This window comes from Equus quagga, chromosome 18, assembly GCF_021613505.1.
Source record: "Equus quagga isolate Etosha38 chromosome 18, UCLA_HA_Equagga_1.0, whole genome shotgun sequence".
Classification (NCBI taxonomy): Eukaryota; Metazoa; Chordata; class Mammalia; order Perissodactyla; family Equidae; genus Equus; species Equus quagga.
This window is the reverse complement of record NC_060284.1, coordinates 4,489,753-4,633,931: the sequence shown is the minus strand read 5'-3', so window position 1 is coordinate 4,633,931 and position 144,179 is coordinate 4,489,753. Positions and strand designations below refer to the sequence as shown.

The 144,179-nt window shown below is 39.0% G+C and overlaps 1 protein-coding gene across 3 annotated transcripts; it reads right to left on the bottom strand.

Annotated features, from left to right (window-relative positions):
* Positions 1 to 38,511: 38,511 nt before the first annotated feature.
* LEPR (leptin receptor) lies at positions 38,512 to 105,735 on the bottom strand. Of its 3 annotated transcripts, XM_046645770.1 has the most exons (20): positions 105,096 to 105,735; positions 89,747 to 89,806; positions 85,521 to 85,847; positions 83,439 to 83,562; positions 73,785 to 73,993; positions 69,534 to 69,679; positions 67,591 to 67,735; positions 62,121 to 62,411; positions 61,845 to 61,962; positions 59,398 to 59,597; positions 57,075 to 57,223; positions 55,891 to 56,050; positions 55,691 to 55,773; positions 52,193 to 52,409; positions 50,301 to 50,483; positions 48,785 to 48,880; positions 47,783 to 47,899; positions 47,287 to 47,392; positions 46,304 to 46,379; positions 38,512 to 40,791 (listed from the first exon to the last, which is right to left on the bottom strand). In XM_046645770.1, exons 2-20 carry the CDS (start codon positions 89,784 to 89,786, stop codon positions 40,774 to 40,776), a joined length of 2,805 nt encoding a protein of 934 aa, XP_046501726.1. In that variant the 5' UTR covers positions 89,787 to 89,806; positions 105,096 to 105,735; the 3' UTR covers positions 38,512 to 40,773. The 3 variants fall into 3 exon arrangements, with proteins under 3 accessions (XP_046501726.1, XP_046501727.1, XP_046501728.1); XM_046645771.1 differs by lacking the exons at positions 89,747 to 89,806; positions 105,096 to 105,735 and adding an exon at positions 84,182 to 84,242 and having other exon boundaries at positions 85,521 to 85,647; XM_046645772.1 differs by lacking the exons at positions 83,439 to 83,562; positions 85,521 to 85,847; positions 89,747 to 89,806; positions 105,096 to 105,735 and having other exon boundaries at positions 69,534 to 69,674; positions 73,785 to 73,886.
* Positions 105,736 to 144,179: the final 38,444 nt, after the last annotated feature.

The following is a 144,179-nucleotide window of genomic DNA, read 5'->3' as shown; positions in this document are numbered from 1 at the left end:
TATCACGTTGATTGACTTGCGGATGTTGAACCATCCCTGTGTCCCTGGTATAAATCCCACTTGATCATGGTGTATAATCTTTTTGATGTATTGCTGTATTCGGTTTGCCAAAATTTTGTTGAGGATTTTTGCATCTATGTTCATCAGTGATATCAGCCTGTAGTTCTCCTTCTTTGTGTTGTCCTTGTCAGGTTTGGGGATCAGAGTGATGTTGGCTTCATAGAATGTGTTAGGGAGTACTCCATCTTCCTCAATTTTCTGGAACAGTTTGAGAAGAATAGGTATTAAGTCTTCTTTGAATGTTTGGTAGAATTCTCCAGAGAAGCTGTCTGGTCCTGGACTCTTATTTTTGGGGAGGTTTTTGATTACCGTTTCTATTTCCTTACTCATGATTGGCCTATTCAGATTCTCCATTTCTTCCTGATTCAGTTTGGGGAGATTGTAGGAGTCTAGGAATTTGTCCATTTCTTCCAGGTTGTTCAATTTGTTGGCATATAGTTTTTCATAGTATTCTCTTATGATCTCTTGTATTTCATTGGTATCTGTTGTGATTTCTCCTCTCTCATTCCTAATTTTATTTATTTGCGATTTCTCTCTTCTTTTCTTGGTGAGTCTGGCTAAAGGTTTGTCGATTTTGTTAATTTTTTCGAAGAACCAACTCTTTGTTTCATGGATCCTTTCTATTGTCTTTTTTGTTTCAATATCGTTTATTTCTGCTCTTATTTTTATTATTTCCCTCCTTCTACTGACTCTGGGCTTTGTTTTTTCTTCTTTTTCTAGTTCTGTTAGGTGTCGTTTGAGGTTGCTTATGTGAGCTTTTTCTTGTTTAATGAGGTGAGCCTGTATTGCGATGAATTTCCTTCTTAGGACTGCTTTTGCTGCATCCCAAATGATTTGGTATGTCGTGTTCTCATTTTCATTGGTCTCCAGATAATATCTGATTTCTTCAATGATCCATTGTTTGTTCAGATGCGTGTTGTTTAGTCTCCACATTTTTGCACCTTTCTCTGCTTTTTTCTTGTAGTTGATTTCTAGTTTAATAGCATTATGATCAGAAAAGATGCTTGATATTATTTCAACTCTCTTGTATTTATTGATGTTTGCTTTGTTTCCCAAAATATGGTCAATCCTTGAGAATGTTCCATGTGCACTTGAGAAGAATGTGTAACCTGTTGTTTTTGGATGAAGTGTTCTATATATATCTATTAAGTCCATCTGGTCTAATTTTTCATTTAATTCTATTATTTCCTTGTTGATTTTCTGTCTGGATGTTCTGTCCATTGGTGTTAATGGTGTGTTGAGGTCCCCTACTATGATTGTATTGTTGTTGATGTCTTCTTTTAGTTCTATTAAGAGTTGCTTTACAAATTTTGGTGCTCCTGTGTTGGGTGCGTATATATTTATAAGTGTTATGTCTTCTTGGTGGAGAGTCCCTTTTATCATTATATACTGTCCCTCTTTGTCTTTCTTTATCTGTTTTGCTTTGAAATCTACCTTGTCTGATATTAGTATAGCGACACCTGCTTTCTTTTGTTCATTATTAGCTTGGAGTATTGTTCTCCATCCCTTCACTCTGAGTCTGTGTTTGTCTTTGGGGCTGAGGTGTGTTTCCTGGAGGCAGCATATTGTTGGATCTTGTTCTTTGATCCATCCTGCCACTCTGTGTCTTTTGATTGGGGAGTTCAATCCATTTACATTTAGAGTGATTATTGAGATGTGGGGGCCTACCACTACCATTTTATGTCTTGTTTTCCGGTTTTCTTCAATTTCCTTTGTTTCTCATCCCCTGGTTTAATCTGTTCTGATGAAGAGCTGCTACTCTCTGTTGTTGTCCTTCTACTTATCTCCACTGCTCTTGGTTTTGTAGCCCCTTTCCTTTTTTGGATTTTTCAGGAATGAGGGTTTTCCTGAGGATTTCCTGAAGAGGAGGTTTTGTGGCAATGAACTCCCTTAATTTTTGTTTATCTGGGAAAGTTTTTATTTCTCCATCGTATTTGAAGGATATTTTCGCTGGGTAGAGAATTCTCGGCTGTAGGTTTTTGTCCTTCAGATTTTTTAATATATCATTCCACTCTCTTCTAGCCTGTAAAGTTTCTGCTGAGAAATCTGCTGATAGCCTGATGGGGGTTCCTTTGTAGGTTAGTTTCTTTTGCCTGGCTGTCCTTAGTATTTTCTCCTTGTCGTTGACTTTTGCTAGCTTCACTACTATATGCCGTGGGGTTGGTCTTCTTGCATTGATAAAGTTTGGAGATCTATTGGCTTCTGTCACCTGAAGATCCATCTCTCTCACCAGATTTGGGAAGTTCTCAGCCATTATTTCTTTGAATAGGCTTTCTGCCCCCTTCTCCCTCTCTTCTCCCTCTGGTATACCTATAATCCTTACGTTGCATCTCCTAATTGTGTCTGATAATTCTCGGAGAGTTTCTTCATTTCTTTTTAGTCTTACGTCTCTCTCCTACTCTGCCTGCAGCATTTCTATATTGCCATCTTCCAAATTGCTAATTCTTTCCTCCATATTATCGGCCCTACTGTAAAGTGCATCTAGATTTTTCTTAATCTCCTCTATTGTGTTCTTCATTTCCAATATTTCTGTTTGGTTCTTCTTTATCGTATCAAACTCTTTTGTGACATAGCTCCTGAACTCGTTGAGTTGTTGGTCAGAATTCTCTCTTAACTCATTGAGTATTTTAATGATGGCTGTTTTGAAGTCATCATCATTTAGGTTATATATCTCATTTTCTTTGGGATTGTTTTCTGTGTATTTGTTATTTTCCTTCTGTTCTGGAGATTTAATGTATTTTTTCATATTGCTTGATGTTGTTGATTTCTGCCTCCGCATAGAGATAGAGTTTAGTTGCTCCTTCCACTTGTTTCTGCTGGTGTGGTGGGGGAGCAGCTGTTTATACTGCACCAACCAGGAACCCTATCCGCAGTTGCTAACTGGGCCTGGGCCCCTCCTCGTAGTCACAGTGGTCCTTTGGATTCCCTCCTCTGCCGTGGGGGCCGTCAAGGGCGGCTTCAGGCTGCTGGTGCCTACTGTTGCAGCCCACCTAGACGTGCTCCCTCCTTGGGGTCTGCAACGGTGTTATGGGTTTTTCCAGCGGCCAGGGATAGGATCACTTATATTTGTCGCTCCGTCACTGTCGGCACCCACAAAATCTCACTTGTCCACTATGGGTTGCAGCAGAGCTATTGGCATCTTCTACAGTCTGTGGTTAGCTCACCTAGCTATGCTACTTTTGTCCCAGGATCTTCCAGCCTTGTGGCTGCCGGATGGGTGCTCTCTACTAGTGCTGTGCAGAGGCTTTCGCTGAGGCTGCTGTGAGCCTCTAGGGTTTCCCCCTAGGCTACGGAGCTGGGTCACTGGAACTCCACCCAGCCCCAGTCCTGTTCCCCAGGAATTTGGGGAGCCCTTTGCCCTGTCTGGGGGATAGCCGGAGATCCTGATTTCAGTGGTAGCTGGTCAGCTGCTGCCCTGCCTGATATTCTCCTCTCCGGGACCCTCCCGGTGTTGTGGATGATGGGCGTGGCCCCTCCGCTAATAGCAGACAGAGAGTTTTGTCTGCTGCCCGGGCAGAACTCTGGAGCTTCCCCTCCGGGCCGCAGGGCCGGCCTCTGGAGCTCCCCTTAGCCCCAGTCCTCTCCAAGATCTCTGGCAATCCCTTACCCCATGGGGCGGGCAATGGCAGCTGGAGGTCACCTCGCCCTCTGGGATTCTCTCTGGGACTTTCCTGGAGTTGTGAATGCTGGGAGTGGCCCCTCCACTAATGGCAGACAGAGAGTTTTGTCTGCTGCCCAGGCAGAAATCTGGAGCTTCCCCTCTGGGGCGCGGAGCCGGCCTCTGCACCTTCACCCAGCCCCAGTCCGCTCCGAGATCTCCGGCAATCCCTAGCCCCACTGTGCAGGCAGTGGCAGCCGGGGGACCTCCGTACCCTCTGTGATTCTCTCTGGGACCCTCCGGGTGCCGTGAACACCAGGCGGGATCTCCCCGCCAATGGCGGGGCGAGACTCTCCCTGTGGGCTCAGGTGTGTAACTCTAGAGTTTCCCTCTGCATTTAGGAGTAATTGCGGGGGGTTTAGGTAGGGTTCTGGTCACCTGTTTCCACCGTCGCTCCTCTGTTGTGTGCTCGCTCCTGCCCTAGGTGTGCGTTGATCTTCTGGGGGCGTCCGTTGGAAGAAAGCCGCTTGCAGGTACTAGGCTGTTCGGTCGGGGTCAGAGAGTTTTCACCTATTTCCACATCCTCCCGGAGGAAAGTCCGTCCACCTTCCGATGTATAGTCATGTGGGTCTCTCAGACGTCCTGAGATGCTGTCTGGATATCCTTTGTTAAGCGATGAGTGTCCAAATAATTGTAGACTCGAAGGGGGAGAGACAAAGAGGACTACTCACGGCGCCATCTTGGATCCTTCTTCTTGATTGTTTCTTAAAGGTGCCTTTTACTTATGTTAAGGGATGCAATTACCAACAGTCCTGAACCATCCAAACCCCCCAGAGGAACAGAGCAAGCACTGAGCAGACTGCGAGAAGTGTCCCACAGTTAGCTTTGCTTTATTTTATTGTTAAGATCTCTGCCCCAGGAGGAGCTTAAGCCTTATTAGCACAACATGCAATGTAGGTGGAAGCATGTTTTCAAACCATGTCTGCGTGAGCTTATGCCCACCTCTACATGTAATGATGAAACTTCCCTTTTGAATATTCATTCTCCATCCAAAATAAAAGGTATCTCTTTTTCCTTGCTCCGGGGCCTGGCTTGGGAAGCAATAACCCCCGTGGTCTCTTTATTTACCGCAAATAAATTTTATTTTGTGTAACAAATGCTTCTGGGGAAGACTTTGAGTTCAATTCACCAAGAAGCGAATCCTGGGATGGGAACCTAAAGGAAAAAGATTATGTTTCCAGAACTGAGGAGCCCGGTGGAGATGTTCTGAGGGCCTAGAATTCAGACTTCTTGGAGGAAGCTCTGGAAAACTGATACTCAGACCACCGAGGAAGGACAGAATTCAGCAGAGGTTTGGACTGACTATCAAAGGATTTTAAGGCCCATCCGGTGAAGGACGCTGGCATGGCTGGCTCGCTGATTGCCAACGGGGCTGCCACCCGGCTGCAACTGGCAACGAAGGAGCACGGAAAGCCTGGAGCCACTTGGCCGTGTCTCTAGAGCAACACGGGCAGAGACAGGACACAAGGAAGCAAGTCAGCTTTCTCCTTCTCTCGCTCTCCAACCTCTTTCTAGTGCCTTCCATGGGCGAAACCTAACAGGAAAGCACCTGGCAAGGGAGTCTGGGAAAGGAAACTTGCCAAGTCCTGGGCCAGCATCACAGATCATGCATAAAAGGGTGGGCTTGCTGCTGAGAGAGAATAGATTATTTTTTTAAGGATTGGCACCTGGGCTAAGAACTGTTGCCAATCTCTTTTTTTATTCCTGCTTCATCTCCCCAACCGCCCCCCCCTCCCCACCCCCCGACCCCGGTCCACAGTTGTATATCTTAGCTGCAGGTCCTTCTAGTTGTGGGGAGAATAGATTTTTAAAAACAGCCACAGGGCACGTAAGAGCCTGTACAATCTCCGTCCACGAGACAATGCAGCTTGAGCGGCGAAATCCAGCTTCACCACTTACCAGCTGCGCAGACACAAGCAAGTTACATGCATCTAAGGTGCCCTTTCCACTTCCAGAAAATGAGGATTTGATAGCATGACATGAGACATGAGCCATGTCCCCTATTGCACTACACGGACGATCCCGAAAAATCTCGTGTTCTCCCAAATCACACACTAAAAATAAAAGGACTGAAGAGCAAAATAAAACTGGGCAGATCTCTCAAAAGCTGCGAAGCTTTGCAACCAGAGCACGAACAAAAAACATATTCGGCTCTCAGGAGACAACTCAGACGACCCAGGCAGGCCAGCCAGCATAGCTGAAGGCTGCTGCAGGGGGTACTTTAAAAGCGTCGAATTACAGAGTGGAGATTTGCAGATAGCAGTGCAGCTCTGAGCCTCTGAGCCGGGCTGCGTGAATGCAGACAGAGAGGGACGCATGCCTGCCACGAGCCAGGAGCCTGGGCAAGGCTGGGCTCTCCAGAGGGGAGCCCCGGGCAGGCTCTCATGTTCAATTTTTTTTAAAACAAAGCAGTGAGGCCCCGGACTGAGCCATGGTTGAGCTGAGGGCTCTCTCATTTCTTGCCGAAAGTCCTCATTTCACTCCTGCTCTTCCAATCCCCCTTGCCAAGGAAAAGATGGTTTGAAGCAACCCAACCTCATTATATTGAAATCATTCCCTATTTTCAGTTACGTGTGAGTTAACCAGTTTGTAGAAACACACAATGTAGCAGAACCGACTATACCAACATCACTGTGTTTTGTGGAAAGAAAGTAGGAAGGCCACAAAAAGGGTTGCGCAGAATGCAGGGCCCCTAGGAAGATACGAATGTCAGTCCTGCTGTTCTTACGCCCCGGCATCGTCTCCGACTGTTTTCTCTCACGCGGCCTAAGCTCCAGGCATCCTAAGTTACTTGTAGTAGCACCTGCCATGCATTCTTTCAATTCCAGCATCTGCCTGGCTGTTGCCTCTTGCTAAACTGTCCACCAATCCCCCAGCCCTACGCCCACCCGTGTCAGCTGGCCGATCCCCATTCCTGTCTGCCCTTAGCCTAAGGGAGCCTGCCCTGGTACTCTCGGGCCGGCACTCCCAGAGAGCTTTGGGCACCCCACCCTCCAGCACTTTCTACACGGTCGGCTGTCTCTCCACCACCACTCGGAGCGATTGGAGGGCAGGCCCTGTGTCTCACTTGTCTCTATGGGCCCAGGGTCCGTTAGGGCGCCTGGAACATGACAGGCAAGTTTGGCTACTGACTGGTTACAAGGAGGGGAGTAGCAGACGATAAGCCTGGGAGTGGATTGTGGAAGGGCTTACGTGCCCACCTTTGGGATTCAGATCTTATTTGGTCAATACTGGGCTACTTGTGAATGTTTTTGGCAGGACAGTCAAAGCTGGCCCTCGAGCGACAGCAGCATCTGTAAGTCAAATGGACTGGACGAGGGCAGGCTGGGAGCACGAAACCTCTGAGGAGGCGAGGGCACGGAGCAGGGGAACGCAGGGCAAGGAGAGAAGATGGAGACGTCCTGGAAACAGAACCGTCAGGACTGGACATTTGTTCAGACGGAGAGAAGAGTCAAATGTAACTCCTAGATTTTACGCTTGGGTTTCTGGAAGGACGTGGCCCTGTTTTCAGAAAGAGGAGGAGGAGAGGAAAGTTTATCGGGAGTAGGGAGAAGTTAGGTTTGATTTCACTCACGTGGTGTTTCATTTGCTAATGGGACAGCCTAGATTTTAGCTCCTCTCTTGCTCCAGTTAAACTGCATGGGTTAATGTCTTAAACTTTGGTATTCGCAAACCTCTGCAGGGCCAAAAAACCTCTTTGTGGTCCCTCCCTCTCTCCCTCGATGTAATACCAAATGAACAACGACTGTTTCTAGCCACTTGTTTTGTGATCACTTCAGGGTCTAATGGAAAGAGAAGTTGGAATAAGGACGGGACAACTACCATGAGCGAGGAGTTCTAGCGACAGAGGGAGTGGCAGAACACCACGGGTGAAGCAAGAGTGAAAACAGGCGGGGATGCGAGGCCAGGGCGGGGTCCTTGGACTCCAGCGACAGCTGCTTACCATCCAGCCAAGCCAGTGCCAGCATCAGAGGAGCCGAATAACCCTGTCCGCTGTCTTCAAACTGCTGGTGAGAGCGAGCTGCAGAAACGAAACACAGCTGCCCTTTTCTCTGCTGCCTTCCCGTGTCGGCCTGGGAGACCCGTGTCTATCCTGCCCGCAGCAAAAAACAGTCCCGGGACACAGGTTAATCGGTTAAGAAACAGTCTTTTTTTCCTAAGTTAAAAAATATGACACCAGTAATAACTATTTGCTGTAGAAAGAAAACGAGAAAATTCAGTTAAAGGAAAACAACGATCTCATCTCCCTCAGATAAGCACTGTTGATAATTGGCCTTTTATCAGAAATTTTCTATTCTTGGTATATGTATGAATATATGGATACATAGGTTATTTCTTACTGTTTTTTCCAGATTTCAGGTGGGAAAATAATGGGCAGTCTGGAGTCAGAGGCCCCTGCTGAGCTCAGCAACCCGCCTAGGGAAACCCTGGCAGAACCAGGGCAGCTGCCTGCAGGCTCTCCAGGGGGCGTCACCCAAATCAGGCCCTCCCTGCATGAGACCATGGGCAGCTGTTTTAATCAGGGGAGTCCTAAAGGCCAGCGAGAAGGCCCCACATCCTGGGGACTGTTTTGCTCTCAGCGTGCCCGGAATAGGAGGGCTGCAGGGGCCGAGCGCTCCCCGAGGGGCCTCTGGTGCAGGGAAGGAAGAAGGAAGAGCCCTCATTTGGAACACCCCCACCATGCACCAGCGGCGCTGCTGGGCCTGCGTGTGAACCACCAGCTCCTTTATACCAAAGGCTCCCAGGACCCAGGGCAGAGGCCTCTGCGCATCCTGTTTGAAGGCTGGTGCTTCAGACTCCGGGGCAGAGGTTCTTCACTCAGAACTTTTCAGAGACACCTGAAGAAACAGAGGCACGCCACGGTCTCAAATAAGCTCCTTGAGAACGACTGCAGGCGAAGCTGTGGTCACTCTGCAGGGCGCGGCTGGCAAAACCCGGCAGAGCAGGGACGTCGCGCGGTTTCCTTCTGCCTTCCCACGGACGACCAGCAGGTGGCAGCAGAGCACAGCGCAAATCAGAAGGACGTGGGCGGATCCGGGAAAGAGGTTGGAACCATCTGGCCTTTTGGTTTTTGTTTTTGATGGATTGATAGATTTTTTTCACTTCATGGGTAACTTAATGAGTCTTTCCCCAATTGACGAGCCCATGATTGTTTCCTAACCCCTTGGAGATCTGGACTCTAGGGGTCCCCTGCCCTCACCCACTGCCATTCCAGTTTTCCATCGTCAGTTCTTGATGAGAAGCTCGCTCTTCCACAAGCTGGCTTTGATGTTTACATGCCTTTCACGTCTGTCCTTGCTCTGCCACTTACTAGTTCTGAGTTGTTGGAAAAGTTACTCAGCCCCCACTTTCTCACCGGGGATCTTAACCATGATGAGGATTCAAAGAAGAACAGACAGAATAAATCACCAGCAGGACACTAGCCCATGGGAAACCTCGGTACATGCCAGTCATCTTGTCCCTTTCCAGGACCACATAAAGGTAAGCGGACTAAAGAGATCATCTATCACAGGGAGGGGTGTCATTTCAAATAGTTAAAAAGTAGTAGAGAAAATTATTCTCAAACCAGAATTTCCACGTTAATTTATTTTTAACTATCCTGAGGAATGCAAGCAATGTTGACACTTCTTTGTCCTAAACACTTCACTCAAATTGATTTTGTTCAATGATAGTCAATAAAAATTTGCCAAAGGGGCCCGCCTAGTGGTGCAGTGACTAAGTTGGCACATTCTGCTTTGCCAGCCTGGGGTTCACAGGTTCGGATCCCAGGTGCGGACCTACACATCACTTGGCAAGCCATGCTGTGGCAGGCATCCCACATATAAAGTAGAGGAAGATGTGCGCTCAGGGCCAGTCTTCTTCAGGAAAAAGAGGAGGATGTGTGGCAGATGTTAGCTCAGGGCTAAGATTCCTCAAAAAAAAAAAAAAAATTTACCGAAGACCTGCTACGCACCATGTGCTATCACAGACAGGGAAAAAACATGGAAGACCTGCTTGGTGCCAGCTCTGTGGAAACGGCCAGTAGAGCAGGAAATCAACAGAAGCAATAAAACAAATACGACCTGCCAAGAAAGCTTCACTCTTGAGACCCAGGCATAGAGCAACTAAGACTGAGCCAAATCGGGACAACAGAGAGTATACTCTGCTCGCACCGTGAGCCTAGAACCCAGTAACAAGCAACAACAGTCCACCACTGGGAGAGAGGCAAGAGAACAGAGAGACCCAGGCCTGCAGGGTGCCTGAAAGGCGAGGATGGAGCAGAAACACAGCAATCCCTCCGGCCCTTCAGCCCCCGCCCGGAGCACTAGGCAACAGCACCACAGGGTCCACCTCCTCCCTTTCAATCTTTGTGACTTCATTCTGCTGCTTTGAGAAACCTGGCTCTTACCATTTAGAATATACTTATTTATTGTTCAACCCTAGTATCCAAATGAATTAGTTTCAGAATTCCTAATCTATACTCGTATAAGAAACAAATTTACCGACGAGAATACATTTGTACACGGTTCTTTTTGTCTTTAGCCTCACAGTATCCAGTTAAAACATCACTTCCCAGAGCCTCTGAGATCAGCTCCTTCCTTCCCCAATGCCCTCAGTGTTGGTGACACGATTCACGTATAATACATTCAGACCCCTTTGTCCCAGCTTTCTGTCTTGCCCGTATCTGCTGGTTGAGATTTTTGACTCACGTGCAGTAAAATTCACTCCCTGTGGTGCACAGTCTTGTGGGTTTTGACAAATGCATGGAGTCAGATGTCCACCACCACAGTTCTATGCAGAGCATTCCGTCACCCTCCAAATTCCCACATGCTTCCTCTCTATACAAAATCCCTCCCCGACACCCTCAACCTCTGGCAGCCACCGTGCTTTCCTCCCTGTAGGTTTGCCTATGGAACCAAACGATATGGAATGTTTTGGTATGGTTTCTTCTGTACTAGCAAATGTAGTAGCAAAATACATTTGCGATTCATCCGTACTGTCAGGTGAACCAGGCGTTCATTCGGGTACACTGCGGAGTCGTGTTCGACAGTATAGATGTACCACGTTTACTTATCCATTCACCAGTGGAAAGACATCTGGGTTGTTTCCAGTTTTGGACGATTATAATTTCCGATTATAAAGCAGCTATAAGGATTCCTGTACAGGTTTTCAGGTGGCCATAAGTTTTCATTTCTCTTGAGCAGATACCTAGGAGCGAAATTGCTGGGTCATTCGCCGATCTGTGTTCAACTTCATAAGGAACTGCTGAGCTGTTTTCTAAAGTAGCCAAATCCTCTTCCATTCTAGCCAGCAATGTCAGTATTCCAGCGGTGTCACGTCTTCTCCAGCGTTTGGGAATCACAGACTGCTTTTTTAACTTTAGACATTCTTGTAGATGTGTAAGAGTATCCCATTTTATTTTTCCTAATTTTTCATGATTCTGAGCCTTTTTTCACATGATATTTTTCAGCTAAGTATCTTCTTTGATGAAGTGTCTGTTCAGACCTTTTGCTCATTTTAAAAAATTGTTTTTTTCTTATTGTTGAGTTTTGAGTATTCTTTATATGTACTGGATACAGCCTTAGTCAGAAATGTGATTTTCAAATATTTTCTCCCAGTCTGCAGCTTGTTTTTCCAGAGTGTCTTACTTAAGGCAAAATTTCAAATTTTAGTGTTTTTAAATTTAGTATAAAGTTTTGTTTATCGATTTTTCTTTTACTGGTGCATTATCTAAAAATTCTTTGCCCAATCCAACTTCCTACAGGTTTTCTCTTAAGGTATCTTCTAGAAGTTTTATGATTTTAGATTTTGCACGTACTGTATGATCCATTTGGGGCTAGTATTTTGTATTGTATAAGATGTAGGTTGAGGCTCGTTTTTGTTTGTCTGTGTACGTATGTCCAATTGTCCCAGCACCGTTTATTGAAGAATATCCTTTCTCGGTTGCAATGCCTTCCCACCTTTGCCAAAAATTAGTTGACTCTGTTTGGTTGAATTTATTTCTGGGCTATTTTATTCCATCGATAAATGAATCTATCCTTTCACCATTACTACATTGTTTTGATTACTGTGACTTTATGGTAAGCCTAGGAATTGAGCAGAGTGATTTCACAACTGTGTTGGCTATTTTAGTTCCTGTGACATTCCGTATAAATTTTAGAATTAGTTTGTCATTATTTATGAAAAAGCCTTGGATTTTGATTGGGGTTGTGTTTCATGTACAGATCAATTTTGGGATCAGTAATGACATCTTAACAACACTGAGTCTTCTAAGCTGTTAATACAGTATGTCTTTTAAAAATTTCTAACTCCATCATTCACTACCAGTATATAAAAATTATTTTACAATTTATTTACAAATTACTATACAATTCATTCTTGTTTGTTAACTTTGTATCCTATAACTTACTAAACATATTTATTAGTTCTAGGAGATTTTTGTAGATTCTTTGGGATTTTCTGCATATACAATGGCATGCATGTCACCTAATAAATATATCACCTATATCATCATATAGATGATAAATATATCATCTAATAAATATATCATCTAATTTTATATTAAATAAAAATATATCATCTAATAATATATATCATCTCTCTCTATAAAATATATTTTTTATATATGTATATTTAAATCCCAGTGGCTTGGGCTTCCAGGATGAGTAAGTAGAAATGGTGAGAGACGACATGCTTGGCTTGTTCCCATCTTAGGGGAGACTCATTCAGTCTCCTACCACTGAGTAAGGTGTTAACTGTAGGAACTTTTTTTTCAGATGCCCTTTGTCAGGTTAAGTTCCTTTCTGTTTGTGGTCTATCAAGAGTTTTTATCATGAATGTATATTGAATTTTTTTTCTTGAAGATTGTCACCTCAGCTAACAACTGTTGTTGATCTTTTTTTTTTTCTGCTCCTTCTCCCCAAATCCCCAGTACATAGTTGTATATTTTAGTTGTGAGTCCTTCTAGTTGTGGCATGTGGGACACCGCCACAGCATGGCCTTATGAGCGGTGCCATGTCCGTGCTCAGGATTCGAACAGGCGAAACCCTGGGCCGCCGAAGCGGAGCACACGAACTTAACCACTCGGCCGTGGGGCCGGCCCCCATGCATGTTGAATTTTGTCAAATCCTTTTTCTGTGTCTATTGAGATGTTTGTAAGGTTTTTCTGGCTTTTCTTTTTAATCTTTTAACGTGGTTGATTGCACCGATCGATTTATGCTGTTGAACCAGCCTCATGTTCCTGGGATAAACCCCCCTTGGTTGTGATGTATTATCGTTTTTACGTTTTGCTGGGTTTGATTTGTTAATGTTTTCTTGAAGGTTTGGAGGTCTATGTTTATGTCTGTAATTTTTTCTCTTGTAATGTCTTTGTCTGGTTTTGGTACTGGGGTTTTTCTGGCCTCATAAAATGAGTTAGGAAGAATTTTCTCTTATGTCTTATTCTGGAAGAGATTGTGCAGAATTGGTATTATTTTTCCTTTAAAGCTTAGTTGAATTTACCAAAAATCCGGGCCTAGAGTTTTCTTTGTTGGAACGTTTTTAACAAATTCAGTTTCTTTAATAGATATAGGAGTAGTCAGGTTATCCATTTCTTCTTGACTAAGCTGTGGTTGTTTGTGTCTTTCAAGTTATCAGTCAAATTTATGAAAGTTGCTGTATCCTCCACATTTGGATGGCGTTGCACCCCTCTGAGCTACTGAACAGAGAGCAAGTTGAGCAGAAGAGAGTACCTGGAAAAAGACTGACTTTTAACCCCCATGGCTTGAGAGGTGGTGAGAAGCCCAAGGATGCTGCAATTATGGTTAGGCTTTGGCAATTTCTTATGTATTTCTCTGGGGCGAAAAATGACAAGTTTACTCTGTTTCTGGCACTGTTCTAGGCATTCGGGATATAGAATTGAAAAAAAAAAACCCCACAATTCCATACCTTCTTGAAGCTTCTAAGCTTACACTCCAGTGAAATATGCAGACAGTAAAAAAGTAAGCAAAATAAGTATTAATATAACTTTAGTTGGAGAATGGTTTATAAAAAAAGAAAAAGAATGACTTGAAAAGGCACAATTTTAGATAGTTTAGTCTTGGGTGGTTTCTCTGAGGCGAGGAAGTCAATCTGAATAGAGACCTGCCTGAAGTGAGGGAGGGACTGGGCAGAAACGTGGGAGATCAGCGTTTGAGTTGAAGGTGCTAAGACAGAAGCAGATTGCCAGGTTCTGAGAGTCTCAGTCTGGTATGTTCTTATCCAAGTTAATTTGTTTTACGTCTTGACAAGGATTTTGGTCAGTCCTCCTTCTTTGTGGGTTTCCTCAACTTCCTTCTCTTCTTTCTTAAGTAGAGCGAGAAAATACTGGTGCAGCCCATTTTAACATGTAGTACGCATTGCTGCCGGGTTGGAAGAAATGCAACTTTTCCATTTCTACAAAGCCACTAAACTTACCTATGAATCTCCACTTCTTCCCTGCTGAGAGGAGACAAAAAGTCTCTGTGCTTTTCCTTGTCCATTCCCGCCTCTTTTCCACACTTCTGTTTGCCTCAGGTGGCTCACCTGTGTGGACTGCACCAATGGGGCTCCCGTGCCCTCTTTCTCTGATTGGGTTTGACTAATGGGAGCTCTGGGAGGAAACTGAGGGAGGTGAGGAGGGCGAGGTTGAGGTAATTATTCCCTTGGTTCTCTCGCTGTGTAGAGCTGGAAGGCCTCCAGTTTCCTGCGTCCCTCGACGGCAGCTCACAGCTCCTCTCAAGGTGTTGTGTCTCTCTCTCATTCTGTTCTCTGGTGGGAGTTTCGTCCCCTCATCTTTTGGGGCCTAGCGTTGGTAACAGTTTGGCTGTTACTTTCCTGACATGCTTTTGAAAAAGGAGTCCAAAGTCTTAGAGAAATAAGTGAGTTGAAATGGATCTATTTTGTGCAACGTGCTCAGCCATCTCATGTCATACCCTCCTCAGAGGACCAAAGGCTACTCCCTGCACCAATTAAGAAATGCCTTCGTGAAGGGGCACCTGCATCGCTGAACAACTCTGTGGTGACTGCCCTCTGAGGCTGGAATTGACCACGCAGTACGATGCAATGGAACTGGGTTCTCAACTTCAGGGGGACAAATAGGACATTGATGTGGCAGAAGCCAGGTGATGGCACTTAAGAATCAGCAATAAGGTGGCACAAATCCCATGGTGATTGACAGGAAGTTAATCAGAATGTTTAAAAGTAGTCCTAAACTAGCCAAAGAAGAAAGAAGATATCTATGGAAATATAGGACAAAAGGATGAAGATTAAAGCAGGACAATCTGTGTCCTGTTCATTGAGGAAAGCTGTCTGTGTTTCATGCAGTCATCTACTTGGTTTGAGTGTCTTGGGTGGGAGTTGCCACCTTCCGGGAGATCATCAGTTTCCAGCAGATCCCTGAGAATCCTCCACTTGAGGTCTGTTAGCAGCACTGCAGTGGCAGCTTTCTGGCCTTTAATGGCTGCTCTCAGCTCTGCAGTGGTCCCCACGGGCGGAGCAGCCCCAAGGCCTTCCACTCGGCCTTTCCCACCATGATGGCTCTCACTCCTTGGGGCGGAGAACAGACATGGTGATTCTGACAGTTATGAAGAAAGTCTCTTCCCGCTGTATAATCTGGGACTAGGAAAGAAACACAAGACAAATCTGAGGCTCCGGCCAAGACCCCATCTATCACTGATGTCCTAAACTCTTACCTGTGGGCCTCAATGATGTTTCTGGTCTGTGGGAATCAGCATAAATTCACAGCCAGTATCTAATAACCCCCGGAGGATCTGGGTATTTCCTTGTCCCCAGTTCACAGTTAATTTGGTCAATGGCTGCAGTTGCTCTCGGTGAGGGTCTTTGATTCTGTAAACTGAGCTAGTTCTAGGAACTTGGTAAAAAGCTGTGAATCTCTACAATGGGTCCTCAGTCTTCTCAGCAAAGCCCCAATTTTTCTTCCTACATATGTCAAGCAACACCTTACTAGTCTGCCTGTCTATTTCATTTCTAGAGACTGTGATTAATTACCCATCACCACAGATCCCCGTGGTTAAAACAATCTGGCAATTCTCTGTTAGCAAGTGTGATATCACAGAAGAGGAAAGAACGTTCCTTGGTTAAAGGTCCAAGGGTGAGCCCGGTCGTGGGCTGGAGCATAAGAAATATCTGAGGATTATTAGAGAGACCCACCATTTAAGTCTGTCGATTTCGAGGGAGAGGCTGTGATTTCATGGTAAAGTTTAAGGTTTAAATTGTAATGCCTATATCAATCAAACATTTGCAAGGTTATCCTTTAATATATAGAGAAATTTTTCCTTGTGAGCTGTTCAACATTTTTATTATTATTTAATACGATCGGTTTACCTCCATGCTTACTATTTTATTTGCTGAAGAATACATCTTGTATTTCACTCTGTCCTTCAGGGTTCCGTTTCTCTTATCATTTGGTGGTTCTTTCACGAAGGTCTGTCAGTGGTAAACTCTAGCTGCACTGTAATTTTTCCTTATGACCTTACAGATATTCTATTCTGGTGTCCACTCTTGCTTTTGAGAAGTCTATTTCGAGTTTAATTGTTCTTCCTTTGTAGATTGTCATTTTTTTCTCTGGTTTCCTTTAATATCTTTTCTTTGGGTTCATAGTTTGGAAGTTTCATCACAGGTCTGGGTATGGATTGAGTTTTACTCGCAGTTTGGGCTTGTGATTCCTGGGTCTTAATATTGATGTTTTTCATTAATTCCAAGCTATTTTCTGTCTAAAACCTCTTTGAAGGGTACCTTTGCCCCATCCTCCTCATTATCTCTCTCTAGAATTCCTGTTAGACACATGTCACAGCTTTTTTCTCCACCTCCATATCTTTTATCCTCTCTTTCATGTAGTCTTTTTTTTTATCTTTATGGGCAGCATTCTGAGTAAATTCATGAACTATATCTTCTAGCTTACTAAATCTCTCTCTCTCTCTTTTTGTTGAGGAAGATTAGCCCAGAGCTAATATCTGTGCCAACCTTCCTCTATTTTATATGTGGGATGCCTGCCACAGCATGGCTTGATAAGCAATGTGTAGCTCCACACCTGGGATCCGAATCTGTGAACCTTGGGCAGCCGAAGCAGAGTGTGCAAACTTAACCACTACGCCACCAGGCCGGCCCTACTGAATCTCTCTTTGACAGTGTTTATTCTGCTGTTGAATTTTCCAACAATTTTTAAATTGTTCATGAGCTTTATCATCTTGTTCAGTAAATCTCTCTTTGATGGTGTTTACTTTGCTATTGAATTTTCCATTACTTTTAAAATTGTAATGACTATTGTTTTAATTTCCAAAAGTTATATTTGGTTCTTTTTAGAATCTACATGTTTGATTAGTAATAATGGTTTTCTATGTCAGTTTCAATTCTTTATGTTTATATCTTTAGTTATTATCAGCATGCTACTTTTAAAGTTCTTATGTATTGAATCCATTTTTAATTGGGTCTGATGACCTATTCTCATAGCGTATGGTTATTTTTTTGATTGTGAACTCTCCTTTAGTTAAAGTTATCTGTGGGAATCAAGGGAGCTCAGCTGAAGGCATGACCCTGCGGAGAGAGTTCAGTGCTCCTGCTGTGCACTCAGATTCATCAATGACAGTCACCACTTTTTAATTTCAATGACTATATATTTTAGTTCTAGAAGTTGTATTTGTGTCTTTTACAGACCTGTCTGCTCTTTGTTAATATCTCTTTCCTTTCTCATATATTTCATTCCTTTGTTTCTTCAATTAAGTTACTCTTACTCATTTTAGAGTCTATAGCTGATAATTCCAATTTCTTAAATTCTTGAGGGGTCTAATCATGATGGTTTTATTCTCCCTCATATTCAGGGAAGGTTGCATCCTCATGTGTTTCATAATTTTGGACTGTGAGTTCATGTCTGGCTGATTTTAATCTATGTGAATCCTGTGGAGTCTGGATTGAAGATATGTCCCTCTAGAGTAGTTTTGACTTGACTTTTGTCAAAAGCCATAAGGATATTATATCATAGGACCACATTTATGTTATCATCTTGATTTGTTGGTTCTAGACCTTGCAAATGGTGTAAATTCATTTCCCAAACTTGTGCCAAGACAGGACTCTGCTTATGAATTCTCAGGCAGATTTTTTTTCCCACTCAGATCCCAGGACAAAATAGATAGGATTACTGTTATTCCTCCTTGCTAGTAGCAAGATTTCATCTAATATGTTAACTTAGGATGGAGCCCTTCAACTAACCTGATCTTAGTTCTAAATCCTTGTCTCTCAAAGGCCCAAGATCCCATTTGCCCCTAAGATGCTGCAAAAACACGAGCTCCTATATTGCTTAGACCAGCAAACACAGCAGAGAATCACCAGCAGAAGTTCAGGTGCTTATGGCTCCGGTTTTCAGTTCCTACTTGTTTAAAGCCCATGAAGATATGCCTTCATTTTTGTGGGATCATCTAAGCATTTAAAAGCATTTAAAAATTATTTACCATAATTAATTAGCATTTCTAGTTTTTTTAATAAGAAAAATTTTCAACTTACTTAATTCACCATAATGCTGGGAAAGGAGATCTCCTTCTCTGTTATTTAGAATATAACTCTAATATTAACCCTCTAAACTTTGGTTCTTTGAATGCAACACTTTATCACCACCGATAATGTATGGCTCTTTCAAATGAAGTTCTGGCTTTCCAGACTATTGCTTTGGCCACAGTCTTAAAACAGATTTTATTTGGAAAGTCAAAGCTGAATAGTGACCTCTTTATCTGAGCCGTATTCATCTTCCCCATACCCTGGACTAATAAACTTTAGCCCATGACTTAATTTTACCAGGAACATGGCTATGGAATATGGAAGTCATGAAGTGACTGAGAAAAGAAAGTACATCAGGTAATATTTCACAATATACTGGCTAATAAGGCTTCATCTTTTCCAATATCTTCTTTTTAAAATGTGTTTCTCTTTCTTTCAACATTTTATTATGAAAATTTCAAACACACAGAAAGTGAAAAGAATGATACGATGAACACCTACAAATCTACCATTTGGGTTCAATAATTGTTTACATTTTTCTACATTTTTAAATGATATATATATGTACAGCTTGAACTATTTGAAAGTAAGTTCTAAGCATTTGATACTTCATCTCTAAAACTTCAATATACATCACCTAACAATGAAAACATTTACCAATATAACCTAAGAATGTTGAACAATAATTCCCAAAGAATTATCACACCTAAGAATTTCCAAAATATCTTCTAATTTCCAGTCCATTTGCAAATGTCCAAAGTGTGTATTATAGCTTTCCCCCCACACTTAACAGAGTTTTGAGTAAAGAGAACACCCTGTTGCTACTGGATGTCTTCGGCAGGGCAAAGCTTTGGAAGAATGGTGGCTCTTTCATTATTTGACAGCAAAAAGCCCTTGAAAAAGAAGGACATGATTTAAATAGGTATTCTGTGGTGCATTTCCCAATATTCCAGGAATTTTGGAGTTGTGAGAGTCACTTTATTAACCTTAATTTTCAGATCTAATGTAAATCTCCCAAATTCAAGAAATTTTTATATGCTATACTCTTTCCTGCTTACAATTTTAGTTGGTTCCAACTGCATGCAAATTCTTTCTTTGCAGAATAGATGTCAGTACACAAGATGAATAGTTATACTTTCCATTTAGTCTTTCAAAATCTACCTCTGATAGTCCCCTTAGGACTGAGGGCCTGGGCACCGTCTGCCCCTCCTCATTTCCCAGCCATAATTCATGAGCACTCATCTGTCTAGCCAAGCCCTAAGAAGCCACACTGAGGTACAAGCGAGTTGGTCTAGAAAGCTCGTGCATACCTTAGCTATAATAAAGCAAACACCATGTTGGCCTGAGTCAAATCAAGCCAGTCAAAGCTAAATTTTAGCTTCAGCTAACGTTTGCCTCTACTACAAAGGCCAATGGTTACATTTTTCAATTTGTGCATTCCCTGAGAAATGCCTCCCAATGGTTGAGATGCTGCTCCTTAACTGAAAAAGATTTCAAAAGTAATGATCGTACTTTGTTAGCCACTTTAAATAGGACTAACATTACATGTCTATAAGGGATTTTTCTTTTAGAAAACTTATTTCCTCCTATGGAATGAATCAGCATCATACATTTTTCTGGCTGTAGGTGTGTATATTTCCGGTGAAGTTAAAGTTGATATGGCTGACCTCCATCTCTTATAGCTCCAGGTAATGCTCAGCATGAATCTCTTCCTTCTGGGCGTGATTTCTCTCTCCAAAACTTTTCTCTCTTTTCTGCTATGCCATACTCCCCACAGCCATAACACCTCTGTTAATCCCCTTGTTCTCCAGCACTCTTGGCCTACGCATCTGGCAGAGCAACTGAATCGAGCAGCAAATCTCAGCTGAGAGTGTTTCTCTGCCCAGCCTTCGTGGCCAGAGGATGCAGAGCAATAGCCTTGTACCAGACGATGCTGGGCACATATTGCTGAACTTGCTGAAAGGGGAATTTACCGAATTTGAGGCAGTCAATTTGCTACAAAGACTCTGACGTGTCAGTTGCCCTGGAGAAAATAATTAACATTTCTCACTTGTAGGGCCCTCTACTGCAGATCAAACACCTGCCAGCTCGGAAAGAACAGCTACCTCCTGTGCACCTCACATCCACTTCACCAAGATTTCATTTCCTTTCAGCATTTTCCTATTTAAAGGTCTTCATTTGTTAGATATGAACCATCCCTTCCTCTGGCATTTTGATCACATTATAAAGTGTCAAGGGTGTGATGACACTATATGTAGGTGGTATGGGAGCTTGAGAGCACAGAGCACGCAAGATGACCTTCTGCCTTAAGTTCCCTCCCACCCCCACCCCAGGGAAGAGGCAACAGCTAATTCTTTCCATAGTGGTAGACAGTGATTATCAGTGATGGGCACGTGACCAAGGGCGACACCATCCAAGAGTAAAGGACTACATAGTAAGTGTGCTGGAAACTGTTGAAGTGAATTCAGCTGTCTTCCTCTGATGACTAGGCTGTGGAACACAGAGAAGAGCTTGAATCTACACATGTAGGAATAGAGATGCCAGGAGAGGCAGCCTGCATCGGGCTTGGGACAGGGATCATAAAGTCAGCTTCCCTGGAGCTGCCTCGTCCCTGGCAGATTCCGGCTCCAGTTCCAGCTCCATCTAGGTTAGGAGTAGTTGGCCAGATGGGTGGGTGCTCGAGGATGATCACTGGGAAATGAAGAGGGGCGGACTAGGGGCCCAGGCCCTCAGTCCTAGTGTAACTAAGGATGTAATTTTTGAAAGTAAATCTAAAGTTTCCTCATCCGTTTTGTGAAATAACATCAGTTCTGCAAAGACTGAAGATTTTACACTCAGTTGGAACCAACTAGAGTAGTAAGTAGGAAACATCATAGCATATAAAAATTTCTTGAATTTGGGAGATTTACATTAGGTCTGAAAGAGTACGCTTGATAAAGTGACTCTTTTCCAGCTCCCTTACTCCGAGAATATTGGGAAACCTACCAATATTAAAATAAACACTTATTTTCTTAAATTGACATAAATATTCTTTGAAATCAAAAAAGCTTATCCTACTCAGAGATATGCAACACCTTAAAGTAATAGGATGAGGTCTAAGACTGAATAAAGTGTTAACTGAAAGTATCTATATACATAAAGCAGAAGGTGGGGATTCTGCTTTAAACAGGAGGGTAGACTAGATATTCTCAAACAAACAGACATGGCATTGCAAGACACCTAATGCTGGACAGAAAGTGAATGAAAGCCGCAAGGTCAAAAAACTTGTCCAGGGTGTTGAAATTGGAAAGATAAGAAAATCAAAATTCAGATACTAAATTTAGCAAATAAAAATATAGAACACCCAGTTAAATTTGAATTTTAGGTGAAAAAATATATATTGCATTGGGCATACTCATACTAGAAAATTACCCATTGTTTACCTGAAAGTTGACTATAACCAGGTGACCTATATTTTATCTGACAACCGTGTCCCAGGGCCAAATGCTTAATGCCCATATGGTACCAGGAGAGGAAGCTTTGTGTTTGCAAACAGTGAGAGCTAAACCTGAGTGTGTCACACAAAGCTAGGACCCTCTTTCTGTCCAAGGGAACCAGTATGGAAATTTTTCTGTCTCGCCTACATCTCTGCATAGAGAAAAAAATATGTAGCCCTAATAAGTCTCCCCAGGAGAACATGGGACTGAAATTTGAATTTGTATTTACAGTGTGGTGGTGAAACTCTAAGCTGAGAAACTGAAGTTCCAACAGCTTGGTAGAGGCCCTGATGGCAGGCAGAAGAATATGCAAATCCAATGGCAGGGAAAGCTTCCTTATCTCAGAGCTCTTAGAGTCAAAAATGAAGCTCAGTCAAAATTTAAAATATATATACAAGGTATATATTTTAATATATATATTTATATTTTATATATATATACAAAATATATATACAATTGAAAAATATATATACAAGAATCCACAAGCCATTATGAGTTAGCAGATGACCTCGGACTTCAAATATTGGCATTATCAGCTGCAGAATATAATCAGCTACGTTAAAAATAGATGTGGAGATTTTTTAAACATAAGCGTGAAACAAGATATAATAAAAATGACTAGAAGATTTGAGAGAGAATTCCTCAGATTAAAAAATCATGTCATTGAAATTTAAGAGTCAATGAATGTTTGATACTATAAGGCTAGGCTGCTCCAACAAAAAGACCCAACAATAATTCAATGCCTTAAAGGAAACTGAAGTTTATTTTCCTCTCACATAATAAAATGAGGGAGTGTGCGAGGTGAACACTGAACTCTACTTCGTTTGGCCTTTCAGGGATTCAGTGTGCTGCTCCAATATCTGCTAGATCCTTATTTCCATCCACATTTTGCGAAGTGGGTTGTCGTGGGTTCCAGCTGGCCAGAACGGAGAAGAGAGTGGAGGAGGTATGGCTGGGCCTCACGTTTCCATTCTCGTTTTGTTGACAAGACCTTAGACCTAAGTGTGTCGCTCAGCAATCCCTCATTTCTCCCCTCCCCAAGACACTGACCCCAGGCAAACCCTGACCCACTTTCTGTAACCATGGGTTACTTTGAATCTAGAATTGTAGATAAATAAAATAATATAATATACATTCTTTTTCACTTTTGGTCTGGCTTTTTTCACTCTAAAATTATGTTGCAACTCATCCATGATACTGTGCATATTACAGACAAAGAACACAGGTGTACGAATCTTTTTATGAACACGTGCTTTCATTTCTCTGAGTGAAAAAGCTGGATCATACGTGAGGTGTATGTACGCATTTTAAGAATGTTAAAGCGACCTTGCATATTTGGAATAAACCCCACCTGGATAGGATGTATAATTCTTTTACATATTATTGGAATAATTTGCTAAAATTTTACTAGGAATCTTGGAATTTACATTCAGGAGGGATGCTATTCTATAGTTTTCTTTACTTGTAATGTCTTCCTCCTGGTCTTGGCATCAGAGGAGTCTGGTCTCACCGAATAAGTTGTAAATAGTCCCTCCACTTCAGTTTTTCTCGAAGAATTTCTGTAGAACTGGTATTATTTCTTCCTTAAATGTTTAGGGAATTCTCTGGTAGAAGCTAAGTGGGCCTGGAATTTTCTTTGTGTGAATATTTTCAACTACAAATTTAATTTCTTTAACAGCTACTGCAATATGTAGGTTATCTATTTCTACTTGAGCAATTTTGGGTAGTTTTGGTCTTTGAAGGAATTTGTCCGTATCATCTAAGTATTGAATTTACTAGCATAAAATTGTTTATAATATTCCCTTAATTTCCTTTTAATATCTGTTGAAACTGTAGGATATCATCTCTCTCACTCCTGATTTTGGTAACTGTGTCTTCACTCTTTTTTCCCTGCTCAATCTAGCTAGATTTTATCAATTTTATTTGTCTTCTTAAAGAATCAGTTTTTGGTTTCATTGATTTTCTCTCTTCTCCTTAGGTTTTCTAAGACATTATTTTCTGCTTCGATCTTTATGACTTCTTGTCTTTTGCATACATCAAACTTCACGTGCTCTTCTTCTTCTAGTTTCTGAAGATTGAAGATGAGGTCATTTACTTAACAGCTCTCTTTTTTTCTAATTTAGGAATTTAATGCCATAAATTTCCTACTAAGTACTCTAACTGCATTTCGCAAACTTTGATGTGCTGTGTTCTCATTTTAATTGTTAGAACTATTTTATATTTTCTCTATAGATTTCTTTTTTGTCCATAGGTTATTTATAATTGTCCTATGTAGTTTCTATGTATTTGAGAAATTTCCAAGTTTTTTTGGTAATTAGATTTTAGGTTAATTCCATTGTAGAAAGAGAACATATTTTGAAGGATTTGAATGCTTTTCAATGTACTGAGACTTGTTTGATGGCTGAGAATGTGGTCCCTATTGGTGAATATTTTACGTACACTTTAGAGGAATGGATATCTGCTGTCTGAAGGATAAGTGTGAAGCAGGACAAGTGGCTTGATAGTATGGTTCAAGTCTTTTACACACTTACTCCTTTCCCTTTTATTTGCTCTATCGATCATTGAGAGGTGGGTATTAGAACTCCAGATTTAATTGTGGATTTGTCTATTTCTCCATGTAATTCTATGCATTTTTCTTACGTATGTTGAAGCTCTGCTTTGAGGCACATGCACATTTAGGATTGCTATATCCTCTTAATGGATTCATGCCTTTATTTCTATGACACTTCCATCTTTATCCCTGGTAATATTCTTTGCCCTAAAATCTGCTTTGTATGATGTTATTATAGATACTTCACCCTTCTTTTAATTAGTGTTAGTTTCATAACTTTTTCCATCCTTTTATAACTAATTTGTGTCTTAATGTTTAAAATAGGTGGCTATCCTCAGATATGGTTCTTATATGGTTCATCCCAATAAAAGAAACTATAAAAATAAACAATGCAGAAAGTACTATACTTAATGGTGAGGTGTTGAAAGTTTTCCCCTGGGATTGGTAATGAGATAAAGATGCCTACTCTCACCACTTCTATTCAATATTATAATAGAGGAGTTAGTCAGTACAATAAAGCAAGAAAAAGAAATAAATGGATTAAGAAGTAAATGAGAACAAATAAAACTGTCATTTTTCACAAATGGCATCACTGTAGATGTAGAGATCCAAAAGGATCTACAGACTTTTTATTAATTAGAATTAAGCGGTACATTTTGAAACAATATAAGTCATATATACAAAACCAATTGTATTTCCATATACCAACAATACTAATAGAAAATAAATGTTTTTAAATCATACCAGTTATAATGACATTAAAAAATCAAATACCTAGCAATAAATCTAAGAAAATTATATATGAATCTCTACACTGAAAAAAATTATTGAGCAAGATTAAAGGAAATGTAAATAAATGAAGAGCTATACCATGTTCATGGATTGGAATATCTGATATTTTTAAAATATAAATTCTTCCTAAATTGATCTATAAAGTCAAGGAAATTCCCCCTCAAAATCCTGACAGATTGATTTGGAAATTAACCAACTGATTCCAGGATTTGTGTGGAAATGTAAAGAGCCAAGTATAGTCAATGCAACACTGAGGAAGAACAAAGCTGAGGGACTTACGCTATCAGGTGTCAAGATTTATGGTAAAGCTACAGTCATTAAACAAGATGGGTACTGGCACAAAAATAGACAAAAAAAACCAATAGAATAGAATAGTATCCAGATACAGATCCAAATATATAAGGTTATGAAAGAGTGACACTATAATTCAGTGGGGGAAATGATAGTCTCTTTGATAAATGGACTTGGGTCAATTGTATACATGGAAAATAGAGAATACTAAGATAGTCTGCCATGATTTCTGCCCCCTGGTATCCATGCTTTTGTAAATTCCACTCCTCTTGAGTGTTGGCAGGACCTTTGACTTGCCTATGAATGACAGAATATGGCAAAGGTGGAGGAATTTTTAAGATATAATTAAGGTCTCTAATCAGTTGACTATAAACTAATTAAAAAGGCAGATTATCCTGGGTAGACTGCACCTAATCAAGCGAGCCCTTTACCATAGGACCTAGGGGTGAGCTTCCCAAAATAGCAGAATATTCCTCTCTCCCTTGCTGGCTTTGAAGAAACAAGCTGCCATGAATTCTACAGCAGCAAGGAAATAAACTCTGCTAACAGTCATATGAGCTTGAAAGAGGACCCCAGCTAATACTTGATTGCAGCTTTTGTGAGACCCTGCGTGGAGGGCCCAGCTAAGCCGTTCCAAGACTGCTGACCTGTGAAAACTATGAGACGATAAAATATGTATTGTCTTGAGCTACTAAATTTATGGTGGTTTGTTACACAGCAATAAAAAACAAATCCAGTGAGCCTTAACTTACACCATACCAAAAAACAAACTAATTCTAGGTGGATTGTAGACACAAATAAAAGAATATATTTGTAATCCTAAAGTAGGTTAAAATTTCTTAAACGAGACCCAAAAAAATGCTAACCATAGAGAAAAATAATAAATTATACTATATTACAATTATGCATTTCTGGTCATCAAAAGATTTCATTAAGGGCAGAAGAGCAAGCCACAGAGTGGTAAAATATGTTTGCAATTCATAAATCTGACAAAGGATTCATGTCTAGAATGTATGAAGAATTTTTACAAATCAATTGAAGACAAAAAGCAAAAAACCAAGTAAAAAAAAAATAGGCAAAAGACTTAAGTGCTTTTAAAAAGAGGATGTTTGAATGACCAGAACAATATGAAAAGATGCTTAATCTCATTTCTCATCAGAGAAATGCAAAATGATGCTCTGCTACCGTTACACATTCACCCAAATGTCTGAAATAGACAGACAATTGCCATCACCTAGTGAGACGTCATGGAAGCCTGAACTAGAATGGTGATAGATGGAGTTGCAAACTGCGGACAGGTTTAGGAGACCCTCTGGAGATAGAAGTAGTAGGATGTGGTGATATTTTGGGTGTGATAAGTAGAGAGATGGTGGAGTCAAATTCCCTGGCCAAGCGCCATACCTTTGATGCAAAGGGTTTAAAGACCCTGCAGCACAAAGCTGGATATCTGGCCACCTTGGGGATTTAAGAGAAGTCTGGTGCCGTTTCACTAAAAAGTATTTACCTGTTACAGATTCAAAAATTTTTCTTGACAGGCTTCCCATGAAATTACAGTGTCTTGAAACACCAGGCTTTGAGGCTGTAGACAAACTACTTACTAAAGAGATTTTCATAAAGATAGACCATCAGCATTCATCTGATGTACTTTTATGTCTTGTTTTATATATATATGTCTTGCTTTAAAATATATATTATATTTATAATCTATATCTATATTTAGAGAGATACATTCCTCTCCATCACATATCCCAACATGTTGTCAATATCATCTATGTGAAGTTGCAAGCAATTTCACCTGCCAATAGTGCTGCCTCCACCTACATCAAGCTGTTGACAGTTCCCATCAGTTTTATCCATGTGAGACTCCTTTCCCAGAGGTTTAACTCTCGATTGTGGCTGCAGCACATTTGTTGCATGGGGGCCCTGCTTCAACGCCTGTTAAGTGCAGCTGCAGGAGAGCTCTTGAAATTAACATCAGCACAGCAGAACCCAGAGTGTTGGGTCAAAAAGAAAAAATACAGCTGGGAGAGAAAAATGCCCCCTAGGGCAGCATCTATTTTGTTTTTACTGTTAAGATTGGTAATCTCAGTAAAGCGGAATATTGATAAAGAAACAGGGTCTTAGAAATTTGGAGTTGGAAGACTGCAAAAAGTAAAATTGAAAGACTTCAAAAATTAAATAAAGTAGGCTTCTTATTTGACAGTTAAGAAAATTGAGGCCCAGGGGGGAAGGATCCACTAAGGTCACAAAATGAGGCAAGGGGCAAAAAAGGATTGCAAATCTAGAGTCTGTATAGGAAACTTCAAAACACACCACCTTGCCGCTATGCTAAAGAGAAGACCTGCAGGGAAGTTTTGCTGGGCCCTTCAGCTACACAACCTCGAATGTCATTCAATGCAATTCTGCTTTTTATTGAGTCCTATTTTGTGAGAAAGAATCTGAATATCCTTCCTGTATCAAATGTCCTAAAATTTTCAGGGAAAATTTCAGGGAGTTCAACCAGGTTGGCTGGAACCTCTTGTGTGGGTTAAATTTTCTCTATCTGTATCTTGTCTCAGGGTCAACAGCTGCTCAATTGTCTTCATATTACTGCTTGAGGCATGGTGTGCTACATCAGGATTCCTAACTATGCGAATGGCATCAATTATTTCTAAAAGAAGAAAAATTATGTACTAAATATTCTTCAGTTTTATTGGGTTAAGGATTTCTCTTTTTTTAATGCTGTTTAATGAGGAAGATCAGCCCTGAGCTAACATGTGTTGTCAATCTTCCTCTTTTTCTTCCCCCCCTAAAGCCCCAGCTCATGATTGTATATTCTAGTTGTAGGTCGTTCTAGTTCTTCTATGTGGGATGCCGCCACAGCATGATTTGATGAGCGGTGCATGGGTCCACGCCCAGGATCCCAACCAGCAAACCCCAGGCTGCCAAAGCAGAGTGAGCAAACTTAACCACTCCGCCCCTGGCCGGCACCCCTAGGTTAAGGATTTGTGTTCATTTTTAAGATGGTGAGTTTCCCAAGAAATTCTCAGTTCCTGAGAATTGGTCTTTCTTTTTCAATTTAGTAAGGCTAGTTCTCTAATACCAGATACAGAATAACCATCCATCTTCCTGGGAATCAATCACATAGTGTTGCTGTTTTTGTGATCACAGTCACCTCGCTCTTAGCTATAAGTAGAATACCCAATTAAAATGGTTTAAACCATAGGAAAAAAGTATGTCTTCTCTCAGGAGTTCAGAAGTAGGCAGCGGCAGGATTGGGTCAGCAGTTCGATACAGTCTTCAAAGGCCAAACCTTTTCCATTTTTCTCATCGGCCTTTCTCAGCATTTCAGTTTGGTTTTCCAATCTTTGGGCTCCTATACTGGCATCTCCTGCTTCAGCTGACACTGCTGGGACCCTTGTCCTGTGTATCTGTCCATGTCCTTGTGTATTTTGTCAATGACCATGTTTCTCGGAAATTTAAAGTCTTCTGGGTCTAGGTTGAAGATGGATTTGCCCCCAAATTGACTCCAGTGTTAGCATACTCCTCTGGAATTCCCTGACTTCCCCTTCAATGTAGCCACACGTTAAAATGATTTTTTAACCTAGCATTTTCTTAGGTATGCGATATTAGGAGAGATTGCTCTGAACATCTAGTTTGCCTATTGCTAAATAAAATTTTTATGCTATTTTTGAGAAGCAGGTATGAATATACAAATAATACCTATTTGCTACTAGACTGTTGTTTTCAGGTAGTAAAACAGGAGAATTAAATCAATATCTTGAAGTTCTTTAAAGTGCACCATGATTTCCAGATGTTCCATACCTGAACAAATTGGATAACCACTGGTACATTAAAGTGAAAAAAGCAACAGTAACAATTATCGAATGCCAATAATCCTACAAAGTCAAAATATAAATGACAAACTGCAACAAATGTTTAAATATATGAGAGAAAAGGAACAGATTTTTAATATATGAAGAATTCTTGCATACTTCAGTAGAGGTCATGTCAGAGAAGTTGTATCAGATTTACTGTCCCATAAACAACTACAAAACTTGACAAATACATAACACAAGTGCTTCCTGGCATTAGACAGAAGACAACACAGGGGCATAAGAGAAGGAAGCACAGGAAGTAAGTGCTATATTTACCATGACTTTCTCCCTGGAGTTGTCCTCTAAGCACAAGGAAGTATGCTCCAGAAGAGAGGAGCGGTGTCTCTGGGAATGTCAGAGTTTGAGTGTTAAGGCAGTTGGTATTTAGAGGGCAAGATACTCAATAGGAGCAAGCTGTTGAAAGGAATCTCCAAAAATCCACGTGAGATTTCCCATGGATCCTTGGACAAATCTTGAGCTATGTATTCACTGAATGAAACTCTAATATCCTTAGTAGAAAAGAGCTGCTTGGAAATGAAGAGCTGACTAGTGGGAAGAGCACAGTATTGTGAAAAGCTTAGAGTTTCATCCTGCCCAGAATGGAAAGATAATGGAGAACACCCAGGAGATTCAGTTGTAACCCCAGAAAGGTCATGCCTAGGAGCAACAGTAGAGGTTATACCCTAGGATTATACGGTAAAGAAATATACCCTCCATCAAGTAGCCTAAAATAAAGCCTGAATAAGATCAAAGTGATCCATCAATAATTTAACTGCCTAAGAGGCTGCAATTCCACATTTTGTGGGAGAAGGTAACATAATCCAGGGCCTCTACAATGCATTATTCATAATGTCTAGCACACAAAAAAATTCCCAATCCAGGGCCTCTACAATGCATTATTCATAATATCTAGCATACAAAAAAATTCCCAGTATGTGAACAAAGAGGAAATCAAGAGATAAAACAGTTCACAGAAGAAGACAGAAACATTTACATATTGAATTAGGGAGCAAACATATTTAAATAATTATCATTATAAAGGAAATAGAGGAAAATATGGAGACAAAACACAGAGACAAAAACAGATTGGGAAAAATGGACTTGTGGTCTTGGCCAAAATAACTAATGTGATTTCAAGAGTCGCAGAAAGGAAGGATAAAGAAAATGGGACAAAATTCTTATGTGAAGAAATAAGGGCTAACAATTTTCCAAATCTAATGAAACCTACGGACCCATAGATGGAAGCTCAATGAATACTAAAAGTAAAAAGAAAACCACACCTAGACACATAATAGTCAAACTGCTAAAAACCAAAGATAAAGAGAAAACTCTTTCGAGCAAACGAAAAAAGACATTACTTTAAGGGAAAGAACAATTAAAATGATGGTTAACATATCAACAGTAACCATGGAAGCCAGAAGACAAAAAAAATGACAACTTACAATGAAGAAAAATAACTGGCAACTTAGAATTCTATAGTCAGCAAAACGTCTATCAAAAATGAAAGTAAATGAAGATGTTCCCAAACAAAGCCTGAGAGAATTTGGCACAGTCGACCCAGAGTACAAGAAAGTTCTTTAGGAAATTCTCCCAGATGGGAGCACAGACATGAAAGAAGGAATAAACAGTACTACAATGGGAAAATGTGAGAGACTATTTACTTCTTAAAGCAATAATATAACAATGCTTTAGATGTTTATGACATATACAGAAATAAGATGACAAAAATAGCAAAAATGGCAGGAGAGGGATTAATTAAATGTCACTCAAAATCATTATGTATTAAAGTGCACACTAAAACCATGAGAAACCAATACATGACCATCAATCAATGTGGCTAAAATTCAAAAAGCTGACAATATCAATGTGGATTAGGATGTGGTATATGAAGTAACGGAACTCTGCTACATTACTGATGGCAGTGTAAATTAGCTTGACATTTGGCAGTATCTGTCAAAGCTAAGCCAGAACTTATCCTAGAATTCAGCAATTTTACTCCTAGTCATGTACTCAGGGGAAAATGTGTAAAAATTCTTAAGCTATACACGGAAAGCTGTGTACTTTACAGTACATAAGTTATAACTCAAGAAAAACTAACATCACATATGTTAAAAAGAATTATAAGAAATCAATAAAAATCATAATAACCCAATAGAAAATTAGGCAAGGAGCATAAAAGTAAAGAAAAACAAGTAGCTTATAAACATGAAAATATGCTCAACTTCATTCATCAAGTTAAAATTAAAATGTCAAAAAGATACTTAAGACAATTTGAATTGGTGTCTTACACTTGCAACCAAGAGTCCTGACAAGTAGATTTGCAAAACTATGCCAAGATATAATATGTCCAAGAATGCTCACTTCAGTATTGCCCATAATAGTAAAAGACTGGAAACAACCTAAATGCTCACCAATTGTGAACTACTTACATAAGTCATTGTACTTTGATGCAATGGAATACTATACAACAACTAAAAATAGTGACGTAGGTAAATTTGAGTTTATGTGGAAATGTTACCAAGATATATTAAGGGAAAAGGATGATTTTATAATAGCAAGCAGAATATGATCCCAACTATGTAAAACTTTAAAAATATATGTGGTATAATAACAACAGAGGTTATTTTGGGCAATAGGAACTGGGGGTTGGGAATAGAGGGAGACAAACACTTTTTACATTTCTTCATATTGTCTGAAATTTCTAAAAATTTTTTTATTGAGCTATAATTGACACATGTCATTATATTAGTTTCAGGTGTACAACATAATGATTTGATTTATGTATAGACTGTGAAATGATCATCACAGTAAGTCTAGTTACCATCCATCACCTCACGCAGTTACAAATTAGTTTTTCCTTGTGATGAGAACTTTTAAGATCTACTCTCTGAGCAACTTTCAAGTGTACAGTACTGTAGTATTAACTATAGTCGCCAGGCTGTACATACATCCCCAGGACTTATTTATTTTATAACTAGAAGCTTGTACCTTTTGACCACCTTTACTCATTTCGCCCACTCCCCAACCTCCACCTCTGGCAACCACCAATCCGTTCTCTGTATCTCGAGCTCCTTTTTCTTTTTTAGATTCCATATATAAGTGAGATCATACAGTATTTGTCTTTCTCTGTCTGACTTATTTCACTTAGCATAATGCCCTCCAGGCCCATCTATGTTGTCACAAGTGGCAGGATTTCCTTCTTTTTTTTATGGCTGAATAATATACCATTGTGTATATTATGTGATATATGTCTCTATCACATCTTTATCCATTCATCCATCAACAGACGCTTAGGTGGTTTCCATGTCTTGGCTGTTGGAAATAATGCTGCAATGAACATGGAGGTGCAGATATCTTTTTGGTTAGTGTTTTGTTTCCTTCAGATGTATTTATTTTGTTTACATTTTAAAATTAAAAGGCAAGAAAGAGAACATATATGAATACCAGCTCAAATACCAGTTAAAATCTCAAATCACTAGAAACCTAAGTGACCAACAGATGTTCGTGAACCACTTTCTTAAGGAAGTAAAGAAGCAAACTGAAGAGGTCTTGATGTTTCAAATGAGTGATTTTTTCATCACCAGTGGCTATAATGCCAGCAAGGATTTGGTGTGGGGTCATCTACTGAGTAGGGGCCAGAGAGAGGAACAGAGAAGGGAGCCACTTGGATCTAACATGCTTTGAAACTCCTTCCAAAGGCAAGGCATTATGTTGGCAGGAATTTTGAAACACAAAGGCTAACAATGGATGACAATTTTACATTAACTACTTACGTAAAGTACAAGACTTGCTTCTTTCTATTTTCAAATTTTCGCCGAAAGTAGTAATCGTACAATGGATAAAGTGATCCTAAAATAACTTAAATTCATAATAATTCTGTTTGGACTTTCCACTTCTCAAAATTCTGACATTGCTTGTGATTCATAATGATAAAGAATGAAAATATTCACAGTCATAATTTACACTTCTTTGTGATGTTAGAGACATAAAGGAGAATAAGGGTAATTAAATTTTATAGAACAATTAGTGATGCATATCTCGGCACATATGTTTATAACATTTATTAACAGACCAATTGTGATTAAAGAGACAGTGTTAACTGCATGCCAAATACTTAAGGACAAGTTTTAAAAGTACAATATCTACATTATAGCTATTTCACTACAAAAAATTAAATATCTTCCAAATTCTTTCTCAGTTCCAGGTTTTCTGAATCAACATGTTATATAAAGTATCCTGTCAAAGATCCCCATAAAATTGAACTTAAATGTCGTACATCTTAAGTATAATTAATTTTGAAAAATAGACATCTTCAGCAGCTTTCCAAAATAAATATTGATGGATAAACTTTGTATAAAAATAATTCATTCAATATAAAAACCCATGAAACCATTTCTTGATGCTCATACAAACGCATGTACCAGTATCTCAGCCCTAACAGAGACCGTTGTAGTCTAAGGCACTCCCTTCCCGTCATTGCACACAGTTAGCGGCAGGAGTGCATCACGCTCTACGGCCTTAAATGAATTATTCAAGAAAGAGTAAAACTACTGACTTATCGAGTTTCCTTTTATAAATAGTTCTTCACATTTTTTTGGTAACCATATTTAAATTTTTTTTCCTCAAATGCAGCTTCTTTTACGCGTGGTAAAGTGGACAACCATAATTTTGCGTTTTAAAATTTTAGAATGTGTTTTCTCAATAATGAATACTTCAGAAGAGTTTGTAATGACCAAGATGACCCTTGAAAGATGAAAAGGAGAATAAATTTCTGTTGAAAAGTACAGGGAATAATTTGGAGAGAGGTCTTTTTTCATACATGTAGGTGACATATGCTTGCAGTGTGACTTGATCCATTTAGCACATTATCCAACCCCACATGAGCCCCACAGGCACCCCTCTTACTGCTTGACCCGTGTACTGTGCCAACCAAAGCAGCTTTGGACTCTGGTATGGGTGTGTGGAGGGAGTTTATCTTCCCTCAGCTTTGAGTAGTTAAGACAGACAGTCCTAAGGGAATAGAACCATATGTGTGATATTTGGAAAGAGGGCATTGGTTTCATTGGAAAAGGATGAGAAGAGGGAGAAAAATGTCATGCTTCAGGTCATAAAACCTTATGCAAGGCCCAGGATCACCCACTGCTTTGGGAATTTCATCCAAGGCCTTTCACTACTTGAGACTAGGTTTAAAAATAAAGACTATCTGTTGCTATCAGTATCTCAGGTTAATGTGCGGAAACTAAAGTCCTTTAACCAGACCTGCAGCACTGCGGTGGTCCTGGACGTCTGGATTCACTGTGGCGAACTCCTCAGACTGTGAAACCATGGGCCAATTGGAACATCTGTCCATTTGTCTTCCCTGTTGTTCTGGGTCCCAGAACACAGGAAAAGGTGTCTCACTGGACATGCTCAGTGTTCAAACTCTAATTATATACAGAGTGGGGCAAAATGTAATTTTCTCTCTGTTCTATACTGCCTAATGTCTACGTTCTATGAGCAGTATTAAAAATAATGGTCAATTTTACCAAAACTTCCATACATGTAATAATTTCTTTCTGTTTCTGAATCTGTAAACCACTTAAAAATCAGTGGAAAAAGGTGTTTTTTTCTCAATTTATCTTTGTATAAAACTAAGTCTTTCATTAGTGGTCTAGTGGTTAAGATTCGGTGCTCTCATTGCTGCGGCTCAGGTTTGTTTCCCAGTCACGGAACCACACCGCCCATCTGTGGTTGTCATCCTGGGGTGGCTGTATGTGGCTGGGATGCTGAAAGCTCTGCCAGCAGGACTGCAAATACCAGCAGGGTCCCCCGTGGTGGACAGGTTTCAGCAGAGCTTCCAGACTAGACAGACTAGGAAGAAGGACCTCTTCTGAAAGAATTGGCCACAAAAACCCTATGACTAGCAGTGGGGCATTGTCTGATAGAGCGCTGGAAGGTGAGAGGATGGCGCAAAAAGACCGGGCAGGGTGCCGTTCCCCGGCCCACAGGGTCACTATGAGTCGGAATCCACTCGCGGGCACTAACAACAGCAAAAGACTTTCATACCACACTAATTATTCAGCGAGAGGATCGTCAGTTGAGTATGTGAGATCCTAGGACATCTCAACAAGACTTATGACGTGAAACAGCTTTATCGATTTCTAAGGGGCAAATGATCATGAAGTGTGAAAAATATCTATCAGTTGAGGTCTGAGATCTTCGTCCTTGTTTAGGACTACTCATTTCACATGGCCACGACTGGGGTAGAGATGGTCTGGAGGACATTATTTAACGTAACAGCAGCATCGGCAGGATCCTCTCTGGATCTAAGCATGAAACTGGCGATGTTTAGCACCCAACAGGCATATTTCTGAGGACGAAAGTATTTCTTCTAATGATACTGATAATCTTCAAATTCTGACTTCTTGCCATTCAACATCTGTCTGTGCAGGTTTCCTAGTTTGTTGCCCAACATGCTTTCAGTTTTTTTTTGCCATACCAAAAGCTGAAATAAACAATAAACTTTAAAGTCTTTAAAGACAAAGATAACATCTGTGTAATTCTCACTTAATTTTCATCCAGCATTATATTTCTGCTTAATAAATGTTTTTTGATTTCATGTCGTTGTTTTTGTTTTATGAATGGCAATGTAAGGTATAGGTTAAAAACATAATCACTACCATTAAAAAGATCTGGGTTTAAATCTGAATTCTGGTTCTATCTTCCACTAACTCTGTGACTTAGTAGTACACGTCTCATACAATTATTTTAATAATTAATTGAGTTAAAGTATGGAAAGCATTAGCACAGTGGCTGGTTTATATATAGAGAGAATGCTCAGTATGTGAGGGAAAAAAATAGTGCACGTGCCAGTGGGAATGCAGGAAGACAGTGATTCCAGAGTGATGTATGGTGACATCTGGCAACCATTCGAAAGTGAGCATTTCAGCATCTTTTACAGAGAAGAGTTAAGACAGACATACAGACATTACGTTTTCAAAAGTGCTGTTTTGTCATCAAAACACTGGTTGTGGGTATTGCCATTCTAATCAGTGGTTTCATTCTAAGCTACATTTCTTAGATTTGCCGTGTAAAGATTGGCTTACTTTTCAGTCTTCTCAAGCGTATCCCACTCTACACCAGGGCTCAATCCTCTATTTATCTGGAACATTGAGTGGAGTGCCTACCACAGAGTAAATGCCCAAGGCAAGTTTGCTGTATTGAAAAATCTTCAAGTCACAATAGCAGCATAAAATACAAACACACCACATACTTTAAAAATGCACAAAGATGCCTATTAGATATAAATGTGTGTGTGTGTAAAACTAAGACAACTCAAGGTAAAACAACCACACCCTTGAAACAACAGCTACATCTCACAAGTGTTAGTGTGAAGTCTTCTTTCAGATGTAGGTGTAATTCAGAAGATTAACTCTCTCTACACAGGTCTAATATTCACAGAAGATATCTGGTGGACTTATTTCTGGCTAGAAACAAGCCATTGGAGACCTTCCCACTGTAGCTTGTTAAGAGAATCATTAAGAGAGTCAGTCTACCTTGCCAGGCTCATGAGGGCTTTGACACATTTTTGTCTATATTACAGAGTGAGGACAAACAGATACCATGAATTTTGAAACAATCATTTTCAAATTTAACTCTGAGAGTTTTCTTTCCTCTCCCTAATCCACAACGTGGTGGACTATATTACACTTCGTATGATTCACTATACAGAAATCTGAGATGTTTCTTGAGTGAAATTAGACAGTTAGGTCACACATCTGGTTTTCCATTATCTTCTGAGTCTGAGTGGAACAAGTCTGAAATTGAGGCATGTAAGATACAAAAGTCTTTTGACCAGAAGTTCCTAAGTTGAAGTTATTTTCTACAAGGTGTGAGCAACTGTCCTGGAGGATTCTGATGTCAGTGAATAAACAGGGGGCTGGGAATGGGCACGACACTCTTGACTCATCAGTCAAAAACACGACACTCTCTCTTTTTTTGATTGAGGTGACCCCTAAATAATAGACAGATCTTTCATCATTACTTTCTTCAGGGAAATTTCCCTCAAGTTTCAAAAGTTCATCCAATCCTTCTGAGAAAGGAAGAGGTGGTGAAATTATATTGGGATGCTGATCTGATAACATAAAAAATGCCTGGGTTTCTATCTCCCATGAACTATTAGAGAAAGAATCCTTTGATAGAGAATTCTTGCTAGAGAAGCATTTGTTGACTGAGCTATTTACAAGCCCTTGCTCTGCATCACCTTCACTTGATTTAGAGTTGCCGACCAGGGTAGCGTATTTAACAGAGGGCTGTCTCCTGGTCTCATCCTCACAGCTTATCTCCGTGCTTTCAGCCTCAGAGAAGTTAGCGCTAGTGCGTCGGTCACTACAACAAACAGAACCCTTTTCAAGATCTGGAGTTGTCAAAAGTAGAGAGACCATAGTTGGTGGAACCATCTTGTCTTTATTTTTCCATGACGTATCAATACTGATATCTTCTGAAATGGTTTCAGGTTCCAAAAGAAGAGGACCAAAAGTCACTGATTCTGTATGCTTGATAAAAAGATGCTCAAACGTTTCTGGCTAAAAGAAAAGACACATTTTAATGCTCAATTGTATTATTATTATTATTTTTTGCTTCACTATGACATGCTTCCAGAAATGGAAGTGTGAAAGGTTACTACTAAAGGGCATAAGTCAACCGCAAATTAACTAGTTTTAGACTGCGACAGATATATCAAAACCCATAAGGGAGAGGCAGTATGAGAGAAGGCTGAAAAGTGGGACGAGATGGATCTAGGTTTGAGGGGTTCTACTTCTAGGACCATGGACGAGTACATTAACCTCTCTGTCTTCCATTTCTTCATCTGTAAAAATACGTTCAGTACTTACTTCATGGCACTGTGGCAAGGAATAAATGGTCTGAAAGTGCTTAGCTCTCTCCATGAAGATTGGTTATTGTATTTGGAAAGTGCTATCTTCTGAAAATTCCTAATATTGTATAGCAAATTAGATTTATATAAACCAAAAATTTAAACACTAAACTTAAAAAGTAAATTGAAATAAAATAAAATGAGCAAAACAGCTTGCCCAAAGATAGTTAAATAACTACTCCATGATATTAGATACGATAGGAAGGTAAAATATTTGTGACTGACTGTTAAGAACTTATCTGCCTTACACCATACAGAAAATCTGTTTGAGACCATCTGAAAATAAGAACTCAGAATACCTATTTGTTGAAAACCATGAAGGTGAAAGAGATGATCACAGACTTTTAAATTCCTATTCCTTACAAATAACGTTATACAAAAATATACACTATGGGACATGTGGAATGAAGACAAAGACACAAAACAAATGCACATCATATTTTTTATAAGAATGGTGGTTACATCACAACAAAAAATCCTGCCAAGCAGCCACACATCAAGAATCCGTGTGCAAAAGGCTCAACTCTTACAATGTAAACATATTGAAAAATAAATGCAAAATAAAGAATACTATGGATACATCACATTCAAAAATTAACATAACTAAATGAAGTGCTGCAGACAACATGTGCAATTTTGTACATCATACATATAATGGAACTTTTGAGCTTTATAAATTTTAAACTAAAAGAATGAATTCAGGCTTATTGCCTGAAATAACGATATACCCAACAATTCTTCATAATGGCAAATATATTCCATATAAAAACATACTTCATTTAGCATAGCTTTGAGCTCTTAAGTGAAATATACTGGTGATTATAACCGTAAAAGAATAAATATACCAAACACTAAATACAGTAATAATGGAATGGACTTATACAGACATTAAAATACTGCACAGTGACAAATATCGTCTTCACATAACCATTTCTGCTACTCTATGAACATCATACATGAGGAGAAAACTGTTTCTGTGCCTATTTTCTTTCTGATAGATATGGATAATTAGGTTTATGATGTGGTTCCTCATTTTGTTTTTTCTTAGAGTCACTACTATATATATACTGAATTTCTTAAAATTTAAATGAACTTATAAATGAAGATCACCAAATAAAGGAATTATGTGCTATCAATCCGAAAACAAAACATTCACACACAGCTCATAGCATGCAATTAGGCTCACACATGTTCTTCTAATGATGTGTTTGACGTATTTCACAATCTCTAAAACTTCATAATTGGAACTAATTATTGTTACCAAATATTTTGCATGTCTTCAAATGCATTCAGATGGAAGATTTCACTAATAATTAATAGGAAATCACATTCCCATATGTCACTGAAATATAGTTGATCAGTGGGTCACAAACCTTTATTAAAATTATATTCATTAAAAAATCTTTTCAATCACCAAATGCATCTAATTTTTCAACATTTTAGAACAGCCTGAGCACATATTAAATATGTATTCAGCTGGTAGGAATTAAAGAATATCCTTTCATAATTTCACACTTAGATTTTACATGCCAATGACATCTGTTAATAGTCAATGGAGGCAGAAAAGGACATACTCTTCCTAATTCTTAGTGTCATTTTTTTTACATTCAAACAAAACAATGAATGACATCTAAATATGAGTGATCCCTATACAGCCTAAATTTGAATATTATTTGGGTTCATCAAACAGATGCTTTGGTTTAGTTTGAAGGTGAGCAACCTAGCACACTCAGTATGCAAAAGGCATAGAGATAGCAGGTGGTATTTTTTCAGGAAAAACAGTCCCGTCTCCACCGTGAGCAATGTGTGAAAGCTCCAGAGAGTCCCCCTTTTTGCCTCACTGCCCACTTCCCTGCCCGCCAGAAGCCTTGGGTGGTTCAGTGCAAATCAGTTTAGGCAAGAGTTTTACAAGGGGCTGAACTGGAGGCTGATGTGCTTTTCTGAGCTGGGCAATCTGACCTGGGTATGTCAGGTCATCCTGATAGGAACTGTAACTGCCACTGGCCCGAGACCAGCACAAATTGTAACTTCTGCCTTTCTTTGAACTGAAATGGAAGTTAGCACTTAAGCCATTTTCATGGCTTTCAAAAACTGAAATGTCCAGATTGACCGAAGTTAGATATACATAAAAGCTACAAGACATTAAAAAGAATGCCAAAATGGGCCGGTTTATAGACTGAAGTGTCTACAAAAGAAAGGAAAATGGAAAAATTTGGATACAAAAATATAAACTGAATACTTTCACTTCACTCTGTAACTAGAATCATTGTATTTGCAAAGCTATGTGGGCGAAGTGGCAGTTTCACCTAGCTTTAGCATTACTGTATATTTGATGATACCTAACAGATACGTGGTAACAGCAACAGTCATAATTTTTCAATGTTTTATGACCTGACGAATGATAACTCAAAAGCCAGATCTCACGGATATAACTTTTTAAACTTTAGGTGGCCTGAAGAGTAATCATACATCCGCACTGAATTAGACTCAGACCGATACCTTGACCCCAAGTTCACCCATCTATTTTAAGTTCCAAATCAACACAAGCCACCATATTTTAGTTCTCAGTAGTTCAACCAAAATTTGTTTATATTTTCTCCCCTTCTTCAAAATGTAAAAATCTTCCAATACTCTCTAGAATGTTGGTAAGTTGGTAGATTGGGTTCATCTGTAGTGATCATGATTAGACTTCAAAGAATGTCCACTCTCTGTTTAGATAAAATAAAACAAAATAAGAAAGCAAAATAAAAAATCACTCAGAAGGCAAAAGATAAAAGATTTCCAAAACATTTCCTGTCAGGCATGGCTTCTGGACTATAAATTCTTGTGTTATATTAAAGTAGTACATCTTTTTAGGAAAGCGTAAAATTTGGAATTAAGGTGGCCTCTTCCACTTGCTTAATGCATGACTTTAATACCACACTCTAAAGAAGAGCGAAGAGCTGGAAAAAGAAAACGCGGTGCAGCGACAACAGCAATATTCCAGAGTTTGGAACAAGAGAGAGTAAAACAATAGAACAGTGAAAACAAAAATCGAGAGACAGAAGAGCTGGAAGAGTGAAGAAGAATAGAATTACAGAAATATTATCATGATTTTTTTAGTCTGGAAAAAAGATCTAAGAAATCATATGGTCCGTGTCTCTCCCTTTTTTTTTGAGACAAAGCAATTGAGGCTTAAAGTTACACAGCTACTTAGAGCAGAGTGAGGGCCCTGACTTATGTCCATTTCCCAATCTTTCTACAACACAATGGAGGATGGAAAGACATCCCGACATGAATAGGCAGGAGAGCATGTTCTTGGTTTTGCTTTTTCTACTTGCTGTGATAGATTTGAGCGGATTAATTCACACTCTCTTCTCATTCCTTATAACCCAAGCCTATATATATAAATATTAAGAAGCAGAAGAAAATAAACAAAACTGCAGCCATATTTTGCAGTTTCTCAGTTAGAACTTCTAGACAGAACTTCTAACTTGAAACTGCCCCAGCCCTTCCACACTTCTGCAAGGCCGTTCTAGAACTTTAGACATGTTCTGCCTCAGATCTGCGGGGTGGTGTTCTGGGGGTCCACGGGTGGCTGAGCGGCCTCTTTGGAGGTCTGGAGCAGGCTGAGGATTCTAGGCTAGTCTTTGAATGACAAGGAAAAGTCCATTCGACTTTTTAGGGTCAAATGGAATTCTGTGTTTAACTGTTGAAGACCTGCCAGACTATTTTCGAAAAGGCTGCACCGTTTTATACTCCCACTGGCAGTGTCTGAGAGTTCCCATTTCGGCACATTCTCGCCAACACTTACTATCCGTCTTTTTGATTATAGCCATCCTAGCTAGTGTAAAGTGGTATGTTGTGGGGTTTTTTTTTCATTTCTCTAATGGCTAATGATATTGAGCATATTTTTATTTGCTTATTGGCCATTTGTGTATCTTCTTGGAGAAATGTCTATTCAGATCCTTTGCCCATTTTTTAATTTTGTTAAAATATACATAACATAAAATCGGCCATTTCAATTATACTGAAGTGTACAATTTAGTGACATTAACTATATTAAGCAGTACACCGTTAATATGGAATTGATGGCAAAGGTATCAGTTTGAGTCAGATGGACCTGGGCTTGAATCGAGGTTTTTACATGTACAGGTTAGATGATTGAAACAAACTACTGAACGACTCTGAGCCTCAGTTTCATCATCAGAAAGTATAAGCTGGGCCAGCCCTGGTGGCCTGGTGGTTAAGTTTAGCACTCTCCACTTTGGTAGCCCAGGTTCAGTTCCTGGGCATGAACCTACACCACTCATCTGTTAGCCACCATGCTATGGCGGCAGCTCTCATAAAAAAGAAAAAAAGAGGAAGACTGGCAATGAATATTGGCTCAGGGCAAATGAAAGAAAAAAAGAGAGAAAGAAAGAGAGAGAGAAAGAGAGAAAGAGAGAAAATATAAGGCTATTAGGCCTATGAGAAAATTAAATAAAATAGTATGAATGTGAAAGCAGAGAGCAGATAGTAAATTTGCTTGGCACTCTTTAGTAATATAATGTGAATTATACTGTATTACTTTTCCCTAAAAAAGTAAATTTTAGTTACTTAGGAGATTAAAGCGGAATGTGAGATGAAAGAAAGTTACTGAACTTTAGAAGATCTTTACCATTAGTAAAATTGTTGAAATTATATTTTTCTGCACACTTCAAATATTCCCGTTATATTTCAAAAACTGATTTATTCCTAATTGTGTTGTCTGTGTACTTGGCAAGCCCTCGTAATAAACTAAGCATCTTGCAGCCTAGTTATGCTTAAAGAATATCTTATGAGATTATAAAGTCAAATATTTGCAAAGCAAAATAGTTGTCTTACAAATAAGGTCATTCACTCCCACTAGAGGTATCTTAAAAATTCTATACACTTCTTTAATTTACCAGAACCCGGGGGCATTCGGTGATTTTGAGTCTACTGGTCTATAACGTCTGGCGGATGACCTGCTGTGGCATAATGGTCATCTTCAGAGTGTGTATGTGAGACAGTGGGGTGGCACCAGTCTACACACATTCACTGAGTCAACCGACATCTGCCGTGTCGGGCATTTTCTAGAAAAGGGAAAAATCATTTGGGGTAGGTTCAAGTGCATTTTGCCGAGGTGGGCCTGATCGTTGCCCTTCCCTGGTAAACACTTAGAAACCATTTTCCCGGTAGTTCATGGGGGAGATTTCAGAACTTAATACCTTGAAGAGAGAGTGTTTTAGCTTCTCTTGAAGAGGCAATAAAATGGTTATTCCCTGCATTAATATATACTTAAATAGTGAAGCCTTTAAAATTTTATTTAGATAAGTATTTAGATTTTTTTGACAAAAACTCTCATACTAAAGGCAAACCCCTCATATTTATGAAAAAAATCTCTTCCTTACTCTCTCTTCTAATCTCCCGATTTTCACTTTGTGAATGTGCTAAGATCCTTCCTACCACAAGGCTTTGTACTTGCAGGGACCCCCGCCCAGCTCTACCTTCCACCGCAGAACCTCAGTAAAGAGTATTCATCTTCTAGATCTTAGCTCAGATGACGCCTTCCTGTCTTCACCTGCTCACCCCCACCCCACACACTAAGCTCTTAGAACACTGGGTGCCTTGCTTTTACAACATGTAGCTTACAATTATTACATATTATATAATATATAACAGTATTATTATATATTATATTTTATTATTATTTATTTCCATTTTAAGTTGATTAATGCTTAGCTTCCCCACTAGGCTGCACACTTCAGGAGTTTCTGTTCTTCTGATCATTATAACCCCAGGGCCTGGCATAGTGGCGGCACAGGATGGGGATTCCATAGATAGTCCTTGAAAGAATGGATGAAATGAATGAATGAATGAATTTTAAAATGAATAAACTACTTTGGAGAGTGAAAAGAAGACAAGTTCTTTCTAGTCTGCTTCTCACTCAGCCACTCCTCTAAGACTTCACTGTCTCATTTCCTAGATAGTAGGGAGAATTTCCTAAAAATTTGTTTTCAAAGAGCCTAGCAACATCCTAGACTGGCTTGCTGGACTTACTCATACTCACTGTGTGCTTGTTGAACAAATGAATGAGTGACGAAAAATATAGTTGAAATATCACTATAACTACAACAATGTTACTGTCTGAATTCATAATGGAAGAGAAAAGAGAGGAATGAATATTTTACTAATTGAAAAAGATCAGCAGCTCTGTTTTAATGAAAGGAGACTCCCTGGCTTCTAGTGAGCAATGCAGAGCTGAGGAGTGCACAGGCGGGCCGGTTCAGACTCAGGCAAAGTGAAGTTTCTATAAGGAGAATGATCCTACGTAAAAGGTAAAACGACACTGCTGCCTGCTCCGAAGATACAACAGTGTCTCTTCTGCTGAGGGATTACAATTTAAGCTTTTGCATTGTTGTGTCTATAGTAGTACATGCTTGCCCATTCACTCATTGATAAGCTATAGAACAGTGCTTTTCCTAACTCAAATCATAGACCATTAGTATGAGAAATCAATTTAGTGGGTTGCAATCAGTATTTTTTTTTTATGAAATAAAATTTTTAAACAGAGAGCACTGCAAATAGTAAAACTGTTCCGAGCATCTTTTGTTTCAGTTTTACATGTCTATGTCCGTGCATGTACCAGGTTGCAAGGTAACATGTATTTCTCGCTGTGGGTCATGGTCAGAAAAAAAAAAAGAAAGCCACTGCTGTAGAGAACAAACAGGCTCCAAAGTCAGAGAAACGGGTAAGCTAATCCTGGGTCTAAAACAAGCTACCTAACCACTATGAGCTTCAGTTTTTTCTTCTGTAAAATGAGATAATAATACATATCCCACAGGGAACTGAAAGAACAATAATGTAAACTATGTGAATACGTAAAATGATGATAACTGATATTTATTGAGGCCTTCCTAAACCACAGGCACCATCTTCTCTAATCCCTAAAACAACCCCATGAGGTAAGTTCTATAAAGCCTCATTTTATAGGAGAGGAAACTGAGATACTGAGAATCGAAGTAAAAATCTTAATGAAGGTAGGAGTACATATCTCAGTGATCCGCACACAGAGAAGTGGACACTGCTATCATGAGTGACCAGCAATTCTTCAATGAATCCCCACTTTAATTCTTTGCATACTGCAGGAGCAGTTCAACAAATATGCGTGATGGGTAAAACCCAGCCCTTGAACTCAGAGCACCTTCACAATAAATTACATACTAAAATGCTCTGGGAACGTTGGGAGAGGGGCAAATTGGGAAATACATCTGTTAAAGGAAGGCTTGAGCAGAGCAGACCCTCCAGCAAGGTCTCCATTGACATGGGGGTGTCTGGAGAGGTGGGAAGGAACAGTAAAGGCAAGGTCAAGGCCAGGAGACAGAAAAAACTGGATATGAAAGTCGATAAGAGATTGCAGAGAGAAGTCGCTGAGTCTAGCTTACAGGGACCGTACTTCATCTTGTAGCTACAAGGAAACCACTGAAGACTTTTAACAGTGACTAATGATAAAGATGCAACATGAGACTGCATAATAATTTCCATACGATTATTGTTTAAAACATCATGTTGATACTTTAACATGAAAACTGAACTTTATCTTTCCGGTTTTATGAGTGGAAAGCCAACTTTGCTCCAAGGGAAATTATGAGAATTAATAAAACATTCATTAAGCTCTACAGTTTTCTGAGAAATTCTATTATAGACATAGGTACAAATTATTTTATTATAGTTGATTAGTTGTTTCATAAACTACTTTAGCTTGCAAGGAACTATTTAAGTTTTATTATGATAATTTCATTTTTCAAATTGCAGTGTTTGAGGATAGGGTTATTTAACCAGTTTTTGAATTGATGTAAATAATTATGGAGATGATAGATATTAAAAATATTGATTCCAGCCTTTTGCCTAAGGATAATCAATTTATACTAAAAAAGTGTATCCAAATATCCATTCTCCATCAGACTTGACCATTAATATCTTAATACTTATTTTATTATATACTGTGACCCAGAAGAAAGATATGTGTACACTACCTACTGAATTTTGTCTGCCCAGTTTCAAATCCTTGCGTCCTGCTATTCTTGAAAATATATAGTAGATTAAACAGACTCATATTACAATGAATTGAATAAAATAAGAACTTTTAAACCTTGAAAATGTTTAAAGCTCTAGAAGGCATATGACATCTAAAACGTAACCTTATATATTTGGGGTTAAGAAAATAGAAAATGGGACCTTCTGAAAATTAAGTCCTTGTGCCCAGGAACAATTCTTGGGGTTTGGAACATCTTCCCAAAACAGCTTTTTCATTCTACAAAGGATACAAGGCGTTAGAATGAGAAGAAAACATTCATATTGAAAACGTTAACAGTTAATGAATGTATAAACTAGAAATTAATCCCCCAGACCAGCTATGCCTCAGTAGGGTCAGACTCAATTCACATGCTATCACATGAAGATTTCCACCAACGTTCTGTCTACACAAAGTTAATAATCACTACAATGATAAAAATAGCCAACACTTATTGAAAGTTGTGTGCAAGGTGCTGTGCTAAACGCTTTGCATAGGTTTTTCTCAGAGAAAATAAAATATTAAAAATGGTCATCAGGTGAGTTTCAGAAACAATTTCACTTGATATGGGCCCCATCAGCTGCCTGGACTGAAAGATCAGTTCAGACTCTCAAATCTCCTCTCTGCCTTTTTTGCTGGAAGAGGCAAGTTTCTGTAGAGACTCAGCATGTGTGAGACACCGTCATTGGTCCAGACCTCCCAACACGGCGTGATGTGGCACCCACAGAGCATCCAGGAGGTTCAAGGCCAGCACCAAATCAGACAGGCGGGAGCCACACGGTGCTGCTGTTTAAAAAGCAGAGTGCTTACTGCCCATAATGAACTGACTGCTCCAGGCAGATCTTCAACCACACTGCACAACTCTGAAAGCCCTTTCTGCCACCTCCAAGAACGTCCTGCCTCGGATTTCCTGTGATATGATTGTTATTCTCTGAATTTAGATACATAAAAAAACTAATTCTTCCAAGAGGTTTATGTCATGCTAGCAAAATGGAATGTGGTGTCCTGAAAACAGGCGTTTTCTTTTTATGACATCTTAATCGTAAACTGGTTACAAATAAAATATGTAGAATACATGAATGTTTCTGATTTGGGTTTTAAATCAAGCTTTAACCATGCTCAAGATTCTTCACACCAAGTACACTACCTTTGATGTGATATTAACAATGTTCCAAGCAATAAGATGGAAGAGGAAATAATTATTGGCACAATTACATATAGACCTGCATCATTCTGGTGTTTTTCAATATCATCTGAAAAAGAAATACAATTCACACAATTCAGAACTTGAGGAAATAACACCTTTCTATATCAAAAATTATAGTAGACTTTTTTTCTGATTTCATCATCAGTCTGATTTCATCATAAATCTGTATTACCTCAAAATAAAAAAGAGGAAGATAACTATAGTTATGATCACATTAATAAAAGTATTACTATTTTGTTCAGAATTATGCTTATTGTAATTTAGCAAAACATTTGTTCAAAATTACTTATTTGTCAGTTCTCTCCATCTGATCACTTTTGGGTTATATGAGTCAAAGTGCCAATTGTGATGATGACCCCGGTTCAGCATCCACTTCTGGAGAAGCCAGCCTACAACACCTGCCAAAATCTATCCTGTTCACACCAGACACATTGACCTCCTTGCTGTTCTCTGAACCACCAAGCCTGCTCACTCCCCAGGGCCTTTGCACTTGCTATCCCTTTGCTGAAATGTTCTTCTCCTTTGTCCTTGGAGGGCTGTACTCGAACATCACCTGCACGAAGAAAAAGACCAACTTTGGCCATCCTAACTAAAGCCCACATTTTATTTTAACTCTATCCCTTCATTTACTTTCATTTTGCTTCATGGCGCTTATTTCTACCTGACATTATCATACACGATTTGTTTATTGTCTGTCACTCCCGTCCGAGTCCTGGAGATCCAGCTCCATGAGGGCAGAGACTATGGTCACAGTTCCATGCCCAGAGCTTGGAACAGTGCTCAGTAGATATTTGCTGAATAATACATGAATGAATCTTTACAGTTATTTTCATTCTAAAACCAGGTAAAATGTTTCTCTTTTGAAACTTCATTATTGAGGTGCTTGGTTTTGAAGACAATTTGAAAAGTAATAGCAAATTGTTGATACTCCAAGTATGGTAAAATCAATCAGAAATACAAGCAGCCCGGGGAACTTATGTCTATAACTCTCTCTTCAGTTTTACTTTTAGAGGAAAAAATATTTCCTTTAGAAGATTGATCAAAATTTAAAGAGGTATAAGTATATTCCCCAAACATATTTTTTGGGGTAGGTGCATTTCTATGAATTATACAGAAAATTAATATTTTTCCAATTAATCTCTATGATGATGTATTTTATTGCATAGCTGTGTATTTCTCTTTAGTTTGTTCCCATCAACTTTTTACCCAAAATTTTACTTACCAATACAAGAATTCAATACCATGCCTAATTATTTCCCCTCTTACTACCCCCACGGGATCACATACCCTTACTGCGGTCACCCCATGACACATCCACATAAGACTCTGGACTCTTCCATGATTCCGTCAGAAACAGAATAATCAGACGGCAACATTACTGCTGACTAAACAGAAAACCACAAATCTGTATAAAAAGAAACTAAAAGAAAACTTTTACCTTGGGTAAAACTGTTGATTATCTTCGGTTTGCCCACTCCTTCCATAAATATTGGGTAAAGACCAATCTGATACTTCTCAATGGGGATAAAATGATCTGAGGAGAAAAACATATTAAAGGGTCTTTCTTACTGAATTAATATAAATGAAATCTATGAAAAAAAATTTTAAGTGACTCTCTTATATTTCCAAACATAGTAATTAATTATTATTTATGAATTGAAACTGATGATTGAAAGTTTCAAAAACAACCCAAGCATTCTAAATTCTCCTAGTAATGACAATAATTTACAAATTTACAAATAATTTTTTTATAAATAATTTTTTTAAACCTTACCCAGAGATAGAAGAATGAAATTTTTCAAATGCAAGTTCCAGTGATAGCCAATTTGTTCAAGCCCAGGGTGTAGGAGTCGTTTTATTTCCCTGTCCAGGGCAATCTACTTCACCTCCTCTCCCGTGTCCCTGAAGCCACCGATATTCCCCTTTCACGGGAACTCAGCTTACTTAGTTTCCCCATTCAAGGCAGCTGGGAGACTAAAGTCTTGTGAAATCCTATGCAGAGAAGATGGGGGTGGGACCAGGAGTCCCCTAGCAATATCCAGGGTCTGGACCCACGGAGCACGACCATGTCCATAGCAAAGCTCAAAATGAATCTATCAGTGATCTATCATCTCACCAATGCGAATAATATATAAATATTATTCCACAAGAGATAAATCTCTTTGAAGCCTAAATTCTATATGCACATGGTTTAAAGAAAAACACAGAGGGTTATGAACTGAACTTAGTTCTCTATCAATTATTTGTTTCTATTTACCCTGATGCTAAATTCTAGGTCTTTGAAATGAAGGAAAAGTCTGAGTCTTGGGGGATGATATTTCCTAGTAAGATCATGGCAGTCCTTAGCCTCCCTCCTTAAACCTTCCCAGACATGGAGATGCTGTATTGTGCACTTTGACTTTGTACTTTAATCACCTCCTGGGGAGAGTGGGCTATTTCCAGGAGTTCATGCTGGTCCTCGATCCTCAGACCGTCAGCCTGGCACTCCCCCTCATTGCTACTGGCATTATAAGTTGGTACACAGTTTGGGAAAACAACTTGGCAGCAGATATCAAAAGCCATTTAAAAAAATGGTTTAAAAAAAAGGTCAAGTTGGAAGCAACACAAATGTTCTCAAAAAAATAGTTTAAGTAGATTTTGGAATAAAATGTTGTATCATTAAAAATGATGGTTAAAGGATTGGAGAAAAATAGAAACATAATGTTGATACATCAAAGAAATAAATCAGAAGAAAAGTGGGAGATGATAGGATTACAACTGTGTAAAATATTTATATGGAAAAGGATCAAATGAACTAGAAGTAAGCGTTTGTGGTCAGGTGATAAAATTATGTATAGATGGTAGTACCATCTATATTTTTGAAGTTTTCATGAATTGGCTGTGTTATTTGAATTAATAATCTGTAGCATCATACGAATCCATAAGAGAGATTTATTAAAGGACGGTAAACTTACCATGGATATAATACTTCTTGACAGATGAAGGGACTCTAAGCCATTTGATGTCGCCATCTTCAGTGAGAATTTTCCACTCAATAATGAAAGACACCAGGTTGTAATCACCGGCTGCTAGCGTCCAGGAAAGAATCACACAGCTGCTGTTTAACGGATAAGCGCGGAGTGACTCCACGGCATTGACTGAGGGGAAAAGAGGAAATTTATTTGTAAATTCAAAATTAATGAAAATCTCCTAATACCCTGGAGGGACACAGAACTACTGGCAAAAGGGAGAAGGAAGAGAAGGCGGACATTTACATAAATAAATATAATGCACGGCGATTATTTTTGTATTACAAGAGTCACATAAGCAGAGAGATGTGGGAATATACGCTGTTGAAGAGAAAGAAGATTCTACTTAAATCTGCAAAAGGGATTTGGGGATATAGTCAGAAAGGTGTTCTCCACTGGAATACTGCACAGCCTGGAAATCATCCCGTCTAATTCCCTGCAGACTTCTCTCCCGCGGACGGAGTCATGCTTTCAAAGCACCAAGCTGATCATTTTAACACCTTCTGCACAGAGTCCCGCTGAACAGCCTCCAGTGGATTTCCACACGTGAGGATGAAACTCCTGTCATGTCTACAAGGCCCCGTGGGCCAAGCGTCAGCCTACCTCTGCCTTTCAGGATTTTGCACACCGGAGCCACCCCAGTCTTCCTTCACACCCTCTCCTGTGCCATAAGGACTTTTGGTCAGATTGTCCCTCTCTCAGGAGCCAATGCTCTTCCCGCCACCTTCTGGGGAAGTTTAATTCCTATACCGCTTCCTCAAGAAAGCTTCTCTGACCCTCAATACCAGGAAAGCTTCTTATTTTCTTTTCCTTTTGAAAATTACATTTGTTTCCTGAGAACTTATCTCGATTTGTAAATGGGCGTTCACTTTACTATTATCCGATTAATGTCTGCCTCACCTACTGGACTCCATGAACGCTGAGACCATTCGAGTTTTTCTTATGTTGAAATTCCCAGGACCTAGCACAGTGCAGCAGTCAATAAATATTTCTAGAACAGAAACACTGAAAATATTTTCAATGTAAACATTGTGCTAGGTGCTGTGGAACTCACATGAAGGTTACACTGTACGTACAAAAGTAATAATATAAGGCAGGATATAAAATATCTTAAGAAAGGTGGAAAACACTGAGACTTAGAGAAAGAATAGGACATATCCAATAAAGGCAAGAAGCAAAGACCTCAGGGAGGAGGCCACATTTGGAAAGGCCTTTATAGATTGGCAGAGGTGTAGGAAATTCTAATTTTCCATTAAAAAATTATACTTTGAATATTTAATCCAGATTAGAAACTTCTATTGAAGGTAGTTTTCAGTTTGCTAATTAATCAAATATATCAAAATTAACAAGAGTTCATCACTCATATTATATGAAGTACAGGGCCATATTCAAGTCTGAGCAATTATTTGCATCCATATAATACCTCATACTATTACATATATATGTAGTATACCTAACACACACACACATACACATTTATTTTTACATATTTGAGAGATATATATATATATACACACACACGTGTGTGTGTGTATACAGAAAGAGAGAGAGACATTTATCTACAACCCCCATTGGTCCAAAAGTCTTAGATTCACTAGAATATTCTCACTTATTATACCATTTCAACAATGTTCTACCACATGGAAACCCAAGGACCATATCACATCATCAGGGCACAATCTGTTTTGTTACTTTTCCGACAAAGAAGAGATCACAGGTGAGAGACTTTCAGATTAAAAGTATCATAGGCTTCTTGGAAGACCATTTAGAATGGGAGGAGTTCGCAAAGATTAAATATGAAAGGGGGCACAGGTGTACTACCCTGTGCCTCTTCTTACCTTTGCTCATAGGCCATGAGAATGTTAAATTAAAATTTGTAAGAGAAGCACCAATTGAATTGACGGCCAGAACTGTAACCGAGTGCGCTTGCTCTGTCCATGGGAAAGTGAATTTAGTGTGATTTCCCACATCTTCTGACCACATTCCATTCCGGGAAGTATGATGTCTTACCACATATCTTCTCACACTGCACAAGGAGTCATTTTTCATCAGGGGCTGTAGTAAACATAAAAATTGATGAGTTTCAGGGCTATAGTGCTTTTTATACCCACTGAGCTCATGGAACTCTTCCTGTACGTTTCCCATTGAGGGCAGGGGCAGCCGCAGGCAAGCACTGCCTATTTGAAGGCTGAGTATGGGGAGGTGGGGGGATGGAGGCTGCTTCTGACCATGACCCCATGAAGGTCTGGGTGAGTAGGGAGCAGAGTAAACTTATTTTCCCCTTTTGGGTTTTTTCTTAAGAAGCAGAGAATGAATCTTTTGAAGATAATAATGAGTCATTTGAAGTATAGGTACAAATAGGACACATTTCTACCAAGAAGTTTCACTCTAATTCTGGAGAAAAGAAAGACTGGCAGGATCAGAGAGTCTCCTCGTCTAAAAAGCAAATAAGCAATAACCCTTTGGCTCAGTAAAGCAGCAAGAAGAAGGAGCCAAAAAGATGTTAATCAGCACTTACAGTAATCCCAGCAACATTTGTCACTGGTTTGCCTTTCCCCTAATATGCTGCCACTTCAAGTAACAGATTATCAGGACAGTGTAGATGGCAGCCCAGAATTTCTGTCCTATAGTTTTAAAAAAAATCATACCAGGTCATTGACAATTCCAATGTAAAATACACATCTAGTCCAATTCTATTCTTTGATTCTACAGAGCATCACAACATACCTCTCTTCCCCCATGACCTTCACCTGTTGCAGGTAAGATAAAATGCTGCCCATCCCTTGTAAACCCAAAGAAAGCTTGACTGTATACAACAGACCAGAACAGTGCTTCTCAATTTCTTTTTTTTTTTTTGCCATTGAGATGCCTCAAAGTCAGAAATACCAGAGGAAAAAACACAAACACATAAACATGTAGCCCTGCAGGGTGTGGACAATCTGGGTAGGTGGGGAGTAAGATTTTAGCAGCCACTGCAAGAAAGAAAGGTCTGAAAAGTCATGCAAATTTTGCATGTTGTTCTTAAAAATCTGTCAGTTTTCATATACAAATATTTACTTTTGTAGCCATCAACTAAAAAGGATGATAAACTTCCTTATTATCTGGTACAACAAGTTGCTCCAGGCTCATCTTGTGTATTTCCTGCCCCAGCCCTATAACCAGCCATTTGTTCAAGGAACCCTAGCTCCTTTTATTGGAAAACGGTATTAGAAACAAATTTGGGGGCTGGCCCCGTGGCCGAGTGGTTAAGTTCGCGCGCTCCGCTGCAGGCGGCCCAGTGTTTCGTCGGTTCGAATCCTGGGCGCGGACATGGCACTGCTCGTCAGACCACGCTGGGGCAGCATCCCGCATGCCACAACTAGAGGAACCCACAACGAAGAATACACAACTATGTACCGGGGGGCTTTGGGGAGAAAAAGGAAAAAATAAAAAAAAAATAAAAAAAAAAAAAGAAACAAATTTGGGCATGCTCCTTGCTACTGGAGTGCTGTTACTTCAAGGCCCTCTCAGCTTACAAATCAAGGAAATGTATGTGTGTATGCTAACCCCATACATATACATATCTAGAAATATTTCCAAATGAATCTGTCTGTATCCATATTAAGCTAAGCATGAGTTCATACTGATGTCTTCAACTCTAATCCATTACCACATGGATCATTCCAGTCTTCTCCTCCTTGCCTGTTGTAACCAGTTCAACAGTGAGAAACCTGCATCCCACCATCCACCATCCATTTATTTAATGGTTCTATTCCAGTTTGCATTTATAGCGGTACAAGAATTGTTAACCCATACCCTGTGAGAAATAACTTTATCAGCTAGAACACAGTGCTTATGTACAGTTTCTTTTGCCTTCAGTTTTAAGAATCCATTCAGTTACAAAGTTACTTGGTCCTGCACCTTTTTCTCCCAGCTTCTTCAGTGAGGTTGTTTCACACACTTGTAATACGGTTAGATTCTCTTGTCGCAGTCTGGATTCCATTCTGGGATTCTCCAACCTCCTAAATGATTTATTTTTAATTTTGAGTACGTTAAGGTTTGCTCTTTGAGCTATAAAGTTCCATGGGTTTTGGCAAATGCATACTGCTACGTACTCATCAGGATAATATTACACAGAATAGTTTCACTGCCATAAAAAATCCCCTGTGCTCCAGCTATTCAAACTTTTCCCCATCAGCAAAACCCCTGAAGACCACTGATCTTTTTTATCATTTCTATAGTTATGCCTTTTCTAGAATGTCATATAAGTGGAATTATAATGTAGCCTTTTCAGATGGGCTTCCAGCACTTAGCAACATGCATTTAAGATTCATCCATGTCTTTTCGTAGCTTTATAACAACTTCTGTTTATCAATGAGTAATATTCCATTGTATAGAAGTACTACAGTTTGTTTATCCACTCATCTATAGAAGGGTACGTTGGTTGCTTCCAGCTTTTGGTAATTATGAATAAAGCTGCTAGGGTCATTCATGTGCAAGTTTTTATGTGAACACAAATTTTCAAATCAGTTGGGTAAATACCTAACAGTGCAACGCTGGATCATATGGTAAGACTATGTTTAACTTCGTAGGAAACTAAGAAACTGCCTTCCAAAGTGGCTGTGCTGTTTTGCATTCCCACCAGCAAAGAATAAAAGCTCTCTCTTTTTTTTGTCTGTTTTTTAAATTTTATTTCTTGTCAGTTTTTTGGATTTTAACCATTCTATATGTGTCTCATTGTCGTTTTAATGTGCAATTCCCTAATGACAAATGATGTTTCTATGGACTGAATGTTTGTGTCACCCCAAAATTCTGACCAAAAAATTTATTTGCTTGGAATAGAAATAAAGTTCATTTGGGCGAGACAATGCTGTGAAAATTGCTAGACTGAATATCCATTGTTTGGGAAATATCCATTGTTTATATGCCATCATAAGAACAGAATAATCTCTTGTTTAAATGCCCTTGAGATAGGTGGGGAAGGCCAGGTTTGCTTTGTTTAGGCTTAAATATAAACAGAATTTAGAGACTTTAAGGAACACTAGATATCATCTAGTCCAATCCTACATTTGTACAGATGAGAAAATTGAGGCTGAGAATCTAAGTGACTTTGCTAAAATAGTACTGATGTACCTACAATATGTTAAACTGAGAAGAGAATTACAGTCACCAAACTCCATGCCAGTGCCCCCTCCACTACACATCCTAGCTCTGCAATCACATCTCAGAATTAACATGAAAATATGGGATCGCAGAGCCTGCTGGAGATTATATTAATGTCAGAATTACGAACAGTGAAGTAAAACTTTTAAGAGCATAAAAGTATAATTTAAGAATAACATAAAAAGTAGGAATACCTTCCAAAGTAAGGTGACATTTTTCTCTTTTTTAGTGGTATCTTCATTAATTATTCTCCAAAATTCAGGTCCTCTGATAGGAGCTGCATAATGACAAGGAGCCCAAGTTGTACATGTGATCTTGGAAGGAATATTTTTCAGTTATATTTGAAACACACACTTATGCGTTTTTAAGACACATTTAGAAAAACTCGGCAGACCTTTTATATCCACGACAACCGTGTAGGCTGGAGCGCTCCAGTTACTCCAATAGCCCAGTCCATCCTGCCTCTTGCAGCGCACCTGCACAGCGTAGACCGCACACAGGTCTGGCACCAGGAGACTGGCGGATTTTGATCTTGCATCATATACCTCATACGTCTGTAAAATAAGTCAAAGCATGAACACCTATGTAGCTAAAGGGCCCTGAAATTCATTGGACTTTAAACCTTAGCACTATTCCAAAATTCAGAGAGAGCTGACTTTGTGTTTTCTGGTTTTAGAAATACTCATATGAGGCTTGGATCATGAGCTCCTTGCGGGTAAAAATTGTCTTAGTCATCTTCTTATTTCCTTCTCATGACCAGATTCGGACTCGTTCATTTGCAACCTCGCTTCCCAAACACTCTCTTAACCCTATTACTAATCTCGGTCCAGCATCCTCCATCCACAAAGACTTCTAAGCACTTTAACCCAGTGGTTAGATGGGGCCAGCTGTAGAGAATCGCTGACGTTCAGTCTCCTCAGCAGGCAGGTAAGGGTCACACTCATTCCAGTTGAAATCATTGTGATCTAATGACATGATTAGGGTGCCTGGTAATTCTGGGTCTTTGCAGCCTGCCATCAGAGAACGGACACGGCGAGTCATCTTATGCACACTTGCCACAATGGGTGTGATTCTGGTTGTTTGACAAAAGCGGCTTCTCCCAAAATGCATCCCAATGAATGTACAAGTATAAAGAATATTGCTAGATGTTAGAGACAAAAGGCTTCCTTGGTAAAATGAGTTTGAGAAACATAGGATGAACAAAAGTCACAAATGTCTCTTTAATGAAGGCCTCTCCAAACCTTTAATACATAATATACTATGACTATACTAGGGGCACACAGTGAGGCGAGGTTTCCTAAAGTGATTTAGGAACATTTCAAGGAAGAGTTTTTCAAAGAACATATTTTATGGTACAAATGTTCTGTAACACTCACTTTGGGCAATGATGGATTGCAGGAAATTTCATTCCTTAAAAAGGTTAGACTTAGATCAATCTATTTAACATAAATAACTACAAAATACAAGAGGATATACTGTTATGCCAATAAAATAAATCTTATGCAATACAATTCTTAAATAGTTATAAGAAATAACTTTTAGTGAGGCGAGCTGAAGAAATTTCCAGGTAAAAGGTACCTTCCATTGGACTTCTTTTCCACTTAAACCATAGCGAATCTGGAACTGAAGATTATTCTCTGGAAAGACTGGCTTTTCCCAAGAAATTTTCAATAACCCAATTTTTACAGTAATTTCTGCTTTCACACTAGATGGAGGCAGTGGTTTCACTAGAAATTTAAAAAACAGTATTATGTAACAGTAATTTAAATGATGTTTAAAAAACATTAGTGTGATATAATTTTTCATATCTTATATTTATAAAGCAGTATCTTTTTCTCAAAACTTTCTCATTCGTTATCTCATTTAATCCCCTATAATTTTATGTGATACACATGAAAGGGATCATCTCTATTTTGCAAATAGAGAGGATGAGTGAAAAAAAAGTCAAAACAGTGTTCTTGTCCTCTGCAAGTTAATAGTTAACTTGATTAGAAATTGATCCATTGGTTCTGCATGCAAAAGCAACCATACTGAACACGTGGGACATGTCAGTAGCAAACTCTGCTCTACACAGAGCTTCAATCAAAGGCAAAAAGCATGCACTGCGGCCACTCCCACATGTGTAAATTTCCAGCTCTTCTGCTGCTGTCTATTGTTAAGTATTCCCACGTGAAGGTCAGAGACAGGCTTGCAGAGTAAAGCCTTGGTTCCTACAATCTGAGAAAAACAGACTTTTAAAGGGCAGAAATGGAGGTAAAGATGACAAGAATGTCAAGAGCTCTAAAAAAAAAAAATAGTAAAGGACAATATGTAAACTCATCATGTTGTAAAAGTCCCAAAGCCCAAGCATAAGCTCAGGACTTCATCAACAATAATACTTGAGACTGTTCATGACCAAAACTCCTCAACTGTTCCATTGCTACACAGGTTCTCACGCTTGCTCAATTCTTCCGGTGCCAAGAAGACATTCTTCACCAACCAGTAAGATGACGTATATTTCATCTCACGAAAAGATAATTCCCCCTCAGGAAAGGAAGGATGAATGTTTGAAAGACCCTAAGGCATTAGATCTCAGATTGTACTTGACTGAATCATATGGATATCACATGGATACAGCCTGTAGTTTGCAGAAAGGGTGCTTTGAAGTACAATGGTTTACATGACCCCCACAACACCCACACTGGGGAGGCACGAGGAGCTTCCTGCACTCTATGGGTGATAAAACAGTCACGGAGTGCTTATGTGATTAGCCCAAGTTTACAAGGCGGAGCTGGCATTTGGATCCCAGAGTTGAATTCCACATTTTCTAGTACTCAGTAGGCAATATAAGCCCAACTTAGATTCCTTATTTTAGTACTGAAAAGAATAACATTAAATGTTATTCAGACAGCATAAAAAACTGGATCCATACTGCATCTGCCATAGAGGACATGTGAGGGTGTATCTGTGCATGCTTATGGGGACGGGGGTAGAGGGTTTCTTTGCTATCCTGGGTGGGATATTTAGTATCAGAGAAGTGCCACCTACAGTAAAATCACCTAAAATGGAAGCAACCTAAATAGTGGGGGCGAGGGGAGAGTAATCAATTAATTGAGACTTTACATTAATAAAGAAACCTAAAAATTATAACTTTATCCTGTATTTAACAAAATGTAGATTTTAATTCAGATGTATACTAATTATTTGAAATTATAATGAATCAAATATTGATTTGGGGGATAATTTTCCAATAAAATAGTATATAGCACCAAAAGATATTCTTTTACCTCTGCTGCACAATCTTTAATGGGTCATTTCTCAAAGATTTCACAACAATACTAGAGAGATAGATCATATTATCCAAGGGCTTTCTTAATCCTTTGAAATCAAAATATCTTTCAAAAAGTGTTTAAAATATCACGATGTATGTCATCATCCTTGTCTCTTTTCTCTTCTTCACTTCACTTTAGTTATTTTGAATTCTTCTGCTCCCTACACAACCTCACAAATTAAAGCCTTGTGTTATGACTACTCAACTTACAAAAACTGTCAGAATACTCCAGTTAAACTTTTAGATTAAAAACAGCAAATGTTTTCATAAGTACATTAGGAGAAAAACACAACGTAGTACACTATTTAGAATAATATTACTACTAACTTTCATTCCCAATGACCAATATAATTCATCGAATCGTATGCTGAAAATATTCCTATTGCTAAAAAATTGAGCTATAAATAATTTAAAATAAAATCAAAACTGTAAAACTTTCTAAGGCTGATTGTCTTCTCAATTCCATTGTAAACAGGAAAAAAAATTTTCAATCTAGTGTGATCAGAAAATGGATAAATACAGGTTACCCTGAATCAACTTCAGTCCAAATCTGCTCATCAAAATGAAGACACACAGCACAGCGCGACATACCCACAGAATCAGGGACGACACACACTGGGGCAGAGTCCAGTGAACCCAAAGCGTGATTGATTCGGATCCACATCGTGTAGCCGGATAACAGAAAGATTGGCTGAAACACGCATTCATGAAAACCATTCCTCTGCAAATGGCAATCTTTAGGTTCAGATATGGGATGAACAGATGGAACATCAGAACAGTAAAGGCTGCTCCTGAAAAGATACAAAAACTCCATTAATATACGACATTGATGAAAGCAACAAGATATTTGAGAATTCTGCTTTGCTGTTTAAAAGAGACTGTTTTTGCTCCACTTGAAAACAGATGCTCTTATTGGAAAGGCATTTTGGAATTCCTAGCTATATCACAATCTTATGTCTTCCCATCAAAATAGACAATAACCCTTATTAAATATTTCATTAGACACTAAATGGGGATGCAAGTGAAATAAGTGGCATTGCTCTAACAATGAGAGAATGACTCAATTAGAGATAGAACCTACAACACTTTGAAAGCTAAGCTGATATTATACCAAAGCAACACAATTTTAAAAGTATAGCTCACAAGTAGCAATAGGGCATTCCCAAGATTGGAAGGAAGGTAAATTCCTTACACGATAAGCAGAGATCAATTCCATGACAAATAGAAGATATAATTGATAGTAAATATAGCCTAATAGATTGTGTTCTAGTATTTTCTAGTTCAAAGCAATTAAAATAATACTAATTCTTGATTTGCATATGAATCATACAGTCAAGAATATCACCCATTTTCTCAGAGAAGAAAATTAAGAAATCTTTTTCATAACTGCATCACAGTAATCACTCCACCTCGGAACATACAGAGCCTTTCTCCTCTTCTTTGAAATAGCCCTTCTGCCACTATTTGCTCTGAATATGGCATTTAAGTGGCTAAAGTAGCATTTACTGTTTCCATAGGAATGAGAGTAAGGAGGTTACAAGAAAATGAAAAATCGATATTCTTCTGTCTCTCATTTTCCATTTTTTGTGGCACCTTGTTCTTCCTGTTTCCTCAAAATTACAATCATGGGTGTGTGCATATGAGTGTGTGCATGTGTGAATGAGTGGTGGTGGGTGGAGGAAAATGAGAATGAAGACGTCATTCTGCTAGTAAAAAAGGAGAGGCATGACCTTGTATAGAAGCTCAGCAATAGTCCACTTGGGATCCAAAGGTTAGCATCATCATCGTCATGACAGCAATAACCATTTATTGAATGTTTATCAGGAGAAATTATATCATTTAATTATTATTGCATGAAACATGTCATTCGTTCTCACAGAAACCTTAAAGTCCTATTATTCTCTCCATTTTACAGACAAGGAAATTGAGGCTTAGAGAGGTTAAAAAACTCGCCCAAGTATGTGCAGTTGGTTTCATAGTTCTGTAAAGGCCAGTGAGATAAATGAGGCCCAGGGCTCGTGGAACAGTCACCCAAAAACACCTTTGTTAATGTGAAATGCCATGGAAAGAAAGGAAAGACAATGGCAGAACAGGAGCATTCCATTGATTTAAAAATACTCCTGTCAGGTGAGATGAAGGCAGCTATTATTCTCACGTGAGAAACAGTCCCATTTTTTCTAATACTACAAAGGAGAGACTGGAAGCATTAGGAATAGAATTGAGTCCACAGTATTTGAGAAAGGGACCTGTTTTTAAGCAGAAAATTTACATTTTAAGAATAAATGAGCACAAGTTATACAAACTGCAAGTCCCCAGTACAAATACAAATTCAAATCAAGACAGGGCGCTTAAGAGCAGCACATATACTTGAAAACCACTATGACATATCATAAAAGTAAAAATGTATCTACCCTCTTCTAATCAAATGTGCTGTTATTTTAGATAAAACTCTTTGTGGAGAGAAGGAGAATACTATAGGAAAACAATGCCTTGAACTCTTTGTAAAACAGGGAAGGGTGAAAATAAGCAAACACAAATTACTCTATTAGGACACTTCAATCCTTACTAAGTATTTCTCTCTTAAATAATCTTACTACTTCTAAAAGCCATTCGTATGTTCTCTTAGAATCTTTGTGCCACTACCTCTGACTTTTTTCCAAAGCACTGATCTTTAGCAAATGATCTTAGGCTTCTGTAACCCTCGATATTCTCCTCTCATCAACTCTCTAAACCAAACTAAAATGTACAGAAACTAATTTTTCTTGGATTTCCTTCAAGAGTTAAAATGCAACTATGGAGAATTAATTGGTTATCAGAAAAAGTAATTTGAAGTAAAAAACAAATTGCAATTTTTTCACCTCGTGTGAATTTTTTCAAGAATCACCGATTTATTTAATCTCTTGAAAATTTCCTAAGTAGATTCTACCTTCCCCTCTTAGGAAGAAAACCTACAAGACTACAGCGATGGCGATATTTCCACAAGAAGTTTTCATTTCACCGTATCCACAGAAAAATAAAACAGCAAAAATAATACATACCTATGATACCTCAACTGCAAAGTACTTCCCGTGAGCGATGGGATTGCATTGGTTGACCATCTGCAAGTCATTTTAGTTAAGTACCCGTCAGTTTCACATGATATATTGATATTGACATCTATTTAAAACACATTAAAATATTAATATAAAGGAAAAACAACAACAAAAATTCAATGAAAATGAATTTTCCTTACGTCTTCAATGGGACTCTAACACAGGATCCATAAGAAAAACTTATCTTGTGGAACAAAATGAAAAGAACCTCAGTCTCCTTACCAATCACATACAATTCAGCATAGCGGTGGTGGCATTCGTGCTCGTTGCAGCAGTACACAGCGTCGTAGGTGAACTTTCCTCGAGGTTTGGTGGCATTCAAATTGGGAAAAGTAACTTGGCTAACACGGTCACCCACAACACTATACTGGCTTTGAGGAATTTTCTCAGCTAAATTCATCCACCAAACAATCTTTTTCGAGGAAACAATCTCGTTTTCATTTTTATAGATGCAGTGAAAAGAAGCGTTAGACCCAACACTTGTCAGAATTTTAGGTGGGAAGTATATGACATCTGTAATGAGGAAAGAAAGGTGGGACATGAGATGAAGAAAGAAAACATCACGTTAGCATGTACAACATGTAAAAGAGATTCACAGTGGGTTCAGAATTACACCGTCCACCCACCCCACCCCCACCCCCACCCCCCCACCGCCCAAATAAGTGTGCTAAGAGACTGCATAACTGTAATTGCCTGTTCACGGACGGTTACCTAGTGTGCCACGCACACCTCTCCTCAAATGATTTGAGCTTCATAAATGTCTTCAGTATTTTCTAAACCTAGAGACTTCTTCATTATAAAATATGCTTTAGCGAGTAATTGTCGCTTGCTAACGGATGGGCAGAAAATTAATGAAAATGAAATAAAGTCTAATTCCACAACGTCTTCCATCAGATTCTGCTCTCATAATCAGTGAACTTTAGGGTGAGTTTTAAAATCAAATCACTATAGGACAAAATCCGGAAGAAAAAAATGGTGGTTGCCATTGTCTCATCTGGATATACAGAAACTTCAAATAAGCAGGTGAAGTAGAGAAATAAGCTTTAAATAAGAAAACAAGTAAGGAAATGTTAAATCCATGATTCACCAATATACAAAGCAGGAATAACTGTAAATATTGGTCTGTAATATCATTTTAAGTTATTTAATGGCAAGATCCTATGGTTGAGGACAAGGGGAACCAATATTTTCCTAAAATATTCTTTTTTAATGCCTATACACTATTCCATACTAGGTTTTCAGTCCCCTATTGTTGGAAACAGCTTGCTTATATTTTTAATTAGAAACAGATAAAAATAAATGTTTACAGAGGAAGAAATTATTTCTGCCATCGTGCATTACAAAAACAGTATATTTCAATCGCACAATTTAAAGTAAAGCCATTTTCTGCTGATAGAATATGGATATCTGTTTTCATACATCTCTTCTGGATTACACACAAGAACAAAAAATAAAATAGCTTCATTAGTTTTTACGATGTTTTCTCTTTTCTGTAATAGCCTGCTAAACTCTAATGTCTTTATATTCACAATCCACACAGGAAATTCGCATTTTGTATGTCTAAGGTCAAGCATAAACAGGAAAAAACTCTGCAGCACGAAATTACTGGACGGAAGCCAGTCCGCTAGGTCACAATCCTACCTCGGGTGCGGCACAGACTGCGAGACCATTGACCTGCCTTCAACACGCTCCACATCCCATTACTGAACTGCTGCAAAAACCTCAGAATAGTTTCATTGTTTAAAGAGGACAAATGAGATTTCAAACTTTAAGTTGAAGATTTTAATTCTAAAGATAATAAAAAACTCAAAGCATTTCTCTTCAAAATTGAATGCTTAAGTAAGGCTTAACTGAGAAATAAGACTAAAGTTGTAGTATTTTAGCATGATTAAATGCTAAAATATTAGCTTAGAAAGAAGAAAAAGTTACTAAAATCCCAATGATTAAAATTTTCATGGAACAAATGTATTGTAATTGATATGAGGTAAATGTTGAATATTTAATTTTCAAAATAATATAAATATATATTTTATCTCATTTAAGATACCACATTAGAAAAGCTGCCAAGTATGAAACGTAGAAATCGCCTAATATATTTCTCCTCTTCTTTGGCAGCAACAAGAATGCAGTTAATAAAGGTATTACAAGAATTCAGCCCTTCTAAATTGTTTTCAGGATGTACCATAACCTAACTGCAATATTCTTGGACTTCATAAGTTCTGGAAAGGTCCTGGGTTTGCCTCTAAAAGTCCACAACCTCCCCACAGCTACAGAGAAAGAACCTAGCCACTTCATTTTAAAAGAATCCATAAGAATTCCTTGATTAGGAACAGTCAGCATTTCAGTAACTGTGCATTTGGTAGGTACAGCTTTAATTTATCAATCAGTAAAAAGCAGTAGTTATAAAGGTGCTGAAAATCAGCATTCTGTTTGCTATGGCAGCAGTACATCAGGTAACCTCTGTTAAAAAAAAATCCCAAGGGTTTGGAAATAATAAAGCAGTCGCGCTAATTCATGCTAAATAAATTAACGCCTCAACCTTACAGAATGTTTCAGTTTGATGGCTGTCATTATAGCACCTATCAGTGAACTAGCAAGGAGAACCTAATAACAGGACGTAGTTAGACTTAAGAGCAAAGGGTTCAAACCCCTTTGTGCAAAGAATAGGAAGTTCCCAAATTTGGAGAAACAGACTTTGCTGTTGCACAGGGTTCGGACAACAAGGGTGGAAATCGCTGCAAAGGTAATTCAGTAAAACTAAACCGAAAAAACCTAACCAACACCGAAACCTCATTAGCAGGACTCATGAAGGAAATGAAATGTTCCACTAAAACGCTCTACGTAATTAGGCTTACTGCTTACTAGCTTTGAGTATCAATTTTTAGCGTTGCTGAAAATCTCGCATATTTATACATTATGCGCTTCATCTCCTTTCAGTGGTTACAAACACGAACTTGTGAATTAGACTGCCAGTTCTGCTACTTTCTAATTGTATGAACTTTTACAAGTCATTTAACTGCCCTACATCTCAATTTCCTAGTCTATAAAAGAGGAATGAGAGTACATACCTCATAGTGTTGTTGAAAGGATAAAATGATGATATATGGAAAGCACCTACAACAGTGTCTGAGACACAGGAGGCACCTTGTAACTGTCCTTATTATTATTATTCAGTAGGGAATGATGAGCCTAATTCCACCTTTTCTTTGTGATTCAGCACACATCAGTACCTCATGACAGCAGATGACACTGTTAGAGACAAATGTTCTCGGGAGCTACTCCAGTGTGTAAGCTTTTCTCCCCACTCTTGGTGACCTAAGTCTGCTTTCTTTTAGCCAGTTTCTGTCCTTCCCTTAAAAATCACCTGTTACCACACAGTGGCATCTAAGCTGTGCAAATTTCTTAAATTAGTAAGCCTAACTTGTCTCTCATTGCTAAATCAACAGATTCTGCCCTTTGGGCAGCTGTTTACTCACTGTCTGGATTTTTTTTCACCTATTTTCAGATTTTTCTGTTTGGGATGTCTAAAGTCACTAGAGAGACAGTCATGGTGAATGAGTAAACGGCAAGCTGTTAATGGTAATATCGTTAGATAATGTATAAGCAAATAAACTTGCAAAGTTTCTTTTCAACAAAACATTTTTATTACCTTCATGTACACTAAACACTAAATATTTGCATATGGAAGAGCAAATATATGTGTGAGTGTGCTTTATATATATATTATTAAATCTGATTATCTTATATGTGAAAGCATAACAATATGATCCAACAGATTAAGAAACCAGGCAAATTCAATCCTACAGATACTGACATGAGTTAGGAAGGTAACAGAAGAGTAAAAGGTTTAGTAAAAAGTAAAATAGAACTACAAATATGTCCACCCAAAGGCCTAAAAGCTTAGGTTGAACAACCCAAAACAAAATCTTATGTGAAAGGTAACACAAATAATGATTATGTTGGATCAAAAGTTCATCTAAAATTTTTCGTCTTAATCCAGTTGAATATGTAACATTGCTAAGAATCATTATTCTAGAAAGGTATAAATGGATAACTCAAGTATTTTCAAACTTTAAGAGCAATGATGATTCTTTTAGAATTCTCCTCTTCTTTAGGGTAAGTTTTCAGATCTAATTAAAAAGTAAAACGGTAATGACTGAAGCCATTTTCTTGTGGAAGAGAAACATTTCATCAGATGGTTAAATGAGGGCAGCAAGCCACAGGCCACTCAGTGGGGCAGGCGCTGCTGCCTTGCACTTCCTTTATAAACTTCCCTTCTGCCACCCACTTCACCCCACCCCACGGGGCAGTCTTTCAAATTTGATGTTGTTAATTTATTCCTCTCTACATATTTCACAGCTAGTCCTTAAAGCCTATTAATCAATGATACATAACTGAAGATAGATTTAACTTTCCTCAGAAAATGAAAAATTCTAAAAGCTGAATTGTTTGCATCATATTATATACATTGTGATACTCAATGATTACCTGAGGAATAGAGACGAGACTGTCAGGTCTCCTAAATCTGCTCTCACAAGGTCCCTGACTTTCCCAGTGAGAATTAATGGCTCCTGCTGCTTAGCGCTCGGGTTAGCTCTTCTCACAACCTCACTTTGCTAAGCAGTTAGTTACGTATCATGTCAATCTCTCACTCTCATTACATTGAGATTTTGAATCCTGAGATTGTGTATTTATAAACTATGAGAGTTCCTACCTACTATTTACTGAGCACTTTAAGGGTAAGTAAGGCACTTTATGTGCATTATTTCATTTTACCCATATAAAAACATGCCTATTTCACAGATGAGGAAATTGAGGCATAGGAAGGCTAAGAAACTTTCCAAATAAGTAGTGGGGCCAGGACTTCTATAAACTTAGGTGAGACTCCAAATAAACCATTAATGCTACTTACTTTTTGATTAATCAATGCTTTTTACATAGTAGGGAATCAATAAATAAACTTACTTAGTTAAACATGTTAAATATCTGCTTAGTGTTTTACCTGGTACTTGCTATCTCCCTACGTCCACAATCAATCTGAGAGAGTCTGAGTAGGAATAATTTTGCCCATTCAACAAACCAGACAACCAGTCAAGGGACCATGAAGAGTCTTCCTACCATCCCAACCCAGCGTGTGACAGCGCTAGGACTATTCTTAGGCTCTTGAGCTCTATGTAAAACATCGCACCTCATCTTCATGAGGAAATTGGGAATAAACTGCAGTTTTTCTGATGTTAAAGATAACTTTAAAAATACGAAAACGAAAAGTGCAAACTCTCAAAAGCTAGTGTCTGGAATGAAAGAATTATTTTATTATATAATATATAATATATAATGTTCAAATAAAAGTTTAATATCTGAAATTTATGTCAAATAAACACATATGATTTTCAAATGTAAATTAAGGGAACATCAATCTAAGTAGTGTTCTGAATTTGTGAATTTGGAACTTTTATATTAACTCTACCTTTTGAATAATTCAGCAAGATATTGCTATGGACATATGCAAACTTGGGAGCTCTTAAACAAGTTTTCGTTGACAAATTAACTTGTTCAAAGTTTAAATTAAAAGTTAATACTGTGTTCCTCCTCTTGGTTTACTGCCACAAAATTTAAGATGGTTATAAAATGCCAAAGGCAAATTTAGGAACCATATTCCCCTCTCAGTAGAAGGTACTATTACAAAACCTACCTTGAGTGGTGAAGACAAGAGGGGTGCTCCAGTCACTCCAGACTCCTGGCCCATCCAGTCTCTTGCCCCTCACCTGAACCTCATATGAAGACCCAGGAAGCACGCTGCCCACCAGCAGAGATGTCGCTGAGACAATCTCATCAGCCTGTTAAATATTATTGGAAAACATCAGAGCATCAAGTCAACGTGGAACCTTTACCAACACTGATCACAAGCAAGTCTCAACAAATTTCAAAGAATTAAAATCACACAGAGTAGTTAGCTGCCCACAGGGGAATTCAACTGAAATCAATAATCACATAACAAACGTTTGCACACAAGTCAATAAAATTTGAAATAGCCCGTGAGTCCAAGAAAAAAATCACAATCAGCAGACATTTTTAACTGAATGACCATGAATATTGACCTTGGAGAATTTGAGAGGTACAGCTAAAGTCAGTGGAAGCTTCAAGCTAGTGCTGACATCTATAACGCACACACAGAAGGAAACGATGAACAGTGATGGACAGAGAACTACAAACGTCCTTAGAGGAAAGCATCGCAGAAGGAGGGCCTGAGTAATTTTAAGAACCTGAACCACAACTAGCTAAGAATTGCTGAGCAAAGAAATTCAGTTTCCCAATGACGTACTCCAAAGCTCCTGAACTCCCTGGCCGCTTAGCCTGGGGGACACCACAGTCTACAAACGGTGAAAGGCATTGGGAACACAGAAACACTGTCAGAGCACCTATCTCTAAATCCCATTATCTCCATCTTACAAATGAGAAAGCTGAAGCCCAGAGAAGCCTTAACTCGGCTTTTTCCATACATGAAACTAAGGATTCCCATTCTGCTCTTTATGGAAATAAAGTCTTCAAAAAATTAGCCCACATCTAAAAGGATAGGTTTTTACCTCTAAATTACATAACAATTAATTCCACGAAGTCAAGTGCGGAAGTCCTCACATGCCCCGAGTCTCTTTATGATCCCCTCCTTCTCCCCTACCATCTTGGATTCGTTCACACTCACCCCCTAGGCCGCCAGCCTCTCATCCAGCTTAGGGCCTCTGAACTGCTGCTTTCTCTATTTGGAACCCAGTTCCCCCAGATATTTACATCACCGTCTCCTTCAAACCCTCGCTCAGATGTTGCTTCTCAGTGAGATCTTCCCCCACCTCCGTGTAATATTACAACCCGCCCTGTCCCACCAGCACCTCCACACTCCTCTTATCCTGTCCTACCGTCCCACTGTCTCCTGAGGCAAGCAGAACAGCTCTTGACATCTAGTAGGTGCCCAATAAATGCCTACTGAAAGAAGGAGAAAAGGGGTCTACCCACTTTACATTACAAATGCATGCACTGCACGTAAGCAAATACACTGAGCCATGAAAAAACGTAAAAGGAGGAAATGTAAAATCAGAAACCAGGGAAGGTCTGTAGGTGAAGAAATTATAATTACGGATTCAAGTTCCTGTCCCTGGACTTCCTGTAACCATTTAGCTCTGTGTGTGTGTCTGTGTGTCTGTGTGTGTGTGTGTGAGAGAGAGAGAGAGAGAGAGAGAGAGAGAGTGAGGGGGGCAGGATGGAAAGACAGAGAGAAAGAGAGAGAGATCAATCTAATACACGTGAACTTTTTTGGCAAGAGGAACTTTTTCTGGCACTAAACTCGAGAAGGAAATTGTCATGCTCCTCAATAGACAAGATGGATCCATGCATAAGAGATATTGAGTAATATGAACAATTTTTCTAAAAGCATTTTACAGAAGATGCAGAAATGCTGTTGACATGGTCATTCCCTATGCTGACCTTCAATGGAGCCAGTGGTACAACATTAAATGATCACCGATGGCTCTTGAGGGAGCATCACATGGGCACTGAGGGCACTTTCAACGGGACTTGGGGGGAGTCTCAATTCTACCTATGTTGCTCCCCAACTTTTCCTTTTATTTACTAAAATATACTTACTTCTCTCATATTTATCGTAGAATTCTCTGAATATTTCACTTGATATTGAAGTTGAAATGGTAAAAGTGTTGGGCTGGACCAAGAAATCTTTAAATGACCACTGTCTGTAATTTCCATATGCAAACCTAACGGTGGATCAGGCTTCACTTGAGAAACAAAGAGAACACTTTTAAGTCAAGCAATTTTTGTGATAATCATAAAATGAAGTCAAAATGAATTTTTAGCAAATCCTGTTCTTTCAACTATTTAAAAGGTCACCTTATTCAAGGGCTAACTACAGAACCAAAAGAATTGGGTCTACTCTGTGTACCTTATCATAAAACAATCCACATATCTTCATTTCCTTCTCCCCAATTGATAACAACTATACATCAGTAAATGAGGTTATTTTGATAAATGTGAATTGTCACTGTTAAAAAGTCTGCTTAAATTTATTTAACCTAGCATTTCCCAAACATATTTGAAGCCTCCCCCCACCACACCCACCACTTGTCTTAATGGGTGACAAGGAAAAAAGCATTTGCAGAACACTATTTGGAAAATACATACAGATTTTACATGCAAAATCCAGGCAAACATGCATGCGAAATTCAGCAAATCTATTAATTTTGAAATACAACAATCCAGACACACCTACTCAAATAACCCAAAGCATGCATAATTTACAAGCAATAAACAAGCATTATGAGGCCCTGGCTTGTCACCAGAAATAGGGATGGAGTTTCTTAGTCTAACGGGGTGTTTAACCTGGTAAATGATTCCTGAGTTCATGTGTATACGTGTGTGTTTATGCATGTATATATGCATTTGTGTATATAATATGTGAAGACGTGTCATGTATATAGTCCTAAGCATGCAACAAAACCTTTAAATAATTTATAGAAACAATGGAAAGATCTTACAATAAAGGATTGATTGAATAAATTATGGTCCAGCCCTATATAGGAAATCTATACATCAATTAAAAATCATACAGGAGGAGAACATTGAAAATACTTAATATTGTTAGTTTTAAAAGTTTATTGAACATCTATAATTAGAGTCCTGATTTGTTAAAATTATCAAATAAAAGGATACATATAAATATGTGTTAAAAATAGGAAAAATGCCAAAATGATAGAAAATAGATTATGCATTTTTCTTCTTTATACACCTCTATGATCACAAGATTTTTACAATTAACAGGAATTACTCATGCACATAGAAATAATCATTACACTGAAACATTTACTGATTTGAATTTTATTTTCAAGAAATAAAATAGTACATAAATATTTTTCACATTCTATATTTTCAGGAATTTAGATATAGTTTTTCTCTTTTCCTTTCTTCAAAATTAATGAAGTTTTTACTTTATATGACATATTACAAATTTTAGTTACTTTAAAGAAGGAAATCTAAACATTAAAGGCAGAAAAGGTGAAATTCACTGAGTTTCCACGGCCAAAAAGATAAAGATACCAAACAGGAGTGAAATCATAAAATATAAACTATTGTACATTTTCTATCTGCATACAAATTCACCTTAATATTAGAAATCTAAAAATAAATTTTTCCCTGGACACCCTATGTACCCCATCCCAGACAGACCCCATCGACCTGCTTCTGCCAGAGCAGCATTCCTCAGAAGGCCTGGCATTACTCATTCTTTCCACTTCGCATCCCGTTCGTTCCCCACCCTCCCTACTCCATCAGACCTTCCTCCGCCCCAGTCCACTGAAGCTGCTCTCGTCATGGTCACCACCCTTCACAAATCCAATGTCAGTTGCCTGATTCATTTCACTCCACCTCTCAGCAGCATTCCATACAGCTGCTCACTCTCAGTGGCTGAAATACTCTTCCCACTTGGCTTCCAGCCACCACAATCCTATGCTCCTCTTTTCTCTCGGATCACCCCTCAGTCTTTCTCTCACTGAGCTCTAAATGGGTGATCTCATACGACCCCATAGACATCTATATGCCAGAGACTCCTAAATATATATTGCCCTGGTACTCTAGGCTTACACATCCATCTGCCTACTCAACATCTCCTGAGTTTCTAATAAGCATCTCAAACATAATGTGTCACACGTATCGAATCCTCCCCAAATGTCGCCATCTCAGTAAATGGTACCAGCACTCACTAACATACTCAGGCCCCATCCTAAGCATTATCCTTGCTTTCTCTCTGTCCTTCACACTCCACATCCAATCCACTAGAAAGTTCAATCAGCAACATCTCCCAAACAGATCCCCAAGCTGATCATTTCTTTACTTCTCCCCGGCTACAACCCTAAACCAACTGGACAATCCCAACAGCCTCCTATCTGAGCCCTCTGCTTCCACTCTTGCAATTACCCTTCCTCCCTTCCCCATCAATTTCCTTCACCACAGATAGAGTAGACACACACACACACACACACACACCGATCATATCACTCTCCTGGGTCAAAAGCTTCCATTGCGATTAGTAAAATCCAGACTCTGTAACCCTGGTGCACGATTGACCTGGACCCAGATGACTCTCTGACAACACTTCCAAACATTCTCCTCCCTCATTCCCTCTGAGCTCAAGAGCCCTCTCTTTGGTTCTTCCAACTGCCAAGCTCATTCCACCTCAGGGACTTTGCGAGTGCTATTCTTCCCGCTTCAAGCACCTTTAGCTCTGGATTTTCGCATGGCTCTCTCTTCTTACACGGCTCAAATGCATCTCCTAAAAGAGGTCTTCTTTGACCTCCATTGCTGACATAATAGCCCCGACCCTGAACACTCTCCATCACACCACCTGTCAATGCTTTCAAGGCACTTAAAATTTTGGGACATTATATGCCCAAAGATAAGGAAAGATTTTCCCCCAAACTTATCCCTGAAAAAAGACAAAATTCTTTATTAGGTTCTTATAAAGTCCATCATAGCACCTTCTCTTAACTACTTTATTTTCAAAAACAATTCACTTCAATGCTGGCTTTAAATGCTTCTAAAAGTCACCTGACAGAAATGGTTTTAAAAAGAGAAGAAGGTGATATTTTACAGATTTTGCATTTTTTTTCCTGTGGTAGAACTTCATGACTGAATTGCTTTGATGTCATTGTAGTTATGTTGTGGAGATTGCAGATATATTCCTAGAGGACAAATTATTTGAAAAGCATAATGTCAAAATATAATGTCATGTGCAGATTCAAAAAGTGCTAAATTCCCAGTAACTTAGAAAGAGGTGACGGTGAAGATATGTGGAAAATTGTGTCAGGTGCCTTGAAAAGTGGCTCCAGTGATGTCAAAAACAATGATGAAAAGATGCACATAGAGTTTGCATATAGTGATTTCAGGAAATATAGGTGGAAAATAGTAACACTGTTAAATTATACATCATATATAATTATTCTATGTATCATATATAATACACAATTTAACACACAAGCACGAAACTGAGTTAGCAAATTACACATTTTAAGATTTGCCTGTATTATTCACATTTGTAACTACATATTCAAGTTGATCAAAATTTGGGGAATCTTTGCACTAAAAATTTGCGGCACTGCCTATTATTTGAGTTTTTCTTACACTCAGATTTGTACAGTGAATTATTTACTTGTTTCCTTTTTTAGTCTGTCCCTGCTCTACAAGGCAGCAACTTTGTCTCATTCACAAATGAATGAGCTCCCAGATCAGCTCCAGGATCAGCGGCTGACACACATGAGCCTCTAAGAAATATTTATTGAAGGAATAAATTTAGGTGAAAAACAAGCTTCTAATTATTCAGAAACGGTGATCTGAGATGGGGAAAAGTGATAACCAAACAATACATGTCTGTTAGACAGACACAGGATTTAAAGAAATCAAACTGTTTTCAAGAAGGAATTTAAAGTACAATTGCAGAGGCAGCTACACTGCTGTGAAATCATTCCAGAAGCTGCCCATAACATTCTCTAGTACTGCACTTACCATCACAGCCTTGGTCAAAGCAAGATAAGCTAATGAAAAATTCTGTAAGCAATTTTTTTTTATTTATTTTATTTTTGGTGAGGAAGATTGGCCCTGAGCTAACATCTGTGGCAATCTTCCTCTATTTTGTATGTGGGATACCTCCACAGCATGGCTTGAGGAGTAGTACATAGGTTGATGCCCAGAATCCAAACCTGTGTATCCCAGGCCACTGAAGCAGAGCATGCACACTTAACCACTACGCTACCAGGCTAGCCCCAGGCAAGCAATTTTTAACGTGTTTGTATGACTGAGGTTTAGATTCTTTTTTTTTTTTTATGCACAACTTACCGACATTTATGGGCTGAACTGACATTAGAGGTGACTGAAAAGTTACTCCACCAGATGTGACTTGGAAATGCATAAGGAGAGTGTGGTCGAGTCTGGTTGCTGGCACAGGCACTCGGCATTCACAGCGCCCAGCAACACTGCAGTTACACTGAGCAACCTGAAAAGTGCCTTTCTGGGGAACCAGAGGCCACTCTTCCGATGCTTCAGGCCTAGATGAAAAAAGAAGGGCCAAATATTGACATAGATGTGAAAGTATTGGATATATTTAAAACATAGGACACAAAATCCAAATTGAGGTAAGCTATTCTGGACACGCAGCTTAAAAGGCATCTGGAAAAAAATACATCATATTGAGAGACGAAGATAAGCGTTGAAGCGGCTTAGCCATCAGATACAACAGAAGCAAGAAGGGGGTGAGGCACCAGGGAAGTACCAAAGGCAGAGAAGTCCTGCGATCCTAAAGCCCTGAACCCAGAGGAAACATCTTTCAAAACAAAGACGAAATAAAGGTTTCCTTCAGACACAGCAACACTGAGAGAATTCATCCTCAGACCTGCATTGTAAAAAATGCAAAAAGAAAATGATAGCAGATGGAAGTCTGGTCCCACACAAAGAAATGAAATTTAACTAAAAGGGTAAATATTTACTGACTGTTTTCAGTAAAAACAATCACCTTGATGTAGTGTGGGGGTTATAACCAGGTAGAAGTAAAAGGGATGACATTAGCGCCGAGCCTAGGGACGCGGGAGGTAAGTAACGTGCAGTTGTCATGTTCCTATACTGCACGCTAAGTAGGGTAACATCACTCAGAGGTACAGTGTCAGTTAGACTATAATAAGTTAAAGACCTGTGTTATAAACCCCAAAGCAACCATGAGAGTAATCAAATAAGAAGCTAATAGCTAAGAAACTACAATAATCAAGCCAATGGAGTATTAGCATAAAGATAGGAAAACAGATTAATGAAACAGAAGAGACCAACACCTATACGGACAACCAATTTTCTACAAAGGTACGAAAGCAGTGCTGTGGAGAAAGGTCAATCTTTTCGATAAATTGTGCTGGAACAATGGGATATCTATATGCCAAAAAAAACCCTTCATACCTCACGCCAGATACAAAAATTAATTCAAAATGGATCATCAATCCAGATGTAAAACCTAAAGCTACAAAACTTCTAGAAAAGAACATGGAAAAAATATTTGGGACCTTAGGTTAGGTAAAAATTTCTTAGATGCAACGCCAAAAGCATGATCCATAAGAGAACAAATTTGTAAATTGGACTTTTATCAAGATGGTAAACTTCTGTTCTTTGAAAGACATTATGAAACATAACACAAAGACAAGCCAAAGACTGAGAGAATATATTTGCCAATCATCTACTGATAAAGGACTTGTTTCCAGAAGAATAAAGAACTCTCAAAACTCAATAATAAACCACACAACCCAATTAAAAAGTAGGCAAAGATTTCAATAGTTACTTTGCCATGGAAGATAGAAGAATGAACATAAGCACTCAAAGAGAAGCCCAACATCGTTAGTCAATCAGGAAACGCAAATTAAGACCACAGTGAGATACCACTATCCACATACTAGGATGGCTAAAATTAAAAAGATGAATCACACCAAGTAATGACAGGGACGTGGAGGAATTGGAACTCTAATAAACTGATGGTGGGAACGTAAAATGGCACAACTTTGGAAAATAGTTTGGCAATTTCTTAAGTGGTTAAACACACACCTACCATAGGATTTTTTTTTAAAAAAACTGCAAATGATAAATATACTAATTAAAACTTCAGCGTGGAGAAAGTGTTGTTTTGGAAACTGCTAACTAACCTATACATGAGCATTCAGATATAAACACAGTGTGAAAGAAATGGACCTTAATCTGACTACACACACCCCACGCGTGTGAAATGTTTTAAATTATGATAGATTTTCAAGTTTCCTGAGACAGAGTTTAGGATTACTTTAGTCCTAAAAATCCAATCAGGAAATAACAGTTACAGACCTCTTAGTATGCAAAGCTGTCTGCTGGGCGCTGTGTAAGGGATAATATTTTTGTAAGAAGCACATTAAATGAACACTGAGACTAAAATCATGTTCTCTGTCTGCTTATGAACCACAAGAGCATAGACAAGCAAGCTCATCTTTGTGAGCCTTGGTTTCCTGAATCACTAAGACAGAACCCGTAGGCACCATCAATCTTTACAAGGTTGTTGTGCATATCAAAGGTAATTACGTGAAAGTATTTTTGAAAACTCTAAAGTGATATACACCCATAAAATATTGTTTTGAATCGAAAGCACTTTCAATTTTATCTAAATCTGTAAACAAAGCCAATGAAATGCGATTTTTAAAAAATATCACACCGTGCCTTTCATGTGTTTTTCAAATATTAAAACAAAAGCTTTTATCAAAAGCTTTTATCAATTCATGTGGAACGAACCAAATAAATTGTGGTATTTTATGTCAGAAACATGCTTGCAGGGTATTATGCTTTGCCTGAAGAACTCCCAAATTTTAAGGCAAAAATAGAACTGAAGAGAAAGTAAGACATACATTCTCCATTAATATTTTTTAAAGGATAGGAAATTCTAGTGATATTTTTCTTTTTTAAAACAAAAAGGAAAGTTAGAATTATACTCTCTTGGCCTCAATGGTCTTGCCAATGCCATCCTTTTCTAACGACAGTGGATATTTGCAGAATAAGGCTGATTACCAATAAGGATAATTGCAGAATAAGGTTTCTCTATCGCTTCACTGTTACGTATTCTATTTAGTCAATCTCATTTTCATTTTCTTTATAATTTCAATATGCACAAATAATAACATATATGGTATACACTCATAATAATGACTATATATTACATAGTATATATGCTATATCATACATATGTTATAGTAATTCATAATTTGTTTTTTTAAAAAAGCATCTCCATTCAGAAATTTCCTAAACCACCCCAACAGAGAACCCCATTATGAAGCTCTAAGAATCAATCCAAAACTAATTTTTGAATGTTCTAAGCAAGGATCAGGGAACTACAGCCCACAGGCCAAATACTCCCGTTTTTGTACAGCCTGTGAGCTAAGAAGGGTTTTTTACATTTTCAAATGGTTTTCAAAAAAGAAAAAGAGGGCCAGCTTAGTGACATACTGGTTAAATTCCCATGCTCCACTTTGGCAGCCCAAGGTTTGCAGGTTCAGATCCTGGGTGCACACCTACACACGGTTCATCAAGCCATGCTGTGGTGGCGTCCCACATACAAAGTAGAGGAAAATTGGCAGAGATGTTAGCTCAGCAACAATCTTCCTCACCAAAAAAAAAAAAAAGAAGAAGAAGAAGAAGAAAAGAGGGAGAATATTCTGTGATTCATGGAAATTATATGAAACAAATTTCACTGTCCATAAACATAGTCATGCTCATTCCTTTACATATTAACTATGACCAAAAGGTTGTGACAGACAGTACGGCCCAGCAAAGTCTAAAATAGTCACCATCTGGCCCTTTAAGAAAAAATTTTTCAATCCAAGTTGTAGGCTAGAAACATTTGTACTCCCTACTGGTGGGTACTCGATGGGTGAAGGACGCAATAATACAGAAACCACGTTAACTATATCACCAAATTCCATCATACAGCACATTTACAATTTACATAAGACACCTTGAGGATCACTATCTAGTCCAATTTTTCAAACCACCTTCTGAGGGAACTAATACCACCTACTTTTAGGTCAGAAATGGAGGCTCAGAGAGGATGTAGACCTGGAATTCATCAGAAGCCCATGCGACCATGCTCAGTGCTCGTTTCCTTACCTCAGGATGCCTCATTGTCACAGCATAAATGTCACTGCTACCACTGCCACTTTATTTGGGAGATTAATAAAGACATTAAAGTTTGTCACTAAAAAGTGATTATAATCTGAATCATCTTAATATAATATTTCTATAAATCAGAATATTAGAGAGTTATACAATTATTCCAAATTACTTTTTCCTTGAGGAAAATACTAGATATTTCTCATATTTATGAGAGCAGAAGTTTCTCCAAGTTTGTGTGAAACTGGAATACACCAGCCTTATTCCTTGCTGGAGTCATCTTAAGAACTTCTTTTACCTTCCACAAGAGTTTAAAGAAGTTTAAGTATTTATGAACATCAAATGATATTGTAAAAATTTAATAATTTTAAAGTATAAGGATTAAAATGATAATTAAATTTTTAAAATATGAAAGAGACTCATTGGCTTAAAATAACCAAAACTTAAGAATTTCTGAAATTTTTGAAAAATTTTCACGCAGTAAAATATTTCATGCCTTGCCCACACACACACAGATTCAGTGCCACTATTTATTTAATCTCTCTATACATCAGTAAACTTTAAATTGAAAGTGAAAATAGTAAAAAAGAAATCGTCAAATTTCAAATTTGGCTTCTTTGCAAATTTCACCATTTGAGTGATTTTTTCTACTCAGAAGTTAGAGATATAAGTATTTAGTACTGAAATTTCATTTTGGTAGCCACAATGGTTTATATAAAGCACATTCTGTCCTCTGACCTTTGGTCAAATTATTTGTTCCCAAAAAATTTTTATTGGAATATATTCAAACTTCACCAAGCAAAGATCTATGCGAAATTATTATGAGAATAACACCAAATGGGATAACATGATCCAAGTTCCTGATTGTGACATAAACTGAGAGCGAAATGTGTGGAGGAACCAATAAAATGGACCTGGAAAATTCAGTATTAGCTTTCTATATCATTTAATCAAGACACTTTTTTAAATCTCAGAATGGTAATCTATACAAATGTTACCCAAAAAATCTTCTTTGCCCACCCCAAATAATTTCAAAGACCAGGTCAGTGTCCCAGACCAGTCTCATCGTAAGAAACACTTGGAGCCTTGTTGAAAATAGATTCCTGGACCCTCCACAGAGAAGTCGGTAGGTCTGGGGCTAAGGAATCTGTTTTCAGTTAAGTGTCACAGATCAGCAGTTCTCAAAGTGTGGTCCCCAAACCAGTAGCTCCACCCCAGATCTCATGACTCAGGTCCAGGTGAGAAATACTGACCAAGATAAATCTTATCAAGGAGACAAGTTGAAGAACTTTTTGTAAAACACGAAGTTCTCTTCAGATGTGAGATATTACCATATTAGTATGAACACAGGCTTATTTATATTATAAATACATATCGTGTGTGTATTGTGTGTATACATGCATACCACTAGCTCTGTAGCTGAGAAGGCCTAGAAACAACGCCACACAAGGGTCAAAGAGCATCTAGCACCCAGATACTGCTTCGTAAATCCCATTCTCCATAAAGAGGAATCAGGGCTCCTTGGAGAAATGGCTCCTTCTGGTGGCATAGCAGGAAAAGTGCAAAATCAACCTGAAACGTGTTGTAGTGCTTGAAAGTAAGGAAATCTTCAAAGAAGAAAATGTTGGGGACACATCAAAAAGACAGAGGGGCCAGCTTGAATAAGCTCCCATTGGCCAAATATGGGACACTCTGAGCAGTAGAATAAATAATGACAGTAACTGATTATAGCCCATGAAATAAAATAAGAATCCATGGTCCATCTTGATAGGAAGGAAGAAAGCATACTTCTCACAGAGCCCAGCACTGTATCCTGTGCACATGAAATATTTCTCAATTGAGTAACACTATTTCTAAAATGCCCCAATTCACATGGAGCATTTTTGCTTATTTTTCTTCTCTAAAAATTTCAGTTGGTTCTTTTTTCTACCATCAATTTCTCTCCTCATTGTATTTATGCTTTCCTTTATATCCTCGAGCATGTGGAGCTGTCCTTTTCTGCTAATTCCACACCTCTGTCATTTCTGGAGCTGTTTCTCTTGACTGATTTTTCTCTTCCTCCTGGTTATGAGTTACGTTTTCCTGCTCTTTCATATATTTTGTATTTTTAACTGGATGCCAGACATTTTTGAGTGTTAGATTGTGTCATTTTGCTTTAAGGAATGTTGTATTTTGTTCTGGCAGTCAGTTAAGTTACTTGGGCACAGTCTGGACATTTCAAGCTCCTTTCAAGCTTTTTGGGGGATGCTATAGGTTAGCTTTGACTCTAAGGCTAATTTGACCCCATTTTTAAAGTGTGACTATTATGGGGTTTCTGCTGAATGTCACTGATATTCTATGAGGTCTCTCCAATCTGCTTGGGAAAACTTGAATAATTCCTGGCCCTGTGTGACTTCTGGGAATTCTCTAGCTTACAGCTCCTGGTAATTGTTCTCTTCCTAGAAGTTTTTCTTACGCAACATCATGGGCAGATGGGTATTCAACCGGGGAGTCAAGGGGACGCCAATGCTAATTTCTGTGCACTTCCCTGCTTGCAGTACCCTGCCCCATGAATTCAAGCCCCCTTCCGCTCCGAACTCCTATCTCTATCTCCTCGAGTCAGCAACATTGCTGGGCCCTGCCTCCGTTCCTCAGCCCTGCGCCATGTCCTGGAAACTGCCTCCAGTCCAGAAAGCCTGCGTAGCATAGGACTCACTATGTTTCCTTCTCTCGGGAATCACAGTTCTGGTCTGCCTTTGTCCAGTATCTGAAAATAAATGTTTCCCACATTTTATCAAGTTTTCTAACTGTTTATGCCCAAAGAGTAATCCCAGACCCTATTATTCCCCCGTGGCCGGAAGCCACTTTTGTTGCATTTTTATACTGACTTCTGAAGATACAATGCATTTACACTGTTGAATACCTGGTTTTCTTTACAGGGAGTAGTGAAACGGGGTGGTGAATACTTCTCATATGCACTTCCACAAGTCCCTGTGTTTATGACATCACAGCATCTTCAAACTCTGTTGTTATGTTCTTTGTCTTGACTCTTAGATCCAGGAGGGCAGGGCCTGATTCTGAGCTGTTTACCATTGTTCCCCACACTGCTCCTGGTGTACAGTAGGCACCTAATAAAGGAAGAAGGTTTCCTTCCTCCGTCTAAGAAAAACATCTAAAGCAGTTCCAAAATATCACGTTTCAATGGTCTCTCTCCTTCAGATTTTCTGACAAACATTAATATCTGAGCTCAAATAATGCCTTCCCTTAAGGGACATATTTATAGGGCTCTAAGTCCCTTATAAACACTAGGTTCCTTTTTAAAATATACTTATTTACACATGGAAGCATTTGAAAGATTTCTCTTGTGAATTCTCTAATGTCCACAGAAGGTAATTTTGATTAAAAACTTTTCTATAGTAACCACCATTATGGATTTTCTCTTCCATGGAGGTCTCATTTGTTACAGTGGTCAGCTCTTTCTCCTGATCTGAAGTCTTATTTAAATTATTTGGAGATATTCTGCCAGAGATGCACACAAAAATAGAATTCAAGGCAGAAACCCCATGTGACAATTGGTAAAATGGACATGTTAACCAAATCATACAAAGGAGAGAACAATTAACGTGGTGGGAAAAAAACCAAGAGGATGTTTCTCAAATTGCATGCCATTATGACATTTTCCTACACTAATATTTTTAGAAGCCTAAGTTCAAAATAAAGCCAAAAGAATATGCTAAATTCATCATATGAACAAGTTGAAAATCTACTTAATTTATCATAATTTTCTCATTTTTCTGAGTCCTACCATTTAGATGAATAGACTACTTAGCTGATGAAAACAAACTTAAAATGTTCAGCTGCAGCTAAGGTACCATGCAACTTTATAATGTCTTGATACATTCATATAAATCTTTTCCAGAAAATGCAGACCTCAAGACATAACTATATCCTCTACATAATAAAATTTAAATCCTTACACATGGTCACAGTGCTTTTAACTGAGCACACTGCCCTGGCCCGTTGATAATATTTGAAATTCTCTCCAGAAGGCACCCGGTGAGTTTCTGATCACCATCCAAAGTACTGAGGTCATCGTAAGAATGTACTACTCTGCAGAGGAATTCTTACCTCTGAACTAAAATCTATTTTGTTCAAAAAGCAGGAAACTTTCTGCCCCAAACCTCAAATATATCTTCATCCACCACAGTGCTTCCTTCCTTCTCTCAATACTCAGACGTTGAGAGGAGCCGCCTCCATTTAAGACCAATCCTTCATCTGGGCTCTTTTTCTGGAACTCACCTTTTCACTCTCTGTCATATATCTTCAGCGGGTCCCCTTCTACCATATCTTCAACTTTTCTCTCCCTGCTGGGTCATTTTCTATAGACTACAAACAAGCTCATTCTCTGCCATTCTATAAATGTCCACCCGTGGCTCCACCTTCCTCACTTTCCAACCTCAGCCAGGCTTTCTGGGCCTCTAGAGATTCATAGATCGGTCATTTCTGTTGCCGCCATTGGTCTAGGTTTCTTGGTTGCCCAGCATCTGACTGGAAAATCTACCATTTTGTGAAGCTGAAACACCGGCAGCTAGGGCACATTCTCACCAATTAGATACTCCCATTGAGGACACCGGCCCTAATGAAAACTGCACAAAGAAGCAGGGCCTTCTAGATTCATCAGTGGTAGCATCCAGTAACCAGCATTAGAGGTGTAAATGATGACCACGGGAACACAGAATGTTCAGATGTGACAGCAGTGGCATCCTATCTGTGATACATCTGTGGGGTGGCTTTAAGAATTAGTCTTGTGGACTAACATAAGTTATAAATATTAACTACAGCCTCATAATAAGTATAAAAATGAGAATGGTGGCAGCTATGGATATTTTCTTCCTTACAGTGTGCTTGCCTATGAGTGCGTGTATATATTTATATATATTACGTAATCTCTTCTCAATCTCCTCTTTGCCCTTATTATTTCACATAAGGATTCTTGGTGGTGTTAACTTTATAATTTAGTATTTGGCTTACAGACTACTCATTCACATGGGACTGTCACTGAAATGAGGAGCAATTAACATTGCCTGGAGATCAATGCTACAAATCTTGCCTAGAAACTGATACACCAACAACTGGGACATAGCATCTCTCCATTTTGGGGAGAGGGTTGGAGTATTTCCTGTTGTTTAAGGTGTAGTTGCATCTTATTAGGTGAAAGCATGAAGTTACAGGGAAGTTGTAGTTCATGTCTAGAAAGGTGTGTGTGGATGCTAAGTAGCCAACGGGGTGAATTATACTGGTGATTAAGCTCTTGTCTGTCAGCTTCAAACCCCGCCTCCTATACTCTGGTTTCCCGTGCTGGGGCTGGAACTCTGCAGACCTCCAGGATTCTTATTAAATCTACCTGTCAGGGGTGCTAGAAGGAGACTGGAAGGCTGATGGAAGAACAAGGGACTTGATCCTTCCCACTTTGCTTCCCATTCTTGAAAGCAGCTCCCCAGCACAGGTTCTTCTCCTGGGCAGCCATAGTTGGCTCCAGGAATCAGGTTTTTATCTCCCACATTCTCAGAACCAACCACAGTATACACTCCTCAGAGTTCACACTTCTCTCAGAATACACACCCATCCATATCGGCAATGTCCTGCTACCTGAATCAACAGGAGAAAAGAGGAAACCTAACGGAGAAGAATGTCGTGTAAAAACTGTATCTAAACTGCCTCCTAGAAACGTCCATGGATATAAAAGGAGGAGGGGTAGGACAGGCCTCGTAGCGCACTTCCGTACATGGAAGCTCTTGCATTTTAAAAAAATTGTGTTGTAGAACTATCCAAATGAATTTATTTGGTACTTACAGAACATATAAAAGATGGACCTTAAGGTCATAATTCTTGAATGGATTCTTAAATAATGACTCCACATAACAGATGAATAATTTCAAGTCCCCTTTCATCCAGCACTGTATGTTCCAGTTTGCACCTGAATTAAAAATAAACTGCATTAAATCTGAAAAACATTCTGAACAACTCAGTGAAAGAGAAGAGCTAAATTAAATTTACCAGTGTTTGGATCCCACGTCTGTGACCGTTCTGAGAGAAACAGGACGAGCTCTAACTAGCCTGTCTGCCCAAGTCATTCAGTCCCTTTGGTCTTCAGTTTTTTGTAAAGTAAGAGAATTAAATCCAATTCTTGCCTCTCAAACTTTTTGTTTTTAATCCTGAACCACTTAAGGGACAAAAGACCCCAAAATTCACCTAGCCCAGTTCATTCTCACTCTACAAGAGAAAGGAGACATTAAATATCAAGGTACAAGCAAATCTGGAGCACTCTTTATGCGTCTGCTTCAGCAATAAGGGCCTGCTGACCACATCTGGACTAAGGCACACGTCTTAAATTCCTGTTATTGTAATGTTACAGGCCCCAAACACAACGGATGCACGCATATTTCACTGCACACTGAAAAACTCATCTGATAATGAAAGATAAACTGTTGGTGATTCGTAATTTAGAAAGCAAGAATAGCAACAACTGAAAATCATGACTAACTTAAGACAACATTAAAACTATTTCAAAGCAACATTAAGGTGTTTCCCCAAACCTGAAGGCCTTCTGGCTGGGAGGGACTTCGCAATGCTGTTGAATCCCATGAAGCACACAGCCTAGTTGCCAGAATAATAAATGGAAATCCTCAGTAATCACCACTTAACTTCAGTTACAAAAACTTAAACTCACTTAAAAGCAACTGGTTCTGAGCCTTTATTTAGATGGAAAATTAAAATCTACAGCATCAGAATCATTCCTTTTGATAACTGAAGAAAGCGCTACTATTTTTTGATCATTTTAAGGCTCATCACAAGGAGCCTGACTTCTTAAGTTCATTCTTAGTACATTTAATAATCACTGGAATGGCTAAATTCCTTTACAAATTTAAAAAGTACCTCATTTAAAATTAAATTAAATGGCTATAAACTCAACTGGAGACACTGGGAGTTATTACTACTAACTCGTTTTAAAACTCTGATTTTATTGCACATGCACGCCTTATCCTTATTCCTAAACTGATTTCAACATGCTGGAGTGCTTCTTCCATCCAATCAATGGTGCGCAACCAGGGGCAATTTGGCCCTCCAGGGGACATCTGGCCAAGTCTGGAGATACGTTTTGATTGTCACAACAAGGGAGCAAGTGCTACTGGTATCTAGTGGGCAGAAGCCAGGGATGCTGTTAGCCATCCCACCATGCACAGAACAGGCCCCCACAACCAAAAACTATCTGGCCCAAAATGCCAATAGTGTTAAGGCTGAGAAATTCTGATTAACCCACACAAGATGCTACACTTATGTACACCTTTATTTTCACACTGTAGGTCTCCTTATTGCCCAGTCAACTGATTCTGCTCTATTTGGCTTTTCCAAAAAGCTTGGAAACAGCTTTATTGTCTCAATTTCCAGATGCAGAATTATTAATGACATTAGCTACGTTCAGTATGCATTATTCTTAACAAAAAAAAAAAACCCCTTGATTTAAAATATATATTGGTTACAGAGAGATTCCTTGTTTGAACAAATGTCATTATTCATAAAGTCTTTAAAATTGAACTAATTTAACAGTATTATTAGCCATTTGGTATTTTATCTATTTAACAAAAGTAACGTGCTTTTCTTATTTTAAAGCAAATTTAGAAGACTATAAGAAATGTGTTTATAGGTAAAAAGAGTTCCCTTATTACATTTTTATTCTGTTTTTATGGGATATAAAATAATTTTGGGCTTATTCATTTGGTCACATGATAAATCCTGATTTTATCAATAATATAAAATGATGATATGTGTTAAGAATCCCATCTATAAGACATCTATTTCATACAGGTTTCAGAGAATGAAACATTTTGTTCAATACAGTTAAACATCTAATGCTTAGAACATTCAAATACTTACCTATTTGTTGAAAAACTAAAGAATTTACTGTTGAAACAAATGCCTTCCCTTCAACGTTGTCTGCAGGTACAGAGCAGTTTTTATCTTCCTCACTCCAAAAGCAACAGTGGAAAGTTGTTTTGGATGATAAGTTAGAAAAGTAGGTACCACTGGAATTAAATCTAGCTTCAACTGCCTCATAATGTCCATTCGAATTTGAAGTGTTCTTTGAGATTCCAGCAGGCAAGAGGAAGTCATAGGTTGCATTTGATGGCATGCAAGACAACTGAAATCTCCAGGGAGTCATTGGATATGCCAAGTTAAAGGCAGTTATCACATAAACAAATTCTGTTAGGACATTAAAAAGACACATAGAAAAGAAATTAATTATTTTGACTAGGCATAAATGGGAAGTATCTCATATTAAACCAGTAGGGCTCAATAGCAATTATTTAACCTTCTAAGTGCTCCCTCAGTGCCAGCGCACAGCTCTCTGCTTCCACCATACAATGTGTGAGATCTAAGAGGGTGCACTTATTTATAGAGAGAGCGTCACTCTCTAGCACCGCTTTTTGGAAATTCATGCTTCATTTCCCTCATTAATCTAACATCTTATATTTATATTTTAATGAGAGAAAATTATAGCTAAATATTTCAATTTCCTTTCTTAAAAAATTATTCTTTTTACATCATAAACTGGAAATATTTGGATATGCAATTATTATACAAATATTAAAGAGCTGTTTTAATATTTCTTAAAGAGAATAACAACAAAATGTTAAAACAAATTTTACTGAGTGCTTTTAGAAAGGGTTTGTCTTCAACATCAGGGCAGCTGGATGATCTCCTGACTCTGCCCGTGACCCTTCAGGTATATGACACCATTTAAAGATGCCTTTAGTGCACTCTCCAAGAACTGAGGCACAATGACAGACTTCCTACAGGAAACATCCACTGCTGATTAAAGACAATGATCACTTTTTAGACATATAAAAATTATGCACAATTATATAGTCCTGTACCCCAAAAAAAATCCTCAAAAGTGATACTAGTTTTTAGTAAGTAATTGTTTGAAAATAAAATAATAATTAATTCGCCATAATTCTTTCTTTTACAAGTCACCCTAACAATCCAACAACTGTGTGCCTCATATGCAAACTAACGCAGATGAGAATTTTGTAGGGATTTGTTTGGAATGAGAATTTTAAAGGAAGAGGGTAAATGTAAAAACGTAAGAAAATAGAAATTTTTAAAAGTCAATTGCAAAAGTAGTTTTAAATTACAAAAGTAATGCATGTAAATATATTTAAATAATACATAAGTAAAGACTGTTAACAGTTTGGTTTCTAAACCTTTCTATAAACAGAAATTAATATAAATATGTATCAAATGCAAAAATTAAGGCAAAATGATTAACATGACTAATATTATTTTGCCCACACTGATAACAGTTAGGCTCATGATGTCACCAAAGGGGAATCCTCATTGCATCATATTCTTTTGGACTTCAATCTTTCTAACATGTTTCTGAAATCAGAACATCTCAATGAAAAGAGAATAGGTTATTTCTTTGGTTTTACAAAACTGTGGATATGTAACGGTATTAACTAAAAGCATTCTATTTTCTAGCTGCACGTGGAGGATTTAATTGTCTGAACTGAAATTAGCCTAAGATCCTCAAAGTATTTGAAATCTAAAATGTATTAATGAACGTCATAGACATAGCAACAACTGAATCTGTTTATGTGAAAAGATGATTCTACTTTGTTTACACGCTTCCTTAGCAGATATTTCTTTCCCTCCAAGTGAGCCCTCAACAGCAAGGAGTCCAGAATTTTCATCTGAAGGTATATGTTATCATGGTAACAATATCCCGGGATCTCTTCTGATTCACAAAACTTGGTCAAACCACAAACTTTTTGGAAAGCCAATGTGAAACATTAGAGTGGAGCCTAATAAAAATTAGATAGAGAATATAAGAGAGAAAGGGTATGTTATTCCTCTTTGATAGTCCCTTGTAGCATAGTTTTTTAGTTATCCTGGATATTTTCTGTAAATATATAGGTGGCTAAAAGGAGAAAGAACAGTATGGACTACCAGGAAGACTCGTAGAGAAGCTCTCAAGAGCACCTTTAGATTGGAGTGGCCAAGGAGATGCTCAGAACTAGTTGACACACAGGTAATTGTTGCCAGATAAAATGGGTGTTGCTAGAGATAGCCTGACTTTAATTTCAAAAACTTAGAACATAACCTAAATTAGATGATTTGAGTTTAAAAACAAGTCAGAATATCTCTAGAATGCCTAAGAAACTAGGAAGGAGAGTACACTCACAAGTCATCAGCACTGTGTGACTAATGTCAAACTGAAGCCCGCTGTGGTTCATAGAAAAAAACACAAGAAACTAAAAGAAAGTCTGTAAGCTTTCTCTTGAGGATACTCCTGCAATGGGTAGGAGGAAAACTAGTATACATTTAATTTCTGAAAGCATTCTTCTGGTGATAGTCAAGGTGGAAATTTCAAAAGTAGACACCATCACTCCTTAATAACATCCCCTCTTAAAATTATATGTGTCATTGTTTACAAGAGTTATAATGGGGAATAACATTAAAATGGCATTTCCCTTCCATTTGAGAATAAACCCATCATTCTGTGTCTTAGCTGTTTATTTTAAATATTACTACCAAGTAAATTGTTCCTTGATACAGAAAATTAAAATTTTGACTATCATCTGATATATACATATATATATTTGTAATTTAATAATGCTACATTTGCTAAACAAAATACTTAAATGCCATCTTGTTTCTAAGTATGTTTAAGGGTGTTACTGTGTATATATAAGTTTTCTGTACTGTGAAAGAAAACAAAGTTAAAAAGCAAATGATGGGCAAGGAGAAAAAATGTGCAAAACATAATAAATTGTTAGGGCTTGTGATGGTTAATGTTACGTGTCAACTTGACTAGGCCCACAGGTGCTCGGACATTTATTCAAACGTTATTCCAGGTGTGTCTGTGAGGCTGTTTCTGGGTGAGACTAACGCGAATCAGTAGACTGAGCAATCAGATCACCCTCTCTGGTGTGGGTGGGCCTCATCCAGTCAACTGAAGACCTGAATAGAACAAGAAGGCTGAGTAACAGGGAACTTCTGTTGCTTGACTGCCTTGAGCTGGGACATCAGTCATTTCTTTCTTTTGAATTCAAACTGAAACATGCGCTCTTCTTGGGTCTCAAATCTGCCACCATCAGCTCTCCTGGGTCTCCAGCTTGCCAGCCACAGACCTTGGCACTTCTCAGCCTCTGCAATCCCATGAGCCAATTCTTTATAATGAATCTCATTGTAGATATACAGAAATCCTATTGGTTCTGTTTTTCTGGAGAACTCTAACTAACACAGGGCTAAATATCTGTACATTTTAGAAATTTCCAAAAATCAACTAAGACCAATAAAATTCAACAACAAAATGGTCAAAGTATATGAATTAGAAAATCATATAAGAAATACAAATGGTCAATACACAGTGCTCGACCTCACAAATAAACAAATAAAATTGAAATGGAATGTCATATTTCGCTTATCTGACAGGGGAAAAGGTAATAATTCTCTGGCACAAGTGTGATGGTATAGCATTCATACACTTGTGTTGTGACTGAAAATGGTACAAAGCTTTGAGGAGGAGATTTCACAGTATCTGTGAAATTCAAAAATGTGCATACTACTCAACATAGGAATTAATCCACAGAAATATTCTCCCAAATATACAAAGATATATGTACACAAATTTCAATGCAGCATTATTTGTTACAGAAAAGGAAATGTCCATCAATAGGGCATTGGTAAAATAAATTACTACTTTAAGGTTCATACAGCTCATTTTTGTGCAATTATTAAATAAGTACAAGAGTAAATACTGACAAGAAAAGTCATCATAATAAATTAAACAGCTGTTAAGTGGAAAAAGAAAAATACAGAACAATACATTTAGACCAATTCCATTTTTGCAACTATAGATATGAATGTGTGTGTGTGTGTGTTATGGTTCTGGAAGGATACACATCAGGTTGTTTATGGAGGTTCAGAATGGTTTTCATTTTCACACTTACACTTTTGTTCAGTTTGCATTTTTAATCAAGAGCATGAGAATTCCTAATTGGAAATGAGTAATTCTGTAGCCAGTAAAGGAAACAGCATCTCTAAGGGCAAAATCTCTACCTTATATATGGACATTTAAAAAGCGAGTAACTTACCCCAGTGTAACAAAGCCAGACAGAGTTTTTGACAAGTCATCTTACTTCAGAGAAGTATACCTGAAAAACAGTAAAGCTAAAACAAATACACAAACACACACACAAAACTGACATACATCCAAGCTGTCTGTGGAAGATATAGAAGGATTATAAACAAATCTTTAAATTTGATCCCTCTATAATACTGTGGCTCAGTATCAGAGAAATGTCTCACATTCAAGTATAAGTTATAGATTTATTCCTGTGCACATGCGATCTTACATAGTTAAAATATAAACCATATATTCACATATAGCATAATCAAAAACTTTTCCAAGTTCTTTTATGTCATGACTAACCAGGACAGGTATCACAGAAAAAGACTAAATTTTTAACTAAACAAAAATGTTCTCATAGTGATTCAACAAGTACAGCCAGTCTAACATAATTAACCTCATACTCTCAGTTCCTAAATTTCTTATTTTCTAAAGCCTTTATCTTTACTATAATACTACAAGGCCAAATGGTTATAGCATAGGGAATGACTGTCTATTTATTTCCAATAAAGAGTAGGAAATTTTCCGACGCACTTTTGGAAAACCACTGTTTACTTGCAGCTGAGGTAATGTTCGCAGCAGAGAGCGATCAGAGTAATTCAAAGAAAGCCTGAGGGCTTACAATATCCAAATGATAGGGGTGATGACTTCAGAGGCAAGTTCTCCCATGAATTCGACTCAGTTCCAAATACATCCTGAGTAAGATTACTTGTACTCATCTGTCACAAATTAGAAGGTAGCATAATTTTAATATATTAGGCTTAGATTTGTCATGAAACACTAAAGGCTTTTGACCTTGCAGTCTTTTTCACTATCTGAAATTGAGGATTCAGTTCACCACACAAAGTGAATCTGAGGTAGAAAGCCCTGTGTTAGGTGAAAGGAGTCTTGAGTGCCGGTCTAGGCTCTTGGACCAGTCAGCAGTAGGTCTCAGGACCTCAGGTCCCTCATCCACAAATCAGACTGATGGATGATCTCTACAACACCTTTCCGAGCTGCCTATGATTCTGAGGGATTTCTTCGAAAATAGAAATCACGGCTTTACCAAAGCAGATTATAAAATATTAAGTGAGAAACATGTCTCCTAAGTCATATCTGAGAATTGGTACCAAGTGGTGAGTAAACAGAAAAACACGTTTGTTTACTTCACAACTTAATGAATCTTAGGAAGAAAATGGGTGAGGACAAACATTTTGTAGTCTGGTAAATTTGTTTGTCAGACTGCCAGTTTTTCCTCAGAATTTTGGTTCTTTATACACTGACATCACAGTTTCTTTAGGATTTCTAGCAATCGATTCAGTTTGGAATCCTTGTCATCTGATCATATTAAAAGTGTGCAAATTCCTCTCAGTTTTTTATGCTACCTGTTTCTGATACAAAACTTTCTCATAAAACAAATCCAAGGGCAAGTTTCATAATCGAGATGTGTCATAGATACACCATGTCACTGGGCTAAGTGCTGCAACGGAACTGACTAGTGACTAGTAATTCAGGCCACAGTTGACTCGCTTTGAACTCAGTGGATCAACTGAGTTAAGTGACCAAATAACTCAGGTGTTTTTCCTCACATACGATAACTATTCTTTTATTCAATGTTCCATGCAAAGCACAAACTATTCTTCCGGTTTGAATTCTCATAACCAGGTTTTGCTCTTATATAACAGAGAAACAATCCCAGGTGTGAAAAGGGCATAGTTGCAGCCTTGGAGAGATGGTGAAAAGTGGTACCTTACCTAGACTCAAAGAGAAAAATGTTTATATGCATCCTAAATTGTACCAGAAAGGAATAAAAGGAAGCTTACAAAAACAGAAATAATATAGAAAAAAAGACAGAAATTTTAAAACTGTGAAAAAAAGAAATCAAGCAAAGGGAAAACTAATGGTAAGGCTACCAAAATAAGTCTAACATACAAAACATCATTAAATTGAATTGACTTCCTAAGAATGAGCTATTTATTTGCCTTAAGCTTGTATATGGTCAAACTGTTCAATTATAAATTCACGGAGTCCCTAAAATAAAATGAAACCAGGAGCTTAGATGAAAATTTACAAATATTCCTAACACGAGGAACAGAAAGAAATTTTGCCTGACTAACTTCATAAGACAACAAGCAACCTCCTCACAGGCCTCCCAACAGTATCAGTGTTTCATGGGAATTTCAAAATTCAATAATTTCTCAGCCCCTCCACTGCCAATACCTGGCTCTAAGCCACGTTATCCTCTGCCCATTAGAAAAGCCTTCTAACTGGGCCCGTTGCTGGTGCCCTTGCCCCCCAGTTCAGCCGATTCTCGAGGCAGCAGGCAGAGTGGGCTTGTTAACACGGAGCTCAGATCGTGGGTCTCTTCCCCCAAACCCTGCAGTAGTCCCCTTTCCACTCAGAGGAAAGGTACACGTCTTGCGCAAAGACACAAGGTCCTGGGTCTCTCCTGCTTCTCTGACCTCAGCAACCACTCTCCCCTTTGCTCAAGCCACCTTCTCAGAGGAGCCTTCCCTAACCAGCCTGCCGAAAAGTTCAACACCTTCCCCACCCAGGCATGCCATATCTGCTGTTCTGCTTAATTTTTTTTCTCCTTATTACTTAACACTATCTAACATGAATGTGATTTCTTATTTTTCCTGTTTATTTTCTAACTTTCCCCACTAGAAGGTAGACTCTACTAGACCAAAGGATTTTTTGACTGTTTTGTTTTCATCATTACATCCTTTACACATAGAAACCGGCCTCCCACATAGATGGTGCTCCATATACATCAACAGAATGAATGAATGGCAAGATATGACTCTTTCTTGAAATATTCTTCAAAACAGGCAGGTCAGATCACACCAAGACAAATTTAAATAAAAGCAGTCTTTAAAAGAGGCATTCTAATTTCATCAAAACACAGCTCTTTAAGAATCTGGCTAAATATCACAGAGAATTTCTGAGTAGGGATTCTTAACTATTTCTGGATCACAGACCTCATCGAGAATTTGGTGAGAGCACTATACCAACACCAGGAGGAGGCACATACACCGAAACTTCAGGCTATAATTTCAAGGGGTTGATAAATTCTCTAAAATTTATCCAAAGCTCCCAGATTAAGAATTCCTAATGCAAATAAATAAATGGAGTGCGTGATCCTGAGGCAATCTTCTGTAATTGTAGCTCCATGAATCGAGCCATTAAAAGACACCAAGCTATGAGGAGCTTGGGATAGTACTGCCTAACATTCCCCCTGGAATGTAATCTTTTTATGGTGATGGTTAAAAGGAGTAATGTGTCTTATTTAAAATATTTGCAGGGCCGGCCCCATGGCCCAGTGGTTACATTCGGTGCACTCCGCTTCCACAGCCCAGGTGTGGTTCCCAGGCATGGACCTACACCACTCATTGGCAGCCATGCTGTGGTGGCAACCCACCAACAAAACAGAGGATAGCACAGATGTTAGCTCAGGGCGAAGCTTTCTCAGCAAAAAAAAATATAAATATATATATTTAAAGAAATCTTTATAAAGAACACAAAAATTCACCATAGTCTCATCTAAATGATGCATCCACGATATCTGGGTGTGCCAGTAATAATTCAATTTGCTTAATATACCAAATGCAGTAAGCATGTTAAACATATCACTAATTCTTCACTTATTACTATAAACTTTAAACAAAAGGAAAAATCAAGATCTATAGTCTACTGAAGTGTATTATCCGACTGTTTAACTTCTCATAGAGAATTCTTTGTGTTACTTTTATGTATTGAATTCTACTTAAATAGACACAGAATAGTCTCGATTAGTGTTAGAATGAGTGATCAGGCAGAAAGGAAATTATGTACAACTTGCTCCAATGATCTCAAAAAGTCCCTACATTTGTAGAAAAGTTTATGAGTAAGAAAAGCAATTCTGACGATTCTGTTGCTTTGATGAGCAAACTCAATGAGCTCCATCTGCCACTAATTTTTGCTTTTACTTTCTGCTAGAAAAGTATCCATCTATCTTTCACTTAAATAACAACATTCAAGCATTTTACTTAAATGTAATGAAAGACACTATTTCTTCAAGTGTCAAAAATGTAACAAAATAAATACAGCCTTGTCCATTTCCAGTAACCCCGTCATTTTAAGCACACTTACTTCTATTTCTTCACTTAGGACAGAAATTGGTCATGTTATTGCCATCAAGTAGCTGTTACAGACTCAAATTATTTTTAACTAAAAAAAATCTTCTTCCATCATCCTGGATAAGCATTTGTTCCTCTGAAAACATAATTGCAAGTAATTTAATTCCTGATACTCTAATTGTATGCTTTGTTGCAAATTAATTCCTTGAAAATGCAGAGGGATAAACTATGATTTATGGACCTAGGTACCAAGTCAACACAGTTGTGTCAGAACAAGCATCTTACCTACATACAAAGTTACTTAAAACCTGTACATACATCAACCCCTTTAAATATTACCTGAATATTTGGTAAAATGTAAGTTATTAAAAAGGTGCTAGAAATATAAAAATTAAGAAGAAATCATCATTTACTTTGAGAAGTAACATAATTTTATGACTTTTTGACATATCAAAGCACTACAATATGAATATGAATAAAGTGCCACGAGACTTCAGATTGATCCCAAAGTACTGAATGCCAGAAGACAACCTAGGAATGCCTGATGGAAAATTATTTACAGTTTAAAACTCTATCAGCAGTCCAGCAAGCATCAGAGCAAAACAAATATATTTCAATAACACAATGACTTAGAAAATTTATATCCTATGACTCTCTTTCTCAGAAGTAATTTACGAGGTAGTCTAGCAAAATGAGGAGTAAACCAAGAAAGAGGGATTCACGGATTCAGGATTCAGGAAAGCATGACTACAATCCAACTGACGGCTCCACAGACTTAAGAATGACCGATCCAGAGAGCAGCTGGAGTACAGAGGACCCCTGGAAGGAAACGGCAAGGAGGAAGGTGGGGATGGAAGGCCACTTGACATATAATATGATTCTGAAGATGCAAAAATTTAAACAAAAACACAGACTAGAATCAGGGGGAAAAGGAAGTCATGGTTCAAAATTGAAGCCACTCACCCAAATAAGAATAGGAGTTCAGTGGGATTTGAAAAGAAGAACGAAATGGATACCAAAAAACAAAGAGAATGAGTAAAAAACTGAAAATTCAGGATATAATGAAGAAGGCCCACGTATCTTCTCTCAATAAGAAAAAATAAAGTTCATTGGAAAAAACTTTACAGAAAGTACTGATCTAAATATGAACTAAAATAAAATATGGCATCATTTTGAGCAAATGCTGAAATTAAATAATCCATTTGAAAGAAGGAAGAAACCCCTTAACCTTGATTCTAGGAACACTCTCCTTTGGGTGCTGAGGAGTCATATTGAGAAAGATGTAATCCTAGGCTCAGCAGTAAGTAATATTTACCAAGTCATAATAACAGTAATGCTACTGATTAATTTTTCAACTTTTTGGCTCAACCAATAGACAAAAATCAAAAATTTAATTAGAAATACTAAATACAAAACATAAAATGTTATCAATATTCTCACTTTACCATTGTCAAAATTTGGGTGGTATAATTATACAAAGAGAATTGGTGGGAAGGCAAAGGGTAAATATCCCAACTTCTTGAAGTAGGAAGTCAAGAGAAACTATCTGTAGCGAATAGAACAAGAAATAGTGGTGGGATTTACAAGCGTAACCAATAAAAGAGGTCAGAACATTAACATAATTATATGTGGAGGAGGGAGAAAGAAAGAAGGTGAAATTAGTAAGCTAAATTCTTTCCTACCATGGTATCTGTTTAAAGTAGAAAAATAAAAAGAAAAGAAAAATAAGTCTGCATAAGCATATTATTCAGCCCTATGGCGGGGGCCACCAGAAGAACTGAGAACCAGAAATGGTTCAAGTTAGCTGCTCCAAAGATCAGGAATGGCATAGCGAGGGTAGTGGGGCAGTATGTTTCTGTAACCATGTGCATGGACTATTTTCACACAAAATTATTATTTAGTCTTTTTAATTAAATTAAGTGCTATAGGATTTCAGAGAAAATAACTACTAACAAAATCCTAGGAGCCAACAAAAAGTTCACGGAAGTGAAATCTTAGTTGAATTCCAAGAAATATACAGGAAGAGAGTAGTGCTGTATTTCTTCTATTTTAAGATTGTAGGGGAGCAGAATTTGCTACCCCAAAATGTACCTGTTTGGCTTGATTATTTTGTTTTTTGTTTTGTTTTGAGGAAGATTAGCCCTGAGCTAACATCTGCCGCCAATCCTCCTCTTTTTGCTGCAGAAGACTGGCCCTGAGCTAACATCTGTGCCCATCTTCCTCTACTTTATATGTGTGACACCTACCACAGCATGGCGTGCCAAGTGGTGCCATGTCCACACCTGGGATCAGAACCGGCGAACCCCAGGCTGCCAAAGCAGAACGTGTGAAATTAACCACTGCACCACTGGGCCAGCCCCTTTGGCTTGATTATTTTTAAGAACAACAGACTTAGGAAGAAACTTTGACCTTCCACCTAACTGTGTAAAAGAATTTTAAGTAGAGGGCCTGATTCAAGAAGGAGCTATCACCGTAGATATAACATGAACTGGCTGTGGTAGACAGGGAGGAACCTAGAAAGGCAGAGGAAAATTTCTTCCTCCCCTACCGGATTCACAATATTTTAATGCCTCTGAAATCAGGGTGTGCGTTAAAATTGATGTCATCTTACAATTACCAATGGCCTGGTAGCAGTGGTGATCCAGATGTCATTGACTATAAACATACAAACAGGGGTACTTTCCTAATGACAGACTGGACAATTTTAACCCATCAATATTTCAGTCAACAAACTATTTGAAGACCATTTGAGGAAGTAAAATGAGCCCTGAGTGTGGTCTGAAAACCTTATGTTGACATCTCATGGAAAGATCCATACAGGACCAGCACAAAATTTGCAAAATGGATCAACCTGGAAGAAAATCTCAGAAACAACAGTGAAGCATTTTTTTATGAAGTGCTACGGTGCAAACGGTCTTGATACCCCAGAGTGTGGTATTGTTCGGGCAAATACTGACATCAACAGCACTGATTTGGAAAGGGATTCAAAAAAACTAGATTCTGAAAATGAAAAACAATGCCTTAACCAATTTCCTTGATTTATACTTTTTCCTTATAAGAGTGATATGATTTAAACAAAAATCTTTATCTAAATAATTCTAAAAGAGCTCTTTCAGTGGGCATAAAACAAGAATTCTAAATGATGCGAAACAGTTAAATGGGCAGAACTTTTCCTTTGTTAGCAGCACGAAAATGATGGTGTATCTTAAAAATCCATGATGTCTTAGATTTAAAGAATTACAACTACCTAGAAAGAGTGATAATTAGGAGAAATTACTTCTAGTTTCGGTAAATCATGACAGATTCCACAGAGAAGTGAAGATTCACCGGCCCCTTGAAGAATAGGGAGGAATATGAAGCATGTTGTAAGTATAAGAGATTCCTAGAGAACCTATGGTCTGTAAAAACAACCATCAGCCAAAGGTATCAACAAAAGACAACAGGAACTCCTGTGTAAGAACTGATTTGCAAGATTAAAATCAAAGACCAAGAAGCCACTTGCCCAGATGACTGCTTTTTATAGAAAGAATATTTTTATATCCTGTTTGTTCTGTGTGAAAACCTTTTCTTCCCCCAAATCAGACCTGTGACTGGCAGTATTGTTGTAAGATTGCATGTCACTTGAAAAATACTCAGCTACCTCCTGGGTAGGTCTAATATAATATTGTGTGTGTGTGTGTGCGTGTGTGTGTGTGTAATCTATTTTCCCTTTCATCTCCTAAACACTGACCAGTTTGGTTCAGAAATTTTGTTGGCACTTACAGAAATCTAATTGTTCGATTAGCTCATGTTTATAGTTTCCTAATTTTCATAGGTTTGGACACCCAAATAACAGCTGCAAGTGAACGTAAAATGAGAAAATATAATTCTGAGAAAAACTAAGTTGTCCTATGCCTTCACTAAACAGATATTTGGTAACAGCTGTTCTTAAACATGAGTTGACATTTTTAAAACCTATTATAATACCATTAGAGAAGCTCCTGAGAATCTCTGCTTGGCTCAAGCCTTCAGCTCTTATTTAATACAAACAGATAAAACACTTCTATATCCCACAAACTTTACAGAAATTATTGGCACAAGAGGATAGTCTCTCTCTCTCTCCCTACCCCTTCCCTCTCTTCCTCTTTCTCTCTCGCACTTTCTCATTCACTGTTATACAGATAGATATACAGATTTGTAAGTCTATACTGTTTCTGGCTTTTCTCCTCTAATTGGCAAAGACTTTAAAATTAATATTAATGCCATGATGCCCCTTAAGAGTGTATCCAGTTGGGTCATATTCATTTTCTAGTCCATAGTACTCTAGTTTGACTCAAAGAAGTCCACAGGGTACCACAAAATCTGTTTAAAATAGTTATCAAATGTGTGACTCTCCTTCCAGATCCGGAGTCCACCAGACGACGGCTCCCTCAGCTCTCTTCTCTCCTCAGCAAGTCTCCATGTTATGCTAAGCAGGACCACAGCTTTACTCAGCTGAGCGGGTGACCTAAAGATGCTAACGGCCAGGCAAAGGCTCTCTCACACTAACTGACAGTGAACTGTATTCACTTTGGGGGAGACTTTATCAGTTACCATAAAATTGTTCAAGTGGGAAGAATTCAGCCTACTAATTTTATGGAAGAATAAGTGACTTGCTGACCTTCATTCAGTGAGAATCAATATCCACAAACATTTCACATAGCCTACCTTAAACACACTGAGTGTTCACAATTCTGAAAAAGGTTGTGAACTTCCAAGGCATGGCACTTAAATTTGACAGTGATTTTCACTACATATCCAGCATTTCTGTGTCTAATATTTCTTATAAAGACTTACTAAAATTCACTTGACAATATGATAATGACATGGATCACATCTTTAAGTTTGGCATGTCAGCAATATAGATTCAAGGCTTACAAGAATGGATATTTTTGGTTTTCACGTTCAATCCAACAGAAAGTATGAGGATAATCCTAAGTCAGAACTATTGAAAAAGGTTGTTAAACATATAAATATGTATTTTAAAATAACGCCCACCCCAGGGCCTAGTGCTTAAGTTTGGCTCACTTTGCTTCAGCGGGCTGGGTTCAGTTCCCAGGTACAGACCTACACCACTTGTCGTCAGCCATGCTGTGGTTGGTGACCCACACACAAAATAGAGGAAGACTAGCTCAGATGTTAGCTCAGGGCAAACCTTCCTCAGCAAAAAAAAAAAAAAAAAAAAAGATATACAATAAGCCAAGAAGCACATGAAAAAATATTCAATATCATTAGTCATCAGGAAATGCAAATCAAAAGCATAATGAGATACCACTTCACATCCACTAGGATAGTTATAATCAAAAGCACAGGCAGTAACAAGTGTTGACAAAGATATGGAGAAACTGCAACCCTTGTACATTGCTGGTGGGAATATCAAGTGATGAAAACTGCTCTGGAAAACAATTTGGCAGATTTTTAAATGTTAAACATAATGTTACCATATGACTCAGCAATCCCACTTCTAGGTATATACCCAAGAGACATGAAAACATACATTCACATAAAAACTTGTACACAGATTTTAGGAGCAGCATTATTCATAATAGTCAAAAAGTGTAAATTACCCAAATGTCCATATATTGATGAATGGATAAATAAAATGTGCTATCTACATATAATGGAATATTATTTAGCCATGAAAAGGAATGAAGGACTGATCCACACTGCAGCATGGATGAACCCTGAAAACATTGTGTTAAGTGAAAGAATCTGGTCACTAAAAGGTCTCATGATTTTATTTATATGAATTATGCAGAACAGGCAAATCCGCAGACATAGAGAATAGATCAGTGGTTTCCAGGGATGGGAGGAGGGGAACAAAGAGTGATTGCCAATGGGTATACGGTTTCTTTGGGAAATAATAAACATGCTCTAAAATTAGATAGTGGTGATGGTGGCACAAGTCTGTTAAGGTACTAAAAACCAGTAAGTTGTACACTATAAAAGGGTGAATTTTATGATATGTGAATTATAATCCAATAAAGCTATTTTAAAAATACCTTTAAAGGTCAAGTTTATTTCTGTACGGTAGTAACAAACAGACAATGACTTTTTAAAAACCTATCACTTAATTTCAAAAACACGCAGTTCCTGTAAATAAATCTAATGAGAGGATGATCAAGGACTCCTAAGGGAAAAATTAGACAGTGGTGTACATTTATCATATTACAGAAGATCTAAATATATTGACAGATAGTCATGGATTCTAGGACTGAAAATTTAAAATATATCAATTTCCTTTTAATTGTTTTTAGACTCAAAACAATTTCAACACAATCTCCATTAAATTCCTAATAAATTTTTTAGAATTTGACAAGCTGATTCAAAAAATGTATATGGAAAGGCAAAGAGCCAAGGAATGCTATAGCACTCCCAAAAAAATTGCACAAAGTGGGAGGGCTCGCTCCCCAACTTACCAGATAACAAGATTCAGTTTAAATCTGTAGTAATTACGAGATTGTGGTATGGGCAGACACATAAAAAGACACAAGGAAAAACTACAGAGCCCAGAAACAGACACACACATATATGGACTCTTGATATTTGGAAATAATAAATAGTTGCTCTTTTAAGCCACTAAATTTTGGAGTGATTTGTCACACAGCAATAGATAACTAATAAATTGCTGCTCACCAGTATTCCCAGATCTACTTTCCCTTTAGTACAGAGGAGGATTAACCTTCCCCACCTCCTTGAAGTTAGGCACACTACATGACTTCTTTTGCTTCTAAAACGTGAGTGGAAATCATTCATGTCACTTCCAAGGAGGCATTTAAAGTATTTCACGATTACCCATGCTTTCTCTTCCAATACTACACCAATGCGGAAAGTCCTCTATTCCAATAGTACAGCTACAGAATGATGGGCATTCCCTGAATTTACACCTTGGAGTTACTGAGAAGAGTTGCCTTAATCCATAGGAAACTTTGCACGCATTTTATTGCATTAAGTTAATGAGATTGGGGGAGTATTTGTTACCACAGCATAACCTAGCCTATCCTTACAGATACCAGGCTCCCATTTCACTAGTAATTAAAGAAACAAACAGTAATGAGATAACAATACACATCCACCAGCAGGGCGAAAATTAAAGGTTCTGATGGTAATAAATTTGGGCAATGTTGTAGAACAATGAAAGCAAGAATGGAAATTGGCAGAACCACACTAAAAAAGTGTGGCATTATCTAAGAAAGCTGTCATCTGCAAGCCCCTGTGACCTAGTAATGTCGCTAGTAGTTTCACACTGTGAAGAAACTCCTGCATCTGTGCATCAAGATACTTGGAGAAGAAGACTCACGGGTGGTTTATTTACGGTCGTGAAAGAGGAAGGAAGGAACGAAGGAGGGAGGGAGGGAGGTGACCCAATCATCCATAATCAGAATCAGCAAACAATATATTATATTCATACAATGAAATATATCCAGTCATGATAACAAACAGCCACTGTCAGTAACAGTATTTAATCAACAAATCAACAATTACTGAGCACCTCTTATAGGCTAGGCCCTATTTCAGGTACCAGGAATACAACAGTGAGCACAACAGAAAACAATCTGGCCCCATAGAGTTTACATTCTGATAGAAATGAGACAGGGAGAAAAAACGAGCACGAAGAAGTGATAGAGTATTTTAAAAGGTGGTAAGTAGCATGCGGAAAGCAAGGGAAAGGACAGGGACAAGAGTGCACTGCAGGGTAGATGTGCATTTCCAACACAGCCATCCAGGCAGGCCTCACGGAAACGGAGATGACTGAATGAAGCCTGACGGGAAGTGACGCCACAGAGTACGCCACGTGGACAGCTGGGAGAAGAGCCTTCCAGGCAGAGGCAGCTAAAGCACACAGACTGTCTCTGATCTAGTCAAAGAGTAGCAAGGAGACCAGTGTGGCTGGAACCGAGTGAGAAAGAACAGCTGGAAATGAGATCACACAAGTACAGGGGAGGGGAAATCAGGTAGGTGATCCTAAAGACTTGGGATTTTCCTCTGTATGAACTGGAAAGGCTTTGGAGATTTGGGAGCAGAAAAGTGACATGATCTGGCACATGTTGCAAGAAAAGAGCTCTGACTGCAATTTTGAGACGGGACTATGGAGGGCAAAGGACAAAAGCAGGGAGACCAGCTAGGAGGGTCCTTGCAGTACTCCATGTGGGAGATGATGGTGGCCGCCATGGAGGTGAGGAAAGCACTTATATTCTGGATTTATTCTGAAGACAGAGCAGAGAGGATTTCCTGACACATTACATCTGAGGTATGAGGGAATGGGAGAAATCAAAGAGGACTCCAAGGTTTTGGGCCTGACCAACTTGAAGGACAGAGATGGGGAAAACCACAGATAGAGTAGGCTTGGGCAAGATGAAGGTTCCATTTGGAGCTTGTTGAACTGAAGACATCTACCAGACATCCAAATGGAAATGCTGAGGAGGCAGCTGGATACAGAGGTCTGAAGTTTGGAGAGAGCAGTCAAGGCCTGAGCCATCATTTTGGAGTTATCACTATACAAATAGAGAGATTGCATGAAATCATGAAAGAATATAGAGAGAGGAGAGCCCCCAGGGAGTAAGGCTTAAAGCATTCTATGGCTGAAATCTCTGGGAGGAGAAGAGAGACCAGCAAAGGAGACAGACAGGAGCAGCCAGGGAAGAAGGAGGAAAATCAAGAGTGGTGTCTTGGAAGTCAGTAAGGAAATACGACAAAGAACACAGAGCAACAACTGTCACAGTGCCACCGACAGGTGAAGTAAGATCAACACTGACAACGGACTATTGGATTTAGGGAAAGTGATGTCATTGGTGACCATGACAGGAGGAGTTTGGAACAGTATTGAAGACAAAAGATTGATAGGAATGGGTTTAAGAGAGAATGTGAAGAGATGAATTGATGGTAGGGGATACAGACAACTCTTTTTAAAAGTTTTTCCTTTAAAAGGAAGCAAAAAAATGGTGAAATCTCACAAACATAATGTAAAGCAAAAGAATCTATGAGTGAATGCCTCCTATATTCATATGAAAATTTTTTTAAAAAGTAAAACCAAACTTGTGAACAGGAAGGAACAAACAAAAGGATTCTGGGTGTTGGCATACTCTCTTACCTGTGTGGTGAATAAACGGGTATTTGCCTTATAGTTATCTGTTATAACGACTTGCTATATTATTTGTCAACTAGTACATTTATTTTACATACCTCTTCTCCCTATATATGTCATGGTTCAAAGTGTTAAAAAAAAAAAGATTATTAAGATCATGTGTGTGAAAAGACAACAGATAATATCACCACTGAGTCACAAAAGTTTTAAAAAGTATTTGAGAAGGATTATTCCAAATTATAAGCAGACCAAATTTGAATTGAAACTCCAGAGGTTCTGTACTAGGTCTGGCCAGTAGGGGAACGTTCGTGCCTTTCTGATTTAATTAAAAGCGGAATTTGTAAATCACATAAAATCTTAAGAATTAGAGTAGATCGTAAGCTCTTTTCTTCATTTTTAACTCCACAGGACATATTTTTTAGTATGTGTGCTTGGCTCTCAGTATGAAAAATGTAGTACAGTGTCTGCCAAGACAATTCTTTTTTTTTTCCTGGATATTTTTACGTTTTATTTCCAAGACCCCCCTGAGATAATGCTCTTCACAAACACAAACCATTTGGTTACATAACAGTGATCTAAGTATGAAGACATGACTGTTTCTTCCTGGGGAATTCATTATGAAAGCTCTGCCAACCCTGATGACGCTCCCAAGCCATGAATGAGTTGGCTGCGGACCGAGGGCCGGCAGATCCATCCACTGTTTTCAGTTGTTTTCCAGCAAGCGCCTAAGTTCCACTACTCTCTGTTCATTCAACAATCAATTTATTTAACTCTGGGAATCTCTTTCAAAGGGGATGATCATCTACTTCACAGAGAATAGGCGGGAAGACAAATGCCAGCCCAAAGCAAAAGGCAATGAAAATAAGTTTAAAAATGGTCATAAAAAAGTACTTCAAATCCATTCCACTCTCCCAAACTGCATACGCAGCACATGCTGGGTGGGAGCACATTATCTTATTTCAGATTAAAGTCACCGAAATGAGCCAGAGACGCTTCTAAACCTCTCTGAACTACTGATGACTAAGTCTCAAATAATTTTGAATTCCTAGTAACAACAAAATCTATTCGAACATTCTTTGTCTGCTTAAACAAGCCAACTGTTGTTTGTTGCTTGTATTTTTATCACAAGGAAAGAAAACGTTCACTGACACTTCATTGTACATACTTCTTGTACAACTTTTTGAGTGTGTGTCAATTCCTAATTTCTGGTTTATCTGTTTAGTTAACCTCTGCTATTTTCTGGGCTTTGTTCCAAGAACAACTAAAATGCATTGCTAAAATTGGCATCTCTGCCATGGGGCTGAATTTCAGAGAGGCTATGAAGTGGTCTGAAACCATTTTTTTAATATTCTGCACACAAACTTATGCTAAAAAGTAACAGACACTGTTTAAAAGCAGTAATTGATAGGAAAGGTGCAATTTTTGTTTTCCTCCAAAACAATTTTTATTTTCTCCAAATGTACAGTACTCAAAGAGAATAAGTTCTATGCAAAAGCCACACGTTTTTGTTGCAGTGTTGCAAATACCGGCTTAAAGTTGAACACCGCTCTTTACAGTAGAGTGAGAGAGGATCTAAATATTTACATATAGACTATATATTTCTGAACTCTTTTATGAGTTTTTTTCTCTTTAATTTTTTATTGGAAAACCCTAAAAGCATAAGTCATAAATGTACATAAAGCAAGTGCCAAGATCTATATAGATTTCTTAAATTTCATGAAATAACGAATCTAGCAATGTTTGTAACATGTTAAAGAGTTAAAGAATTACAAGTTTTAAGTTGAGAAGCATCCTGGATATGTTTAAAGGCCCTCAGAATCTTAATCCAACCCTCTAATCTGACAGATGAGGAAAATGAGGTCCAGAGAGGTTAAACGAACACAGCCGTCAAGGATAATAAATGGCAACTCATACCCAAATCCAGATGTTCGACTCCCAGGCTAGGGCTCTCAAAGAGTCTGTTTCAATATATTGAATACTTATGGGAATAAATTAACAGAGGACCCTCCAGGCAAGCCCTCAATACAAGGAACTCCGTCTCATCTGCCATCTGCAAACACACATCCTAGACACAGCACCTGCAAGAACCAGTTTCTCAGACGGCCTCACCATACCTGGGGCTTCCAAAGGGATTCCTCGGTTGGGTCTCTTTTTCTCGCCTCTACAAACCCCTTTAAATGAGTGCTCTGGTTAAGACTGCGGTTTGTTGTTCCGTTTTCTAAACTTGCTCGTGGCCAGCAGGAGAGAGTGGAAAACAGAAGCTGAGGTCTAAACCACCCCCTACAGCGCGAGTTTTTTCTTTTGTCATCCAAATCAACAAATCCGGCCTCCGGCCCCAGGGCTTACTGGTTTCTGTCGCAGCTCGTGCAGTTTCCAAAGTAGGAAGGAGACCTGGAAAAGAAGTTGCCCGGGTGGCACGTACTTTCGGTGGCTACCAACAGGTGCGCCCCCAGGCTCGGCGAGCTGCCCTCAGCCGCGCGCCCCAATCCTCTTTGCCCCGGGGCCTCCCGATCCCCTGCCCGGGGGAGCCGAGAGCCCCCCAGCGCCCCTCCCGCCGCCCGCCGGGCGCTGCCCCTCCGCTGGCGCCGCCGGGCCGGCCTCGGACTCCCGGTCTCCAAGTGGCCCGCAGGCTCCGCGCCCGCCCCGTGCGCCCCGGGCTGGCGGGAGCAGGACGCGGCGGCGGCAGCGGGCGGAGGAGAGAGAAGCGGGTCCGGCTGGATGCCCGGGCCCCCCGCGCGGAAGGCAGCGACGGCGGCGGCCCCGGCTCGGGCACCTGCTCGCTCGCGCTCGGCCGGCCGCGGGCTCTGCGGGGCGGCGGCTCCGAAGTCCTCACCGTGGTGCCGGGCGCCTCTCCGGGGACGGGAGGGCGGCGGCGTGCGGGAGGAGGGCGCGGGGCGCGGGGGGAGGAGGGGAGAAGGGAGGGCAGAGCCGGGGCCGCCCGCGCCCTCCGTCGCCGCCCCGGGGCGGGAGCAGCGGCCCCCGAGCGGCGGGGCGGCCACGCAGGTGACCGGGGCGGCGGCGGGCAGTGCGCCGCGCGCGGCCGCGGGCCCGGGGAGGAGAAGCGGGGCGCCGGGGAGGGACCCCCGCGCGCCCCGAGGCCGAGAGCCGAGGCGGACCCAGTAGGCAGGCGGCGCCGCTCCCTGACCTGCAGCCGGCTCCAGCGCGCCCCTCCTGAGCCCGCGGGTCCCAGGCTCCGGGCTGGGCGGTGGGCTTCCCTCTGTTCCTCCCGCTTCCAGACCTCCAGGCCTCTGCTGCATCAGGGGTGTGCGAAATGCTACAATAAAGATTGCTATAATTGGGAGGCGTGGGAAAGAAGAGCGAAATGGAAAAGACCAGAAGTAGTGAGGTAGTGAGTTTCCTGTCACCAAGGATGTTTCAACCCAGCATTTTGGTCTTGCTTCTCAGAAAGGCTGAAGAGGGCTCTCATGCATCTAGCGGGCGTTGGACTAAATGACCATTTCTCTTGCAGTCTTGAAATTCAATGGCGTTTGACGTAACAAGTAAAAAAAAATTTTTTTAATTAAAAAAATCCGTCCTTGAACAGTCTGAATCCAAACCCGAAGTAATAGACATTTTGTTGCTCTCCACTCGAGATGTTCACTGGTTGATTTGTTTCTTTATGAACACATTTTTATCGAGGTCCTACTCTGCCGGACAACATGCTAGGTGCAGTCACGATGTGCCTCGAGCTTGAAATTAAGAAAGAGAGACAGGCAGGTATTCAGATAATTACCAATTGTGAGGGGTGATTTGAAGGAAACCAAGAGGGTGAGGAAGAAAGGATAAAGGGGAGTAGACCTCGTCTAGACTGAGTGGGTGGTTAGTTTTCAAAGGTCTCTAATGTGAACTTGCCTAACACCCTCATAGGAAGCAGCATCAGGGGCACAGACAAAAAGCAGCCCAGAGATGGGGAGGGGCGGAAGCCGTGTCTCCTGGCTCCCTGGACCAGCCACTTTGCCTGCTTGTGGAGCTTTGTGGCACTTTCCCCCATAGGAATATCCTCCCAGGACCAGTGTTACTTTTCTGAAGTGCCTTGAGGTCTCCAGACCATTTGCTGAGGCCACGTTGTTCAGAAATTTCATATTTGTGCACTGAATGAATGGACTTTCTGGGACATCTGTGGCAGGAAACAATAACCCAGAAGCACTAACCTTTGGGTTTTCATCAACCCTCAGAAAGTAGACAAATGTCTCCATTGGATGGAGACGAAAATTTTAGCAGAGACACTGACGTCCCCAAATTATTATGAAATGAAACAACGCAACAGAATCCTTAATTAGATAATCAGTATGAACTTGCTATTAGTTTCCCAGGACTGCCTTGAAAAATGACCACAGACTTAATGCTTGAAACAACAGAAATTCATTCTCCCCCTGTTCTGGAGGCCAGAAGTCCAAAGTCAAGGTGCCGTCAGATCCACATTCTCTCCCAGAGCTCTAGGAGAGAATCCTTCCCTGCCTCATCCAGCCTCAGATGGCTTCAGGAATTCATTGCCTTGTGTCTGCATCACTGCCGTCTCTGCCTCCATCTTCTCATGGTCTTCTCCTTTGTGTCTGTCTTCTTCTCTTCTGTCTACCGTAAGAACAATTGTCATTGGATTTAGGGACCATCCAGATAATCCAAGATGATCTCAGCTTAGGATCCTGACTTAATTACATCTGCAAAGACCCTTTTCCCAAATACAGTCACATTCACATGTTCTGGAATTTAGGATGTGGACATATATTCAACCCACTAAAGCTAGTAAACTAATAGGGACCAAAATCATTGTCTACTGTGCTATCAGGATGGCATTCCAGCACCATCATTCAAAATTGTATTGATACTAACTGTAATTAATCATTTCATTGTGAACTACTAAAAATAAGTGTCATTAAATCCAGGCATTATGAGAAATAACTGACATAAGGAAAAGAGGTACAGAGGCCCAGCCTTCAATTCATGTTTGAGTCACAAGCAATACTTGAAGGCCAAGTGTGGCTCCTCAGAAGCTACCATTGTTAAATTAAGACAGAATTACAGCCACAGCCATGTGCATGGATTTCTGAGAAGGTGCTCCAATAGTGAATGTCTGCCAGGCGCCAAGCTCTGAGTCAGGCGCTCCCAGGGAGCTTACATGCTGAGTTAGGGGACACCTTTGAATCTCATCCTGTCTGGCACAGATATGCCTGATGCATACCTGAAGCCTGATAAAGAGTTGTTGAATGAATAGGTGAGTAAAATAAATCACTACCCATCAGCTAGGCAATTATTAGCACACTGGAAAACATCTATAAGAAGATAGGATTTATTAGAGCAAAACAGATTAACAACTGATTCATTCAGTATTTTCTTGAGTGAGAGAAAAATCCTTAAAAGGAAGCTTTTGATTTAAAAAAGAAAATAATGAGATCACCTATCCTCTCTTTTTTAAAAAAATCAATAATATGCCTATTTGCACAGATACAGATCCTGCTGGGGACAATCACTCCTGACTGAAGCTATAGTTACGAAAAGTGAATAAAACATTTTCTCCAAGTATTTTGGTAGATAGTTTCAAAAACGTAAACATTATTCAACTGTTAATTTCATAATATTGACACAACATTTCTTGAAACTCTTTGCAAACAAGGATTTCAATGACTCCACTCTCTCCTGGTCCACCTCTTCCTTCTTTGACCTTCTTTCTCACTCTTCCACTCTTACAATCTTAACTAATCAACCGATATGTTAATAACTACCAAACTGAGTCTCATTCATTGACTTACTCGGGTCACGGGCCCATCCCTGAAGCAGTCATGGTGGCCAATGAGTTGGAATATAAACACCATCCAGGAAGCAGATGGAAAACAGGGAGCGGGAGGAGAATTGACCTCACCCTGATCAAATAACAGAGTAGGGGGAAAGTGGTGCCCCAAAATAAGATGAGGGTGCTTTTACTGAGGGGGAGGTGGGCACAAAAGCACAGATAGCCACTACAATAGACACTCAAAAAGGTTTGTTGTTAACTCATTATAGTTTTAATGAAAACAGCACTTCACCCTTTCTATGGTGTTCTAAATGTTTTCTAGAAAGTTTTTTTCAATGAAATGATAATTATAACTATTGATTATATGTCTAATTACCACACAAATCTTAAAAATTTACTATTATAAAGGACTTTGAAAAATGCCTTTATATGCGTCTGAGGGTGTATAGTCAAGCGGTGGGCTCTGGGATCTGATTGCATGAGCTTTTATACATTTATTATGAGAACTTGAATAAGTTCCTTACCCTCCTTCTGTCTCAGTTTCCTTTTTTGTAAAATGGAAATGATAATCACCTCTGAAATGTCATGAAAAGTAAGGAGAGAATAACTATGCCTTTAGAATAGTACTTGTTACTTAGTACTCTATTATGTTTGCTTATTATTAATCTCATTTTTCTTCATAGCATCCCTGGAAGCCATTTTGGGTAGTTGTACTTTAATTATTTATTTTTCCATTAATAGATAATCAGTATCTATTATGTATCAGGTACAATCACCAAGATAAACAGCACTAGGGACCAGCCCAGTGGCATAGTGGTGAAGTTTGTGTGCTCTGCTTCAGCAGCCTGGGGTTGGTGAGTTTGGATCCCAGGTGTGGACCTACACACTGCTCATCAAGGCATCCTGTGGCAGCATCCAACATACAAAATAGAGGAAGATTAGCACAAATATTAACTCAGGGACAGTCTTTCTCACCAAAAAAGCAAACAAACAAACAAAAAACCAGCATGGGTCCGCTAGGATCCCATAGTTGAACCAGGTTGGTATAGGCACTCCATGCAGGGCAGCAGAGCGTGGAAGGAAAAGACAGAGGAGAAAAGGCCTGGGTCCTGAGGGGACTGCAGGAAGTATAGCTGGAGGCCAAGGTATGTTCAGAAAAGTGTACCTGGGAAAGGACGTAGAAGTCTAATAGGAAGAACTCTGAAGGTCCTGTGGGTTTCGAAAGTCATTTGGACTTTGACCTCTATGAGTCCTGACATGTTGGAAACATTTAGACTCAGCAATTATGTTTTCAGATTTGTAGGAAGGAAAGTACATCCTGAGTGTGTGCAGTATGGCAGAAAAGGAAAAAAATAAGCCTAGAGCCAGGGATAGCCGTTAAGAAACTAGGCAATCCCAGTAGACCAGCGCTTCTCAAACTTCGATGTGCAACTGAATCAAACCAGAGATTTTTAAATCACAGATTCTGATCAGAAGTGCTGGGGTGGGGCCCTGGAGTCTGCATATTTAACAAACTCCCAGGTGATGTCAGCGCTGCTGGTCCCCAGCAAAGCAATAGACTATTTACATACCTTGAATGCTGTCTCCAACAAAAATAAATTTATATTTAATGTACATCAAACTCTTAAGTCCTGATGGAGAAATAATTTGCAGCTTGCAAAGTTGCAATTGCTAATTGAAGAACTATTGGGTACAACAAGCCAACAAGATAGAAATATTTTATCTTGATTCTTAAGATCTCTCTGAGAATAAATCCCTTCCAAGCCTGAACATCCAAATGAAAATTACTGGGCTATGTGTAAGGAGGCAGCTGTGGTTGGTGAAAGAGCTATGATATGGGATCCTGTGATGGTCTTTTTCATGTGTCAGCTTGACTAGGGTGCGGTCCCCAGTTAGGCAATCCAAACGCTGCTCTAGGCGCTGCTCTGAAGATATTTTGTAGATGTGATTAACGTCCATGTGCAGTTGACTTAAAGTAAGACAGATTATCCTAAGTAATCGGAGTGAGCCTGATCCAGTCAGTTGAAAGGCCATAAAAACAGAGCCGAGGCTTCCCAAAAGAAGAAGAAATTGCACCTGTGGACAGACCCTTCAGCCCACGACCCGGAGTCCCTGCTTGCCTTTCCTGACCTTCTGCTCTACGGCTTTTGGACTTCCCTAGCCAGTCCCTCCAATCACTTAAGCCTTGTAATAAATATCTGACTACATATCTCCTACTGGTTCTGCTTCTCTGGCTGAACCCCAATAAATTTTGATAACTGGAAACAAGGTGCTACTGTAAAAAAAAAAAGACCTAAAAATGTGAAAATTTGGCAGTGGGCAGAAACTGGAAGAATTTTAAGGAGCATGATGGGAAAAGCCTTTCTTGTCTTAAACAGACTGTTAGTAGAAATGTGAGTGTTAACCTCTCTGCCAGTGAGGACTCAGAAGGAAGTGAGGAGAATGGTGGAGAAAGCATATCACCTCAGAGAACACCTGAAACACCAGGGACAGACTGTTGTAGAGGTATGGATGCTACAGGGGCTGCGGGGGAGGACTCAGAAGGAAGGGAGGGACTTGTTCTTGGAAATTTGAAGAAGGGGGACCCTTGTTAAGTAGTGGCAGAAAGCTAAGCAGAACTGTGTCCTATAGAAAACAGAACTTGTGTACTATGAAACTGATCCACAAGGAAACTTGTGCTTGTGTACCAATCAACTTGTGTCCATACAGCTGAGGAGATTCCAAGCAAAGTGTTGAATATGCATCCTGACTTCTTGCTGCCTATAGCAAAATGCAACAGGAAAGGGATAAGTTGAGGAAAGAATTCTTAAAAAGAGACCAGGATTTGATGATTTAGGAAGTTCTTAGCTTTATTTAGTTTCCAAAAGATGCAAAAATTAAGAGATTCGCTGCCAGGAAAGCATGCTGTAAAGAAAAAACCAAGAATGTGCCTGGTCAACCTTTTGCTAATACTTCAGAAAGATTAAAAAGTCAGAGTATTCAGTCACACAAAAGTCTCTTTGAAGAGATTAAGTAGCTGACTCATCGATCCCCTCAAATAGAGAGCCCCAAAACAGAGATGAGACTATCTAAGGAAGATCTGTGGACAAGCCTCTTTTCCTCTGGAGTGAATTTCTTTAGCTTACGCAGGAGACCTAAAAGGATCTTAAGAATTTCATACCAGTAGAAACACTGCCAGCTTGTTCAAAATGGACGAAATGGAAGTTTACAAAATAGAAGAAAGCTGTTAGACCCCCAAAATTCCACATACAGGAAATGGGCTGATAAAACCACTCAGCCAAACACAGCTCACACTACAAAACAGACAAAAATCCTGGGGCCTAACATAGACCTCATGAATAAAAGCCTTCTGGAGATGCGGAAACAGAACTCTGTATTTTAATGGGCACACCAAATGAAATTGGAGAAAATCAGCCTTTGGAGGAAGACAAGAATTATGGTTTACTTCAAACACTGGAAAGACAATCTTCAAGAAGATGTGGTATGTTTTTCTATATAGCTCCTGTAAACCAAACTAAAATCTGCAAGTGGAAAGCGTAGGTGGCTAGATTTAAATGAAATCAAAAGAATGACTTTCTAGCTCTCACAGCCATTAGAAGTAGAATGGGCTACCTGGTGGGACAATGAGCTCTTCATCACTAGATAGTTTTAAATAGAGACCAAAGGACTGTCCATCAGGAATATTGTAGGATGACATTGGGTGGGAAAGAGATTAGACTAGGAGGGTGGTGATTAAGGTCCCCCAACACATCAAATAATCTATGATTTGGAGCTGCAACTTTGGAATATTTATATGAAGAAGTTTTTGGGGTGTGAATGGCAAGTTATATAATAAAAATGCTACCTACTATCCACAGTAGAGTTGATTCATAGAGCATGAACAATTTTTTCCCCCTAAATGCGATGATAGCTTTACTTACTTTGCCTACATCTGTTCTCTCTTGTAATAAATAAATAAATTATATATATATATATATTGTATATATGATAACTATATCTTATCTTCAAGACAGTTGAGGTGAATCAGTAAATCAGAAATAGGGAAATTAATTGAGGTAGGTTTTTATTGGAACATACATACACAGGCTTTGACTTTAACCAGTTCAGTTAAGCAGGCAAAGAACCACTAAGTAATTTGACATCTTATGATGTGTGTGCTCTGCTGTGACTTTCAGATGGATTGTGCATGAATCCTTTAAGTCTGGGGCACCAACATCCTGCAGGAACCATTAGTGTCTATGGTTACAGGAGTACTTAGCAGAGTTTCCTTGATATTGACCAGCTTTATATTCCATATCCCATTAGTAATATCAAAGAGATGGGGAATAAATTGATAGAGGTGAAAGGACATTACTATTACATCTAAAAACTATAGGAGATTGCCCAAATGTTAAAATTTCATGAGAGTGATTTGAGACTATCTGGTTATCAAGGTCCTAAAAAGCACCACTAAGCTTGGCTATTATTTTGTGATTTCTGCATTGCTGCAATTGCTCTGATTCATTCTTGCCTTTGGAAGGGAAAAGAGTGATGGAGGAGCAAAAATGGAATCTCAGAATATATAATGAGGCTTTGTGAAATGAGTACAAAGCCATTTGGATCTAACAATGAAAGAGTCGTGTTTGCAAACTTAAAAGGTGCTTTGGTAAAAAAGAATTCATCAATACAATTAATTACAGTAAATATTCAAGTATAAGTTCTTGGGTTTGAGCAAATGCCTTCTTATACTTAATTGTACTGAATTGCATTAGTTGTATAAACAATGTAACTGTTTAATTAAATAATGGATTCTGAGACAAAAGTAAACATAGAAGAGGAAACATTTTCATGAGAGAGTTTAAACTTTGGGGTCACTAGACATGCCACTTGAGATAATTAGCAGGCCAACTTATTTGAGTAAACGGTAGCCAGTACCTCTGCCTACACCAGAAGTATATTTAACAATGGAAAGTTGAGAGTGGATAATGTAAAAGCTGATTTCATGAAAGCCTAAAATCAATTTTCTACATTAAACACAAATAGTATCCCTAAAATACATTTCATTTTTCAAAAGATTCTAGTAATGAAAAGTTAAATGAAGTAGTTAACGAGAAATGAAGAAATACACCTAAAAAATTTAGAAATTTTAGAAGAAATTTATAAATTGAAGAACAAATATGGAAAATCTGAATCTCCAAATATTTAATAAACAGGATAAATACTATCAACTAATGAAGTTCGACCATCTTAAATGCTAGCAATTTTTTCCTGAAATGAATGATATTCAAAATTCCTTTTACTAAAATGCTATCTCCAAGCCCAGAATTTAACTCAAATTATCCAGGAGATGTAGTTCCTATAATACTCACTATATAACACAATGTTATACTCACATAGTTGCTCCATAAATGCTTTTTGAGTAAATGAAGCATTTTATGAAAGAAAGACAAAGAGAACAAATATATACAGAACAAGTGAACACTTCATTGCCAAGTTATAAATTATAGAAGACAAATATTAATGATAAGGAAGTTTAGATATTAAAATACTTCAGGAAACTCTTAGGCTCTTCTAAGAAGTTTGAAAATGTATTCTTGTGGTGCAGAAAGAAAAATAAAAATGTACCACTAATTTATATTAAAAAAATTAAAAGGATGTTTAGGAAACAGTATACGAACACCTACTTACACAAAAACAGACATAGCATTCCTTCTAGGAATTTTAGGTCCTATATGATATTCTTAAGGTATAGCCCTGATCATTTTATGCCCCTGTTCATAAGTATCCATGGTTCTCCACCGGCTGCAGAATAGAGTGTGAACTCAGTCCAGCACTCAGATTCATTCTCATGTATTGTCTGGGATTTACTCTACCAGTTTTCTTCTGCTACAGAGGCCAGCTCATCGTAATGTAAACACACCTTTGCATTTTTTTTTCACTTCTTGCTCTTGCTCATACTATTCCATCCTGAGTGTCCTTCCTCCATTCCACAAGACTCCTCCCTCAGCCAGCACCCATCACCAGCATCTGCTGGGTGAAATCCTGGATTCCATAAGATCCAACTGAAATGACCCATCTTCGCAATCTCCCAGATTGGAACTATGCTATCTATGGTCTATGATCATTTGGTAATTTATTTTGTCTCCATTTTAGAATGAAACATTTTCTGATTCATCTAATCTTTAGCTGTGTATATATCTATACAAATATCCTGAGGGCGAAGGTTGTATCTTATCATCATTTTGGGGTTTTTGTAATCCCTTAAAGTGTTTATCACAGGATCTTGGATGTAGACTTATGTTCAATTGAGATGCATTTGACTGAAGTATAAAACGCAAATCTTGTAGTTTTCCATTTGTATAACTAAAAAGAACAAAAATCCTTTTTTAATGAGTAATTAATTTACAATGACTATTTACCTGTAGTACTGTTTAAAATTCACACACCAAAGAGAGATTCTTATTCTAAATTTCCATAGCATATATATCGTAGGAATTATATATGTAACATTATCTTGATGGATTTTAAAAATATACATGCTTGGGAAAAAATTATGAGAAATATGCCAAAATGTTAACAGTGGCTATTTTTGGGATTGGGGAATAATAGATGGGTTTATTTTGTTGTTGATTTTTATCTTTCCAAGTTATGTACAATAATCCAATGTTACTTTTATAGTCAGAGGAAAAACACTATTTGAAAATATCTGTGTAACCATGTGTTCTTTGAAACCATTCCTGGGAACTGGAGCCGTTCAGATGCTCCTTGAGGCCCGGGCCAGCCCAGTTACTGTCGGGCACTGTTTACCGGCCCGTTGCCCCAACCTATAACTCATTTAGGCTCTTCATCTGTCGGAACACTTTCTTGCCCTGTAGAATGCCGCTGGCATAAATACGGGAGAATTATATCACCCTGACTACCTAAAAAGCTATATAACACCAGTGAAACATACAGCAGCTGTTTAAACTGTGACCAAAAAGCTGTTTAGAGTTGAAAGGCAAATCAATTGGATTATGTTTACCATTTGGTACCAAGAATAAAAATTATTTTACTCCTAGGTTAAAATTAGTACCAGAACTGAGACTAAAATATGACTTTTCCTCAAGGAATTTATTTTTTACATTTTTTCAGGACTTTGTGCTACATCCTTATATTTGTTATCTATTTACCTCTTTATCAGAAGTGGGCACCAGGGTGTAAGAGAAATTAGAAAATTCTCCAAATTTTATACTTGAGCCAAATTAACTGTTATTTCCTTGCATCCAAAAGAATACAATAGGAAGTAAAGTTAAGAGAGTAAATGTGGAGAAATTGCTCCTAGACTATTGCCTGCAAAGGTTACTGTGAATAAACTGTTGCCTAGAATCATTTCAGAATTATGCAGCTAAATGAAGTTTTCATACACATACATTTCAGATTTAAGTCCCTGTGGACCTTAAAGGAAAGCGGCCAGGATTTCTGATATCCTGATGATTGGCACACACACTATAAACCAATTTTCACACAGCACAAAGCGCTTGGTTCTCTGCAGGAGTCTAATGGGATTTGAGAGCAAAAAGCACCAGTGCTACTCCCTGGTCTAGAAGCCAAGTCTCACAGGTATGCTATTGCAAAGTTTATAAATTTGCAATGAAAAGGCTAAGTACTGTTGTGTTTGGGGGTTTTTTTTCAGAGCCCAGGTTCTAGTTCTGAACTAATGGCTCATAAGAGACATGGTCAGTATCTTTTTAATTATTTTAGTGACTTACCTTTATCATATCAATGTGATATTAGGAAACCTTTGATGGTGTGGTCCTACTAGATAGGTACCCAATTCAAAGAGATTGTAGAGGACACTTACTCTTTTATCAGCCATTTCCCCTCTCCCCTTCCTCCCGTCAAAGTGTTTCCTTTGGGCTGAGGAACTGCTCCTCCTCTGACTCCAGGCACCTGGATCTAGTGGGAGCTGCCAGTCAGCATCCTGGCTTTAGAGGCCACACAGCACGTGGTCCAAGCTGGACCTGTCTCAGCATCTCACACTCCTGGCTCTGTCATTGGTCAGTGGGGCGAGAACATGACTACAGAAAGGCCAGTCATGATCGTTCTCTGAGGAGTTTCAAACAGGTGCTGGGATGGGGGTCTCGGGAAGTGGGAGTCAAAAGGGTGAAGAGTTTTTTCCTCTCCCATGGTGAATATATATGCCATAAGCTGCAGCTGCCAGGAGCTGGGTTCTCGGCCTCATGGAAGAACATAATCTGCAGTCGAGGACAGAGTGTGAACTTCAGGCCACATAAGCAGGTGCTGAAAAAGTGTGACAATGTTTTTATGCAACTCAACTTAATTTCTTCAGTGAGAGCCTGTTTGACCAACTGATAGAAAGTAAACCTCAATGAATTCAGGTTCCTGTTTCTCTTCCGTAAGTTTACTTGTAACTTCTAAGCATGGACAGTGGGAGGGAAGGCAGGCAGGGCCCAGGAGAAGGAAAAGTTCTGATCCTTGGTCATCTGTTGAATTTGCCATCTCACTCTTCATCCTGCCTGTTTTTCAGGTCACGTGTCGATCTGTGTGAAACGAGTCATCAGCAGTGACTCCATTTTGTACCCTGGACTCCATCTTGTTAAAAATATGAAACTGTGCTGACCTTGCTGACTTGCCAAAAGGGACTTATTTGCTAAGAAAGGGCTTTCTCAAGGACTGTGCAAAAATATACTTTTTCTGGTAGCAAGAAGGTCTCCTTGAGTGAGACAAATGAATGGTAACATAAATTTACCCTCTAATCCTAAATCTTAACAAACAACTGAGGCGATTGTTCTGGGCTTTCCTTGCTGCTAATAAGACTTTTACTCTTCACAGGGACATTTTTCTGGCTCCTGTCAGAACCTACGTTCCTGAATTTCAACTCTACAACCCCGAATAAACGCTCGCCTTTCACTTGCGTTTGCCTCTTTTTCTTAGGTTGACATATTAGGTATCAGAGACATGGGATCCGAAGTGACTTTCCACCTCTTTCTGGTGCCACCATTGGCTCTCCACAAGACGCCTGCACAAGCCTCCTGTGCTGTGTCATCTCCCCAGTGGCCCTGGTGAGTCCTCTCCATCCCAAACCTCTCGCCTTGTTTGATGTTCTGACCTTTATTCTAGGTTGTCCTTTGGAAGCAGTTTAAGAGAATTTGTTTCTGTTTTTGTGAGTAGAACCTGTAAGGGGACATACACAGCCTAAGATTGCTAAGGGGACGCAGCCCCCATTTGGGCCTCTCTCTGGGTCTATGTTTAAAAATGGCGAGCCCTCTGCATGTAAACTTTTGGAGAAATGGCACTAGCAAACCAAGGATGATTTAAAACTTGCTTGGCCTCAGTGGGGCTCCTTCGAAATACCTAAATTATGCTGGAAAATAAGGGATCCAAAACTAAGCAAGTGGAATGGGAAGCTTATTTTACTTGGTAGACTGAGGCCTCCAAAAAGAATTAAGAGTCCACACTTGCTTCCCTATGAGATAGTGTCTCCAAATTGACTACAGCTAAAAAAAAAAGTTTTTTGGAGAGCCTGTCTTCTCAAGAAAAACACCTTGAGGCTGCTCTCTTTCCACCTGCAGCCTCAGCTCCTCCTAACTCTGATCTCTCCAGCTGCATTTCTATCCACAGAAGACGACGCCACCTTCTGACTCTCTTGTTCTAAAAGCACCTTTCCAGACTAAGTTAGATGATTCCAGAACATTCCAGACTTCACGTACCCATTGGTCAAAAGCAGAACTTGGAGCCATTACCAAGGATTTCCCAAAATTTACTGAGGGTCCTTAAAAAATTCTCAGAGGAATTTAATGTAGTCACTCAAACTTATGAGCCGGGTTATTCTGACCTTTATCAATTAATTTACCTGTTGGTAGGGGACAGTCAGGAAAAAATTTGGATGGAACTGGCACGTGAGACTAAACCTTTTGATGCTTTTGGTAGGCATCGAGCCACTGATAAATCTGATGTACAAACATTGGCTTGATGCTTACATGGAAAAATGAGAGATGCTTTCCCACAAACTGTTAACTGAAAATAGATCCAACAAACTATGCAAAACACGGATGAATCGGCATTAGATTATTACAATCGCCTGCAGGTTGTCTTTAAGCAATTTTCAGGCTTGGAGGAAATCAATGGACAAAGTTATAAATCTTATCATGTCGTTAAAATGGAAACACAGCCCGCACTCGCCTGAGACTAAAGAAAAATAGTGTAAGGTGATGGTTAACTGTTTAATGTCTAATCCAAACATAACTGTTAAAAACAAGTGTTTAAATAAGTGTAAATAAGATAAAAGCTTATCCTAACTTAAACCAAATAATGGATATTCATTGAATGTCTAAATCATTCCTGGATAGGAAGGTATAATGAGACATTGCTAAACATAAGTTTTTCTGGTTTTGCCTTCTAATTTTTTTACAGGGAGACAAACAATATTTGGGTCTATCAACAGACATGTTTTGTGCCACATTGGAAAGTTTGCCGTAAAGAGGAATATTCTCCTGGAAATTAGTAAATGTGTTTATGGGTTCACTAATCTACCACAGGATGCTAATGTACGATAGACAGTTCACAATTGCCTGCTTCCTAGTTCTCACTGGAAAGCAAAGATTACAAACAGTTTAAAAAGTTGGAAGAAGGGCTGAGAATACAAAATGAACCAAAGAGAAAATGTTGGAACTCTTACAGTAGTAAACCACAAATTATCTCTGCAAACTGTGTGCATTGATGCTGAGAGAGGGCAGGCAGAGCAGTGGGCGCCCCTTTGAAAGATGAGAAGCAATGGAACTCTCACGAGAGATTTCTCCTACTATGGAAGGATTTACCATCACTTCTAATTTTTCACACTATGGTCACTGACCATTCATAAATTATGATTAACGTATATTTAAATAGGCAATGTACATGGTATCTACATGTATCAATATAGATAAATGGATAGATATATCTTCAATTTTACCTATAATTCATTGATAAATGCACTATAAATTTAATTTTTATATATATAAGCAAAATAATTTCATCAAGTACAAAATAGAATGCATGCATGGCGTATACTAAAAATAGGGACTACGTGTGAGTTTATTAAACTTTTATTTCAGTTACTTATATGGTTTTATACATGTAGATATATGCTAGACCATGATATACACTCTATTTGTTGCTGTGAAATGATCCAACACGTTTGAAAGCCGATGCTCTCATACCACAGTAAACTGAGCGACAGAAGAGTCTATGTAGCCAGATGGAGAGGCCAACACGAGAGCACCCACGCTTTCTGTCCTGTACACACAGTGGTAACTCTTCAAGGCCAGCCTGAAATCACTCTCTGACAGGCTCATACTTTGTTGCCTTGACTTTTCTGATTTGCAGCCAGGCAGCAATCTTTGCTTAGAAAAACTCTCCCCATTTCTTGTAACGGCTTGCAAGCTTGAGAATTCTGATGGTGGCTTCCCAAATATTTGTAGCTCTGCCGCCAGTTTAGAAGGCGTCCCATCTTTCAAACCTTTATTCTGCCTGCTCAATCTAGAGCAACCCTTTTCAGCAACAGTGTGGGGATCCCGTTGCCCTTGCCTGTTGTATCATTCCCAGTCTAGCAGAGCGACGTCAGGGTGAACCTATAGACACGAGTGAATCTCATACTGTAGTTTCCAGAAAGTGTATGGTTTATTTTAACTACATTACATAGAAGGAGTTTATATTCTTTTGATGTAAGGCACAGGCAATTATGCCATCCTCTAAGAGTAAATCTGTAATCATCTGTAACAACTGCCTCGCGTCATTTCTTTTCTAGATAAGCTTTATAAGTTTTCAAAATTGAGAAAACGATTGCATATAAAAAGTAGACTAGGAAGGTGGATGTGTGTTCCTGGTAAGAGACGGTATGAAGAATGAAGGTGCATTTTTGTTAAGAAAAAAGTAATTTTTTTCTAAAATAAAATGATTGTTCCAGAATAAGAAAGAAAAAGGTAGAATAAAACCTAAATAGACATAGAAAGTTGTAGAAGGTTTGTGAAAAAGAAATCCTTTTTTTAAAAAAAGTTTTAATATGTGGTTAAGCTGGCTAAGATTAAAATGACTTTATTTAAAAATTAATTTTAATGTCAGAAGTACTCTGGTACAAAATTAGAATTTGGTTTTTCTCTATATATAAAGGACAAAGTCTTGGGGCCAGCCCAGTGGCACAGCGGTTAAGTTCACACATTCCACTTCAGCCGGGGATTTGCCTGTTCGGATCCCAGGTGCGGACATGGCACCGCTTGGCAAGCCATGCTGTGGTAGGCGTCCACATAAAAGTGGAGGAAGATGGGCACGGATGGTAGCTCAGGGCCAGTCTTCCTCAGCAGAAAGAGGAGGATTGGCGGCAGAAGTTAGCTCAGCCCTAATCTTCCTCAAAAAAAAAAAGAAAAAGGACAAAGTCTTCTCAGATTATTGGTCTGCTCTTAATAAGAAATTATAAACAAAGTTTCTTTACGTTTAATGAAATCTGCCAAGGAAACAAAGATTCTATGTTTGTCTTTATCAATTCTTTGATTACTTAGAAAAGCTGAGTTTTCTCAGTATTAAAAAAAGCTAGGTTTTGCTCAGAATTATGTAACTTTCTGTGTTTTCCCCTAAAATCTTTTTGTCACTTTGGTTAAATGGATAATTAAGTATTTTTTCATAAAAATCTGTGATGCTAGGGGGCCGGCCCGGTGGCGCAGCGGTTAAGTTCGCACGTTCTGCTTCTCGGCGGCCCGGGGTTCGCTGGTTCGGATCCCGGGTGCGGACATGGCACTGCTTGGCAGCCATGCTGTGGTAGGCGTCCCACGTATAAACTAGAGGAAGATGGGCACGGATGTTAGCTCAGAGCCAGGCTTCCTCAGCAAAAAGAGGAGGACTGGCAGTAGTTAGCTGAGGGCTAATCTTCCTCCAAAAAACAAAAAAAACAAAAAAATCTGTGATGCTAGGGGCCAGCCCAGTGGCGTAGTGTTTAGGTTCACGTGCTCCACTGTATAGATAGTATATATATAAGTGTTCCAGAAATTATATGAACTTCCTGGAAATCTGATACATCCTAATGTAATGTTATCAACCATAACTCCAATTATTACCTTAAAATGTTGTATGTCACAAAAATAACCAAATTCCCTTGTCATTTACATTATAATTAACTCTTATCAGATCTTTAATAATGGACATTTTTAAGTCTTTCATCATTTATAGACAGTTATTGTTTTACTCTGATGCTTTGGCAAAAATTGTGCCTGCCAGGCTGGCCTGGTGGCACAGCAGTTAAGTTCAGGCACTCTACTTTGGTGGCCCAGGGTTCACCAGTTTGGATACTGGGTGTGGACCTATGCACCACTCGTCAAGCCATGCTGAGGTGGCATCCCACATATAAAGTAGAGGAAGATGGGCATGTATGTTAACTCAGGGCCAGTCTTCCTCAGCAAAAAAGAAAAAGCAGGATTTGTGGCAGATGTTAGCCCAGAGCTAATCTTCCTCAAAAAAAAAAAAATTGTGCCTGCAAAAGTGCTTCATCTTCAAGGAGATCCATGAAAGAGACTTTGACAAGTACTCTAGAATACAGATTTTTGATAAACTTAAGATCGTAACACTGAACTGAGTGGGAAATTCTAAAATCCTAATGGGAAACTGATTGCTTTGATATTTTATTTTCCAGATTTAAAGGACCCTTTTTTCCCCCTTATCTATAACTTACAACAATTTGATAAAGTGTATCTTTGCAACAAAGGTTGAAAGGGACCTTATCAGGTACTGTTAATCAACCCTTGCATTGCCAAACTCCAAACAATAGACTCTTGGGTTCACGTGTCACATCTAAAGAGGGCACCAAACCCTGACTGGAGCTACACACCAACCAGTGACATGCAGGTGAAGACTTCCAGGAAATGAAGCAGACAATAGCTGAGCAGACAGCTTCCCCAGGATTCTGCACCAGATCTGTATGTTTTTATGTCCTTTCCCATTGAAAAATTTGCTGTTCCCTTCATACCTTTCTCTTAATCATCCTATTTTGGAGAACTCCTTTCTATATTCTTCGACACACTGAAAGTACATGACCCCCATTTGTAACTTGTATGTTTCCACTACTTCTCGTGGATCTCTTTACACAAAGTGAAGACTTCCAAGAATGGGTTTATATTTGCCATCTTAACCCAGAAAGCATCCCGCACATCCTTAGGGAAGCTGAACATGAAGGATGGTTGGATTGAAGTATTTGGGCTATTATTTGTCCTGTTAGGGATCTTAATGCTTTTTGCTCTGCTGCCACAGTAGGAATTCTTAGGTGATGGTAAAACCGTATGAAATCAGAAGAACCTGCTGCTGGTACCTCAGTTACTGCCTTATGGATCAAACTTCTTGCTTGGTCAACGTCAAGCCATCTTTCTTTAAGTTCTTCTTACCATGGCTTTTGTTATTAGGGGTAATTTTGGTTCTCAGGTTGGCCTCTTTTTTTTTCCACACCCTTTTGTTTCTGACTCCGCAAACGTCACTGATTGTTAGATCTGTGCTAGAGTAGATAATACTCATAATACACCTGAATTAGTGGTTTGGCCACTATCCTTACAAGGATGGAGATATTTATCTGGTAAAAATGCTGGCTTCTACTTTGGGTTTTTTGAATCCACCTACAAGCTTTCCTCGGGATCCCAGCCTCTGGTGTTACCACCTTTCACTGAGTACCTCCTGCTCATAAGGGAATACCCCTTATTCAGGTTTGGACACTGACCCAAAACCTTTCCCTTTGTTTTGAAAATATGAATGAGACTGGCAAAACTTGAGGTTACCTTCCATCAAATGCTTCTAACTATACACTCTTATCTGATTCAGATGATCATGAGTTCACTCCTTGCTGGAGTCTGTATGACTACAACGTAATTTCTCATGATGTCTCCTTAGAGGGGGGCAATGAGATCTATAATGGAGTGGGACATTGGAAAGCAGATGTGCTCCCTCTTAATAGAACAATGTGAGGAATTGACCAAAAGTCCAGAGAATGGTGAGAACTTAGTTCCACCTACCTTTTCCCCAGAGACTCCCCATATCTTAGCCGGAATTTGACGTACAAGAATCAAACCCATTGGCTGCTTCAAGTATACAGAAACAGAAAACAACCCCCACACAATTCCAGTAAACCGATTACCATGCACTCTGTGAGGATGATTACACTTCTGACCATGAGGTTTCTTCCTTTGTAGCTAATAAACAAACCTGGGCAAGGGGACCTACTTATACCTTGTCCTTAGAGGACTCTGGATATTTCTTCTTATGTGGCACAAATATTTACTCTACTGTCCATATTAAATGGAAAGTGCATGATGAGGTTTTTGCTTTTGCCCCTGACACCACCATTAGAAAGACTCTTCCCTCCACTGCTCACATACCAAATCTAGCATCCTTCTCACGTCAATCAAAGAGACTTGACGAAGCTGGGATGGTTATAATTTTGGATGGATGCCAACCAATAACCCAATTGTAGATAGAAAGGGGTTTGGTCATGCTTTTGCCAGAGCATTTTTCCCTTGGTTCAGAGTAATTGATCTTGAAGAAGCAATCTACAACCTTTCTATTGTCATGACCACTACTTTCAATGCTTCTGTTCAAGCATTCAAATATCAACAAACGCAAATTGATAGCCTGGCAGAATTTGTCCTACAAAATAGAAGGACAATAGATATCTTAACAGCCCACCATGGAGGCACCTGTGCCCTACGAAGAGAAGAATGTTGTTTTTATGTTAACCAAGCTGGCAAGGTGATGCAAGAACTAAAACGATAAAGGATAATAATCAATTTATTGGCTGAAATAGGACACACACCAGGACTTGGGGATTATTTTGATCACTTTAACTAGTTACCAGCAGGAATAGGGTCATGGTTAAGGAGGGTGTTACAAATTGGATTACTGCTGTTAATCTTAATAATGTGGAGCATTATGTTAATCAAATGCTTACTAAAAATTGCAGTCTCTGCTGCAACTCATCAACTGTACAGCTTATGTTTGCCCAGATGACCATGTTAGTTACTCTTCATCAAGATAGGTTTTCTGGATCAGAAGGTTTAGAGGAAATTACTGTTGACTCTTTCACAAGACATGCCCCCTACCCCTGTCCCCATGGAGGGACTGCCTAGAACCAGAGAAGGTAATCAAGCCGCTCTGACCTCCAAGAGGACTCATTTTGCTCTGTCGATGTTTTCTTCCAAAACATCATGAGCAAAAGGGGAAAATGTGCAACAAGTTGTCAACAGTGGCTCCATTTTATACTCTGGACTCCATGTTGTTAAAAAATACGAAACCGTGCTGATCTTGCTGACTTGCCAAAAGGGACGTATTTGAAAGGACTTTCTCAAGGATGGTACAAAAATATACCTTTTCTCATGGAAACAAGATGTCCTTGAGTAGGACAATGAACTGGAACATAAATTCACCCTCCCCAACAAACAACTGAGGTGGTTGTTCTGGGCTCTCTTTGTTGCTAACAAAAACTCCAGACTCTGTTCCTCAGGGGGACACTTTTCTGGCTGCTATCAGAAACTGTGTCCCCTAAATTGCAATTCTAAGACCCCAAATAAACACTCTCCTTTTGTTTTGCAGTTGCCTCTTTTTCCTAAGTTGACATCTACATAGGTCCATGCCAACGGTCACTTCAGGATCAATGACTGTCCTTGCTTGCCCTGATGCCTTTCTGAAATGCACAGAGAGGTGCTCTCCAAACACCGCTCTGGGCTATGGCACCTTGGTAAGGCTTTACAAGGCCCGGAGCCACATCGATGCCACTCTCGGGAATCCTTCTCCTGGTCCATACCTTGGTCAGTCAAGTAGAAACTCTACGAGGCTGCTTCAGATTTGACTACCTTCATCGCACAGCGTTCCTACACCCTGTCCTATGCTACCCCAAATTGCCGAGAGCCCCAGGGTCTTCTCTCCACCCCTAAGTCTATCTAGGATATAGGGAAATGGCTCTTCCTACTCTGTGATTCTCTCAGCTCTTGGGATTCCGCCCAAACTCATTGGGAGTGTCTGTTGCTGTTCCTTCACAGGATTCAGTCCCCAGATATAAACTTCATAGGGTACTTCAAAATTTTTGTTTCACTTATAGGTTGGCTGAACTTGATATTATGAACGACATTCAGTATAAAACACTAATAAACACAAATGGCCGCCATGTGTTACTTAACGATGTAGTCATTTACTGGTTGCAGGGCCTATTTCTCAATAATACACCCACTTAGCTCTCTTTGCTCCCGTCTTGGCTTTCTTCTTTTCCCCCTAACTTGGGTTATCTCTCTTAATCGTCAGAACCTAAATTGACCCCTTGTCTGTGTTTTTGAGACTCAAAACACAGTCTGCTATGACTTCTCCTTCTGTTCATGAATGGAAGAGGGTTATAGGGTAAATAAAAGGAAGTACTAGGGAAAAACACGGCAGGTAATATATCAAAATAGTCCACCACAGAGGCCGCAAGGGAAAGGGGGTCCTGATGGTACTAACTCTTGGCCCTAGGCTCTGAGTCCCTCTGGAGGGTCTGCTCCTGCCTTCCTGAAGCTTCGTTGATCAACTCTTCCTTTAATTCTGTGAGCTACCTCAAGATCTGTCCTCAAGTCCCTCTTTTGACTTGAGCTAATTCAGGTTATGTATGGCTAACCCAACATAATAGCTTAGCCAAAAAGGGGAATTTTTATTTCATGGAATCAGGGAGATTTGAATAGCCAAATAACAGAAGAGCGGACATGCAACTGGTTTTCAGGAACCCTAAACCACCAGTAACCTTCTCCATCTCTTATCTCTGCTCCTCAGTGTGAGTGGGTTTCTTTCCCTCTTACTGACTAACTCTCTCTACATGGTGGGAAACATAGTGACAGACCATTCCTAGGTTTTCCAGAGATTGGTTTCCACCACCAGATAAAGGGGGAAATAAATCAGGGTTTAAAGTTTTTAATAATTTGTTTCAGTAGTAAAATGTAAAGAGGAAAAAATTTCTTGAGTTCACCAATTCTTCTTCCATGCTGTGTAGACAATAGCTTGTGTTTGGATTATAACTATAAAAAAAAAAAATTCCTCTCTATGATTAAGCTATTTTGCCCTTCTAAAGTTCCCTTTTAACAGTGTATAAAAGAAAGAACGAATTTAAAAATATTGCTTTGTGTCTTTTCTTAACCTAAAGGCAGACAAGAGAAAGTAATGAGAATGACAACAAAAAATCTTTTCAAACAGATGAAAACAAAAAAATCACAGGTTAATGCCTTTGCAGTCGAAATCAAATGTGATGTGACATAACAAAGAAGGATATTACATTCCCAGCAAAGAAGAAGTTTAAAGTCAAGGAAACTGAACTATGATAAATATATACCCTATGTTCTTCTACCCTGCGAAGCATAGGGCACTTCAGAAGTTTTGTTTCAGTTGTAGATTGGCTGTACTTGACATTATGAAACACATTCTATTTCAAACACCAATAAACACAAATGTCCAATGCGTGTTGCTTAGTGATGGAGTTAGCCATAAATGAGCTTCTGTAATTATTTGTAATAAAAAAGACTTGGAATAGCGCACATACAAACATTTCTGGGTCTGTGAGCATGGAAGTTCTAAGACGCTACCACCTAAGTTCCACACCTCTTGGGAGAGTCCTTTCAACTTCTCACTAAAACTTCCAGGTACACTCTTATCCTCTCCTTCTGTCTCTTTTCCCATCAATCTCCAATGAAATGCAAGACTGAAAGATGCAGCAAAGAACTACTTTAATTGTTACAAGTCCTTCCATTTTCCCCTGACACTATTTCCCTCTTTACCAGGAGGGGAACAATAAGTTATGCAAACAACCGAACCCCAGTAACTTGAGTGCCTGCCATGACAACTTTCACATTGGCAACTTTCACTAGATTTGTAAGATTCTTGTGGTAAAATGAATTACAGCCGAATGCCCTTAGCGTTTCAAAACCAAATATTCATTTAGATCAATGGTTCCCAGACTTTGGATTTTAAAAGTGAAATCTCAAAAATGTGTGGTGAACCAGCATAGGTTCGCCAACTTTTTCTTTTGCCAAGTAAGGATTTAGGGAAAATAATGTTCTCTACTATCAGCATCATTTCACAAAATAAAGGACATTTTTAAGACCAAAGAAATAGGCAGGACGTTGTCTCAAGTTAAAGAAATGGGGAAAGGGCCATCATTCCCGAGAACAGAGAGTAGACAACTATACACTTCGCTTCTGTCAGAACGCTGCCAGGGAGCAGATGGCACCTTCAAAGGGTTAAACGAAAAATATTTCAGTGAAAAAAACTGTTTATAGAGGCGCAGGCAAAATTTTTCTGAATCTAACAAGGGATGGTGAGTTACCCAGAGACCAGCTGCAGCAGGAAGCCATTACTTCTCCCGGGCCTGAAGGCGTGAAGAAAGGGAACAGTGTTCCCAGAGCGAAGTGAGAGCTGGAGTTGACAGGACCTGGAACCGGGACAAACACAGCCCCTGCCAGAACCGTGAGGAGAAGAGGAGAGAATGGGGCTAAAAATACCATATCTTTCTTCACCATCATGCCTGAACCCAACTGGTAATCAGAGGGCAAGAAGGCCTGGGTGTTGCAGTCCATAGAGTCAGCCTCCACGAGCACAGAATAGGTCCAAAAGGGTGGAAAATGAATCCAGGGTAAGAGTCCACCAGAGCACATTGATATACTCTAGCGAGAGGACTGGGACCAGACAGAGGAAAGAGCATGCATGTGAATGTCTTTTTTCATTTCAATTGCAGGAAAATTACAAGAGAAATTTTATTTTAAGATATAATATTGCATGTAATTATATGCTTGGTACATTTGTCAATTAGTGGCTCAGTGTTCAGCAGCGTACGTCAAGTGGTCCTCGAGAGAGCAACATGTTCCAGTACTTTATTTTTATCATACTCATTATTAAAAACTCAACTTCACATAGGTATAAAGTAGAAGCAACAGTCAACACTTTCACTCAGTTTGGAACATATTGAGCGAATTTAGGAAGGCCATATATAACAGCCTCCAGGCCAGAGACGTCCCCTACCCGCCAGGTCCCTGAACTTTACTGCACATCGATATCATCCGGGACCTTTAAAAAAAATACTGATGCCTAGTTCACACTCCAACATTCTGATTTAATTGGTACGGGGTGAAACTTGGTATAGGAATTTTTTACACTTTTTTATTTCAGAAATTTTAGATTTAAAGAAAACTTGTAAAGAGAGTGGAGTTCCCATAGTCCTCATTGCCAGTCTCCCCTATTATTAACATCTCACATTAGCATGGTGCATTGGTCACAATCAATGAACCCATATTGATATAGAATTTTTAACTGAAGTCCTTACTTTATTCAGATTTCATTAGTTTTTACCATATGCTTTTTTCTGTTCCAGGTCCCACATTACACTTAGTCAGCATGTCTCCTTAGCCTCCTCCTGGCTGAATTAATTTATCAGAATTTTCTTATTTTTGATGACCTTGACAGTATTGAGGAGTCCTGGTCAGGTACTTGGTACAGCATCCCTCAATCGAGGTCCGTCCAATGCATTTCTCGTGATTAGACAGTGGTTGTATGTTATGCGGGGAGGACGGCCACAGGTGCTCTTCTCATCGCATCGTATCGTACTAGGTACACACCCTCAACATGACCTGCCGCTGCTGAGGTTGACCTTGATCACCTGGCCGAGAGACGGTGCGTCAGGTTTCTCCAATGCAAAGTTGCTCCTTGCTCCCTCTTTCCACACTGTACTCTTTGAAAGGCACTCCCTATGCACAGCACTCGCTTAAGGAGTGGGAGGGTTTGTTCCACTTCCTTGAGGATGAAGATTTACACAAATTATTTGGAATTACTCTGCGTAGGAGATTTATCTATTCTCCCTCAACTGTTTACTTATTCTATCATTTATTTATATCATTGTGGACTCACGGATATTTATTTTATATTCTGGATTATAATCCGACACTACTTTATTTATTTTGTTGCTCACATTGTTCCAACTTTGACCATTAGGAGCTCCTTCCATTGGCTCTTATCTCCTTTTGACATGCTCCACCGTTGTGGGTATTTCTTTTAGCACTTCCATACTTTCTAGCACTATAAGATGCTCCAGGCTCGTCTTGTATAGTTCCTCTATAACCAGCCATTTCTCCAAGGATTCCTGGCTCCTTTTATTGGAGAATAGAAACAAACATATGCGTGCCAGATGGATCACTGCTTCAAGGCCCTTTCGACTGACAGAGCAATTTTATATATATTTTTATATATAAATATATACAAAATGATGATTTAAAAAATTTAAATATAATTTTTATATAATAAAATAAATAAATAATTTATATATTTTTATTTTACTTATATTTAACATAATTTAATTTGTATATATAATATTATATATTAATATAATTTATACATATATAATAAAATTATATATAATATATATAATATATAAATAATAAAAATGTAAATATAAAAATGATAAAGTCTTACTCTTCTTTTTAAATCTCAAGTTAGATCAGTACTTAGCACATAATATACTCTTAAGTATTTTTTGAACACGCAAATGAATTAATGAGTGGGGAATATAATATAAATTTATATAATATATTTAATTTATATATAAATATAATATATATATAAATATATAATTATAAAATAAATATATTATATAAATGTAATTAAATTTAACAAGATTTTTAAAAATGAGTAAGAGCAATATTATATATACTTATATATAATATAATATTTATATGTAATATATATCTATTTATGTGCAAATAACTAATCCCTGTATATACTCGTATCTATAAACATTTCTAGGTGTAAACATCTGTATGTATAGTAAGGTAAGCATGAGTTCCTGTTGATGTCTCCAACTCTAATCTGTAAGCACAGGGATCATCCCTGCCCCCTCCCTTGCCTGCCTGTAAGCTTCCACTTCAACAGTGAGCAACCTGGCTCCTGCTACCTGACATCCGTTTACTTAATTGTTTAATTCCAGGAGACACATACAGCGGTTTCATTACACTTTTCAATTCTGCACCACTCCCTCCAAAAAGGGAAGAATGTTGAGGAAATACAGCAATTCTGTTAGGGAAACCCACCATATTCTTGGCTTGTAGTTGGTTTCCCATATATTTTCCTCATCTTCCTATCTCCTAAAATACATTTCATTATCATAAGCGTTTAATAGCTTTCCTTTCCCCACTGGTACCCAAGGACATCAGCTGCATTTTGACATAGCAAAGAAAAGAACCCCTTGAACTACCTACCGATGGAGCGCTGCTACTCCGTGCACATTGGTTTTCCTTTTAGGCCAGAACCACTTAGTGTTCTCTGTCAGACACTCACGGATGACCACTTACTTTTGAAACATACATGAATGAATCAGACAATTTTCTAATGATACTGAATTGGAAAGAAAACAGTAGCTTGAATCCTGCTTGTAAGTTTATTGTATCAAAATACAGATACAGACTTTCAGAGGGCCCTCTTCTGTGCTTGATGAGATAGGACACAAGCTATTCTTTGATAAGCTTTTAAAGAAATCTTTGATGTATTCATTTTTAAATAATAAAATATTGTGAAGTCACGTGTATAGCTGCACATTTTGGGCATCTAAGGAAATGATGAAGGTTTTTGCGAGGTAACTGGCTGCCATCTTTTTAGAATCTAGACTAAACTAAAAACAGGAGAACCAGAGGATTAGGAAAGAAAAGCACAGGGAACAAATAATTGCCTTTCCTCCTTCTGTTTATAGAATAAATGCACTTCTTGTTGCCATGGCAAAGGAGCCAGTCTGCTTCTCCCATTCCTCTGTTTCTACCCATCATTATATCCAACATCAGAAAATGTCATATTTTCTCATCATCTTTCTTGGACCATTGTGTTTATCCACCCACTCTGCATTTACTACTCTCCCCAGTCTTTTTCATGGGAATACTTAGGAAAAAAGTGATTTCAGGTGAGGCAAGTGGCTTCAGGCACAGTTAGAGGAATCAGGAAGCAAAGAAGAATGGAAAAGAGGGAAGGGGAAAAGACTTCAACCGTTATTGAGGAAGGAAGCCTTCCTGTCTTAGAAAGCCCCTCTGATCCAAAGGGAAAAAAACCTAAAAATGCCCTTTGAAGCAAATTTCACCTTGATGATAAGCTAAATCAACTTTGTGGGGGTCTATTTTGGCTCTCTAAACACTTCACCATAATGATGGGGACTACATTCTCTTTTGTCACTATTAGGCTGACCTCATCAAAGCATAAAGTCCAGCTCAGGGGAATTAATACCACAACTCCAAAATAGTCACACAACATATGGAGTATTCTGCCCAATTCATGATGCCACACTTTGTCAGGAACAGTAACACACTAACGTGTTTTCAAAAGATGGCAACCAAGGTCTTGCAACCACACTTTCCCACTCGTTAATTCGTGTGTTCAAAAGCTACTTCAGAGTATATTATGTGCTAAGCACTGATCTAACTTGAGATTAAAAAAATGAGTAAGACTTTATCCCTTTCTCTCAAAAACTTTACATTCTTATCCAGCCATGCAAGAGGCAGTTGAATGGACAAGGTGTTTTCATTTTAGAAAGAAGAAAACTGAGTTTGAAGAGCTGTCCCTGAGAAGCTACAAATCTAGGAAAATGCCACAATCTGTAGGAAACAATCAGCAAGGGTGAGATAAGTGGTTTCATCCTGTTTATATGCCCTCAGTTCTGAGTGTATACACAATCAGCTCAAATGCTCTTTCTTGTTCATTCTCTTTCCGCCAATCACGAGGGCAGAGGGATGATGTGGCCTGCCCTTCCTTTCATAAATCCTTCAGTTGCAGACTCTGATATTCCTGTCAAAACAATCCTCCAGGACAAAGGTACCACGGGAAATCTCAGGACGGGAAGTGTTCCAGCCTTAAACAATCTGCCTTCAAATATCTGAACAGCTCTCATGTGGAATAAGGAATAGACTCGACTGATAAAAAAATTGCAAGAAACTAGACTGAGACTAATGAGTGGATACTACGCATAAAGAATACGCTTTCAGATCAACACTGAAAAAAACGCTACAGCAATACTTATCAAATTTTAATGTGCATATGAATCACTGGGGAATCCTTCCCATGTAGATTCTGATTCAGATCTGGTGTGGGGCCTGGCATTCTTCATTTCTACCAGGATCCCAGGTTTGTGGCTGCTGGTGGTCCTAGGACCACATCTCGTGTATCACTGCTCTGCAGTTATCTGGCAGTGGGGCTCACTAGGCCACACTGGGATGCCAGTCCCGGAACTATTTAAGCAGAAGCTGCATAGCTATTTGTCAGGAATGCAACAGAAAGGATTTCTGTACTGCATGTGAGTGTGGGTTAGACGTTTCCTTTCAAATCTAAATGGTTTGATGCAGGGCTTTTTATAAAAGAATTAATTTTACACGTGATTGCGTCTTTTAAATATTAAAACACTTGCACATAGATAACGAAGAAAGTAAAGTGAGACTTTACGTCCCACTTCAATAATGTGGAAACAGAAGATCTTAGACATTAAGTGACTCGCTCAAAATTCGCTTTGTCATACAACAAATTTATTGAGCACCCACTCTTAGCAAAGATCGGGCACAGGGCTGGACAGCCAGCAATGAACAGAATAGACATGGTCTTTGTCTTCCAAAAATCACAGTCTAGTTGAATAACACATAACACACCTATGTGATAAACCCCATTTCTATGAGCACATTAAATTGGTAGAAAAAGACTCTAGGATCAGGAAAAACTGCCTCCAGTAACAGCGAGACCTGGGGGAAAAGAATTCATCACTTGAAGTGTCAAGTGCCAGAGGAGAACATCTCTTAATTTTCCAAGCCGTTTTGGCTCCACGAGAATGGACAGCATGACGCTGGCACTTTGACAGCCCAACTTTTCAGCCTACTCCAAGAAAGTACGACATTGATGAGGATTAAATCATCCTAACTTCTACAAACAAAACAGAATCTGAAAACCCCGTCTATTCACTTCCCCACCAGCTGACCTACCCACCCCACCCCCAACTTTGTAGGATGAGACATAAGACCTCCCATTAGACCCTCTAGAATCCTTCATACTGCAAAAATAGGCAGACTGAGACCTCGTGGTGAATAAATTCACCTCATGGGGGAGGGAAACCCACTGAGACATTGACGGCTGATCAGCACGTGTGTGTTCAGTTTTAGCGTGATGTTAGCCCAGGAATTTCTTTCTTCCTTCAACAATCTGGTCCATACATCACCTCACTGTTACTCTCTTTCAATCTCCTCAATAATTCCCTGGATGATCTCTATCATATTTTGTCTGCCTTTCTAAGAATCAGAGGACTGCCAGGCCCATTATGGATTAGTGTCCTCCGACTTCCGTCTCACTCTTACCACAAGGTTCCAATCTTTTCATCATTTCCCTCTGCCATCTTTATTTTCTTTCCTTCAACCCACCATTGCTCCCATTTAATATTGAAGCTCATTCATTAGATAGAAGATTGAGATAAGCTGAAATATTTTTACGTATTCTCAGGTCCCTTCATTTTGTGCCAGGTCCCTTCATTTGGTTAGGTTTCCCAGGAAACAGACCTTAAGATGGAGACTTGTATGCAGGTGGTTTACTGGGGAGTGATCCACAGAACAGCACTTGCACGGGAGTGAGGGAAGCAGGACTGGACAGCTGGGAAAGAAGAAAAGCAATACGGCTGCCAGAGATGCCTAAGACAACTTTACAAGGAACTCCAAGGCTGGGATGAACCTTACGAGATGTCCCTAACTGAGGCAAGGAGAGGGGGGCTTTGTATCACCTACATTGATCAGCCATGGGATGGGTTGCTCCTGAGGTGAAGGCATAATCTTGGGTCAGTTGGCTTTCTTTCTTCAATGGCTAGTCCTAGGATTAGACTCAGCTGTGAGGTGTCAGCACTCCAGCAGCTAGAGAATGAGTCTCCGTTCTCAAGGTATGATCTGAGCAGCATAGCCTAACATCCACTACAATTTACCTCTTGCACGGCTTGAGTCCATTTGCTTCATGTAATAAATTCACCTAATCTGGGAAGAGCTCTTCCAGAATTCCGGTTGGTCTTTTCTCCTGGAAAAACTTACAAGATGAAGGTTGTGGGGACAAACTGTGGCCTCCACCACTGCAGCTGGGCTCTGGACCACAGCTGATTCTTACCATCACTCTCCTCTACTTCCTGTTTCAAATTCCCTTTACTCAGCTAGCATCTCTGCCAGTCTAGTAGCTTAACTGGGGGGTGACCCAGACTTGCACCCTTGAAACGTACGAGGTCCTGATCATCATGCCCTTCTTCTCAGGCCACAGCTGCTTCACTTGTTCATTTACTATCACCTTAAGCAGGAGAGTATCAAGAGACAAGCCAGTGGATCATCCGGATACTAAATGTATTTTTCCCTAATATCACCATCAGCAGCCCTACCTTCCAGGAGTTAATCATCCCTCCCAGGATGCTGTCTCTTTTTTGCTGCTTGTTTCTTGGTATGAGGAGCCTAAAATGACTGGTGTTAGCTGAAGCATAACATTTAATGGGACTCTTGTTGAGAAATTATTCCCCTTTTGACATCCAGGAAGTGTAATCTTGTAAAAGCACAGCTTTATCAAATGGACCACTGGGAGTGATGATGAAAAGGAAATCTTTCCTTCTGTCCCGTGGCTCCCATGTACTGTACTGATTGAAAGCACAGAACTATATGACAGTCGTTGGTTTAAGGTGTGTACTGCATCCTAGAGGACAGCACTCCATCCTTACAGGGTTTTATCTCTAAGCTGTTACCATGGTTTCCCCTTCAAAGACTATTTCATCATTTCATCAGGCCAGCAGCTCCTGGATGGTATGGTAGGTGAAAGAACCAATGATCCTGTGGTCATGTGCCCACTGCCACATCTTATTTGCTGTAAAGTAGGTGCCTTAATTCAACGCAATATTTTATCAGATGCTGTGTCAGTGTATCAAACATTCTGTAGGCCCTCATAGAGTCATTCTGACCGACCCACAATAGGTAGGAAAGGCAAACCAATACCTGGATTATACGTCAATTGCAGTAAATATACCATTGTTCTCCTTCGAAGGTGAAAAAAAGTCCAATATACTCAACTTGCCTTCAAGTAACTTGTTGGTCTCCCAGAGACATGACTGCAGAACACTCTCTTTATGAGAAGAAGTAGTTAAGGGAGCCCAAAGTCAAGAGAGGAGACAAAAATTAGAATACTAGAGGAATTTGAAGTCTTGTACATATTTTGCTACACCAAACATTAAAAATAGCCCAACTCTTAGCCAGATTAAGATAAATCCTCACACTGGCGTCCTATTTACTTCAGTTCCTATTGCCCAACATAACATGTCCAACTTTCAACAAAAATTACAAGACATAACAAATAGCAAGAAAAACACAGTCAGAAGAGAGAAAGCAATTATCAGAACTAGACTCAAATATGACACAAATGTTAAAATTATCAGACCGGGAATTTAAAACAACTATGAAGAATATATTTACAGTTATAATGGATAAAAACAGACAACATGCAAGAGATTGGGGAAGTAAGTAGAGATGGAAACTCTAAGAAAGGATTAAAAATAAAGGTTCAAAATCAAAAACACCATAACAGAAATGAAGAATGCCTTCGAAGGGCATATCAGCAGACTTAACACAGCCAGGAAAAGAATGAGCTTGAAGACAGGTCAACAGAAACTCTCTAAACAGAAATTCAAAGAAGTAAAGTATGAAAAACGAGAACAGAATATCTGAGGTCCGGGGGACAATCTCTAAAGGGTAATGTGTCTGCAATTGTAATGGCAGGAGAAGAGATAATGGAGCAGAAGAAACATCTGAAGTAATAAAGGATGAACATTTTCCACAGTTAATGAAAGACATCAGACGACAATTTTAGAAAGCTTGGAGAACACTGAGCAGAATAAATATTTTTAAAAATTAAGCACATCATATTCAAACTGCAAACAAAAACAAAGATGACATATTGGAAAAAGCCAAAGGGATAAAACAACTTACAGAGGCACAAGGATAAGAATTACAAAGGACTTCTTATCAGAGCGTGCAACCAAGAAAAGAGTCAGATGAAATATTTCAGTGTTGAAAGAAAGAAAAGTAAATGAACAAGAACCTTGAATTCCATATTCAGTGAAATTCTCCTTCAAAAGTGAAGGAGTGAAGACCTCCTCAAACATACAAAACTGAATGAATTCTTCTCAGCAGACCTGGAGATGAAAGAAATGGTGAAAATAAGTTCTTCAGGAACAAAGGAAAATGATATGAGTACACTCATACGATGGAAAACTATTCAGCAATAAAAAGGAATGAGCTATCAAGCCATGAAAAAAACACGGATTAATATCAAATGCGTACGCTAAGTAAAAGAGATTAGTCTGAAGAGGTTACATACTATATTCCAACTACATGACATCTGGAAAAGGCAAAATTATAAAGACGGTAAAAAATCAGTGGTTCCCAGGGCTCAGAGGGATAGGGCAGATGTGAATAGGTGAAGCACAGGGATTTTTCTAGAACAGTAAAATTATCCTTTCTGAGACTGTAATAGCAGATGCAATTTGGATTATGCATTTGTCAAAATTTGTAGTACTTTACAATACAATGAGTGAACTTTAACGTGTGCAAATTTGAAAAAGCATTTAGAAGATCTCGGGAAGGCATTGAGAATGTGACAAAACAATCTATGTTACAAATGTATGAAACAACCCCCCTGAAGGGAGTTGGGGAGAAAGGTGAAGCCTTAAGTAACTTGGAAACGAGTGGAGGCTTCAGAGTAAAGGCTCAAGAAACTGAACATAGGCATGTACTCTAGTGGATAATGTTGTATCCCACAGGGGAACAGGTGAACATTCTCAAACTCCTAGACAAGTATCTTGGAATTGAACACTTAAGTAAATGTATGGCTTGGGAGCTAGATTTCTCACTGTCTGAGCGGGAAGTTACAGACAAGAAAGGAAGGAAGGCTAGAAGGATTTATGTGGTAATGGATTAGAGATAGAGACATCAGTATGAACGCATGTTTAGCTTAATATAGATATAGATGGATACAAATAGAAATATTCAGAGATATGTGTATACACAGGGGTTAGTGTACACACATATATTTCCTTGTTCTGTCAGCTGAAAGGGCCTAGGAGCTATGACAACTCAGTAGCAATGAGCACACCTAGCACCTAGATCTTGGTTTGTAATACCAATCTCCAATAAAGAGAGACCAGGAATACTCGGAGAAATCACTGGTTCTGGGGCTGGAGGAGGAAATGTACAAGATGGCATAGAGCATGCTATAGTGCCAGAAAGTAAAGAAGTGCTAAAACAAACAAACAAAAATGCGACAATGATAGGAGTATGTCAAAGTGAACCAGGAGCCCAGGAGCCAATGGAAAGAACTCCCAATGGCCAAAGCTGGAATAATTGGAGGAACAAAATAAATAAAGTAGCCTTGGATTATAATCCAGAATATAAAATAGATAGCTATGAGTCCACACTGATATAAATAAATGATTGAATAAATAATGAGAGAGAAGAGACAAGTCTCCCATGGAGAAGAATTCCAAATAATTTGTGTAGCTCCTCCACTTTCAGGGAGGTGGGACGTAACTTTCCACTCCTTAGGTGTGGGCTATACAAATTGACTCTCTTCCAAAGACTACAATATAGAAAGGGGAAAAAAGAGTAACTTTGTGGTAGAGAAACTTGATAAGCACTATCTCAGCAGGTGATCAAGGTCAACATCAACATGGATAAATCATGCTGGTCCTGTGCATCCTTGATAAGATGTGATGAAAAGCACACTCTACCTTCGTGGTCCTCCTCCAAAAAACATATAACTTCACGAATCATGAGAAAAACACTAGACAAATCTCAGCTGAGGGACAGTCTACAAAATACTTGACCAGTACTCTTCAAAGCCGTCAAGGTCATCAAAACAAAGAAAATCTTGGAAACTGTCACAGCTGTGAAGAGTCTAAGGAGACGTGACAACTAAATGGGATCCTAGAACAGAAAGGGGACATTACAAAAATATTAAGAAAAACTGAATAAAGTATGGACTTGAGTTAATAATCATGTATTAATGCTGGTTTATTGATCATGAGAAATGAACCATACCAATATAAGATGTTAATAATAAGGGAAACTGGGTGCAAGGTACATGCAAACTCTCTGTACTATCTTTGCAAGTTTTCTCTAGATCTAAAACTGTTCCAAAATAAAAGTTTTTAAAGGACTAAATTCCTTTTAAAGGGATGATTAACTTTTTAGTGAAAACTAACAAAAAATGTTTGCTATTATAATTATGGAATGATAATTTCATCCGTGGGCATGATAGATAGAAATTTGGGCAAGATAAACAGGGGACTAAATTTGGAGGGATTGTGATATTCCAAGAACTGATCAGCAGAAGAAGATTAGGGGACCAGAGGTGAGCAACAAAGGAAATGGAAAGAAATCAGGGATACAGCTGGAGGCCCTGGGAATTGAAGAGAGAAGTTGTCCCCAGAATATTTCCAGTGGTAGGAATGGCTAAGGAAGTTTAAGAACATTGTGCCTAATACCCTGTTTAAATTTCTCTGCACCATTGTGATGTAAGGTAACCTCCACCTTATGCTACCTCTTTCTCCATTTAAACTTCTCTCCTAAAGAACTGTCTGGAATAAGCGATGTTTTTGAGAAATCAAGGAAAATGGGGTGTTTGGGGTACGTATTGGGTGGAGGATAGAGAACAGACACAAGAGGCAAAATGTAAGTGAAAAAAGTAATTCCAGAAGCAGGAAATCAGAACAGAGGTGACTGTCTAGACACAAGCCCTGAGAGCCTTTAGCGATGAGGAGGTGGCAGGCAGACGATGGGTTTCCCTGATGTCTGGAGAACTCGGTGACACGTGCGGTACAACTCTGTGAGGCCATAATGTAAAGAAGCTCATTCCCAGGAGTGTGTACACTTATAAGCCTGTTTTAAAACAGGAATCATGAAAGTATTTGCCACTTGGCAATTTCATGAGTGTAAAATATTAAACTCCAGTTCACATCCACCACTTCAAACGAAAGGAAATTGCAATTTATTTGTTACCATCTTACTTAGAATAATAATATGCCAGCACAGAAACTTCCTTTCAATTATGTGTTCCTGGCTTTCTGCCTTCTTAAAATAAATAAAATAGCAGTGTCCTACCTTTCAGAGGAAAAACAACAGCACCATGTAACAGTTAAGCCAAAAAGCAAAACATCCAAAGCAGATGCAATCAAGCCAATACGCTAACTTCTAACTCTGCCAACGTCCGTCTCTCTGGCTTACAGAAGTGCAAACGCTTTCAAGATGTATACTGTTTTATTGAGAGCAGAAGCCAGGTCTGGTAGCAGAAGAAGTTCCTGTGGAGACCACAGTACACAAGAACGTGGGGGAAACCAGGGTCAATTCAACTTCATGAGGCAATTATTAACTAATTACACCAGGCAGTTTGATAAGGGAATCAACCGTCGGTCACTGAGTCCTGTCCCCAAGAAACTTCCAGTCTATTAGGCAACAGAAAGCAAGCAAGTAAATGCCTGTTTAAAAATGTGTAGAGAATTGCAAGATGAAAAAAGTCCTGGAGATTGGTTGCATAGCAAGGGAATATGCTGAACACTACTACCTATTCACTTAAAATGGTTTAGATGGTAAATTTTATGTGATGTGTATTTTCCCACAATTAATTTTTTTTTAATTTTAAAAAGGAAAAAAAATGTAAAGATAATGGATTGACCACCTCCCCTCCTTGGAAGAATCGAGAGGGGAAGGTTGGCATTGGTTTGGCCCCAGGCAAGATTGGATTTTGCAGAGAAGGGAACGAGAGCAGGAGCTTACCCAAGAATACCCACGTTAGGAAAAAACCACACAAGTTAGTTCAAATTCACTACGGAGAATCAATTATCAAATGCCAAGAGGACAAGTAGAAATATCAAAGAAGCAGACCAGAACCAACTTCCTGGAGAAACTGATCATGAAAGTGAGATTTAAAAGACGGCTGGGTTTTGTCATATGAGAAGGTGGAAAAAAAACATTTCCATAAGCAAAGAACAACATAACCACTGAAACTAGGAAAGGCCAGGGATCGTGGTAACATCCCTGTTAGCAGATGAATTTATCTGAAATGTAGGAAAATTAAAATTCAACTGGCAATAGTGTTTTTAATATAATGTAAGGAGAGAAAACACATGAAAGACCTATTTAAGGCTTTTGCCATGACTCAGGTAAGAAGATTATATCCAACATGAGGTTTCACCTCTATAATTACTACTTATTAATTATTATTACTAGTTGGAGGGTAAATTCTCAGCTGCTAATCCCTAGTACATAGTAGATGAATAATAAATGTTTGTTGAATGAATACATTATGCATAATAAAGAAACATTTAATGGATGAAATAAGAGGGCCTGAGCTAAGATAAGGACAATGGTAATGGAAAAATGAGGAACAAACAGAAAAAATATTAGATTAGATATTAGAATAGATTTATATTAGATTAGAAGTGGAAAAAGAATATTTGATTTTGGAGTTTGGAGCCTGGGGAATTTTGGGGTAGAGGGAGAAGAGAATGAATGAGTCTTCCACCCCCACCTGTGCATAGAAAAGATTTTTTTACTGTACATCTTTCTCATTAGAGGTATCAACCATGGTTGAATTTGGCAAATACCCACAGTACAAAAAGGAGCACAATAAGTAGGTTATAATTGACGTGAAATTGATTTTACAAATTATCTAGCAATGCTTTTTGGAATGGCCATAAACAACGCTCTTAGCTAACCTAAAAGGATTCGAAGCAACCCGTACGCTTCAATGAATGGATAGCTTTTCTCGGTAGAAAATACAAAAAGAAAAAAAGCTAATTAAGTAGAAATGCTGCCCTATAGCTCATCTCACAATTTTAGAAGCAATCCATTTTACTTTAACTATTCCTAACAGATACCTTCTAAAAGGCAAGGATACCGGTAAAAACGAAACTCAATGTTCCCAGCTCTCAGTGTTTCCATCCCTGCCCATGGATGGTAAATAAGCAAGACGATCTACGTCCTCCTACTATAATATCTGGCTATTTGCTAACAAGGATGTTTACTCTTTACATCAGAGATCTCCTGACATCTGCCTGCCAGTCAATCGTAGGAGAAAGGGGCTCTCTCCCAGCAGAGGAGAAGTTTCAAGGGTGAATCAATCACATCAATAACTCTGACCACACTTCTCTTTGAAACCTTAACCTAAAGCAGAGTTAAGGATGGTACTTAGTTATCTTAACAGCCGATTAATTAGCAATAGTGAGTTCCTTAGTGAAATATTTGCTAAGAAATCTCATTTCTTGCTTCAGAGTATCATGAGCTTTCGAAATTTTCCTGAAGTTTTACAGTCTAAGCACAGACACACACCTGTGCTGTGAGAGCTCTGTTAACTGGGATACAATCTGTGTATACAGGAAATCAACTGCCTGTACCATTTGCCATAAAGAGATTTTAAATACATGACAAACATGAACCACTTCGCATCTGAACTAGCAGCTGCAATGTTTTAAGGGCAGGCTTATGCCCCTGCCAGCAACAAGGACTCATTTGGGCAAAGGAAATGGAAGCACATTACACAACCATATGTACAATTGTAGGTGGCTCAGCCAACAGTTTTTCTTGTGGAGTTGTAACTTTGTGACCATTTGGTCTATCCAGTCCCCTGCTTTCTGAATAGTGTTCTACCCTTATTAAAAATCAACAGGCATCCGGATTCCTCAGCCTCCCCTGCAAGTTTGGTCACATCTTTCATGAACATGATCAGTTATTTACACTTCTGAAATCAACTACATGGGCACAGTCCTTGCTAATTCTTAGAGTAAGTCTGAAGAAGCTCACTCAGGAACGAGGCTGACAGGCCCTCCCACAAGTCATCCAAGAGGATGGAGACCAAGATACAAGCACTTCAGCCTTTAAACACACAGCAGTTGGCTAGTAAGAACTTTTTCTTAGATCCAAGGATTAAAGGTACACAGGATAGGAGCTGGCCATGTGGCCAAGTGGTTAAGTTCACGTGCTCCCCTTCTGCGGCTGAGGGTTCTCTGGTTCAGATCCTGGGTGCAGACCTACACACCACTCCTCAGGCCATGCTGTGGCAGCATCTCACATAAAAGAACTAGAATGACCTACAACTAGGATATACAACTATGTACAGGGGCTTTTGGGAGGGAAAAAAAAAAAAAGTGGAAGATTGGCAACAGATGTTAGCTCAGGGCCAATCTCCCTCACCAAAAAAAAAAAAAGCATTAAAAAAATAAACGGGATAGGCCTTTCCCCAAAAACTGTTTAAGAAGGAACGAAAACCTACTGTAGAATTATTTGGGGTCTTAAAATGCAGTGTTCATCATGAAGAACTGCCGTTTCTCTTGTCTTTGTCCTCAAAATACCATTCTTGCCACAACCCAGATTGAAACCACTGGGATCGAAAGCGGAAAAGTTGAGAAAACCCGTGGTGCATTAGGGAAAACAGACTCTCTACCAAGAAAACAGAAATTTAAGAAGCATGAGGGAATTTGTTCTCACAGAAAAAGAAGCCCGGGAGCAACAACGAGCCCTGGGATAGTCCTCATGGGAAAATCTGTACCATCCCCAGGATGGGGCTCTAAATAAATTATGGTACCACGGACGAATTTTTAAGATTTTTTAAACTAACATCAAGACTACCAGAAAATGTGCTATGCTCTTATAACATGCTTCTCTCAGCCCTCCGTGGATGTCGTTTCTATACTTCTCTTTGGGGACACGGACAGCAGAATCTCAGTAATAAAATTAACAGTAACAGCTGTCATCTATTGTATACCTACTAGGTGCCAGGTGCTATGCTAAGTATTTTATTGACATGAAGTCTTTTAAGCCTCCCAACAATTCCTAGAAGTTGGTAGTATGAACCTCGTTTCAGATACAAAGAAACTAAGGCTCCAAGAAATTAGGAGAAGTGCAGAAAGGTTGTATGGCTGAGAGGCAGCAGAGCCAGGATTCAAATCCCATGTCTTGACACTCAACTGAATTTATTGCTAATGAAGCGGAGGATGGATCCAGTATAAATCTGGCTATTGCACTGGCATGTGGACTAACAAAAAGATGTGTCTTCTTCCTCATGTCCCCTGTCACCCCTAAAATTGAACCCACAAGTGACAGGGGTCCTGTACAAATTGGAATTGCAGAAAAGCAGCTTGGAAATGAGTGTTTAAGTGTTGGTTAACTTGGTTGAAGTAAAGAGGAGGCTGGGGGAGATGAATTAAAGCCCAGGGGAGGGCCAGGTTCAACCTTCAGTTTTATTAAGATGCATAATGGGAGAGGAAAAGACCCAAGTATATCTGCTGGTCTGTAAATGTAACCAATTTTGTTTATCTAAATGTGATACAATCTTCCTCACTGCTGGATTCTGGGAGAAATCTTACTCAGTTTTTCCCTAGCTGTGTATATATATTTAGATAGAAATTTCTATGAAATAT

What these genes read in the sequence shown, in the direction of transcription:
- LEPR (XM_046645770.1), bottom strand. Translation starts at nt 89,786, where the DNA reads ATGACTTGTCAAAAACTCTGTCTGGCTTTGTTACACTGGG. An exon ending in AGTTCAGCCCATAAATGTCG is followed by an intron (nt 69,680 to 73,784) that starts GTAAGTTGTGCA and finishes TTGTTTCTCAAG; the next exon opens with TGAAGCCTGATCCACCGTTA. An exon ending in GAAAAGAAGTCCAATGGAAG is followed by an intron (nt 56,051 to 57,074) that starts GTACCTTTTACC and finishes CTTATTTTACAG; the next exon opens with ACGTATGAGGTATATGATGC.